At 29.9% G+C, this 124,382-nt stretch overlaps 15 protein-coding genes and 2 pseudogenes across 15 annotated transcripts; 9 read left to right on the forward strand and 8 right to left on the reverse strand.

The window, feature by feature from the left end:
- Positions 1 to 10,352: 10,352 nt before the first annotated feature.
- LOC149060081 (L-xylulose reductase-like) lies at positions 10,353 to 39,544 on the forward strand. Its single transcript, XM_089218028.1, has 5 exons — positions 10,353 to 10,503; positions 11,777 to 12,020; positions 12,541 to 12,655; positions 39,112 to 39,322; positions 39,441 to 39,544. Exons 1-5 carry the CDS (start codon positions 10,353 to 10,355, stop codon positions 39,542 to 39,544), a joined length of 825 nt encoding a protein of 274 aa, XP_089074154.1.
- LOC149060082 (uncharacterized) lies at positions 18,206 to 19,481 on the reverse strand. Its single transcript, XM_089218058.1, has 4 exons — positions 19,118 to 19,481; positions 18,801 to 18,935; positions 18,533 to 18,729; positions 18,206 to 18,426 (listed from the first exon to the last, which is right to left on the reverse strand). Exons 1-4 carry the CDS (start codon positions 19,154 to 19,156, stop codon positions 18,270 to 18,272), a joined length of 528 nt encoding a protein of 175 aa, XP_089074184.1. The 5' UTR covers positions 19,157 to 19,481; the 3' UTR covers positions 18,206 to 18,269.
- Positions 19,788 to 24,684, forward strand: LOC149060083 (uncharacterized; annotated as a pseudogene).
- Positions 27,779 to 28,829, reverse strand: LOC149060084 (uncharacterized). The gene has a single exon (XM_089218022.1). It carries the CDS (start codon positions 28,827 to 28,829, stop codon positions 27,819 to 27,821), a length of 1,011 nt encoding a protein of 336 aa, XP_089074148.1. The 3' UTR covers positions 27,779 to 27,818.
- LOC149060085 (uncharacterized) lies at positions 28,976 to 29,978 on the reverse strand. Its single transcript, XM_089218064.1, has 3 exons — positions 29,486 to 29,978; positions 29,154 to 29,329; positions 28,976 to 29,068 (listed from the first exon to the last, which is right to left on the reverse strand). The coding sequence occupies exons 1-3, from the start codon at positions 29,616 to 29,618 to the stop codon at positions 28,976 to 28,978; spliced, it is 402 nt and encodes a 133-aa protein (XP_089074190.1). The 5' UTR covers positions 29,619 to 29,978.
- Positions 31,420 to 32,172, forward strand: LOC149060086 (uncharacterized). The gene has a single exon (XM_089218038.1). It carries the CDS (start codon positions 31,420 to 31,422, stop codon positions 32,170 to 32,172), a length of 753 nt encoding a protein of 250 aa, XP_089074164.1.
- On the forward strand, positions 32,323 to 33,176 carry LOC149060087 (uncharacterized). The gene has a single exon (XM_089218233.1). The coding sequence runs from the start codon at positions 32,325 to 32,327 to the stop codon at positions 33,174 to 33,176; it is 852 nt and encodes a 283-aa protein (XP_089074359.1). The 5' UTR covers positions 32,323 to 32,324.
- Positions 39,545 to 46,502: 6,958 nt separating the features above from the next.
- Positions 46,503 to 46,988, forward strand: LOC149060088 (baculoviral IAP repeat-containing protein 7-like). The gene is made up of 2 exons (XM_089218068.1): positions 46,503 to 46,701; positions 46,771 to 46,988. Exons 1-2 carry the CDS (start codon positions 46,577 to 46,579, stop codon positions 46,982 to 46,984), a joined length of 339 nt encoding a protein of 112 aa, XP_089074194.1. The 5' UTR covers positions 46,503 to 46,576; the 3' UTR covers positions 46,985 to 46,988.
- Positions 46,989 to 48,216: 1,228 nt separating this feature from the next.
- LOC149060089 (uncharacterized) lies at positions 48,217 to 49,692 on the reverse strand. The gene is made up of 4 exons (XM_089218053.1): positions 49,453 to 49,692; positions 49,142 to 49,258; positions 48,870 to 49,066; positions 48,217 to 48,559 (listed from the first exon to the last, which is right to left on the reverse strand). The coding sequence occupies exons 1-4, from the start codon at positions 49,507 to 49,509 to the stop codon at positions 48,400 to 48,402; spliced, it is 531 nt and encodes a 176-aa protein (XP_089074179.1). The 5' UTR covers positions 49,510 to 49,692; the 3' UTR covers positions 48,217 to 48,399.
- Positions 49,693 to 52,760: 3,068 nt separating this feature from the next.
- On the forward strand, positions 52,761 to 54,284 carry LOC107172727 (E3 SUMO-protein ligase ZBED1-like). The gene has a single exon (XM_089217085.1). It carries the CDS (start codon positions 52,785 to 52,787, stop codon positions 54,282 to 54,284), a length of 1,500 nt encoding a protein of 499 aa, XP_089073211.1. The 5' UTR covers positions 52,761 to 52,784.
- Positions 54,285 to 56,051: 1,767 nt separating this feature from the next.
- Positions 56,052 to 56,911, reverse strand: LOC149060090 (uncharacterized). Its single transcript, XM_089227674.1, has 2 exons — positions 56,674 to 56,911; positions 56,052 to 56,260 (listed from the first exon to the last, which is right to left on the reverse strand). The coding sequence occupies exons 1-2, from the start codon at positions 56,909 to 56,911 to the stop codon at positions 56,052 to 56,054; spliced, it is 447 nt and encodes a 148-aa protein (XP_089083800.1).
- Positions 56,911 to 57,855, reverse strand: LOC149060091 (uncharacterized). Its single transcript, XM_089227680.1, has one exon. The coding sequence runs from the start codon at positions 57,853 to 57,855 to the stop codon at positions 56,911 to 56,913; it is 945 nt and encodes a 314-aa protein (XP_089083806.1).
- A 937-nt stretch (positions 57,856 to 58,792) lies between these two features.
- Positions 58,793 to 59,427, forward strand: LOC149060092 (uncharacterized). Its single transcript, XM_089227685.1, is given in 2 exon segments — positions 58,793 to 59,189; positions 59,192 to 59,427. Coding segments are annotated over 2 exon segments (633 nt in total).
- A 346-nt stretch (positions 59,428 to 59,773) lies between these two features.
- Positions 59,774 to 60,532, forward strand: LOC149060093 (uncharacterized). Its single transcript, XM_089227691.1, has one exon. It carries the CDS (start codon positions 59,774 to 59,776, stop codon positions 60,530 to 60,532), a length of 759 nt encoding a protein of 252 aa, XP_089083817.1.
- A 1,521-nt stretch (positions 60,533 to 62,053) lies between these two features.
- Positions 62,054 to 67,291, reverse strand: LOC149060094 (uncharacterized). The gene has a single exon (XM_089227697.1). The coding sequence runs from the start codon at positions 67,289 to 67,291 to the stop codon at positions 62,054 to 62,056; it is 5,238 nt and encodes a 1,745-aa protein (XP_089083823.1).
- A 5,261-nt stretch (positions 67,292 to 72,552) lies between these two features.
- Positions 72,553 to 77,685, reverse strand: LOC149060095 (uncharacterized). Its single transcript, XM_089227702.1, has one exon. The coding sequence runs from the start codon at positions 77,683 to 77,685 to the stop codon at positions 72,553 to 72,555; it is 5,133 nt and encodes a 1,710-aa protein (XP_089083828.1).
- Positions 77,686 to 94,349: 16,664 nt separating this feature from the next.
- Positions 94,350 to 100,955, forward strand: LOC149060096 (uncharacterized; annotated as a pseudogene).
- Positions 100,956 to 124,382: the final 23,427 nt, after the last annotated feature.

Genomic DNA, 124,382 nt, shown 5'->3' on the forward strand with positions numbered 1-124,382 from the left:
TACTGAATATTCTAACACATTTTTAATTATTTAATAATTGAAATAATTACTGAATATCAGAGAAATATATATACTATTATTATTTAGAATATTACGTTGATAATACACATATAATTTATATATATTATAAAAGTAACAGCAAATACTTTAGTTCTAAGGTAATACATATTTGTCTTTACTACTGTTTTTGCTTTTACCATATAAGATATATATATATATATTTATATATTCAATAATAATAATAATAAAAAACAAACATAATAAATATAAAAAATAATTGTTTGTCACGATTAAATATTATTGCAGAACACAATATATCCACAAAATTTTTTTTTTTAAATAAAAAAAAAAAAAAAATTTATTAAAATATTGTTTCTTAGAAAACAAATTAATATAATAAAATAAGAAATAATAAAAAAAAAAAAAAACAAACAAACTGACACATGCAAAATTTAGAAAAAAATCAGTTAGATAATAATTATAAATTCCCAGACATAGATTTTAATAACATCTCAACAGGGTGGATTAACAAACTTAACAAAGAAAAATTAATAACAGAATTGTCAAGAAGACAATTATTAACATCTGGTCTAGTTCCAGACTTAAAAAGTAGGCTCCATAAATATCTAAAAGGAGAATCTACCCCTGACGATTTCGAAAAACAAATAGATAACATAAAATTTATTTCAGAACCAATTACTAATTCCGTCGATAACACAATAAAAAACAATATGACTGAAAACAAAAAACCCTATTTCAAACCAACAAATTTCTCAGGTTCCATTTCAGAAAATATTGATTCGTTTTTAAAAAAATATAACAGAGCAGCTATCATAAATGGTTGGTCTGAATCTGAAAAGGTTCAATATATCCCTGTATTCTTAGAAGGCTCCGCTCTTACATTTTATGACAATATTGTAGATAGCGGAGAAGATATTAAATGGCCTGACTTAGAAAAGAAACTTAGATTAGAATTTGAACCAATAGCTCAAACGGACATGCTCCGTCTAATGTTGGAAAAACGCAAACAATTACCGGATGAACCTACAGTATCATATATTAACGAAGCTGAATCTTTATGTAGGCGTATTGATAATAATATGTCTCAAGAAGAGATGGTTCGTAATATCATGAAAGGCTTAAACCCCTCCATAGCACGATATATAGGAATAATGGGCAACCAAAATTTATCAGAATTAAAAAACAATGTACGTAAATATGAAATGATCGAATTCATGATCGCAGGTGAAACACCTAAATCTTCATTTGATTTCGAAACAGAAATAATAAAATCAAAAATTCAACAAATAAACACTAATAAAAATAGTAAAGAAAATGAAATTGACAAATTACGTGATGAAATAAAAGACATGAAAGCTATGTTTAGCCAACTCTTAAAAGATAATAATAATGATATACGTCAGAATAATATAGAACAAAAAGATCCCTATAAACTTAATAAACAATTAAATCAAAATGACTTTAATAACCAACAGTGGCAGACGCAAATGCCGCAAACTTATAACTCACCATATAACAATTGGAACGCAGGTCCAACACATTATAACCAACCATATTTTCCACAAAATCCGATAAATAATAATATGCAACAAACAAATCAATCCGCATATAAAAATAAAGTCCCTAATACTCAAAGAAAAAAATGCTCTATTTGCTCTAAAACTAATCATTCAGAAGAAAAATGCTTTTTCAAAAATAAATCAAGCTTAACCACTTGTCAAATTTGTAATAAATTCGGACACACGGCCAATAATTGTAATTTGTACGTTAACAAGCCAAAAAACTAAATATAAGGTTAAACACAGCTGATAATTGTTCACCTTCCATTACAGCATCACCTATACAAAAAATTAATAAAATTAACTCTACACCCGACGCACTCTTTATTGAAGCTAAATTCAATAATACTATCTTACCAATAACAATTGACACGGGCGCAAACATATGCTGTATTAGACAAGAACTATTACCTAATAATTATACTATAACACCTACCACAGTACAACTATCAGGACCGGACAATAAACCGTTATGCGTAACGGGTATAAGTAAAATAAAAATCCAAATTGAAAATAATTACTTCGATATAAACACCCATGTAGTAAAAAATTTATCTAGCACAATTATACTCGGGAATGATTTTCTAATAAAAAACAATGCTCTAATTGATTTTAAAGACAACATCGTTATCTTAAACAATAATATAAATGTCCAACTAAAAATAAATAATACAAACGCGTTAAATTGTATAAATAATACAAACAATATTAAGGAAATAAAAGGTAGCATATTTAACTGTCCAGACAACTTTGCAATAGCTCACTATACATCTTCAGACCTAAAAATGAACAAAGGCATAACAAACCTAATATACAAAGTATATGGTAATACTAGACCACAACTTTCATTACAAAAAATAAATGTAGGAAACACCATACCCACAAATAATAATAATAAAACTATATTTCATCTAATAACAAAAGAATTACATTATAATAGACCTAAATACGAAGATCTAAAAGCCTCTATCCACAACCTAAAACTTCAAGCTATGAAATTAAATATTTTAAAAATTGCTATGCCCACTTTTGATTCAGAACCACACAAATTTAACTGGTCATTAGTAAAACAACTAATATATTCAGAATTTCAAAATACCAATATTGAAATACATATATATTATAAAGATTAAAAAAACGTAACACACAAATCAAAAGAATTCACTGACATAATTAATAACATCCATACATACTGTAACAATAATGATAATGATAATAAAACCAAAATAAAAATAATTGACACACAAACACAGCATATTATAACCAAAAGTCAAGCCTATAATATATTTTCTAAATACAAACCGGGAGAAAACGTTCTCAGCGATGGGAATTGTGGGCTCTATGCCATTTGTAATGCATTAAATGACAAAAAAAAAAATAAAATAACTTCAATTTTAGAGCTATTAGGATTGTTAGGGTTGAACGAATTACCAAACCATTGGTGGTCTGACGAAGAGTTAGCCGCAATAGCACATTATTACAACCATGACACTTACATATATAACGATAACAATAATACGGGTATAACATACGGGGACGGCAATAGATCGCTTATAGTATTATATAAGGTAAACAAAAATACTCATTGGATCCCAGGCACACTTACAACAACAAAATCAAATAAAATCCCTAGCAACATTATTCACATACGAGAAACACCAAAAATTAACTTACAAACACACAATTTAAATATCAAGGACACGAGAAACGGTGACATAGACACAATTAATAATATACAAATAATACAAAACGAAAACTATATGAAAAAGAATAATGAAATAAAAATGACCACTAAAAAAACGAGTTCCTTGCAGCATCTAAACATGGCATCTGGTAACAATAACGACAAACAAACGCATCCCAATACATTATTATACACTAAAGTACCTCCACATGCTGAATCAACAGAAATCACTGATAATAAAGAAACCGATTTCCAAATAAAAAATATTACAGCCACAGATCTAATAAACAAGGCCACAAAACAATTTCTAACAGATTCTGAAGGCACACCCTTCTCAATTTCACACAAATTAAGCATAATAGAACACAACAAAACTATTCAGCTGTTAACTGAATACATACACATTTTCACAACGGATACTTCTAATATAAAAGCTGCCAATGTAAAACCTTGCGAGATTAAAATGAAACCAAATTACAAAGAACCAAAATTTAATGCACCCCATAGAGTATCACCACAGCAGAGACAAGAATTAGAAACTCAAATTAATAAACTAATAAAAGCAAACATAGTAAAACCAGTAAGTTCAAAATTTGCCGCACCGGCATTCCTTGTAAAGAAAAAAGAAATAGGCTCATATCGCTTAGTAGTATCTTACAAAGAACTTAATGACAGAGTAGAATGTGATCAATACCCAATACCTCGTACTGCAGACTTGTTCAGAGCTTTAGAAGGATCAAAATACTTTAGCTCTCTCGATTTAAACAGTGGATTTTTTCAAATTTCGGTTGCAGAAAAAGATCAATTTAAATTAGCGTTCACCTCCGCATTAGGATTATTAACTTTCACAAGACTTCCACAAGGTTTTAAAAATAGTAGTGCAATATTTCAGAGAGAATTAAATAAGGCATTTTCAAATATATTATACAAATCAATTATAATTTACATTGATGATTTAGTATCCTATGGAAATAATTTTGAACAAGCAATAATTAATTTACGGAAGGCATTTGAAATTATTGATAAAATGAATTTTTCTCTAAAAACAAAAAAAATGTAATTTCTTTTTTGATAAAATAGAACTATTAGGCCATAAAATATCAACCACTGGCATACAACCTTTAGACACAAACACTAAAGCAATTATTGAATTTAAACGACCTAAAACAATAAAAGACGTTAGATCATTTATCGGCATGTGTTCGTACTATAGGAAACATGTCAAAGACTTTGCCAAAATTGCACACCCACTTAGTGAATTAATAAAAACAAGAACAAATAAAATAACATGGCTTGACCAACATGAGGAATCATTTAATAAATTAAAAAAATGTTTAATATCAGAACCATTACTAATACACTTTGATGATAATAAACACGTATATTTGACAATAGATGCGTCTATAATGGGTTTAAGCGCATGTATTGAGCAACCCGACGACACGAATACACTACACCCCGTAGCATATGCATCTAGAAAACTCCTAGACTCAGAAAAAACTTATTCTTCCACCACTCTTGAATTACTTGGACTTTGTTTTGGTATTCAGTATTTTCGAGAATATTTATGGGGACGTAAATTTACTGTATTTTGTGACAATATAAGTTTACAATATTATAACAGTTTAAAAATACCCTCCGCTAGGATAGCCAGATTAACATTAAAATTATTAGATTTTGATTTTGAAATAATATATAAAAAGGGTAAAGAAAATAAAGTCGCTGATTCACTTTCTCGAAATGCAATTAACAATATTAAAAGCATAAATATATTTAACGATAATATTGATTTATTGACCAATTTACACGACATAAAAATACAACAAAAAAATGACCAATTTTGCAACAATATAATAAAAGCATTAAAAAATGAAGAAGTACCCACCAACATAAAAAGAAAATCTAGGTCATTCACATTACAAAATGAAATATTATATTATAAAAAATACATACCCCCAAAAAACCATAACCTAATTCTTGTTATACCAAAAACACTAATTAATGAAATATTAAAATCCTACCACGACTCACCTACTGGTGGTCACACAGGCATATCACGAACTATTCACAAAATTCAAAATAAATATTATTGGCCATCATTAAACAAAGACACCACAAATTTCATCAAATCATGTGACGAATGTCAAATTAATAAAAAAATGAGTGGCAAGCCAATAGGTTTACTAAATCCAATACCCATAATAACAGGAAAACCTCTAGATAGAGTAACGTTCGACTACTTAGGACCACTTATATCAAGCAATAAAAAACGTTATGTGCTAGTAGCTGTATGCAACACAACAAAATATATATTTACTAAAGCAGTGGAGTCAGCAACAGCCGAAAGTACTGCCAAATTTATAATAGAAATAGTATCGACTTGGGGCTGTTTTAGAAAATTTTCATCCGACAGAGGTACTCATTTTAGAAATAATTTAATCAGTGATATATGTTCAAATTAAGGAATAAAACAAACATTATCAACAAGCTATTCACCTCAAACACAAGGTCTAGTTGAAAAAATTAATGGGGTATTAACAAGTTCATTAAAAAATTATATAACAAATGGTGACCAATCGAAATGGTCATACTTTCTACCGTATATAACATTAGCATATAATGCCACAACTCAAACCACTACTAAGTACAGCCCGTTCTATCTTATGCATGGCTTCGAACCTACATTTCCAATAGATAATAAAATCATCCCTGAAAACATGCAATATCAATTAAAACAATCTCTAATTGAACTAAATAAAATAAGAGACAAAATACCGCAACGAGTTCATGAAGCTCAGATAACACAAAAAAAATATCATGACAAAACTCATACAACTATAAATTACAATATAAATGATTTAGTTATGGTCAAATTTCCATTTTTAGAAGTAGGCAAGTCTCCCAAACTAGGACCTATATATAGAGGGCCATTTAAAATAATAGATAAGGTCAATGAACTTAATTATAGAATAAAATTAATTTTGAATAACAAAGAAATTATCGATACCATACATATCAGGAGGCTAAAACCGTACCATAAAAGAGAATAAAAAAAAAATAATAATAATAATAATAACAATAATAAAAAAAAAAACAAAACAAAAATAATAAAACACTTTTCATGACTCCCAAAACTCATATATTACAGACTCATGGCACTGAAATAAATTGTAACGAATATTTACTGTAATTTATTGTAATAGATCAAGGAATCGATGTAAAAAATTTAATTGATGAACAAACCCTAAGCAAACTAGTCCATCAGGAAATATATAACATGTGGGGCTGGTTCACAAGTTTCGGCAACATAATGTCAGGCGTGTTAGGTTTAGTCATTATTTTCAAAATGGTCGTAACCTTCATAAACACTGGGTTAAACATAACATTATTATATAACACATTTGGATGGAGCATCAAATTGATTGGTGGGTTATTCTCGAACGTTACACACCACCTGATGCATAACAAACATAATAAACAATACAAACCTAAAAATTCAGAACATAAAATAATTGAATCGGAAAAACAAAACAAAAAATAATAAAGCACCAATAATTATTTACAATAGAAGACTCTCAGTATAAAAAAAAAAAAGGACAAAGATAATTATACTTCTCTTAACAAAAAAATAAAACTAAAAACTAAATAAATAACCAATGTTAAGTTAGAAAGTTAAGTTAATGTGCTAATATGTCTGTATAAAAAAAAAATACTGTAAAAAAATAATTTAAGTTAAGTCAATATGTTAATATATATGTACACAAAAAAAAAAAAATATACTGTAAAAAAAAAATAGTTAAAGTTAAGTTAATATGTTAATATGTCTGTAAAAAAAAAAATACTGTAAAAAATAATATAAGTTAAGTCAATATGTTAATATATATGTACACAAAAAAAAAAATATATATATACTGTAAAAAATAATTAAAGTCAAGTTAATATGTTAATATGTCTGTACATCAATGCAAAAAAAAATACTGTAAAAATAATTTAAGTTAAAAATAATTAAATTATATACGTAAGACAACAAATGTTAAAGCAAATAAGTGCACAGAATAAGTAATAAAATATCTAGAGTAATTAACCCAATCTAAACCTATATGTAAGAATATGAATGTTAAAGCAAGTAAAAAAAAAAAATAATGTGAAACACTAACACACTCTAAATAAGAACATTTCCAATGTATACAAAACAATAAACTAAGTTATGATTGCTGTTACATCATCATCAAAAAAAAAAAAAAAAAACCAACTGTAAAAAAAGAAATATAGTCATAACCTTAGTTAAGTTTATATAATTTAATTTATAATAATCCTCTGTGTACTATTGCATAATAAAAAAAAAAAAATTAACCTAAGTTAAGTTAATATAAGTATAAAAAATAAATAAATAAATAAAATATTTATTCAAAAACAGTCAAAAATAAATAACACTAAAATAAACAAATAAACAACAAATAAAATAATAAAATACTATATAAAAAAAAAAGGGGGGGGGAAGTTCAAATAAGACAAACCCTATAGAAAAAAAAAAAAAATTAATTAAGTACAAAATACAATTAAGTAGTTATAAGTCAAACATTACCAACTCTAGCTAATAGTTAATAAGAAATAATATGTAAAATTAGAAACTAAGCAAACAATATGTCATTACATACAAAAATGTTAAAACTTAATAAATTGTAAAGTAATCATTATCATCCACCAGTTAGGAATCTTAAATTTAAAAATAAAATAGTAACATTAATACAAATAGAGCAACAATGGAATAGGAGTGGAAGAAGACTCAAGCTTCAGTCCTGCACACATACTATTCCTATATTATATGTAAGCTCAAATCATATTACACTCGACCCTTCAATTTTGTATAAAAAAAAAAAAAAAAATTACCCGGTTACATTGTATTCAAACTTTTAGAACTTTCAGCTTTCAACTTTCAACTTAAAACTTAAAACTTTCTCAACGTCACACTTGATGTATCACGCTGACACTCACCTGTGAGTGGTATTGTGAGGGCACAATACAAAAAAGCGTAGGGTGGATGTAATGATATGCTCACACATCATGATTGTATGTTGTTTAAATACTCAATAAAATAAATAACAGTCAAGTTGTCGCACGCAGATAACAGTTAAAATCCAACAAAAAAAACACCATTGTCCACTGATGAAAGGAACGATTTGTATTATTTAATCACATGGGAACTTATACGTAGTTGTGACTATCTGGCACAACACGTGTGAGCTATTTCGTGTGCCACCAGAGCAGGGGATGGTCCAATGAGGATCTCTGTTGCCAAAGACAATGCTAAGTCTTTGGAAACGCAGAGGCCTTTGGGGGAGCCACCTACAACCCTGGCTAGCTGGACCACGTCGTCTCCTTCCATCAGTGCATGAGCACCACTCTTCAGTGCATGAACACCACTCTACAGTGCATGAGCACCACTCCTGAGTGCATGAGCACCACCCAAAACTAAAACAACCTCAAGAGTGCAGGAGCACCTAAAAACTTTTCAACACCAGACATTGCGAGCGACAGCTGGACCGTTTCTTTTTTAAAATCGAAATTTAACAGTGTTGTTTTTCTTTAATCTGAGTGTTTAATAAAAAACCTTTATTTATTTTATTACGTCAACTGCATATCAAAGACAGCTGCGAATAAGGTAAGGTGCATGCGCATCTATATTCATATATTTATATAATTTCATATATTATATTGTATTTATTAAATTTTTATAATTTAATAATTAACATTTTATTACTACGGTGTACTTGATCGTTCTCGAATCACGACCTCGAGAACCCTCCGACGATTAGGAGGAAGGTAATAGCGCAATTTTAATATTTATATCTATTAATATATAACTATTGGCAGGAGCCTTAGTTATATAATAGTTATATTAACTTAATTATTTTAGTCAAATTATTACTCATTCTAGAGTTTTATTTTTATTATTTTAATTTCTTTTCTTTTATTTTTGCGTTATTACAACATAGGTACAAAAATAAAATACTATTTTGTTTAATAATATTATAATTCAAATTATTTCATGTTTTATTATTGTATTATTTGTTTTTGAATTTTATTTCCATTTAATAAAACTATTTAAGAGGACGCTACACCCGCTTGTGTTGTACTTATACAAAAAAAATTCATATTGTTTTATAATATATTAATTTTTGTGTTCTTTAAACATGAATACCTTTTTTTGTAGTTCTAATATCGAACAAATAAAAACGATATTTCACAGAAAAAATTCTCCGTTTTATGTGGTGAAAATTTCGTTTCTTAGTTATAACTGTATATTTCTCGATTCTTTCCCGCGCGAAACAGTTTTTGTAATGTTACGCACTTGTAAGACGGAGACAACACATGCGGGTGTAGCGTCCTCTTAAGATATTTTCGAATGTGATACGCATTATTATCAATTAAAAGAGCTTTGAAATCAAAGCATAAACTAACTATAAAAGCTATACCTATAAATTATGCTATCAAATGTTATGTCATGTAATATCATAATATAATAAACCATTGAAAACTGAATGATTCAACCTGTTACTTTTCAATGTTTCTTAATCTAAGTTATCTTTCTTACTGTTTATGTTTAAGTACCTAGGTAATCAGTTTTTTAAGTTCATACATAATAAGCTATATGCACCTATATAGTTATATTACTAAACGAGTAATGTGTTAGGTACCAGCATTTATGGATTTATAAATTTTGAACTATACAAATTGAACGATTAAATTTACCTATTAAAATATAAATAAATTATGCGTAGATACTTAAATAAGCCAATGTTATAATACCAATGTTTTTTTAAAGTTAATAATATATTAATATTAATATAATACTCAGGTACTTACATGCTGTTATATCTATATATAATTATTAAATTCATAATAGTGATCTCTATAACAAGAAATTCGTTAAAGTTGTAAATAAAACAAAATTAAGAGATTACAATAAGAATATAATATAATTGATTAGAATTAAAATAAGTATGATCTTATTTTATGTTTATTTTATTACAGATAAGTTTTGATTGGCAGATGCTTAATTCATTAAGTCGTTCAAAATATTCAAAATGATACGTTTCTTGAGCAAATTACCTCATAAGATAGTTGGACAAAATGTGGCCATTAATATTATGTCTAGGAATATGGCTTGTGATGCACCACAAAAAATGGAAGATTATTTCAAGGACAAAAAAATTATAGTTACTGGATCTTGTGCAGGTTTTTTACACAAATAAATAATATTTAATATTATATATATATAAATAAATCTTTGTTAAAGTTGACTGCAATCATATTCTTTTATAGAGTATAGTGCTATAATATCTATGCATAAAGTTTAATGCTCAAATTATTTAGTATAATATAATATCAATAAAAATGTATGATTGAATGAGAAATTAATATCATGGTTAATTATTAATTATTGTACCTTAAATTTTTATTTTTTTAATATTAACCTATAATTCAATAATATACAATATTTTTATGTTCTAGAGATATTTATCTGAACATTTTGATATTATATTAATATTTATCATGGCACTAGTAAAATTTAGTATTTACTAATAATTAGTTAAGTTTAGATGAGTTTCAAGTAGTATCACCAGATAATCTACGCTTGAATTAGGTATTCATTTAAAATGCATATTTACAGTGAAACTTTCATATTACAGAAACCAGTGGGCAATAATAAAAAAAATAATAAATATATATATATATAATATTGAGTGATAGTAATTTGTGTTTAAAAATTTAATATATTCTGAACCAACAAATAAAATTAAAATCAGACTGTCATAAAAAGAACACATTTCGAAGCACAATAAGATATTTTTTGTATAAAAATGTCGACTACCTAAAATAAGTGCTTTATTTATCGATACAGTATCAATACAGTATAACTTGAATTTTACAAAAAGTCTGATACGATTAAAAACATTTGAATAGTTAATTACCTTTGATATTACTTGTTAGTCGGTTTATCTGCAGTTAAACCTTTACATTTTAAAATTCTTTATCTCAAAAATACAGGATGTGTTACTTAAAGTGATTATAAAAACAAATTAAAATATTTTCTTATCTTTAATTTTATGTTAATAAACCTATATTGACTTATAACAAAATATTTATCTATTTCTTTACTGTTACATCATTTAGTTTAAGATTTTTAAGTGTGAAATATAATAACTATCTATTTATTGTTTAAATACAATTATTTAATTATATAGTAAATTTTAATAATTATTATTACCACTAATTTTTTTTAGTTTTATTAAATATTAATTATACCTAATAATATATTGATAGATACTTGATAGTAATGCATTGTTTAGTGTTATAACCCCCTTAATTAAGTGTTTTATTAGTTATAAATAAGTATAACTCATTATATGTTTTAAGGACATATTTTAACAACAATAAACTTGTTTTTAATACCGATTGGTGAATTATTTGATGAATAATATTAAACTTAACCTAATTTATTTCTAAGGCATGGGTGGAAAAATTACACAGAGACTACTAGACTTAGGTGCATTTGTCTATGCAGTGGTAGAGAAGGAAGAGGGAGCTGCTAAAGCATTACCGAGAACAAAACAAATATTTTGTGATGTTTCAAATTGGGATGACACTTATAAGAAAATGTACGATATCGGTCCAGTTCATGGATTGGTCAACAATGCTGGTGTAGCTGTTATTGAACCATTTTTTGAAGTCACTGAACATGGTTGGAATAACTAAGTAAAATCTTAGTTTTTCTTGTAAACCTAGTAGGTATTTAAAAATTTTAAACCCTTACAAGTAAATACCTATCTATAAGATTTTAATTCTGAATTTACTTTAAGGATCTGATTATTGGAACTTAAAATTTGCTTTCCTCGTCAGTTTGGTAGCCATAAGATCATTGCGGACTTATGCCTGCTTTACACCCAAATTGTTATAGAATTAACTTTCATTATCTATATCAATGTTTTTTTAACCTTTTAACTGTGATGATCCTTCAAAAAAATATTCAATTATTTAGCAATCTAACACATATTTTATACAGATAGTAAGTACTTATTTAGATCACAGTCAAGAATAAATACTACCAATACTATCAAAACAATTTTGAAACATAATATAGATATATTATAGTCATGACAAATGATTATTGTTTTATAAGAAAGTAAATAACTTTGACCATTACTATAGCTTTATTACCTATTACATTGTTTTTTTTTTCAAATAATAAATGAAATATTTTTTTGTGTTCAGGACATTGAATATTAATGCCAGAGCCTTGGTGAGAATAAGTCAGGCAGTGGCCAAAAACATGATTGATGCCGGCATAAAAGGATCTATTGTGAATATTTCTTCAACAATTTCAACAGTAAGTTACAATAACAAATATATAAAGTACATACTATAATTAATAATTGACACAATAACTATAGTATATACTTATGTAGTTATAAATCATATAAATATACCAACCTAAACCTACAATATAATATGACATTGTCTTAACAAAATAACTTATAGTTTTATGAATGTTCTAAATTGTGTATAAAATTGTTCCTGATAAACATTGTACATTTTATACTGTACATATTGATATAAAATTATAGCTATAAGTATGAAATATTCACATGAAATTTTCTCTTTGAAATATAGAAAAATACATTTTTAATCTTGAGTTTTTTTGGTATGTTTCATGAATTCATCATTAAATTGCTGGATTAATTTCATATCTGATTATTAATATTTTATTCTCAATCATAATCTGGAGCCGATATAGATGATACATTATTAGGCAATTTATATAATTTATAATATAACAATATGTCTATAACATTTTGACACGGCGATGCTGTTGTTGAGGTGGTGAAGCGTCGGCCGGTCACGTGTGGTAAGGTGATAGTGGTGTGGTGAGGGAACACACAAGAACTGAACACTGACGGTAAGGTGAAATGTGGCTAGGCCACGTTTATTCGCTAATCAATTTGATAAACAAAATGAAAATGAAATAACACTAAGTGTTGTTGTCAGCGCGCACGAGTCGGTGTATATCGTCTTGATCGTCCTTTTTACGGTTGTCGGTCGACGGTCGGCGTACGAGAGATATACCGGCGACGGCCGGTCCGCGTCCGGCGTGACTTCTCTTCCCGTCCCGCCTTGTGCCTTTGCGGCGTGGCGGGTGAGTCGACTGTCGCTGCGGCACCTGTACTTTGTACTGGTTGCCGTTGCGGGCCGTGTCATACTCCTCCGCCAAACCGCCAACCGGGGTACGGTTGTACCGGCAGCGCCGGTGTACCCTAGTGAGCAGGTCGGCTTGCCCTACCTCTTGCGCGTGCTTGAGGTAGGCTTACCTTCCCCGTTCGTTTTACGGCCGGTTGGGGGACCCGGCCGGAGTGAAGAACGACCTGTTGTCGTACTGTATCTCCAGCAGCTCATCCAGCGACAGGCCCGGTTGGTCAGGCTGCCCCTGGCTGGTGGACGTTTCCGGCTCCTTGGGGTTCTGTCCCTTGGCCACCGGTGGGTCCACCTCCATCGCCGTTGGTGGTGTGGGTTGTTACGGTGGCGAGCTGGCGGCCTCCGTTTCGGAGACTGGCGCGGGTAGCTTGGCGAGCCGTGGTTGCTGGCTCGCGTTGCGTTCCCTTGCCTGTCTCTTTTTCTTCAGCTTCTGGAACTTCCGCTTGTTCCTCGCCTGCTGTGCCTTCGTTTTTACCTTTACCACCGATGTCGAAGCTACCCCTGACGGCCCGGGTGCAGGTGCTGGTTCCCTGGGTGGCAGGGGTACGGGTCTGGTCGGCCGTGATCGTAGCGGTCGCGCTGATGTAGTTGGCGGCATCCGTGTGGACCTTGGTTGTTGCTGTAAGGTCCACTGAATGTCCGCCATCCGATCGTCCCAGCCCCGACGGTAGATGTCCGCCCGCACCGGGTCCTGTAACAGGTGGTGTGTGGTCATTCTGTTGACCTGAGCGGCCGTTGTTGGCTGGTCCGCGGCCACTAGCCCGAGCTGCGATATGAGGTCGGCCACCTGCTGCCACTTCTCCCCGTTTAGTCCGCTCATGTTGTCTGTAAATACATCGTTGCCGTATAGGGAAGGAGTAATAGGTGGGGGGGCCTGATAGGTGGTGTGCTTTGTAGTATACTACGTCGCCCTTGCTGAACTTTACCAGTGTCCCGGTGTTCGCGCTTGGTTGTACCCCTACCTTTTTGCTTAGAACCTGTTGCTCCCGCACTACCATCTCTTCCTGTGCCTTTCCGATACCGACCAGTGTTGAACTTGACAGCGCCCAATCTCCGGGTCTTTTGCATTCCCTGCCGAGAACGAGGACCGCGGGTGGGTAGCATGTCTGTTCGTTACACCTGTTCCGTATTGAAAATAGGATTGCGGGTAGTCTTGTGTCCCAAGATTTGTGGTTGCCGTCTACAAGTTGTGCGCGCAAACCTTTTTTCAAATCTTGATTTCGGCGTTCGACTGGGTTGGCCCTCGGATGGTAAATTGGAGTTGTCCAACCCTGTGTTCCCCAACGTTCTAACGCGTTTAACATCTCGTTCGACACGAATTGGGGGCCGTTGTCACCGAGACACACGCGCGGGTAACCGAAACGTGAGAAGAACTCGCGTTCTAACGTTTCGATTATTGTCTTAGAGGTTGCTATGCCTAGGGGGTAAGCCTCGGTCCACCTACTAAAACAGTCAGTTGCTACTAGTATATACGATTTTCCCTTACCAGAACGTGGGTATGGGCCCATTAAATCGATACTAATAACTTCCCAAGGTTGTCGGGGGGTTCTGGGTTGCATTGGGTCATTAGGACGTGTGTTGAGTGGTTTTGTGCACGCGCATACGTGGCACGCACCGACATAATATAACCTTACGTCGTTCTTTTGACCTTTCCAATACTGCCGCTGTCGAACCGCCCGGTACGTCTCTTTCCAGCCGGGGTGGCTGGATAAGACGTGATCGGGACACCTCCAAATTACGTGTTGTGCTTTGGATTTTGGTATCACGATGAGCGCGTTAGGGCCGACGTTTACACGTAAAAGCCTGTCGGAAAAGACATAAGTGTCGATTCCCGTTTTGGCGTTCCTTGTGTTACGTGCTGGCCCGTCTATCTCGAGACCGGCGATGACGTCGCGTATCGTGGTGTCATCGGACTGCCACTGTTCTAACGTCGTTGCGGCGAGGGGAGTGTTGTCACTGTTGTGGTTTTCGAACATAGAGAAGATACGATCGGCCTCGGGGTCAACATTTTGTCGTCGGAGTTGTTGGTGCTCCGACCAATTTTTCCTCGAGTTGCTCCTCGTCTACGAGTGGGCCGGGTGCCGGGTCACGGGATAACAAATCTGGTGCTTCGTTATGTATTCCCGGGACGTGTTCCGTACTAAAATCTAAATTAGCTAGTTGTAGTGACCAACGTGTTAATTTAGAATTTTTGTCCTTGGCCCTATGTAACCACGTCAGCGCCGAGTTGTCGGTAAGGAGTACAAATCGCCGGGTCTCTAGGTAGGGACGAAATTTATCGGTCGCCCATATTACAGCCAAGCACTCGCGTTCGACCGCGGCGTACCTTGTTTGTGTCTCGTTAAACTTTTTGCTCGCGTAGGACACTATGCGTCTTTCCTCAGGTCTGTCACCCCTTTGGAAAAGAACCGCGCCTGCGCCTATCTCGCTTGCGTCGGTTTGTAGACAGAACGGTTTGCTGTAATCGGGCGGGGATAATTTTGGTGATGTGACTAGCGCGTTTTTTATTGATTTGAACGCGCGTTGTTCAACATCTGTCCACCTCCACCAAACTCCCTGTTTTAATAAATTTGTAAGGGGTGCTATGGTGTCCGCGTAGTTATCCACGAACTGGTTGTACCAGTTGCACGCTCCCAAAAATTTTCGAACGTCCTTTACCTTGCGTGGAACCGGAAAATTGTCGATGCAGACCAATTTTTCCGGTTGTTTTCCTATCCCTTCCGAATCTACAATGTGCCCCAGAAATGAAATTTCACGTAAACCGATTTTACATTTTTTTGTGTTGCACGTTAGCCCAAACCTCTTAAGACGTTCCAGAACCTTGTCTAGGTGGCCTTGGTGTTCGTACTCGTCCCGTGAAAATATTACTATATCAGTAGTATATATTTGTATGTTCACAGCCAGCTTTTCCACGGTAATTTTTTTTTTTCAAGGGGAAAATTCTCCCTTGGAGCACTCTGATTTACCGCGTAACACAATACGGTGATTACACAAGATTGTCCACCTATTTGCGCCTTACACAAAAATATTTACCGTATCAACTATTTTTCCCCGTTTTTTAAAATTTTTTCAATCAAATATCGCTAATTTTTATAAAAATTACAGGGAGATTGTTTTTATGTTTTTAATCATGTTGGTTACACTGTTCTAGTTTTTAAAAATTTATATATTTTAATTTCTACTATTTAGTTGCAAGTTAATAATTTTACATTTAGTTACTGCTGATCCGTCGTGTATTCGAGTTGTGTTTTTCAAGTTATTATTTCAATTAATTAAAGAAATGAATTTACCAAAACTTACAAGCGATTTTCAATCATTAGTTCATCGTATACGAAATAATTCAGTTCCAACCCATCCAGGATATACTTCAATTTATTCAAGATTAAGATCTTTTGAACATTTTCCTTTAAATTGTTTTCAAAATAAATATGCTCTAGCTGAATGTGGGTTAAAATATACAGGAGTAGAAGATATCGTCGAATGCTTTTGCTGTGGACTTATTCTTCATAATTGGAAACGAGAAGATGACGTTTGGATTGAACATTGCAGATATAATCCAAAGTGTATATATATATTATTAATGAAGGGAAATCAGTTTGTTCAAAAAGTGTTAAGTAAATATTGTAACAATGAATATATTTGTAATTGTGAAACTAGGTCATACGACACCGTTTGCTAAATCATGTTCTTTCATTATATGTTGTAATAAATAAAAAAAAAATATTATAAACAACTTATATGTGTTAGTTTTTAATCTAATATCTCGTGGACGTATAGTTCAGTGGATTAGTGCGTTAGGTTAATTTAATAAGTTAATTTCATGTTTCAGGTAAGTAAGTATAAATAATTCCCTCTACTCCCTTCACTACACACTAATCTACTGAACTGTACGTTCACATTTTTTTTACCATTTTTTTTTTTTACAACAGATTTAGTATATAATATGTTTACTGATGAAAAAAAACCTCAGTTCAAAGTATATGTTCCATCAGTTACATTATACTAGATTTTTTCATATTGATAGTCTGAAACATTACTATAAATATTATTCATCATGGTTCTACCTATAATCGTATCAAAATCAACCTTCGACATTCGTCCGTATAGTAAGAAGAGCGTTACAGTCGGTTTATTAATTAATAAACAAATTTCGATTATTGTGTTATTAGAATGTAAATTATCAAAGAAGATAATTACTTTAAACTTAGAACAATGGTTTACACTCATGTCTGAATCTAATTACATTTCAATTACTAATAATTTACACACCAGATGTAGACGAACAAAAATATCTGATAACTTTACATATTCAACTAATGTTAAGCAGAGTTCAATTACTTTACATATCAATGATGATTATATCACTTTATCACATATAGATTTATGTAGACTTAAACAGCTTCAACATTGTGTAGATCTCTACATTGCAGAAAAACAGAAACGTCTACCAAGTTACCAAGCTACATTTAACACAGCTTACGATCTAATAAAAAACGACGTCCGTGGTCTACCTATCAGTTGTCAGAGAAATGAATTCACAAACCAGTATATACAAAACTATGATTTTAGTTATTACACTCATCTGCAAAACGATGACACATCATTCCTATATGAAATATTACAATACCATTTTAATACAATGTCAGACTTAATACTTCAGGATTTAATAGTATAAAATAAACAAATATTTATATAATATATTGTATTGTTTATTCAATAAAAAACTCATTTTTTAAAAAAACATATAATAATTAGCCTATTATTTTACTTTTGATTGTACGACGTCCTGGGTCTTGTAGCATCGTGTCAAATATTGACTGCATGGTCTGATTCAAGCTTACATTCAATGTCTGGTCTTTTGACTTTTCGCTTGTATACAACTTAACACCAGCTTCACTAAACTTCCACCTATAATTATTATTTTTTAAATCATGAAATGAAGTGATAATAAAAATACCTATTGAAAAAGATTAACAATAGTTTAAAAAAAGTAAATTAATTATAAATTATTTACCTATCCTTAACCGGAACATTTTCAATATTTGAACATTTATAATGTGTTATCACCCAGTAATCTGTTGGCTTCTCCTCAAATGTAGTTTTTATCGTAATTAAACCGTCACCTTGTCGAAAAGTTAGCGAATTGAAAACTTCCTCATCATATTCTTCTGATCTTAAACGATCACCAACATTGTCTCTGTATGATGCATTCTATAAATGAAAAATATAATTTATATATATATATATATATTTTATTTATAATAAAAAATAATTTAACTAACCATTTTCATCTGCTTCTTATTTGTAGACTTTTTTTCATTCGTCTTCTCAACACCACGTTTTAAAGTGGTTTTTGTTTTAGATGTTGATGCTAACGGTTTAACTTTAGAGTCAACGGATTCACTGAAATGTTCGTTCTATGGATCATAAAAATAATATTTTTTTTTTTATTTAAAAATGTACAAGTGGTTTTATAACTGATATCTAAAAGAAACATATTTTATTTTTTTATGTTTCTTAATAATTATAACCATAACGTTGAGTAGTGTTACGACTGACCTCCAATTTGTTATTTGGTTTTTAAAAAAACTTTACTTACCTCTGATTCTGAAGAAATAATTGATGTTCTATAAGACATTTTTGAGCTGCGTTGTAGACTGTGTTGAGGACTGATGAACGTTAATGGTTTTACATTGGCTTTTATACACAGATATTAGCCACTACCACAATAATTTATATATGTAAAATGCTAATGTTAATAGCAATGACTTGAAAAACCTTTCTACAAACTTGTTTTACATGAACACAAGTGGCATTATATGAATTATTAAAGAAACAGGATCTAAAATAATCACCCGCCTTGAAAATCAGATTTGATATAACAACGTTAATGACCTCAAAAGACTTTTCAACAAATATGTAATATAAGCAATAATAGTATAATATATGTACCTATATAATATTAACATTTATTAGAATCAAAAAAATAATTAGTATGAACCGGATTTCAGATATAAAAACGTTAAAGGTTAATAGCAATGACCTGAAAAAACATTTCCAAAAAAAAAAATGATTATATATGAACAAGACATTATATGAACTGGTTAAAATATCAAATATAATTTAAAATAAATTAGAATGTATATATTCAAATAGACTTCTCATATAATAATGTAATAAAAATTTGCATGAAAGACTACAAACATGTTCTTACATGGACAAAAGAGAATGGTATTAAGTAATATAATGTACAATCATCTCAGGATTATGAGAGGTACCTAATACTCAATGTTCAAAGAGAGGGTTAAACTCTAGTATAAAACACCGAATTTTTAAACATAAAGTCATCAGTTCACCAGCAGCTCTAACAGACCAAGAAGCTACAGAACAGCAACCATCCTCGACTCTCCAGCAAAACAGTTACATCAGAACAGACCATCAAAAACGTAAAAACATCTTCAACAACAATAGCAACCGTCAGCCAGACTCAGAAAACAGTCAACAGTCAGACTTAGAATTCTTCAACACTAACTATGTAAGTACCTATTTTATTATTTTATTAAAACTTTTAATCTTTACTCCTATTTTTAAAAAAAAACTAGAAACAGAATAACAATGATTTAAACACATCATCATTATAATAATATAGTTTTATGATAATATTATCTATGTTTATATATTATATGATAAAATGTTAACATCATATTTATAAGATAGTAATTACATTTTATTACACATCAGCAATCTACTATTAACGAACATAACCTTAAAAATATATACCGTCTCTATCACCATAGAACAGTTAGCACTATCACCGCTTAATATTATCACCGAACGCAATATTTATTATTTTATAATATTTGATATCAATAATATAAAAAAATGTTATATTATCATAGTATAATATTCAATATTTACATAAAAATATTACAATTTGAGCTAAGTTTTTATAATTGAAATAAGTAGTATAATATTCTTATTCTAATAAGAATTCAATAAGACTGTCTGCTATTAGATATAAAAAATATGTCTATCTATAATGAATTGTATGTATTCATTTAACATTGAACACAGTTATAGTAATATATGATATGTGTTCCTATATTTTAATCTTCATGATTATGTTTTTATAAAGTTCATTTAATTTAGATAAAAATTAAATTATTTACAATACAGTTGGTTAATATATTTTATTACATTTTTTTTCTATATTAAATTGTAGGTATTCACTTTTGAAATTATTCAAAGGAAAAAAATAAATTTAATATACAACAAATACACAGGTATAAGTAATAGATGATGTGTGTACCTATATTTTTAAACTTCATGAATATCATAGTATAATATTCAATATTTACATAAAAATATCTCAATTTGAGCTAAGTTTTTATAATTGAAATAGGTAGTATAATATTCTAATTCTAATAAGTATTCAATAAGACTGTCTGCTATTAGATATAAAAAATATAGTTATCTATAACAAATTGTATGTATTCATTTAACATTAGACAGGAGAAAAAATAAATTTAGTATACAACAAATACACAGTTATAAGTAATATATATTAATATGTGTACCTACATTTTAATCTTCATGATTATATCTTTTTATAAAGTTCATTTAATTTAGATAAAAATTAAATTACATACAATACAGTTGATTAATAATATATTAGATTATTACAGTTTTTCTATATTAAATTGTAGGTATTCATTTAAATTATTCAAGGGAAAAAATAAATTTAGTATATAACAAGTATACAGTTATAAGTAATATATATTTGTGTACCTACATTTTTAAACTTCATGATAATATTTTTATAAAGTCCATTTAATTTAGATAAAAATTAAATTGTGTACAATACAGTTGGTTAATATATTTTATTACATTTTTTCCATCTATCTTTATTAAATTTTATGTATTCATTTAACATTATTCAAGGGAAAAATAAATAAATTTATTATACAGCAAATACACAGGTTTAAGTAATATATGATGTGTGTACCTATATTTTTTAAACTTCATAGTATAATATTCAATATTTACATAAAAATATCTCAATTTGAGTTAACTTTTAATAATTTAAATAGGTAGTATAATATTCTAATTCTAATAAGTATTCAATAAGACTGGCTGCTATTAGATATAAAAAAATATATCTATCTATGACAAATTGTATGTATTCATTTAACATTAGACAGGAGAAAAATAAATTTAGTACACAACAAATACGCAGTTATATATAATATGTGTACCTACATTTTTAAACTTAATTTTTTATTTTTATAAAGTTAATTTAATTCAGATAAAAATTATATTATATACAATACAGTTGTTTAACATATTTTATAATTAGATTTTTCCGTCTATGTTTCTATGATTTAACATACTGTGTATTAACATTAATGAATTTGAAATAATATTACAGACAATGGATTCAAAAAACAAAGATGAACTTATGAATAAATATCAATATAATTTACAAACCATGGAATCATTAAGATTAGGGAATATTGAAGATAATAAAAATAATATATTAGAAACGAAAGAAATTAATAAAAAAATTAAAGAAATAAAACATAACATTTATTTAATCAGGATATGTTCATCATCAAATGAATTTGAAATCAATAAATTAAGAGATAAATTGTTATCTTTAAAAGAAAAAAAAAGAGAAATATTTAATAAATATGGTAATAAATATATTGATTATGTTAGAAAAATGGAAATCTGTTATGGAGAAAGATATAGTATGGATATGATGATACGTTGTCAAACATTTCATGACATTTACTTTTCTAAGAAATTATGATTTTAATTTAATGTTTATAGCTATGTTTTTTTGCTTGTAAAAATAAAAACTATTAGAAACGAAAGAAATTAATAAAAAAATTAAAGAAATAAAACATAACATTTATTTAATCAGGATATGTTCATCATCAAATGAATTTGAAATCAATAAATTAAGAGATAAATTGTTTTCTTTAAAAGAAAAAAGAGAAATATTTAATAAATATGATAATAAATATATTGATTATGTTAGAAAAATGGAAATCTGTTATGGAGAAAGATATAGTATGGATATGATGATACGTTGTCAAACATTTCATGACATTTACTTTTCTAAGAAATTATGATTTTAATTTAATGTTTATAGCTATGTTTTTTTGCTTGTAAAAATAAAAACAATTATTATTTAATGATGATGTGTGTTACTATTTTAATATTTTATTACTAGCAGATAGTTTGCAAATATCTATATAATTTGCAGAAACATGACATCATACATCAAAACAGAAATTAATGGAGTGTTGAAACAACAGGCGGAAAATGAGAAATATGGTGAAAGAGAAGAAAAAAAATTTAAAAAAATGATTAACGATATTAATATTAAAATCAAAAAAACAAACCTGAAGTCGACTAGGGAAAATTTATTAAAAAAAAAAAAAGAAATTAAAGGTGATTACGATGAATCTAATCATATAGGTTATCGATGCCAACAAAGTTGTATATTGCATTTATCATACCTATATGATTTATTAAATAATAATTAAGTTTTTAATTTCTTTTTTTTTAAACTAGTTGCTTAGGTTTGCTGAATATTGTATGATTTATACTATAAAAAATAATAAAGTGATTACAATATTATTATTGTTTATTATATTTTTTTTTTCATTTAATTTATTTTCAGCTTAATTATGAAAAGAAAAATGGTGACAAAACGTCAGCGAATGACATATGCTGATGAAGGAATATTTGAAATTGAAAGATTTAAAAAATGTTCAAAAACTTTTATAGTTAAGAATAATTTAAAATTTTTAGACTACACACTTTTTTTTAACTATACTTTAGACAAAATAATTCCAAAGTTAAAGGAATCATGTCTACAAACATCTATAAAATTTAATTTATATGTAGATAGTGTATATGAACGAATTATCACACAAGAAGTACAGGATATAGCATTTAAAACCTCTAATACACTTGCATGTAATTCCTCTGATTTTAATAAATTACTGAATGGGATGTTCAATAAATTATTAAGTGAAGAAGATGATTTTTTAGCAAAAGCTTCTGGCTGGTCACTTAAAACAATAGATGCATTACAATTGAGAATTAATATAGTAAATCCTCTCAGAGGAGGAACGTATCTAGATCTTCCTGAATATATCAAAGATAAAAGAGCAGTCATAAATGTAAAAAATAATGATGTTAAATGTTTTAAATATTCAATACTATCAAAGTTTGACAATCGTTCAAATAAAACTTATTTTAATAAGAAATATTTTGAAATGTTAGAAAAAAAAAGTGGCTTAGATTTTAAATGTATAGATTTTCCTACACCAATCAGTCAGATAAAAAAATTTGAACGTATAAATAATGTATCAATTAATATTTATAGTTTAAATGATAAAAAACATATTTTCCCTCTATATATTTGTAATACTGAAAGAAAAAAACATTTTGATCTACTTTTGTTTAATAATAATAACACATCACACTATTGTTATATAAAAAATTTTTCAAGATTTATTAGAAGTCAGAAAACTAAAAACTGTTCCAGATTAATTATCTGTAAAAGATGTTTTACTACTTTTAGTGAAAAGCCATGTAAAAGCAAACTTTGGGGTAAGAAAGGGTTGAGTGAACACCAGCATAATTGTAGAAAGAACCAATTAGGGAGACCAATAATGTTTGAAAAGGGGGATGATGATTTTATTTATTTTAAAAACTATAAAAATACACAGAGAATACCAATTGTTATTTATGCAGATTTTGAATGTATTTTAACTCCTAAAAATAAGTCTAGTGAATTTAATAGTTACGAAAAATCTAAAACTTATGCTACACATTTACATGAAATTATGAGCTATGGGTTTTATGTCAAAGTTAACTATGATGTTATATCAAAAGAACTAGTAAAACAGTTCAAAATTCCGAGAAAGGTGGTAATTTATAGAGGTGAAAATGCTGCAAAAAAATTTATGGAAAATATGATTGTTATTGGAAATAATATTAATAAAATTTATCAAACAAATAAACCGATGAATAAATTAACTAAAGAAGAAGAAAGTAATTTTAAAAATACTAAGTTTTGTGGAAAATGTTCGAGACATTTTAAAAATAATAATTTAATTAAAGTTCGAGATCACTGTCATTTTACTGGTAAATATAGACAATGTCTTTGTCTTCAATGTAATTTTGAAATAATTAACCCCTCATTCGTACCAATTTTCTTCCATAATTTATCGTACGATAGTCATTTCATAATTCGGGAACTTGGTTGTAATGATAAAGATATTCACGTTATTCCTAATTCGTCAGAAAAATATATATCCTTTAGTAAAGAAATCGCACATAGATTTAGTATTAAATTTGTCGATACATTCCGTTTCATGAGCGAATCATTAAGTAAACTTGCATTAAATTTATCTGAAGATAAGTTGAGGTTTAGAGAAACTCTTAAAAATTTTTCCATGAAAGCATTAGATCTAGTCACTCAAAAAGGAATCTTCCCTTATGAATATGTCGATAGTTGGAGTAAATTAGATGATACTTTCTTACCATCAAAGTCTGAATTTTATAACTCTTTGACAGACGAAAAAATAAGCGATAAAGATTATATGCATGCTAAAAATATATGGCGAACATTCGATATAAAGACTTTAGGTGAGTATAGCGATCTTTATTTAAAGACTGACGTTACCATACTGGCTGACGTGTTTGAAAATTTTAGAGACTTATGTTTATCTACTCTCAGATTAGATCCTGCTCATTACATGACTGCTCCTGGATTTGCTTTTGATTGTATGCTTAAGTACACTAAGGTAAAATTGGAAAGGTTAAAGGATTACAACATGCTCCTCTTTTTTGAAAACTCAATCCGGGGGGGCATTTGTCAATCAACTAAAAGATATGTTAAAGCAAATATACCAAATATTGAAGGACTGGACTATAATTCGAATGAACCAATCACATGGATTACATATCTTGACTGTGTAAATTTGTATGGTAAATCTATGTTAACAGAATTGCCTTTCAAAGATTTTGAGTGGGTTAATGATCTCAATATCGATGTCACTAAAATTGCCGATGATTCAGAAGTTGGGTATATATTAGAAGTCGATATCGAGTACCCTAAGTATTTACATAAAAGTCATAATGATTTCCCATTTTTACCCATTAATGAGTGTCCTCCTAATTCTAAAGCTAAGAAATTGCTTACTACATTATCATCAAAAAAAAACTATATAGTACATTATAAAAACTTAAAACAGGCGATTTTAAACGGTATTAAAGTGACGAAAATTCATCGAGCTATTAGCTTTTCACAAAGCAAATGGATGGCATCATACATTGAATTGTGTACAACTATGAGAGTTGAAGCTAAAAACGAGTTTGAAAAAAATTTTTGGAAGTTGTTAATCAATAGCGTTTTCGGTAAATGTATGGAAAATGTTCGCGCAAGAACTTCTATAAAACTTGTTTCATCAGCAAAAAAAGCTAGGAAATTAATGGTTAAAACTAATTTTAAAGACAGAACTATATACACTGAGAATCTTATGGCTATTCATCAGCGTAAGGAAATCATTAAATTTGACAAGGCAATTTATGTAGGATTCGCAATTTTAGATGTTTCAAAAACATTTATGTATGACTTTCATTATAATGTAATGAAAAAAAAATATGGTGCTAAAATTAGTTCTTTGTATTCAGATACTGATTCGTTGGTATACGCTATCCAAACAACAAATTTTTTCGATGATTTAAAAAATAGTTTACTACCATATTTTGATACATCTAATTATCCTAAAGACCATTATTGTTTCAGTGAGACACATAAAAATCAACCAGGATATTTTAAGGATGAAATGAAAGGAATAATTCTAAAAGAATTTGTCTCATTAAGACCGAAATTATATGCGTATAAAACTGTACATAGTGTTGAGGAAAAAAAGCAAAAGGTGTAAAAAAGTATATAATTAAAAATCACATGAAATTTGAAAATTACATGGATATATTAAATGCATTTATAAACCATATAACTGTTGAGGATAAACAAACTCATAGAAAAATGAATTTTATTCAATCCAATAAACATATTGTCCATTCGAAAACTATGACTAAGCTTGTTCTTAGTGCTAACGATGATAAACGTTATATAATGGATGATGGGATTAATACATTGGCTTATGGCCATTATAAATTAAAAAACTTTATATATCCGCAATCGAAATAAACAAAAAGCGCTATCTATCAGTATTATATAATGTTTTAATTGTTAAATGTTTCATGTAAATAAACAAATTTTTATTGTTATCAAAGAAAAACAGTAAAAAGGTAAAATATAATAATATGATAAAAATAATATAATATAAAATTTTATTTTAATATATCTGACAACGTTATCCATGAATTATAACTTGTATCAAAACCTAACCACTTGACAAACATTTTATTCCCAACTTTTTTTATAACACGTTCAACAAGAAAGGTATTTGGAAAATCAGTTAATTTAATTTCTTGTTCATAAAAACCACCTAAGATTATATTGTTCGATTCATCTTTTAATTGATACGTTACTGGATTTGTATGTAAAATTTTTGAAATTGTAAATATTTCTGTCGTCCAATTTGGTGTGTATCCCTTATCAAATATATGTTTATATTTAGATATTCTTACTTTGTCATTAATTTTAAATTTTGGTTTGTATAATGTTTTGATATTTGTATGTGTGTTAAGTTTAATTTTGTTTGCATCCATTCGAGCTTCACTTGGTGTACATTTAATTGTTCTATGTTTTGTATTATTATAGTTTTGTATAATTTTTGATATTGTATTATACCAATTCCATGTACCTGTTGCAGTAAAATGTTTATATATTTTATTTTTAAGAGTTTGTATTACACGTTCACAAATTGAACACTTAATGACACTGAATGAACTATAATGTTTAATTTTATATTTTTTCATTAAATCTTGAAATTGATTATTATAAAATTCTGTACCATTATCTGTCTGTAACAATTTTGGATTAGCTTTTTTCAATATATTAAACATAGCTTTTGTACATTCCTCCGCTGTTTTATTTTTCAATGCTTCTACCCATACATACTTGGTAAATGTATCAATTATGATTAAAATGAATTTAAAACCTTTATTTTGTCTAGAATGTGACTGCATGTCTATTAAATCAGCTTGCCAGAGATCATCTTTAAACCGCGTAACTACGCTACGTCTAGGAAATATTTTTCTCGCTGGTCGATGTAGCTCATTAGCTATATTCTCTAAGGTTGTCATTATACTATAATATTCCTCTCACGTAATTCTTCTAAAATAGATATGATTTCATTACTAACGCCAGTATTACCAACTCTTTGTGATGATGTTAAAAGATTTAATCTAGTTACTAATTCATTTGGATCATCATAATAAACTAACTGTGTTTGAGGTATTACATCTTTATATAAACCAGAACCTTTCTTAGCATGTGGTGATGCAGTAAAATTAAACATCTTTTCAACTGGAGGATCTACAGACATAGAACTGTTTGCTGTAGGGTTAAAATCAAATGGTTCATTTGTTATGGTTGTATTATTATGAACGTTACTACGTTTAGCACTCGAACTAGATAAATGTTCGTTTAATTGTTTAAAGCTTATCCGAGGAGCTCTAGAGTTATTAATTTTAACTATTTCTTCGTTTAACTGTTTTTCTTCATTTTTCATTCTTTCGTAGAGAGGTTTTACAACGGTCGCCCATTTATGAAACTTTGAGGTTTTTGGTTTCCCATCCGCTTTTAAATGAACTCGAGAAGTTTTCAAAATATCGTAATAAGATTCCATATCTTGTATAGTTGTATTTTTTGGTTCTTTCTCACATAATAAAGACTGTAGTCCTAATGTCCATGGATAGTATTTATTAAGCAGCTGTAAGTTACCATGGCTAAAAGTTACAGAGTAATCTCCTATTTTGTAAGAATCACTAGTTCTATCATAATGTAAACCATAAGATTTATCATAACGTTGTGATTTAGGACGTTCAAAAAAATTTACAAATGTCGAATTTAATTCATCATCTTCATTTTCTCCACTAGTGTATGAGGTTTCTGCATTTTTATAATCAGCTAGTTGTAAGTTACACGATGTATTTTTTTCTATTTTTGTACTGAGTGGTTCAGTTATTGGTTTAAATGCTTCACGGAAATAGTTATCTGAATCTATAATACCACGTTTCATTTCCATTATTTTTCGTTTAATATTTTTTTTTGATATTATTAAATTTTTCAGCAAAACTTTTTCTTTGTTCATAGTAAATAATAAACTCAATATTACTGTATCGTATGACCACTGGCAAGACTATGTAGATAATAACAATGTTACATTATATATATATTATATATATAATTATTTTATTTTAATAAACGTATGAAAACCACATCTATATCTTCCTTCATTCATTTCTCGAGTTTTATCAATAACCATAAACCCATAATCACTTTGATTCCAACATAAATGAGAAATTTTCCGAAATTCTGAGAAATCCATATCTGTCGACGAATGATCATTGAATATATGACGTAAATTCATGTCATCTTGTTTCAGAATTATTAAAAAGTTTGAGTTATCTCTTACCAACTGTTTTGGTATTTTAGAATATGTTTGTGCTAAATAAAATACGGAGCTAGCACCTGAATGTCTACAGATGCTAAAGTATTCTCTAATAACAGACTGTGAGTCACATATTACATCATCAAAAATTATAATAGAATTTTTCTTAGTTAAGTTAGGTTTTATAACTTTATCTGCGTTTGTAAATATGAACAAATTAGCACCTTGTATATCATCCATTATTTTTTTTAACAAAACATATTTTTCTTGATTAGAGGTTTTAGAGTATAAATAAATATTTTCAAATCTTAACCCGTTTTCATGTGTGATTAGATTGTACATTATATTTGTTTTACCCGATCCACTAGGACCAACTAATATAGCACGTATAGTATCAGGTAATAACGAACCATGTCTTGATGGTTTTTTCGATATTTGTACATCTACGTTTATTATTTCTAATTTATCTTTCTGTTCAATTAAATCCATTTTCTTATAAATACTCAAAGATTTTTATTTTATATTCAGTTATTGATGATGCGTTCAACTCGAAAGTGTAAATCGAAAAAGACTGGTAAAGGTATTGTAAACTCTCTTATAAATAGTCTTCCGTTTGAATCTCATGTTCCAGGTTATCAGTTTTGTGGGCCAGGTACAAAATTAAAAAAAAGATTAAATCGTGGTGACATAGGAATAAATCCATTGGATACTGCTTGTCGTGATCACGATATTGCGTATGCATCTAGTAAAAATTTAAACGATAGACATAAAGCTGATGAAGTGTTAGAAAATCGTGCTTGGGAAAGATTTAAAGCTATAGATACTCCTAAAAAGGAGAAAATTGTTGCGTATGCAGTAACAAACGCGATGAAAGCTAAAAGAAAAATAGGAATGGGTTATAAAAAGAAACGTGCTTCAAAAATAAAAAATCTTATGATAGCAGTAAAGAAAAAAAGAATGTCTAAGAAAAAAAATGGTAGCAAAAGACTGATTTTACCACCGAGACAAACAGGAGGTGTAATTCCCTTAATACCTATATTTGCGGGATTGTCAGCACTTGGTAGCTTAATGTCTGGAGGTGCTAGTGTGTATAATGCAATTCAAAATTCAAAAAGAAAAAAAGGTAGTGGTTTAAATTTAAACAAAAACAAGGTATGGAAAAAAAACTGTTAAATACGCTACCTAACAGACCGCTTTCGTCAGAAGATATTATAAAATGTATAACAAAGTTGAAAATCAATCATTTCCGTGGAGTGTTTTCACGTGATAACTTACCTAAAAAACCGTATGTAAATGAATGTGGTATTTTAAACTTAGATATATCTTCAGGTAATGGAAGTCATTGGGTAGCGTTTCATAAAAATAAAGATAAAGTAGTATATTTTGATAGCTTTGGTGATTTACCTCCACCAATTGAATTACAACACTATTTTAAAGAGTATAAAATAATATATAATTATTCTAACTATCAAGATTTCAATTCATTCAACTGTGGACATTTATGTCTTGAATTTTTATTATGCATGAATCTGTTACATTAAGTTTGACTGGAAACACAACTTTATTATCCACGAATTATTTCCCACCTCTTAACGTTTACGAGGATTCGGAAATAGCTTTGTTATATTTGAAAACACGAAATTTATTTCCAAACATAAATTTAACTAATAACCGACTGGAGATAGATGTAATTCCGTCATTAAATCATGCGCATAAACAAAAAACGTTTATATGTATTTTGGAAGAGGGATGTTATGAAATTGAAGATATTAACAACAAAATTAAGAAAGAGTTATATCACTTCAATAATGAATGGGGAACACAGCTAACATTCAACGTATCTATTGATCACGTCGATTTTAGAACATACATTAAATGCAATGGAAGACTAAAGTTAAATGTTCCAAACAGTATAGCATCTGTTTTTGGATTTGAAAAGAGAACCTATGGACCATTACATGAAGATCTTCGTTCGGGAAAAGCTGCTAATTTAAACACAATTAACTCTATAAAAGTTATGTGTAATATAGCACATGGGTCATTCAACAATCAACTTCAAAGTCATTCAATATATGAGTTTTTCCCTAGTGGAAGAACTGGATCGAAAGTAGTTCAGTCGCCACCAAATTTGATATATTACAGATTAAACAAAACAGTCATTAATTCAATAACTGTACAGTTAGTTGATCAAAACAATAATCCGATCGATAACTTTAATGAGACATTGACAGTTGCTCTGCATATTAAGCGTCACTAGTTTCATTATTAAATTTATATCTCAGATATTAGAATGTACGAGTCAGTCACTTTAAGTTTAACCGGGGACAAAACCACATTATCTGCAAATTATTTTCCGTCTATAAACCTTTACGAAGATTCAGAAATTGCTTTGTTATGTTTGCAGACATTTAATTCATTCCCGAATATCAATAAACATAATAATAAATTTGCTATAGAAGTAGGTGATCATAATAATAATAATGATCGTATGTGGTGTTATATTAAACTGGAAGAGGGATGTTATGAAATTAAAGATATTAAGCATCGCGTTAAGGAACAAATAAATATTTATAATGAAAAATTCAAAACTCAGTTAACATGTGACATTTCGGTTGATCCTAACGATTTCAGATCAAATATAAAATGTAATGGAATACTACACTTTGAGATTGCACATAGCATGGCACCTGTATTGGGTTTTGAAAAACGAGAATATAAGCCAGAGTATGAAAGACTCTTATCTACTCATAGATCGGAAAAACCTATGAATTTAAACACAATTAATTCTATAAAAGTAATGTGTAATATAGCTCAAGGATCATTCAACAACCATCTTCAAAGTCATTCGATTTATGAGTTTTTCCCTAGTGAAACGCTAGGATCGAAAGTAGTACAGTCACCGTCAAATTTAATATATTACAAATTGAATAAAACAAATATTGATACGATAACCGTTCAGTTAGTTGATCAAGATCATAAATTGATTAACAATTTTGGTGAGGCATTGACAATCGTGTTACATATTAAACGTTACGGATCTTGATATGGGATTAAAATTCAATATAAATCCGCTACTTCAGATCAGTTCAACTAGTCATAAGACTAAAGTGGTACCGGTAACATCAAATAAAGTAAAAAAATTGACGTTGAAAAATAAAAAAATTTTGCAAGCTCTAGGTTATCAATTAAAACAAAATGCCTGAAAGTGATATTTTAGATATAAGTTCACGGTACGAGACGGATTCTAAAATAACGAAAATTGAATATCATTCATATACACCGTACACAACATCGTTTAATAATAATGATGAAATACGAATATCAGTACAGCAAACAGATGTTTATCCGTATCTACACGAGAGCTTTATTTTTTTAGAAGGAACAATATCTGAACCTGATAAAGTGAAACTGTGTAATAATGGTTATTCATACCTCTTCGAACAAATACGATTAGAAATAAATGGAATAGAAGTAGATAGCACACGTGTTCTTGGAATCACAAGCTCGCTGAAAGGATACTTATCTGGTACACCAGATAACTATAATTGTTACGAAAATTCTGGCTGGAATTTGAAAAATGGAACACAATTAACAAACGATAAAGGTGAATTCAGTGCTTGCATTCCATTGAAATATTGGTTAGGACTGTTTGAAGATTATAAAAAAATATTAGTAAATTCAAGATTGGAATTAATATTAACTCGAAGTCATACTGATTTAAATGCGTTAAGTCTTAAAAGTGATATAGTTGCTGCTTCAGGTAAAGTTGTATTAAATAAAATAGTCTGGAAGGTTCCGCATATTACTGTTGATGATGAAGAAAGGTTAAAGTTATTGAAACTTGTAGAAAAAGAAAAAAGTTTGTTTATTCCTTTTAGATCTTTTGAAACTTTTGAATATCCTGAACTCGGGACTACTAAAAAAGTAGTATGGAACTTGAAAACCGCTTCAAAATTAGAAAAACCACGATTTATTATAATTGGATTACAAAAAGGTCGTAAAAATACACTAACAAAAGATTGTAGTATATTCGACCATTGTACCTAATCTAACGAACGTTAAAGTATTTCTAAACTCGATTGCATATCCGTATGATAATTTGAATTTAGATTTTTCAAAAAATAATTTTACATTATTATATGATATGTATACATCGTTTCAAGAATCGTATTACGAAAAAAGTATACGGAACCCTATATTGAGTCCATCTACTTTTCTATCGAACGCACCCATTATAGTTATTGATACTTCAAAACAGAATGATTCGGCAACAGCCTCAGCAGTGGATGTTCAATTGGAAATTGAAGCATCGGAATCTCTTACAGGTGTAACTGCTTATTGTTTGTTAATTCATGATCGTATTGTAGAATATGTACCTTTTACTAGAGAAGTAAGAAAACTTGTGTAATTTTATTGAACAAAATAAAAAAAGTTTATTAAATAATTTGTGTTCTTTACTTGAAATATAATTTTTATAAAAATATTTGATTGAAAAAATTTTTAAAAACGGGGAAAAATAGTTGATACGGTAAATATTTTTGTGTAAGGCGCAAATAGGTGGACAATCTTGTGTAATCACCGTATTGTGTTACGCGGTAAATCAGAGTGCTCCAAGGGAGAATTTTCCCCTTGAAAAAAAAAAATTACCGTGGAAAAGCTGGCTGTGAACATACAAATATATACTACTTATATCTTCTAGGTATACTTGTACGAAATCATCTTGGTACCCCCTCATGACTTCGTTCATGAGTCTTACGAAGGTCATGGGACTATTCTTGAGACCGAAAGGTAGGACACGGAACTGAAATAAACCTCTACGCGTCTGGAAAGCAGTGGATTTTCGCGCATCTTTGTGTAGTGGTACTTGCCAGTAACCGCTCCTAAGATCAAGAATACTATATACTTTTGCGCCCCGCATTTGCCTAATCATCTTGTTGAGATCTAGCATTGGGTACGCGTCGGACTCCGTTACTTCGTTGAGCCTCCTGTAGTCGACACAGAGACGAAATGAACCATCTTTTTTCTTTTCCAATACTACTGGTACGGCCCACGGCGAAGTGCTAAGTTCTACGAGCCCCTGTGTTTCCATATCGCGCACCATATCATCGATAGCCGTTTGCTTCTGCTGTGGGTACGGGTATGGTTGTAGCGCGATTGGTGATGGGTCTTTTAACAAAATTTCGTGTTCAATTAGTTTGGTACGTCCTACTTTGTCGGTGAACACTACCGGCGGTAGAAAATAACGGGAATAATAATAATAATAATAATATGCCTAGTTTAAGGGCGCCCTGGGAATAATTAATAATATATATATGGTAATAATGCTAATTGCATGGAATACAAATAAGATGGTATAAATAATACAAGCTTAAATTATAATACAATAATAATAATAAAGACGACCTGATTCGGCTGTCGGTCGATGCACGTGGTCCTTTGTGGCCGGTGGATCAATGATACGCTGATGGCGTCCGCCGAGACAAATCCCACAATATGGCCGATTTGCTGATAAGCCAAAACTGCATTAATATCTATAGCTAATTGCAATGGCAAGACCGTATAATATAAAAAAAAAATACGGCAGGTGCGGCGGCAGAAAAAATTGCACGCAATAACGGTGGGCGGATAGAGACGTGTGGCTGACCCAACCGTTGGAAAAAGACAGACAAAAAAGTTGTCATCTGTCCGTAAACGGGCTAGCTGGCAGCATAGCCATCGCCAGACGAACTGTCGCCGTACTTTAGGAGGGGGGAGCTGGTTATAGGCGCTTGTATCTCCACTACCCATTGGTGTCCGAAACGAGTATATATATATATATATATCGGTACTTTATTTATGGCAGAATCGTTCCGCGTTCGAACAACTTCGTTATTGACAAGGAAGTCATGTCCTAGTAACGCGTCGCAATACAAGTTGTCTAGAATAGTTGCTTCGAATTTTATGTCGAGCGCCCCTATTCTAGCTTCGAATGTGGAAGTGCCACTGGTTGTTGCAGTGTGACCGTCCGCCATTCGGACTTTGTTTGGTGGTCCGTGGGGGGTTATTTTACCGTATTTACGAGCTGTTATCGGGTTTACGTAAGACTTTTGCGCCTGCGAATCTAATAGGGCTGTTACGAAGCCTGACGGAAATTCGAGTTCAACCGCGGGGGTCGGAATTTTGTCCGGGCGTGTTCGTGTACCGCTATTAGTCGTATTGCAATCGGCAGTGCGGGACAACTGGTTCTGTACCGCGACCGAGACTGTTTGGTAGTCGGTGTTAACCGCCATTACCACACTGTCCCTATCGGTTGCCACTGTGCCTATCCGATGCTCTACGCGCGCAGACTGACCTAATGCGGGGGTAGGCGTGGTGTGTGTGTTCGCGTCCCCGTCACCTGTGTAGGTGAACACCCGTGTTTCTGTTGCCTTTGTCCCTACACCTGCGGCTGCCCCATGAGCCGGTTGTTGTTGAACACACGTGTCACCGGTGAGGTGAGTGTGTTCGGTGGTGGGGTGGTGTAGGTTGGGGGTCTGTGAACGGGTGTCGATAGGTGTTGGAATGGAAAAAATGTTCGTTGTAGGTTGTTCTGTGTGTCGAACTTCCGTACTACGTGCTTTTCGATTGCGCTTTTTTTTCCCATGTGTACTACCGATAGTGTGTGTTGATGGGTGGTGGGGTGGTGATGAGTCGATGGGGAGGACTAGTTCCCGTCGACTCCCCCGCCGTTTCCCGACCTGGTGGGTCGGTGTGGACACCTACTGTGCCAATGTAGTTCCCCACAGAACTTGCACGGCCCCGGTGGCTGGTCATCAGATGAATTGCCAAAATATTTTTTTTTTTACCGGGTGCTGTTTGTGGAGTGTCCGGCCCCTTTTTGGGCTTAGGCGTCCAGTGTTGTGTGGGCGGATTAGTGCTGTCCGGCAACGGATCCAAAACGCCTGCGATGCGTCTCAGCTCGCCGAACGTTTGTGGTCGGTGCAACCGGAGGTGCGTACGGAACGTGCCGTGTGCTAACCCGGCGATAATACCTACCAATTCCGATTCGGATAGGCCGGTGGTTACGCGGCGTGCTAGCTGATTCTTATTCAACACGAATTCCGTTGGCGACTGTTTGGGCGTTTGTCGTGTTGACACGATGTCGGCGCGCAATCGTGACTGAATTTCGGCGTTATTGAAATTTTCATAAAATTCGTTCCGAAATTCTGCCCAGGATAGATCGAGTGGCCTGATAGAACTCTACCATGTACTCGCCGTTCCTTTTAGTTACGGTTCAACCGCCCTGCACCACCCCGCGGGGTGTATACGAGCTTGTTCCAAAATCGACTCGGTATTTCCTATAAACCGTACGGGGTCCTCGGCCCTTGTCCCACTGATCTCTGGTAACGAAGCTCTTGCTGTACGCAAGTCCTCGTACGGTATTAATACCGAACGTTCATGTGAGCGTGCTTCGTATGGTGTATATTGGGTTGTGTGTGTTGTGTGACCCGTATGTGTGTGGAGAGTCTCGCGCGCGAAGAAAGGTCGGTTGTTCGCGGCGGGAATGTGGCTGACGTTTGTTTGAGCGTCGCCGTCATTATCCACATACGGTCTGCCCGACTGGTAAGTGTCGTGTGCGCGAATTGTTATTTGTACGGGTGACGGGTGGTTAGGGAACCGCGGGACTGGATTGTTGAGTGGCTGCTGTGCTGCTGCCTGACGTGTTTCCGTAAAGAAACGTGTCATGCTCGCCTCCAGTGCCATTAAACGCGCCTCGAAAGATGTTTCCTCTTCGATTGCGGCAACGTTTGTTTCAACATATGCAGTTGTTCCGCTGCAGTTTGAAATATATTGTGTACCGGGTTATGTGCGTACTCGCGCTGTTGTCTGACAGTCTGTGGCTCGCTCTGTCCTTGCTGTCCGTCCATGGTTGCTTGCTGTGCTGTAAGGCCCGGAAAGCCTCCCGCGGACGGACGCCTGTCGAACAGGCTTGCCACTGTCCCTATCTTTGTGGACGCCGCGCACGGCTGTTCTTCCGCACTGTTCGTTGATATTGCGATCAGCGGCTGCGCGGAAGAGAACCGTGCGTTCTCAGGGTCTTGCCCGCACTCCCGAAGGTGTTCTTCAAGCCTAATCACTAGATCTGGCTTCGACCCAGATATGCTGATACCTCGGGTCGCACACTCGCTACGTAGTTCGGCCGACGTCAACTGTTGTATCGTTTTACCAGTCATTTCGTATTAGGTACTACCTTTGATAATTGTATTACAAATGTGGTCGATAAACTGTTGCGTGGTCAAGTAGTGTGTGAGAAGAAAACCACTTCGGCGAAGCTACGCAAATTTCTCGTTGTGTTTACGAAAATGCGTGTTATCTATTCGCGACTGTTGATATGGATCAGCCGGCGGCGGCGGCGCGTTTCCAAATATAGTGTAACTAGGTCAACGGCCTCAGCGGCGGCGGCTGAAACCTGTTTGTCTGGCGGCGCGCGGCGGCTGCTTAAGTAAAGACGGCGGCGCACGGCGGCGGTCGACAACGGTGGTGCGTGGCGGCCGCTCACGTAGAGACTTATGACAGCGGCGGCTTACGACGACGACAGCGATACCGGTTTTTATGCTGTACCCGTACGCTGCGCTGTTATCTGCGGTAGTGTCACGGGACGAAGGGCAAGTGTTCCGAAGGGGTTGTGTTATATAACGCTATGCTGCTCTAATCTTATAACTACTTCCCACAGCCGGTTCACGGTTATTCGCGGTCGCCACGGAATTCCCATTACGTACCAGAATAGTTCTTACGTAATTCTAACTCGGGAATCCTAGCTAACTGGAAAACACAGACCTGGCTAAAATTACTTAATACTAATATAATAAGCACTTTTCCGAGGTATGTTTCAGCGTGAACAAAAACTCTTACCTTTACGTTGATTTGAGGTGATTCCTCTGCGGGGAACCAATTTGACACGGCGATGCTGGTGTTGAGGTGGTGAAGCGTTGGCCGGTCAGGTGTGGTAAGGTGATAGTGGTGTGGTGAGGGAACACACAAGAACTGAACATTGACGGTAAGGTGAAATGTGGCTAGGCCACGTTTATTCGCTAATCAATTTGATAAACAAAATGAAAATGAAATAACACTAAGTGTTGTTGTCAGCGCGCACGGGTCGGTTAGGTTAGGTCATGATCGTCCTTTTTAGGCCGCGCGCACATTGTGTACGAATTTGTTTCGTACGAAAACGTACGAATACTGGTCGTACGAATTGATTGCGCACATTGAATACGTTTTATTCATACGATTTATTCATTTATCCATTGCCGGCGTACGAACGTTAATGAAATCCGGACAAGTTCGGATTGTTTTCGTACGTCCAAGTTACACGTAAGTATACGTACGAACAAATCGCACCAAGTCTGCGCACTCACATAGTATTTGGTAGATCGGGATCGTTCGTGCGTGTACGTACAAATTCGCACGAATCAAATTCGTACGAAAACGCAATCAATGTGCGCGCGACCTTACGGTTGTCGGCACGACGGTCGGTGAACGAGAGATATACCGGCGACGGCCGGTCCGCGACCGGCGCGACTTCTCTTCCCGTCACGCCTAGTGCCTTTGCGGCGTGGCGGGAGAGTCGACTGTCGCGCGGTCGTATCCCGTGGTGGCGGTTGACAAGAGCGTAGGCAGGTCGCTGCGGCACCTGTACTTTGTACTGGTTGCCGTTGCGGGCCGTGTCAATTTTCCACTTAACATTAAGCAGAGCTTAGGTAGGTATTTACTGGACTTTCTATTGACATTTTAAATTAAATTAAAATTTGATTTTTTATTTTTAATCCAAATTAAATTGTCATGAAGATTTTGTGAAATATTTCAATAAAATAAATTTTATGAATTTCAGACCCCAAATAAATATAATTATTTATCAATATTAATGCACGTTTAAAAACAAAACACAAATTAAATACATCTTATAGCTGCTATAGGTGTTTGTGTCTCATAATATGATTTATAATATTTACGTTTAACTTTCTAGAGAGCCATACCTGATCATACGACATACTGCGCATCTAAAGGAGCTGTGAATCAAATAACCAGAACAATGGCTATTGAGCTTGGTAAATTTGGTGTCCGTACCAACAGTGTAAATCCAACTGTTGTGTTGACTCGTATGGGTAAAATTGCGTGGTCAAATCCTGAAAAGTCGGAACCCATAATGAAACGAATCCCACTGGGCAGGTTTGCAGGTTTGTGTACAATAGAGTTCTTAGAGTGTACTGAAATGAAAATTTATTTCAATAAGCACACTTGTTTGTCAAACATATGCAAAATATATTATAATATTCAAATAATGTTATATTTTAGAAACTGACGACATTGCGAACGCTGTGATTTTCATGCTCAGTGATTATTCTAACATGGTAAACGGAACATCTCTTGTAGTTGACGGCGGATTCTTGGCAGGATAAACAACTTCAATGCAAAACAAAGTTATTAAAGAATTCACTAATTTTACATAAAAATCTATTTTTTTTCTCAATATTTCATGCCTAACATTATAATATGTAAAATATATTAGTAGGTACATTTATTCTATACATTTTACTATAACTTATATAGTTTTTTCAAAATAAACTGTGAATTCTGAAGCATAATATACTTTACTTTTATTTTAAAACAATGTTTCTGCTTTCAACAACTCGTAATTTTTTTTTCAAACATGAACAAACATAACACAAATGTACATATAAACCCCACAAACATTTGATTCAAATACTTAACTTTTATGTTTCTATTTTATAAAATTTTATGATAAATATTGCTCTATAATAATAATAAATTTGTCACTTGCTTATAACATATTAATATTTAAGTAAGGTTGAGTGGGGCAAATTTGAATGAAAATTAAATTTTTTTTAGTTAATTTTAACTTTAATATTGTTAAATGTTCATATTATTTTAGCACTTATTTAAATCTATGTGAGGCAAATTTGTATGAGACTTTATACTAAAAGAATTGACACACATAACAGTTTAGGCACTTTAACTACTTAGGTAGGTATTAATTTAACAAACTCACTCAGTATATATAATTAACATTGAACATAATAATGTATAAAATATAAATCATGTTCGAATAGAATATTAAGTTATAACATACAAATTTTTATTTTAGTTAAAATGAAATATAAAGCATGATGCTACTTTTGGTTAATTTTTAATTTTTTAATATTAAAAAGGAAAAACTTAAAAATTGATAAAAAAATTTTTGAAATTTTCAATATAATCAATTTGTAAATCTTATTTTCAGAAAAATTTATATGATAAAAACATTTATTTAATGAAATGTCTGATTTTTTACAATTTTTTTAAATATCAATATTTTCGTTAAGTATAAATTACGATCTAGTTTATGTTAGAAACATTTTAATTTCAAAAAATATTTTATATGAACACTATAGATTAATTTTAAAATATAATTAATTTTTTACTATAAAAATATTATTTGGTCAATAAACTCATTTTTTAAAATTAAAATGTTTCTAACATAAACTATTATTAGATTGTAATTTACTTAACAAAAATATTTATTTTTAAAAAATCAGCCATTTGACTTAAATTAATATTTTTACCATACAATTTTTTCTGAAGATAAGATTAACAAATTGGTTATATTGAATATTTCGAAAAAAAATTTCATCTATTTTTAAGTTTTTTATTTTCAATATTAAAAAATAAAAAATGTAGCGAAAGTGTCTATGAATTATATTTAAAAGAAATTAAAAAAAAATATTGATTAGAACAAAAGTTATTTCATTTGTCAGATCTCCGTAGGATACCTGTTTAAGATATATACCGTTAATACCCTAAACATGTTGATACTTAAGGAAAGTCAATTTTCAAAGAGTTCAGTTCTGAATAAGCAATTTTAGTAAGCTTGTTAGTTTTGTGTAAACGGATCATTGTGTATAAGAAATATCGGAGCGCTTTCGTAGTTTCGCACGTACGTATATCTCAAAAACGCACTTCATGATTACACATATATTAACAAAATATCAAAATTACTGATCTAAAATTACAATTTTTAATACATTACATCCATATAATATAGATAATTAATAGAATGAAATGAAATTTTAAATTTTAAAAAGTTCAATATTAGGAAAAAACCATTGTTGATACATATTCATCAATATTTGAGTTTGGCCCCTGTTATGAAATAAAATTTCTAAGATATAATTGAAAAGTACACAATAATATATAGGGCTTATTTTAGATGTTTCACCATCCAGTGGTAATATTAAAATAGTATATAATATATTGTCCATAAATATATTGTCAAAATGCTGCTTCATTAAAAACTTAAAATTGCCATTGCGTGATTTAATTAGGATGTGAATATATTTATTACTCTACCAACCATCATTTTTCTAATGCAATTACTTTTTTTTTTGCGTTAAAAATTAATAATAATTCATACATTATTCATTTATTTTTAAAATCTAATAGTTTCATATTGTGTAATTTCCTAAAATTTATCTCAACGAATTTCATTGAATTTGTATAATCTTTTAGAATTCTTGATTACAAGATATTTAATAGATTAATAGAACATGAAGTCATGAACTTGGTAATAATAAAAACTGTTGAAATAACTGATATCAAATCTTCACTTGTTTATAATACGAGCATAACAATTGCTTCGTTTAGTGCACACATTGAACTCCATAAATATGTTTTATCTCAGTTTGTCAAAACGATTAAAGCAATAGAATGTTTTTATAAGCAATTTAAAAAACAATTATGTAATTGGCCAAAAAGTAATGTTTTTGTATAAATTATAATAATATTAAATATAATATTTTAGTTTATTATATTTTTATGCAAAAAATATACAGATTTTTAATTTATCACATTTGTAGATTTTATTTCTTATAGAAGAAAACGATTGGAATGCAGAAGAATATGTTAATGTGCCAAACATTTTGGGAGACTTGTTTGAGTCATTGATTGGTCATTGGTGCAACATATTTAGACTAATAGAGATTTTAATTTTGTATGGGCTATTAATTAGAGATTTTTAGAACAATAAATCAGTAAATTAACAGATATTCTTTAACTAGTTTTTTTTATATTTAAGTGTAATTTATGCATTAATAAGATTTAATGCATAAAATATAATTGCCTCTAAACTATATTTTATTTGTATAATATTACTTTCTATAATTTATTAAATATTTCTTGTTTCAATTTTCAAGCACATTGAAATTTAAAAAAAACCAAAGAAGTTACCCGATATGCAGAGTAGTTAGTAGTCAGCGGTGCCAAAGTTTTTGAAATGTAGTTGGGCGATTTCAAAACTTTGTGGCCTCAATATCTTAATTATTTTATATAGAGCCATAAAATTATCATAATATATATTTACTCATACCTAATAAAGTGAATGTTATAATATAATATAAAGAAAACACAACCAACTGGGTTTTTTTGGCAAAAATTAGTTCAACCTTTAGTTTCAGCTAATAATAGAAAAATAAATGACTAACTGCAATATAAATATAACATCATAGAATATCACTTGAAATATAGCATGATGAAACATTTCTACCTAAATTGTTTTTATAGTATATAATTATTATTTATCGTAGAATTCTAATTAAAGATATCCTTTAATGGCATACCTTATTTTAATAGAAAATATCTGATTTTGATCCTCCCCTCCCCTCACATTTTTATATACTAGTACAGTACAAATTTGATTACAGAAATCATTTTAACATTGGTAAGTAATCAAATTTTGATTTTAAATCTGTTGTTGCTAACCAAGTACTAAATATACTCTTAGGACCCATGATTCAGTTAAATATACATAAAAACAAAGAAGTTTGAAAGTATTTGGATTTGAACAGTGTATAAAATGATTGCTGCTGAAAAGATAGCCTTCAAGAATATTAAAACAAATATTGTATAGCATTAAATTGTGTAATAATAATTTTAAAAATATTGAAATGTTAACTATAATTTGTATAATAGTTTAATTTAATTTTTAATTTTAGATTTTATGAAACTAATTCTATATTTTCTTATGTTTTGGAAATTAAAGAAATATAAACATTTTCTAAAATTAAAGATTTAATTTATATGAATACAATTTTTCTATACATAAGATCATTAAGTAAATATGTATTATTATACACTTACATAATATTGATATGACTTGGAGAGGGGTGTATCATCAAAATAAATAATTTTGGGGGTCGTGGATCAAAAAGGTGCATATGATTAACCTAAACATTACAAAACACAATAAATACTATATTATAATAAACGGTTAACATAGGTTTTGATTAGATTCAGGGTGTAGTGCACGATTTTTCATTTAAAAGTGACCTATCATGGTATCATAATATGAAATCTGTCATCTAGTCAAACATTATACTGTAAAATTTAGTCTGTTCTATTTCTTTTAAGATATGAAAATTTCTTTTTTACAAATTCAATTAATTTATTTTGAAATTTTGAATAGAATAGCTAATATATGTAGCTTTAGAATTTGATTTTTTAAGTGATCTTCTAACCATCTAGCCTATAGTATCGCCTGCTTTTAATATGAATCTTAACATCTCTCTAAAATTTCCTTCATTCACAATAGACTCTATCATAAGATTGCCATAATTTCTGTGTCTATTATTAATATGCAATATTCTGTCTTCCTAAAAATATAATTGTTTCTACTACAGGTTTAAGACGCTCTCGATTTACTTTTATGAGTTTCACTCTTTGTGAATCTAAAATATTCACGACAACAGTTTCAGAATTTAAATAAGTTTTTTAAAGTTAGTAGCAAACTGAATACAGTTTTTGTGGTACAAATTGTTGTTGTGTTTATCTAAATAACCATCTTTACTAATTAATTTTGCAAAATTCTTTAATGATTCAGTAACAAGGTTTTTCAGTTGCTCAGTATTTCTTCTAGTGTTCTACTACCTTTTGTTGACACTAAAAATTATACACAGTATTTACAAAATAATCCAGACTTTACATGTGAGTACTCAAGCCAAGAATATTTTTTATTTAGTCTTAAAAAAACATTTTTTATGTTTGCCTTATTTAAAATAAAGTAAAAATGGAAAGGTAAAATCTTTAAGAACATTACAAAGTTTGAGAATGGAATATTTTGTAAAATCACTCATTTCATTATTTTTGTCAATAAAATTACCAATGTCCAATAATGCATCTACAAAAGCAAACACAATATATTTTCAACGATAAATACAATTAAGTACCTACAAAGTACATTCGAAAATATTTTTTCAAATTTTTCAATACTACACAAATTATAATATATTATATTAAGGGGCGGTTGCACAAAACTATATTATTGGTTCAATAAGTTGAGTTATTGAATCGATAAAAATTAAAATATGTCACACAAAGTTATTGAATCAATAAGTTATCGACTATTAGTCACTTTTGATCCATAAATTTATAGGGCCAATTTTGGTTCGATAAAATAAAATTAATGAAATCTTATCAACATAATAATGAAATATCAAATGAGATATTTGTTTTTTATTATTTCCGAATAAAATGCCAATTTGTATATAATTATATATTCACAAATTAATCAGTAATTAATATGTACATAAGTTAACTCACATTATGGACAGAATTATAGAAATGAAATGACCTTTTCATCATCAGATTCAGATTGTTCCCTTTATAGAATATGATGTTGATTTTGTTCGTTGATTCTGGTAAATTACAGAATGCTGCTAAAAGAATTTCAGAACAATTAAAACTATGAACTATTAATGAAAATCCAGCTTGTTTATGTTCTGTATTTTGGAATGGGCCTAAATTCCATTTAACTTTAACTATACATCTATACGCATATAAAATATTTATTACTTAATGATATAGGTTCACAAAAGATTCATTTTCAGAAATTGTATTTTTAATTTGGGACCAGATGTTATGTAAAATCTCACCCAGTTATGATTTACCTCCACATTTACAATTATTATATAATTATACAACTATACAATTATAAAATTATCGATTTTTCAGAAAATTATAAATAATATGCAGTTTGTAGTTTAGATGTAACAAAAAAAAATGTAATATTTTAATGTATATTTATAATATTAATAATTGCATTATTAGATTTATATACATAAAAAAAAAATAACTTTCTACCTACTGCCATCGTTTAATACAGTGTAGATAGATTTTGTTTAGGTTTCAAATACAGAAAAAATGTTTATAATAATGATGGAAACAATAGTAAATTAATACAAAAAATAATCAAAGCATATACCTAATACGTATGTAAGTATGAAAAATTTGGGTTAAAATACTTACCTAGATTAGAAACTTATATACTGGACTATTAATATACAGTTGTTATTTGCAAAAAAAATCTAAAAAAATTAATATTATAATGATAGACACCTAAAAACAAAATTGTAATAGGTGGATACTATATATATTTAAAAGGTAAAAACCAAGTTACATTTTTCTTTGTTTTCTGTTTGTATGAACTAGGTAGGTTGGTTTTGTGATCACTTATATTCTGGTGATTCATCAGCTGATCCTAAAAACATTATACAATAAAGTTATTTCTACTCCCTATAATATTAAAGCAAACATATCCTAATTTCAAATATACATAAGTAACTATAGGTACAATTAAGAATGTGAAAATTATCTTTCAAGTACTTATTGACAAAAATGAGGTGATTTGTCCCAATCTTCAACAAGTGACAAATTGAACATTGAATACGCTGCGTTGCCAGTAACTTCGGCTTCAATGTCTAAGAATTTTGGTAAACGGTCAAGAAGTTCTTGGTCCTCAAGAATAGAATACGTCTCAAGTAGTATGTATTTGTATGTTCTGAGCACCTTTTTTACAGGGAAATTTCATTAGTTCAAGCGGGCATTTCTACATGCTTCACCGTGTAACACAAATTCTCAAAAACCCTAATGTATGTTCTGAGCACCTTTTTTACAAAGAGATTTCTACACACGTTCACTGTGTAACACAAAGTCTCAACAAGTATAACACGTTATAAAACTGTGTACCTACATCGTCTGTTACACAAAAATAATGAAAATTTTTTTTTTAGATTTTGAAAAATCTAAATTTAAATTATCATACGGATATGCAATAGAATTTAGAAATACTTCAACGTTCGTTAGATTATACACTGATCGAATATACTACAATCTTTTGTTAACGAATTTTTACGATGTTTTTGTAATCCAATTATAATAGATAGTGGTTTTAAAAGTAACAATCTGACTACTAACAGTAATAATTTACAATTAATTTATTACTTACACATGTTGGCTACACTGAGCTGTAATTCTTTAGTGTCAAAATTAATTTTCTTTACATTTTAGTAACTAATTAACTATCGTTAAACCAAGTTGTGTTTTATGTTTATTTTCGTATCTCTTAAGAATATATTTTTTATAGTAATACGTTTTGATTTTCAATGTCATTTAAAAACATGAACTTACAAAAAACTAGCAATGACATTTCTTCATTAGTTTCTTTAGTACGAAGCAAATCATTCCCAGCATATCCGGAATACATTACATTTACATCCAGATTAAAAACGTATGATATATTACCATCAAATATACCTCAAAATAAATATTTATTGGCTGATTGTGGTTTCATATTCAGAGGAGTAAAAGATGTTGTAGAATGTTTTTCCTGCGGACTTGTCTTACACGATTGGAAAAAAGATGATATACCATGGATTGAACACTCGAGACATAATCCGGAATGTATATATGTATTATTATCAAAAGGAAATCACTTTGTTGAATATGTAAAAACCAAATGCGGAAGATCTAAATGTAATTGTGAAATTGAATCATATGATACCACTTGCTAGTATATTAAGATGTATATAATATATATATATATATATATATGTGTATAAAAAATGTTATATAATAGGTATCGAATAAATTATCGAATTCTATTAAACAACTTAAATGTGTTATTATTCAATCCTTTATCTTGTAAATACGTGACCTAATGGATAAGGCGTGAAGTTCTGTTTAAATATATAAGGTTTAATTTCAGGTTTGATGCAAATTAATGTAAGTATATAATCATTAATAATTAATAATCTTTCTCTCCCCCTTCCACACTTATCAATTAGGTCACGTATTTACTTTTTTGCATTTTTTTTTTATTTTTAAATAATTTTAGTATAAAATGTTGTTATATTTAGCAATATTATCAGTATATGATAAACACTCTAACAATCAGAACACTACTTTAACAAACGTAATTCCTCAGAACGAAAAAAAATCGATAAGAATTTAAAGACCGCTAGCTACAATAATATGATTTCACCGGTTGTTTCAAAGTCGGTATTCGAAATTCGACCGTATGGCAAAAAAAGTGTAACAGTTGGATTGCTTGTTAACAAAAAGATTTCAATCGTTATATTATTAGAATGTAAAATAACTAAAAAGATTTTAAACCTTGATCTAGAACAATGGCTTACATTAATGTGTGAAAATAATTACAATGCAATTATCGATAATCTGCAAACTCGATGTAAACGTGTAAGAATAACTGACAATTTAAGTTATTCTGTTAATGTGAAACAGTCTTCAATTATATTACATTCTAATGAAAATTATATTACTTTATCACATATCGATTTACACCGTTTGAAACAATTGCAACACTGTATTGATTTATATATTATTGAAAAACAAAAAAAATTGTCAAGTCATCAAAAGACTTTTGACACAGCATATTCACTAATCATGGCAGATGTAAACGGGTTACCTTCTTCTTGTCGTCGGAATGAATTTACAAACCAATATATTCAGAATTATGACTTAAGTTATAGTAATATGGAGTCTAACGATATTTCTTTTATGTATGAATTATTACAGTATCATTATAACTCATTATCAGATATGATATTGCAAGACTTAGTAGTCTAATTTTTTTTCAATCAGCTGTTAACCAGTAATTTATATTATTATTATTTTTTATTTTACGTTTCATGATACTAACTCATGTACCTACACTACTTTTTACTACAATTTAAAATAAATATACAATCATTTTTTTTTTTTTTTTACATACATAAATAAAATACTATGTATAAATATATAATTTATTTTTACAATATAATAGTAACAGATATTTAATTGATATATAATGTGAGTGATGTATAAATATGTTTCATAACACAAGTATATTTAAACTGAAAAATTTTTATTTTGCATAGTACCTATTATATATTCAAATTTTTTTCTACCGTCATTAATAAATACATTATTATGTCTTTGATAATTTAGATCTTACTATCTTCCTCTTTGGATCAGACATAAAGCGTGTGAATATTGTTTGTACAACCTCTGATAAATTATTCTTAAGTTCTTGATCTTTTGCTTGGTCGGTTATCGTTACTTTAAGACTACATTCAGCTTTTTTCCATCTATAAAAAAAAATATAAAATTTTTTTTTTAATCTAACTGTAATATGATTATTAAAAAAACATATATTACATTTATTACAAGTATATTATATTCTGGGGTAAGCGGATAGCTGGACGAAGTGAATAATGTTAATACATTTTTGAATATTGGTGATTAAATAATAAAGAGCATATAAGTTGACAGAAATGTCTATCGCTTTGTAGGGATAATAATTTAATGTTATTCACTAGTTTACATTCGTAATAAAAGCGTTTATCCAAAAATAGTCCTGGTCTCCCCATATATAAATAATATAATATATTATATTACCTGTTCTTGCTATCAACATTCTTAATATTTTTGACTTCATAGTTGCTGATAGTCCAGTACTCGGAACTTTTGTCGTCAGTTGGAGACTTAACATTTATCAAATTATCACCTTGTTTTACAGTAATAGTATTTATGATATCAGTTTCAATTTTTTCATTTTTTAGCAAACTTTCAATATTATCCAAATATGAAATATTCTAAAACAAAAAAAAATAAAAATAAAATAAAAATGTAATTTTTTTACTATACTGTAAATGTTTTGTTTAACTTACTTTTCTAGCCATTGTTTTGTTCTTATTTGATTTTACTTGTTTTTTATTTTTACTACGCATATTTTGTTTTTTCACCGATGTAACCTCGTTATTCATACTCTCATTATTATAATCGTTCTGAAATAAAATAAAATTTTGTAACTAAAAATCTAGTAAAAATATATACGCTACACCTATTTATTTGCATCTTTATGTATAATACCGAACCAACATAGTTCAGTATTATACAAAATAAAATATTGTATTTAATCATCTCCAAAATATAACTAATAAATATAAATTATATAAAAAACATATTATTTTGTACTTACATCACTTTCGATCATCGATTCTTCGTTACTACTATTTAATGAGCTAACAAATGACATTTTTTTTTTATTATTATTTATTCAGATATAACTTGTAGCTAAAATATATTGAGTGGATTTACGTACTGTCTCTAAAAGTGTCTTGCTATTTTGTATTGAGTGTTAAACACAGTTGAAGCACACTGAAACGGGAAGTGTAAAATTATATTGTTTGATAGAGATGGTAAATTATGTGCGACTATATTTTTTTATTATTTGAGACCAATAATAATAGTAATAGTAGTGGGCAGCGCCTGCAATAAAAAGAATACTGTAGTACGCCTCCTTGATAGTAGGTATATAGTAATAGTATATTATATCGCTACTCATATGAATAATTATTTTAATGCACCATGCAGAAATATTGTTATTCGCGTAAAATTAATATAAAACATAACGTTGATATAAAACATATGCAAAGCAACATCCAGGGCGTTGCAGCGCCTGCTGCACGACTGCAAGATAGTCTTTCCGTAGTAATGCTAAAAGTGTAGCAGGGATAAATGACCATCAACCGAGAGTAATTATGTCACATCATATCATTCGCTTCACACTGCTCAGCACATAGACACACGGAAAAAAGTTTTTTTTAATATTTCAACTTCTCAAAGAACATTGCAAGTATATATCATTAAACATACAACATAAAATAGTTATAAATCGAATTTAATTTTTTTTTACTTAGCTAAAAAAAAAACATCAACAGTTTTATCGCAAGCATTGTATTGAACAACGGTCCCACTAACTTATAATATATCATACCACATCACGACGCTCAACACAAACACACACGGAAAAAGTTCAATTTTTTTTTCGAATATTTCAACTTCACAAAATAACAATGTAAGTATATATCGTTAGTATAGCATAGGAGCTATCCGTTTTTCTCAAAAAAAATGGATGGCATCGTACATTGAATTCTGTACTAAAATGAGAACAGAAGCTAAAAACGAGTTTGAAAAAGAATTCTGGAAGCTTTTAATTAATAGTGTTTTTGGAAAATGTATGGAGAATGTTCGAACAAGAACTTCTATAAAACTGGTTTCATCAGAAAAAAAAGCTAATAAATTAATGTCAAAAACTAATTTTAAGGATAGAACTATATATTCTAAGAATCTTATGGCTATTCATCAACATAAGGAAACTATTAAATTCGACAAGGCGATTTATGTAGGATCTGCGATTTTAGACGTTTCGAAAATTTTTATGTATGATTTTCGTGGTTATACACGGTTATTAGAGTACACGTGTACACGTAACCCGGGTACACGTACTAAAAATAAATTAAGATCCGTGTTTTTTATACACGGATATTTTTTACCGATACACGTGTATTTAATACCCGTTGGCCATTACCCGTGTAATTAATACCCGTTACCCGTGTATTTAATACCCGTTACTCGTGCATTTATTATCATGAAGTAGACACCGAACACCCCTGTAATTTTATTAATTCATTTAATAAATATACATACAATTATTTCAAAATCTTATATCTTCATTATTTAGACTTTAGAGATTGATACTTAAATAGTTATGAGTTTTAAATGTTATAATGTGTTATATTATGGCTTAGGTAGTAAATACAAATTAATTAATCTATTAAATTATTCTCAATCGTTAATCGTTATATGTAATAACTTATATTATTATACGATTATTTTAAACTGGTTTTAAAGAAAAAAACCCAAAGTTATCTTATCGACAACTTTACGGCCTCGATAGCTTGTTACAATATTTTGTCAATTTTAAGATTGTTTCATAATTTATACAGTGTCTGTGTGTATGACGTGACGTTTCATATTCACTGTTGTACGTAATTTCATTATTTTAGTTTGAAAGATGAGTAATCGGTCAAAAAGTTGGGTGTGGCAATATGGTAAACGGCAAGGTGATAGGGCTTTTTGCGATTTATGTGATGATAATTCAAATAAAGAGTTTAGTTGTGCTGGTGGGTCAACAGGATCGTTCGGAAGACATTTAAAAGTAATACATAATGTCGGAAGAACTACTCAAAATCAAAGGTATGTATTTGGAACATGAATTATTTTGAATAGAAAGTTGGAAGTTTTAAGAAAATAGTAAATACTTATAATAATTATTTATTAAAATAATGATCCTATACCTAATATATAATACATATTTTGATTCCAATCCCCTCCTATTTTGTATATTCAATATTGTATCCCCTACAGAGTACAGACCACTTAACATCAAGTTAGACCTATATATAGATATCATTATTGTTTAGATCACCGATATGGTAATTTTAAATAAATATATGCATTTTTCGACTCATAATCCATTTTATAGCTCGTAAGGTTACGCTTTCATTTCATACGTGTCGTTCATATTATATTTCTTAAATATTTTAGATTCTGAGCGAAGCGATGAATGTATTGATTTTACAATGATGTGTGTGTTTTTTTTTTTTATTTTTTTTTTTTTTTGTGTCTGTCATCACGTTTTAGGACAGAAAAAATGCTTGGATTTTCATCAATAGTAACTTTTCTGATAGCAAAGTGAATTTAGTTGGTACTTTGGGGGGGGGGGGGGGGGGGGGTCAAAAGTTAAAATTTCCCAATAGTTTTCATAAGCGCCGGGAAAAACAACATAAAAATTAAGGAAAAACGGGAATTTTTACGCAAAATCGGTTTTTGACAAAATCGAATTTGGTTTTTGGTGTAACTTAAAAACACATGACTGTAGATTCTTGAAATTTTCACTGGTTGTTTATATTTGCATTTTCTATACACGATAAAATTTTCAAAATATAACGATTTGTTTTGAACTGTTTAGGAACATTTTCATTTTCCATTTTTTTTTTAGTTTTTTTTCTAGAAATATCAATAAAACTTTGTTTGTTGAGTAGAAATACTTGAAAATTTAATACAAGGCGCCTACTATATTGTTACACTGTCAGATGAAAAATATTAAAAATCGTTAGTCACAGTTTTTTTTTTTTCTAAGCATTTAAAGTTCATAAATTGACAAATTGTTTGGCTGAATCTTTTTCTTTAATTCAAAGCTTTTTGATTAATTTTAATTATTATTGTAATTAAATTATATTTCTTAGTGATGATAATGATCTTGAAGTAGAGGAGTCTAATACGATTATGACACATGGATCATCATCATCATCTTCAAATAATTTAAATACCGATTGTTCTTCATCTTCAGAATTTCGTGAACCACCCCTCAGAAAACGACGTAGAACTTTTATGAATAAGAACCTTGAGCATAATAACATTTGTAGTTCTGAGAGAACAGAACTAATCCACCAAGCGTTAGCTAAAATGATTGCGATAAACCAAATGCCATTATCATTTTGTTCAAGTTCTGGGTTTAAACAGTTTATGGCTATCGTCGAACCAAATTATTTAATATGTAAAGAAGGAGCTATAAAACGAAGACTCAAAGCATTTAAATCGTCGGTTGAAGAACAAATAAAAAAAGAATTAAGAAATGCCAAGAGTGTAAGTTGTACATCTGACTGTTGGTCATCAATATCTCTAGAATCGTATATAACAGTTACTGCACATTTTATTGATGACCAGTGGTGCCCAAAATCTTACACTCTGACAACTCACCAATTGGAGGACCGCCATACAGCTCTCAATCTAAGTAATCAGTTGGAAACTACTTTTAGTAAATGGGAAATCGAACAAAAAGTTATGGCAGTAGTTACTGATAACGCAAAAAATGTTTTGAATGCTGTCAATTTACTTACTAATATTACAGAAAAAAATGACCTTACATGTTCCGCGCATACTTTACAACTTGCGATTAACAATGGTTTGAAATATGATAAAATAGAACAATTAATTCAATTAAGTAATAAAATCGTTGGTCATTTTAAACATTCAAATGTGGCCACTCAATGTTTAAAGACTAAGCAAGAACAACTTGGTTTACCAACGGAATGTTTAATTCAAAGTTGTAAAACTAGATGGAACTCCGTATTCATGATGTTGGATCGACTTTATGAAAATAGGTGCCCAGTATCAAATGTCTTTGCTGATCGCACAGTTACTACAGCAGCAATGGCACAAAAGTTCGAAGTAACCGAGAACCAATGGGCAGCTATAGAAACTATAGTTAAATTACTTAAGCCTCTACAAGTAATTACAACTGTATTTTGTGGTGAAAAGTATTGTTCAATTTCAATGGTCAGGCCTCTCCTTAACATTGTTATAGAAAAGCATTTACAGCCTCAGATAAATGACGATGAAATTGCTCAAAATTTCAAATACATTGTAATACAAGAATTAAAAGACCGTTTCAAGTTAAACTGGAATCCTTCTAGTGTTGTGTCTGCTCGACAAATTGCATCTTTTCTCGACCCAAGATACAAAGATTTAGAACACGAGGCAGCAGATGCAAGAGAAGAAATTCGAACCCGAGTCAAGAGTTTGTTAGATGATATAAGTGAACATAATGACGATATGCAAATTCAAACATCTGAGACAAAAAATAGCTTCGGGGGACTTGCGTTTCTATACGGTGATAAGGGCAACTGTAATACAGATGATTCTACAGTTCAATTTCAAAATTACTTGGCAGAACCACAATTACGGTTTGATTTTGATGCATTGGAATGGTGGAAGACGCGTGCAACGAAGTATCCATTAATGGTTGTTTTAGCTGTTAAGTATTTAGGGATACCAGCAACGTCAGTAAGTTCCGAACGGTGTTTCTCGACTGCTGGAAACATTGTGACGGCTAAGAGAAGTTGTTTGGCGCCCGAAACGGTAAATATGTTGGTTTTCCTTTATCAAAACAAACAATTATTGTAAGGAGATCGAGGGTGATTTGTTGTTGGTTTATTATTTATTTATTATTCATAACATTTTAGGAATAAATACTTACCAATATACCTCTATACATTATTATTATTATTGATATTATTGTTGCTACTATTTATTTATTTGTTTATACGTTTTTGTTAGTTATTTTAATTTTTATCTATCACATTTTCTAAAAGTTTTGGATTTATTTATTTTGTCATTATTATGGCCTATATTTCGTGTTAACCAAAATATTACGTAATATTTTAACACAACATTATTTTATTAATTTATAATTTTTTTTTTCAAAAGAAATTCAAATTAGTAAAGTATATAACATATAAATATTCTATTATTTTTCAATATCAATTATCAATTTCTTAGATATATTTATTTACTCATGTTGAAATATACAATGAATATTAGTATTCGATCGTTGTAACTTGTAAGCACATTGTGCACATATCTTAAACCGTCAAACTGTGTACTGTACTGTCTGTACTACAGTCATTGAAGCAGTTCAGTTGTATGTTACATTTATATTAAAGTACCTATTTACATAATCATAAAGTCTTATTATTTATCTACATTAATTACCTAAATTATTATTTTACTCACACTTCGATTAACTATTATGAGCTATTAATAAAAAAAAAAAAAAAAAAAAAAAAAAAAAAAAAAAAAAAAAATAGAGAAATCACGATAGTTTCAACACAAACACGTGAAGAATAAAATATACGGGTAATTTCGGGTATGTAGGTACACGGATAATGTCGGGTATATAGGTACACGGGTAATGTCGGGTACACGGGTAGTATGTACGTGTATTTTAATTACACGGGCCTTAATCCCGTTTCAGTTAAGAACACGTGTACCCGTGTAGTTCATTACACGTATAATGGCGAGCACTAATTATAATGTAATGAAAAAAAAATATGGCAGAAAAATTAGTTCTCTATATTTGGATACAGATTCCTTAATATATGCTATTCAAACAGAAAATTTTTTCGATGATTTAAAAAATGATTTATTACCATATTTTGACACATCTAATTATCCTAAAGAACATTATTGCTTTAGTGAAATACATAAAAGTCAACCTGGATTCTTCAAGGACGAACTTAAATCAATAATTCTTAAAGAATTCGTTTCATTGAGACCGAAATTATACGCTTATAAAACCATAGATGATACTGTAGAAAAAAAAGCAAAAGGTGTAAAAAAATATATAATAAAAAACCATATGAAATTTATTGATTACATAGAGATATTAAATGCTTTTATTAACCATAGATCTGTTGAGAAAAAACAATCTCACAGAAACATGAATTTCATTCAATCGAATAAACATGTTGTTCATTCAAAAACAATGAACAAACTTGTTCTAAGTGCGAATGATGATAAACGTTATATAATGGACGATGGGATAAATACATTGGCTTACGGTCACTATAAGCTAGCAAAATATTTTAATTAAAAACTTAATGATCTAACAATTGGTATAAACAGTGGTATTATTCATCAGTATTATTATTTTTTCATTGAATAAGTTCATCACTTGATAGCGCTTTTGAATATATTGATTGAGGATATATTAAAATTGTAAAGTTTTTTAAACAGACTATGGAGTACCAGGAGAACATGTGAAATAATTAATTCAAATTGATAAAAAAAAATATATATATATTTTTTTATTATAAATCTTTTATACATATAAAAATCTTTATTTTAAAATATCTGATGAAGTTATCTATGAATTTTGACTTGAATCAAAACCTAACCATTTAACGAACATTTTATTACCATTTTTTTTATAATACGTTCAACGAGAAATTTGTCAGGAGAATCAGTTGATTGAATTTCTGGTTCATAAAATCCACCTAAGATTATATTGTCAGATCCATCTTTTAGTTGATAAGTTACTGGATTTGTCTGTAAAACTTTTGAAACTGTAAATATTTCTGTTGTCCAATTTGGTGTATATCCTTTACTAAATATATGTTTATACTTAGATATTCTTACTTTGTCATCAACTTTAAATTTTGGTTTATATAATGTATCATTTAACTGTGTATTAAATTTAATGTTGTTTGTGTTCATTCGAGCTTCATTTGGTGAACATTTGATTGTTCTATGTTTTGTATTATTATAATTTTGTATAATTTTTGATATTGTATTATACCAATTCCATGTACCTGTTGCAGTAAAATGTTTATATATATTATTTTTCAGAGTTTGGATCACACGTTCACAAATTGAACATTTGATAACACTGTATGAACTGTAATGTCTAATTACTACTTTTTCATCAAATGTTGAAATTTAATATTATAAAATGCTGTATCATTATCTGTTTGTAACAATTTTGGATGAGCTTTTTTCAATATATTAAACATACCTTTTGTACATTTCTTTGATGTTTTATTTTTCAACGCCTCAACCCATACATACTTACTATATGTATCTATGACAACTAAAATATACTTAAAACCATTATTTTGTCTAGAATGAGGTTGCACGTCTATTAAATCAGCTTGCCAGAGGTCATCAATAAACCGCGTTACCACACTACGTCTAGGAAATATTTTTCTAGCTGGTCTATGTAGCTCATTAGCTATAGCCTCTAATGTTGTCATTATACTATAATATCTCTCTCACGTAGTTCTTCTAAAATAGATATAATTTCATTATTAACACCAGTATTACCAACACTTTGTGATGATTTTATAAGATTTAATCTAGTTACTAGTTCATTCGGGTCGTCATAATAAACTAATTGTGTTTGCGGCATTACATCTTTATATAAACCAGAACCTTGCTTTGACTGTGGTGTTGAAGTAAAACTAAACATATTTTCAACTGTGGGAGCTGTAACCATAGAACTGTTTGCATCTGGATAAAAATCAAATTTTCTATTTTCTATGGTTGTATCGTTATTACTTTTTTTAGCATTTTTACTAGATAAAAGATCCTTAATTGGTGTTAAGTCAATTTGAGGAATTCTAGATTTATTAAGTTTAGTTATTTGCTCGTTTAACTGTTTTTCTTCATATTTCATTCGTTCGTATAGAGGTTTTACAACAGTTGACCATTTATGAAACTTTGAGGTTTTAGGTTTCCCATCTGCTTTTAAATGAACTCCAGTAGTTTTCAAAATGTCGTAATAGTTTTCTATATCTTCTACAGTTGTTTTTTTTGGTTCCTTCTCACATAATAAAGACCATAGTCCTACAGTCCATGGATAGTAACTATCAAGCAACTGTAAGTTACCATGACTAAAAACTACAGAGTGTTTTCCTATTTTATATGAATCACTAGCTTGATCATAATGCAAACCATAAGATTTATCATAACGTTTTATTACATGACGTTTATTATCTAAAAAATTTGTAAATGATGGATCTAACTCATCGTCATCATCTTCATCACTAGAGCATACAGTTTCTGTTTTTATTAGTTCAGTTGGTTGTGAGTTACATTGTATATTTTTTTCTGTCTGTGCACTCAGTGGCTCGATTATTGGTTTAAATACTTCGCGGTAATAGTTGTCAGAATCTATAACACCACGTTTCATTTCCATTATTTTTCGTTTAATATTCTTTTTTGATGCTATTAAATTTTCCAGCAAAACTTTTTCTTTGTTCATTGTGAATAATAAACACAAGATAACTGTATCGTATGACTACTAATAACACTATGTAGATAACAACAGTGTTACGTTATATTTATATATATATATATTATTTAAGTACACATGTACTTAAAATTTGTTTATTTTAATAAACGTATGAAAACCGCATCTATATCTTCCTTCATTCAGTTCCCGCGTTTTATCGATAACCAAAAACCCGTAGTCGCTGCGATTCCAACAAAAATGAGAAATTTTCCGAAATTCTAAGAAATCCATATCTGCAGACGAATGATCGTTGAATACATGCCGCAAATTTGTATGATCTTGCTTCAGTATCATTAAAAAGTTTGAGTTATCTCTTACTAGCTGTTTTGATATTTTAGAATATGTTTGTGCTAAAAAAAATACAGAGCTAGCACCTGAATGTCTGCCAATGCTGAAGTATTCTCTGATTATAGATTGTGGACCACATATAACATCATCGAAAATTATTATAGAATTCTCCTTAGTCATGTTTGGTTTTATAACCTTATCAGCGCTTGTAAATATGAAAAAATTAGCTTCTTGTATATCATCTAGGTATTATTTTTTTCAATAAAACATATTTTTCCTGATTAGAAGTTTTAGAGTATAAATAAATATTTTCAAATCTTAACCCGTTTGCATGGGTGATCAGATTATACATTATATTTGTTTTTCCTGATCCGCTGGGACCGACTAATATAGCACGTATAGTATCAGGCAATAACGAACCGTGTCTTGATGGTTTTTTATCATCTGAAGATCTACATTTATAACATCTAATTTATCTTTCTGATCAATCAAATCCATTTTTATTTCCTTATAAATACTCTAGAATTTTTCAATTTATAATCAGTCATAGATGATGTGTTTAACTCGAAAGTGTAAATCAGATAAGACTGGTAAAGGATTAGTAAACTTCCTTATAAATAGCCTCCCAGTTGAAGCCCATGTGCCAGGCTATAAATATTGTGGTCCAGGTACGAAATTGAAAAAGAGACTAGATCGCGGTGACAAAGGAATAAACCCATTGGACGCTGCTTGTCGGGATCACGATATTGTGTATGCAGCGAGTAAAAATTTAGACGATAGACATAAAGCTGATAAAGTGTTAGAAAATCGTGCCTGGGAAAGATTTAAAGCAAAAGACACTCCTAGAAAAGAAAAATTAGTAGCGTACGCGGTAACAAACGCGATGAAAGCTAAAACAAAAATAGGTATGGGTTGTAAAGGTAAACGGAAACGTGTTACAAAAAACAATAGTATGCTAGCTAGAAAAAATGAACCTCGAAGAAAAATAATAGTGGTAAAAGACTGATTTTACCACCGAGACAAACAGGAGGTGTAATTCCCTTAATACCTATATTTGCAGGATTGTCGGCACTTGGTAGCTTAATATCTGGAGGTGCTAGTGTGTATAATGCAATTCAAAATTCAAAAAGAAAAAAAGGTAGTGGCCTAAATTTAAACAAAAACAAGGTATGTAAAAAAAACTGTTAAATACCCTACCTGACAGACCACTTTCGTCAGAAGATATTATAAAATGTATAACCAAGTTGAAAATCAATCATTTCCGTGGAGTGTTTTCACGTGATAACTTGCCTAAAAAACCATATGTAAATGAATGTGGTATATTAAACTTGGACATTTCTTCAAGCGATGGGAGCCATTGGGTAGCGTTTCATAAAAATAAAGATAAAGTCATATATTTTGATAGTTTTGGCGATTTACCTCCACCAATTGAATTACAACGTTATTTTAAAAAGTTTAAAATAGTATATAACTATTCTAACTATCAAGATTTCAATTCATTCAACTGTGGACATTTATGTCTTGAATTTTTATTATGCATGAATCTGTCACATTAAGTTTGACTGGAAACACAACTTTATTATCCACTAATTATTTCCCGCCTCTTAACGTTTACGAGGATTCGGAAATAGCTTTGTTATATTTGAAAACACGAAATTTATTTCCAAACATAAATTCAACTAATAACCGACTGGAGATAGATGTAATTCCGTCATTAAATAATGTAAATAAACAAAAAACGTTTATATGTATTTTGGAAGAAGGATGTTATGAAATTGAAGATATTAACAACAAAATTAAGAAAGAGTTATATCACTTCAATAATGAATGGAGAACACAGCTAACATTCAACGTATCTATTGATCACGTCGATTTTAGAACATACATTAAATGCAATGGAAGACTAAAGTTAAATGTTCCAAACAGTATAGCATCTGTTTTTGGATTTGAAAAGAGGACCTATGGACCATTACATGAAGATCTTCGCTCGAGAAAAGCTGCTAATTTAAACACAATTAACTCTATAAAAGTAATGTGTAATATAGCACATGGGTCATTCAACAACCAACTTCAAAGTCATTCAATATATGAGTTTTTCCCTAGTGGAAGAACTGGATCGAAAGTAGTTCAGTCACCACTAAATTTGATATATTACAGATTAAACAAAACAGACATTAATTCAATAAGTTTGCAGTTAGTTGATCAAAACAATAATCCGATCGATAACTTTAATGAGACATTGACAGTTGTTCTGCATATTAAACGTTTGTGTCGCGTTTGTACAATATGTTAATATTAGTAGCTTTAATTCAATATAATATTATAATCCAGATATTCTAATGAATTTATTTTTTGAACACAATTTTTGACTAATAGGTACCAAATACGTTTTCATCACCTGAATGCACAATTCTAATTTATTACAACAATTTATCGCAATGCCTGTTCCGATTTTCATTCTAAAAAAATATTCGTATTCTACATTGTATTTACAAGAGAGGGAACACTAATAGCCAAAGTATTGCTAACTATTTAAAATATTTATTTATTTGATAATATAGTATAATAATTGTAAACAAATATTGAAATATACCAGTATTATTAGCAAAAGATCTACCAAGAGTTGTGGCGTCGTTATGTGGGATATCCGAATCTAGGATATTTGACACCCAATAATAGGACTATTGACACCCGCTGATAGGACAATTGACACTGAATATAAAATTTATAAATACTGAATAATCAGCGTATAATCGTATAATATAATTGTTTCGGCTGGCACGCCCAACAAATAACTTATCAGGAGATTGCCAACAGCAGGAATTAAAATATGGAAAGTAAACAAGCGAATACCAATATGACAAATAATTGAATAATATTTGAAATACAGATAATAATACAAATGAGGTCTTAACCTATGTTAGTGATAATATGGTCACAAACGACCACCGTAAGTACAAAATACTATACTAATAATGTAATAGTATAATAATAATATAATAAATTTCGGATCACATGCGATCGTTATAATAATAATTTAAATAATAATATAATTCAACAATAATACGAATACAGAACGATAACAATTAATATCATATAAACATCCCGAAGTGATAATAAATATACATAATGATAGTACGACCTGATACCGTGGATTGCAATGTGTGAGTCGTGGTGGAACCGCTGGACCAGTTGCGTAATAACTTGTCGACGTAGCAATAATGACGGGCAGCCGGTGATAATACTAATGGCCAACACTCACGTACTATAATAGTATTTTCGAATATGTCGAGTCGCGTTGCGCACTTTGCGGACGAGCGATGATCATCGACTTAATACATAATAATAATGTAAACTTTCGCACTGCGACGAGGGACGGGCGAATAAGTACGTTTACATACGGCGATATATTTGCACGGCAATAATACCAAAAAACAAAGCGGCAACGGACGACACGCACACGTCGTCGCGGCTACGTCACCTGTACTGGTCGAGTCGAGAGAATACGCGGAGTCGCCGCCGCCGTGACCAGTCGGTCGACAGATAAGCTTATCGGGCTTTTGGTGGTGGACATGGTGTGCAGGTGCATGCATTGATTGTGGTGTCAACATACTCCCCCCTTGGAAGACTAAGGATCTTCCAAAATGTGAGCGAGGCGTAACGAAGATGAATATTTGAACAAAAACATAATACATAATAAAGTATACAAAATTATACAAAATACAAAAATTACACGAGGTATCAGTTTACAGGATAGGAAAGACCCTTGCTGCTAAGGAATAAACAAGGATTTTTATCTTTTTTTTTTTTTTAATTAATTGATTGGAAGACGAGCTAATTTGACCACGGGCCGCTTGAGGGTGCCATCACTGGTGCGGACAGTTGCTACCCTCACAACTCCATCTTCGCCGGGATGAACTGCTTCGACACGTCCCATTTTCCAGAATGTGGGTGGCAAATTTGGAGACTGAACTAGTACAAGATCACCAACTGTGACGTTAGGTTGCGGGTGGTGCCATTTTGATCGGACTTGCAATGATCGCAAGTATTCTAAAGACCAACGTTTCCATAACGATTGGTGAAATTGATCCAACAGCTGCCATCGGTTGAGACGGTTTATCGGAATCTGCGTCACGTCGGGGTCAGGCAGCGTGGCGAGAGGTGCACCTATGAGGAAGTGACCTGGTGTTAACGCTCGTATATCATTCGGATCTGACGAAAGGGGTGTAATTGGTCGTGAGTTCAGTATGGCTTCTATTCGTTGAGTTATGGTGCACATCTCCTCAAATGTTAACAGTTGGGTGCCAATTACTCGTTTCAGGTGGATTTTCATGGACTTAACTGCTGCTTCCCACAATCCCCCGAAGTGGGGAGCAGCCGGTGGGTTGAAGTGCCACCTACACGGCACAGCATTTGAGACAAGGTTTTGTGCTTCAGGATCTGACCACAACTGACGTAATTCAGATGCGGCACCTTGGAAATTGGTACCACAGTCTGAGTATATCTCTGAAGGTATTCCTCGACGAGCAATGAAACGGTGCAATGATGCAAGGAATGCCGAAGTTGTGAGGTCAGAGACCACCTCGATGTGCACCGCTTTTACAGCCATGCAAATGAAGATCGCCACATAACATTTTGTAGAACGGGCATTCCGACGTTTGCCTTCCTTGATCAAAAGTGGTCCCGCGTAGTCTACACCGACATTCGAGAAGGGTCTCGATGGACACACTCGTGAGGATGGAAGATCGCCCATAAACGTTTTGACAGTTGACGCTCGATGTCGTGTGCAGGTAACACATTTGAAGATAACGTGACGAATAACTGATCGACCTGACACAATCCAGAATTGAGAAGACAACAAGGATGCCACCAGCTGAGGTCCAGCGTGCATACCAATTATGTGATAATATCGGATCAATAGTAACGTTAAAGCGCTTGACTTTGGCATTAGCACTGGATATTTGAAATCTTCCGGTGCGGTTGAATGGCGCAATCGTCCACCCACGCGTATGATTCCAGATGCGTCAATGAACGGGGTAAGACAAGATATCGACCGAGGTTTGATGGACGATGACGAAGATGACATACACTTGAGTAACTGTGGAAAGTGGATGCGTTGTGTTATTTGGACGAGCGTCTGTAGAGCATCACGAAGTTCTTCATATCTAAGGAATCCTGTAAACATAGGTGGATGGTCGTCACATTGATGTGCGGGATTTCGCTGGAGTGACTTGTGACGAGTCTTGACGATGAAACGTCTCATGTAAGCAATGACTCTCTTTAACCGAGTCAATGATAAGAATTTATCAAGCCAGTCGTCATTCGTTGTTGATGTAACAGTAACGTGCAATGTCTCTGCCACGGTTTTCTGTTCAGGTAGTTCAGCTATGGGAATTTTTTCATACTGTAGTGAATTCCAAGTATCAGGTGACTGTTGCACGAAAGATGGACCATCCCAGTATAAACTGTGTTCTAATGCTTCAGTAGGAAGTAGGCCACGTGACACACAATCAGCTGGATTTTGCATTGATGGTACATATCGCCACTGACCCGAAGGCAAAAGTTCACCTATCTTGTTAAGCCTGTTCGTAACAAATACCTTGAATGTAACTTGCTGAGTTGTTAGCCAAGACAACACCACTGTAGAGTCGGTCCATGCATGAATCGAGGATATGTGAGTGATTGACGACAATGCCTTTTGTACCCGATGCAATGTTTGAGCTAAGAGCAATGCCCCGCATAATTCCAACCTCGGAATGGAAAGTGACTCGTCCAGACGACTGTTCTTTAACGGTGCCACCTTCGACCTTGCTGTAAGTAAATGTACTGTGCCAGGTTTTGAAGTATACGACAATCGCATGTAAACAACAGCTGAATATCCCTTTTGTGATGCATCGGAGAAACCTAGTAGCTGCACTTCAGTACACTGTTCAATTGGAATATGTCTCCTGATTTTAACTTGTGAGACCGAAGGTAATTGTGTGGAGAATGAATTCCAGGAAGAAGCTAATTCGTCGGGGATTGGTTGGTCCCACTGGTAAGCATTTTTCCATAAAATCTGCATGAAGCACTTAGCCCAAAAAGTGATAGGTGATAAGGCTCCGAGTGGGTCATAGATCTTAGCTATCGCGGATAGAACTGAACGTTTCGTAGGTCGAGAGACGCATGGATCACTATGATAACTGAATAGATCATTTGCCGGGTCCCAATGTAACCCCAGAATCTTTATGGAACAATCATCCTTTGGGTCGAATGACAGTTCCACAACTTGATCGTCCTTTGGGATATTTTGCAGAACGTGTGGACAGTTGCTTGCCCACTTTTTTAACTCAAATTGACCTTGACCTAGCAAACCGATGAGCTGTTTCTGCAACGTCACGATCTGTTCGACTGAGGCAGCTCCTGTTATAATGTCATCGACGTAAGTTTGACTAGACAAGACTCCTTGTGCAGCTGGGTATTTAGAACCTTCGTCCAGTTCCAATTGATGCAATACACGGATAGCTTGAAAGGGAGAAGAAGACACTCCGTAAGTAACTGTTGACAATGCATACTCCTGTATTGATTCAGATGGATCGTTGCGCCATAAAATATGCTGATAGGAGCATTCCGCTGGTGACACTTGTATTTGTCTATACATTTTGCATATATCTGCTGTGAGCATATATACATGAAAGCGACATCGTAATAATAGATCTGCTATGTCACACTGCAATTTGGGTCCGGTAAATAACAAGTTGTTTAATGATGTTCCAGAGGATGTAGTGGCAGACGCGTCAAATACGACTCTTAGTTTAATTTTTCCGTTCGCTCGTTTGACGACTGCGTGATGTGGAATGATGTAGTTTGCGGGAGTTTGCGCAAGTTTCATGTGGCCAAGTTGTAAATACTCCTTCATAAAGGAGTTATATTCCTCGTATATGATAGGATCGGCTTTTAATTTACGCTCCAAGTTATAAAATCTTGATAGTGCCATTGACCGGGAATCACCAAGAACAGACGGATCGGTTTTAAACGGAAACGACACTGAGTACCTCCCAGACGGATCTCTGGTGGTGGTACGACGGAAAATCTCTTCGCACTTTTGTTCTTCTGTAAACGGGTTAGGTAAAACCACAGGCTCCTCAACTTCCCAAAACCGGTTCAGCAATTGTTTGAGTGACGGTTCGGTTGTTAATGACAGTGATACTTGCGATGACGGAGCGCTTGAGACTGCCGCGGCTCCAACAATAATCCAGCCTAATGTTGTCTCGAATGCAGAAGGCCACCCTGGTGTATGACGTACATGATAACCGTCTTTGAAAATGTGGTTGTACACGTCAGCGCCTAGTAAAAATTCAATTTGCCCTGGACGATCGAAATTCGGATCTGCGAGCTCCAGATCCATATACTGGGTTCGTATAGATAAATCTAACACTTTCGAGGGCATCATCCCAGTGATCTTTGACAATAGAACGGGTTCACAAGTTAGCTTTCGATCTAACCGCATGTGTGGTACTATGCTGCACAAGACTACACCTTTTGCCTGGACTACGGGGCTCTGTGACAGTCCGACTACGTTGATTTTACGATTGCACCGAGTAAGACCAAGTCGCGTCGCGCATTTTGTTGTTATAGCAGATATTTGTGATCCACAATCTATTAATGCACGGACTGGTACCCACTGTCCTTGTTGGTTGCACATCCGAATAACAGCTGTGCCCAAAACACTCAAATTGCCGCTGCTAACGGTACCAACAAATGACGTGTCATCCGTGCTTGGTAGACTACCAACGGGGGGTGCCGACGACGATGGAACCGCGGGTGCATGGTTATTTGAGTTAGTGCCAGCCTGGCGCTTTCGTGATTCGAAGTGTAGTAACGAGTGATGTTTTCCGGAACAGGTTCGACACGAATACTTCGACGAACACGTGGAAGCCGTATGGGTACCACTGAGACAATTTGAACACATGTTGTTGGACTTTACCAGCTGAAATCGTGCTGATGTGGTTAGTCCCCTAAACTTCTCACATTTGTATACATAGTGTGTCCCTTGGCACGCATAGCAGTGAGGCTCGTGCTCCTTGGTTGCGGCCAATAACGAAGATCTTGAAATTACAGGCTTTCGGCGCGTGAAAGCTGTAGGTTTCCTTTCGACGTTTGTCATCGAACTATTTTGTAAGATTTTGCACCGAGATTGTATGAATATTAATAAATCATTTAGAGTGGGAAGATCATGTGTACCTTGATCAGCCTCGAAGAGGCGTTTCGTCGAACTATCCAGGACGCGCGACGCTATATAGAATAATAGAAAACCGGACAAATCATTCAAACCTAAAGCGTCGATCGCTGCTGTGTTCTCTTTAAATACATCTAAAAAATTATTTAAATCAGTCAGCGATTCATTTTGTATGGGAGAAAATCCGAATAACTTATCCAAGTGCGCGTGAAGTATAAGACGCGTACTGTCAAATCGATCATGCAATGCGTTCCAAGCGATCTCATAATTGGGACCAGTAAGAGGGACTGAACGTACCACAGTACTCGCAGCTCCAGAGACTGAAGCAATTAAATAATGAAACCGCTCAACACTGTTAAGATCTGAATTATCGTGGACAAGCGATGTAAATGTGTCACGATAAGACCGCCAATTAATTATGTCACCATTAAAATGCGGTAACTTAATTTTTGGTAAATTAATGTGAGAACCTGATCTGGGTACCGTATCCAATTTACAACAGGCCACAGCACCCGCCACGGCTTGTATTGAATAGTATTGTTCGGTGACAATAGTTTCAATGGTACTATGGTCTCGTACGAACTCCTCAATCCGCCCTAGCTCAACCAACTGATCCATAACGTCCTCCTGATCGTGGCGAAAATTCGACATGAGTGTTTCCAAATCCCGTGTACGCGCATTGAATATAGGTAATGATGACGGATCAGACTCAACTGTCTTCGCTAAGTCGAACAAAATCAACATCTGATTGACATACTTATCTCGTTTAACAATAGCGCGCTGTAAAGATCGCTCAAAACGTTCCTGTTGTTGTTGTTGATCTGTTGGCGCCATCGTGAAACATTAATACTGTATGATAAAATAGAAAAACGACAACGATAATATGACGTATCTAGATGGCCATCACGATGCTACCATACAACAATATAATAAATAGACTTGAAACAGCTATGAACAGTAAGATTATGACCAAATTCACTTGTTTTATCGAATGGTTACGTAATTAATTAAAGTGGACTGTATTTTCGATATCCGGCCTCGAATGGACCAATGTTTCGGCTGGCACGCCCAACAAATAACTTATCAGGAGATTGCCAACAGCAGGAATTAAAATATGGAAAGTAAACAAGCGAATACCAATATGACAAATAATTGAATAATATTTGAAATACAGATAATAATACAAATGAGGTCTTAACCTATGTTAGTGATAATATGGTCACAAACGACCACCGTAAGTACAAAATACTATACTAATAATGTAATAGTATAATAATAATATAATAAATTTCGGATCACATGCGATCGTTATAATAATAATTTAAATAATAATATAATTCAACAATAATACGAATACAGAACGATAACAATTAATATCATATAAACATCCCGAAGTGATAATAAATATACACAATGATAGTACGACCTGATACCGTGGATTGCAATGTGTGAGTCGTGGTGGAACCGCTGGACCAGTTGCGTAATAACTTGTCGACGTAGCAATAATGACGGGCAGCCGGTGATAATACTAATGGCCAACACTCACGTACTATAATAGTATTTTCGAATATGTCGAGTCGCGTTGCGCACTTTGCGGACGAGCGATGATCATCGACTTAATACATAATAATAATGTAAACTTTCGCACTGCGACGAGGGACGGGCGAATAAGTACGTTTACATACGGCGATATATTTGCACGGCAATAATACCAAAAAACAAAGCGGCAACGGACGACACGCACACGTCGTCGCGGCTACGTCACCTGTACTGGTCGAGTCAAGAGAATACGCGGAGTCGCCGCCGCCGTGACCAGTCGGTCGACAGATAAGCTTATCGGGCTTTTGGTGGTGGACATGGTGTGCAGGTGCATGCATTGATTGTGGTGTCAACAATAATAATATAATTGAAAAGTTTATTCTAATAAAGTGAAAAGATAAATGATTTTGTATTAATTTTAAGATAATATTAAAAATTTAATATTTAATTACGTAGGATACGTTTTTTAAAAAACTAATAATTTCACTATTTGTTTTGAATCGAGAAGTTTTACATATGTTTTTAAGCCGTTTTTCATTTGATTTAATTTTACAATTTATTTGAATACCTGTATTTAGTTTTAAAATCTCCATTGAGCTAATGGAGTTCATCATTTGTAAAGCTTCAATAAATATATATATATATGTGTATGTTTAAATCTAATTAAATGTAGGAACTTATTGTTCCAACCTTCTGATACATTATTAGTCCTACTATAACCTAATTTTATGGCATTGTAGACATTCCACATATATGGAGCAAACATAGATGGTCTTCTTTTGAAGCACATAAGTAGTATATATATACCATTCCTTGCGCACTTTTATTTTATCAGTAAAAGATCACAAAGAAAACAATGTGCAAAAAGATCAGACAATTGAAATGCAATAATTATTAAAATATTTTTCATAGAACTTATGATATTAATAATTGAAAATTTAAATGCAATATTTCCCCAAAAATATTTTTCACAAAAAATATGAAATTAATAATTAAAAATTGAATTGCAATAATTATTAAAATATTTTTTTTTTTTACAAAACTTATGATATTAATAATTAAAATTGAAATATAATAATTATTAAAAAGAAATTGAATACCTTAGTTAAAGGAATTGAAATGTATAATAAAACAATGGATACAACTATCAAAGATTTTAATAAATTACAAGAAAATGAAATGCAAAATGAAATAGAAAAATCAATATTAAATAATAAAATATTAGTTAAGTTTTGTAAATATGAATACTATATTACTAATAATAAAAATATTAAAATCATGAAATATAATCTAAATGCAATTCCTATTAAAGGACATATTATAATCGTCGATAATGGACACAATATTTCTGGAAATGGAAAGCCTTATGCTTCTAAAATACTAGAATCACCAACTTGGCTCGAAATTTGTAAGATAGCCAATGATATGCTAATTACAACAGGTACTTTTTTATTCAAATATCTTCATGATATTTGTGTTTTTCAAGATTTAGGAAATATTAAAATTTGTTGTCTTGGCATGGGAGGTACAGATTCCGATCACAAATTGCTTAGAATATAACTAAATAATCATCATTTTTTAATAGAAATATTTCTATTAAAAATATCTTAATATATTATATTTAAATAAATTTTTTATAATTGTCAATAAATTCTAAACATAAATGTCCACATATAGGAGGATCATCATAGTTTTGAAACTTGTCATTGTTATACCATAGATTATCATCACCTAAATAATTTAAAATTTCAGGAGGAGGAGTACTCGAAAATGAATCAAAATATATTTTATAATTTTTTATTTTTTTCCATGCAACCCAATGAGAACCATTTTGAGTAGAATTATTTAAATTAAATATCCCACATTCATTTAACCAAGGTTTTTCAGGTAATTCATTTATCATGAAACAACCTCTAAAATTTTTTATATTATTTCCAAATTTTATTATATCAAAATTACTTAACGGTTCGATATTTATGTTTTTTATTTTACTCCAAAAAGTTGTATAACAACCTGGATAATTTTTAATGTTTTTTCTAAATGTTGATATATCGAAATTAATCATTTTTTCGATTTTTTTTTTTATTTGTCTTCAATCCAGAACCTTTATTTTTTTCCATTTCTTTATTGTGTCGAATTATTTCCTCTTCTATTTTTTTCTTATGATTAGTATCTTTATAACTATCATACAATGCAATTAAAGCTGGAGTAGCTACTGCTGCAGCTTCTAGAAAAGGTAAAATTAATGGTAAAAATCCACCTTTAATTTGCTTCGGTGTAATCTCCAACCTTACTCCAGAATTTTTTTTCTTGGCATTTTTTAATTTTGATCTAAATAATATTTATTTTCTCCTTTATATATTTTATCACTAGCAATATGAATTGTTGCATTAGAATTTTTTTTATAAACTTCAGCCAACTTTTTTATGGTTTTCAGTTAATTTAAAATGCATTTTATTATACAAAATATTAAATTTTATTCAAATATTAAATTCATTCCTAAATATCTTTTTGTTTTCATTACATTTGCAGTTGTCAAAGCAGCAATTTTTTCATTCAAAGAACTATCAGAAGCATAAAATCTTTCCATTGCTTTTTGTTGTAAATTTTTATCAGCGATATGTCTTGTTTTAGTATCTTTATGATCTTTATAAAAATAATAATGTTCTCTTGCATATTCGTCTAACTTGTTAATCGGGGGAATATTTTCATCTAAATTTGTAAATGGTCCTAGATAATTATATCCAGGCCAATGTATCGGAGGTAATTTTGAACAATTTAAAAAATCATTAAAAAACCCTGAACCTTTTATAATATCCTTTGGTAAATATGAAATATACGACATTAAGTATTCTACACCTTTAACGGAATATCAATTATCTTTTCTATTTTTTTTAATACAAAAATTAAGAATTTCAAGTTTTTCATCATGATAAGTGTTTTTTCCCGATCTTTCTGCAGATGATATAACATGTAGTCTGTCAATTAATTGTTTAATATTATATTCTAACTTATTTGTTGTTTCTTTTTGTAAATTTAACAAAGATTGTAGTAAATATTCAACACCTTTTTTGGGAGTATCAATCAGTGTTTCCATGTTTCGTTTAAACAAATGAACAATACCAAGTTTTTCATTATGAAAACCATAATTTCCCGCTATTTCTTCTGCTAATATAAAATATAGTCTGTCAATTATTTTTATTATATTATCGATATAAATAAATTCAATAGGATTATTTGTATATTTTATTAGATATAAATGGTATTTATAAAAGTTTATATATTTTTTTTTCTAATTTATTCAAAATCAATCAAATGCATTGATTTTCCTTTGTTTAATTTTTTCATTCCTTTATAAATAAGATTAAATTTTGTTTTCGAATTTTTATATAACGATATATTTTCATCTATCATTTCATCATTATCTAAATATCTATTTGGTAAAAATACTCTAATTTTATTATCTAATACAACAGTTATTGTTTTACCATGCTCTGTATCAAAATATTCGAAAAAAGTCACCTCATATTTTTTTCCTTGTTCTAATGTATCTAATTTTACAAAATCATATTGAGTGTTGCCGCATTTATTTAAAGATGCTTTAAAATTTTCCATTTCTATTATTTATTATAATAAAAATAAAAATTTTTAAACATCGAAACATTAAAACATACATTTAAGCATAACAACATAACTATGTAAATCAATTAATTATGTTCACGTTGTCGTTGTTGATTTTCACGTTCACGTTCATGTTCACGTTGTTCTATTATCTTTATTGTCACATTGCGGAAATAAAGCATATTCTTAAGTTTCTTAAGTTTCTTGATTTCTTGTTCATATTCTTCACACTGTTTTTTACGTAGTTCGATTTGAGATAATACCAGGTTAAATATATTATATTCATTATAATCACTATCACTATCATATTTACCATTTTCACGTAGACATTGTTTATTTTCATGTTTACATTCGATGATCAAATTAGTAGGTAATGAAAAAACAACATAACTACGTTGAATAATTACGTATAACTGTATAAGTATAAGATGAATAATTACGTATAATAATATTTACGTATAATAATAATAATATATAATATATCAACGTTTGTGTAGCTAGACTGATTATTTTTTTTTAATATCCGGTATTGAATATCTTATCATATATATATATATATATGTTTATAGAAAAAGGTATATGAGTGTAAGAAAGAACATGAGGTTTTGTTCTGTTTAATGTCGAGTGTGGACTGTATATTTTTGTATGAAAAAAGTGAAACAGTATGACATCTAATCAAAAAAATGAGCGCGTACTAGCTACTATAAAATATAACCATAACCTTAAAATTATATAGTTAATAAAACTGATATAAAGTACATGATAAGATATGATAATAAGTAATAACAAAGTTTTATCAAACACCGCCCACCTTGAGCAATAGTCTCAAAACAATAACATAATATGAAACATATAAATGAGCTTAAAAAAAAATTAACAAAACATAATACTTTATATAATACATGTTACATAATATTTAATATAAATGTAGGAACTCAATGTTCAATAGGAAGTTTGACTAGTTTTGTAATAGGACGTATGAGTTCAGTTTTTGAGGTGCGTATGCGTACAACTCGTACATGATTGTCCGCAGGATCGGGAAACACTTCGACTACACGCGCCATGGGCCATTGAGTAGAAGGTGTTCCAGTGTCACGTAGTATGACTATATCGCCTACAGCCAAATCATCTTGAGGTTTGCGCCATTTGGATCGTTGTTGTAGATTATTCAGATAAGTATTTGACCACTGTTTCCAATAAGTCTGGGTGATTCTTTGTAAAACGTTCCAGCGCTTTCGATGGTTGACAATAGGCCCGATGTCGTCTTCAGGAACAGCTAACAGTGGACGTCCAATAATGAAGTGGCCGGGTGTCAATACAGTACCGTCAACAAGTGCACACAAAGGTCGACTATTCAATATAGCTTCTATTTGACAACATACTGTATTGAGTTCTTCAAAGGTAAATACAATGTTTCCCATGTTTTTATAGAGGATGACTTTAGTACTTTTTATATTAGCCTCCCATAAACCACCATGATGTGGGGATGCTGGTGGGTTGAAATGCCAATTTATGTTATTAGAAACACAATGTGTAGTTATTGATTTTTGAAATTCATTATTGGAAAGACAGTTATACAGAACCTTTAATTTATTATTTGCACCCACAAAGTTAGTACCGTTGTCAGAATAGATGTCAGATGGACACCCACGACGACTAACAAAGCGTTTGAGAGCGGCAATAAATCCCTCCGTAGTTAGGTCACTCACCACTTCCAGGTGTATTGATTTTGTTGTCATACACACAAATAGTGCGATGTATGACTTTGTAACTGTGCGTGTACGTACTCCAACAGGTTTGGTTGTTATTGGCCCAGCAAAGTCAACTCCAACTCGAGCGAAGACAGGAGCCATGGTAACACGAGCTGCCGGGAGATCAGCCATGATTTGTTGACACAGTTCCTTTTGAGAACGTACACATGGTATACAGTCATGTATGACTTTCTTGATGGTGCTGCGACAGTGAATCAACCAATATTTTTGTCGAATCACTGACATAGTTACTTCGAGACTAGAATGTAAGTAATATAAGTGAACATGTTTTATAATTAAATATACATATGGATGATTTTTAGGTAACAAAATCGGATACTTCTGACCATAAGATATGTTAGCATGCCGAAGTCTTCCACCAACGCGCAGCAAACCTTCATTATCAATGAAAGGATCAAGACTAGCTAACACATTATTTGTCGCAACTGGTTTGGATGACTTGATTCGTTTCATTTCATCGCTAAATGCATAGTGTTGTGCAATACGGATCCAGAAAAGTACTCCTTGTTTATATTCTGGCACAGTAATATGTCCTGACAGCCGCTTTGGTGTTTTGCAATTGTAACAAAACCGATAGATGTAAGCAGCTATGCGGTTGAGGCGTTCATAATTTGAGCATTTCATCAATAGGTCTTGCCCTATTGGATCAATATTGCCCGACAGTGATACAGTGATAGTAGGTAAATGTTTTAACTCTTCAGTTGCATCTGAAACCGTTTTAGTTTTTGAATTGACATTTGGCCACTTATCCTTTTCAGACAGCCAGCTGGGTCCATGCCACCACAAATGGTCATTTACGAGTTGATCACCAGAAGCTCCTCTGGATGCCAGGTCAGCAGGGTTGTCTGCAGAACGTACATGTCGCCATTCAGCTCTCGGAACTAATGACTGTATTTGACTCACTCGGTTGGATACAAAAGTGGTCCATTTGTTGGCGTCACTTTGTATCCACTGTAATGTGACTGTGGAGTCTGTCCACATTGTTATTGTATCAATTTTTAATTGGAATGATTCCATCAATGAGTGCATCAGTTGTGCTAATAATGTAGCACCACATAATTCCAGTCTAGGTATGGTAATCCTTTTTAATGGTGCAACCCTTGTTTTTGACACCAGTAAATGTCCAGTGTTATTTGAAACGATATAGATAGCAGCTGCATATGCACGTTCAGAGCTGTCGGAGAATCCATGTAAGAAGCAACCTTGTTGGCAATCTAAGATGTTACCAACATGGCGTGGGATTTCAAAATGTTGTAAATGGTTATATGATGTCCGATGAGCGATCCAATGTTCAAGTAGTTGGTTAGGCACAGGATCATCCCACTCGGTACCAGTCTGCCACAATTGTTGCATGAGTATCTTGGCGACGATTATAAGTGGCGCAAGCCATCCACATGGGTCATAAGTGCGTGCAATTTCACTTAATAATTCGCGTTTAGTGATGCGTTCCAAACATGGTAGAGGTTCTACTTTAAATGAAAAGGTATCTCTTATAGTGTTCCATGAAACTCCCAACACAGACACACTGTTTTGCTCGGGCATTGAGATCTGCAACGATTGGTGTTCAACTGGAATATTTTCTAAAAGGGTTGGTATATTGCTGGCCCACTTTCTCAAATCAAACCCACCTTGATGAAGAAGGTCAATCAACTGCTGTATTTGGGCTTTAGCATCATTGATGTCGTTACATCCTGACATGACTTCATCAACGTAGAAGTCATTCTTAAGTATTGTGGATCCTTCTGGATAATTCACTTGTTCATCAACAGCTAGTTGAGCTAGTGTACGGAGAGCATGATACGGAGAAGTTATTAAACCATAGGTGACAGTTTTCAATTTGAACTGTTCTATTGGTTCTGATGGGTGATTTCGCCACACAATGCCTTGATAACACTGATCATTGGAGTGTATATTTATTTGTCGAAACATCTGACGTATGTCAGCAGTGTAAACATATCTGTGCATTCGAAATCTAGTGATAATTCTTACAATGTCTCTTTGTAGCTTAGGACCTCGATGTAACATGTCGTTTAATGATTTTCCATTACAGATGAGAGCAGATCCATCGAATACAACTCTCAATTTGGTAGTGACGCTTGAGGGACGTGAAACATGATGATGAGGTAGAAAGATGACCGGACTGTCTTCAGTGGGTTGCACAGGTTCCATGTGATTTTGTCGAAGATAGTCAATCATGAACTCACGATACTGGTTGTACACCGACGGATTTCGAATAAGAGACCTCTCCACCTGAGCTAATCTTCGTACAGCAATGTCATATGAACTGTTCATAGAATGTGGAGTCTCCTTAAACGGCAATCGAACAACATAACGTCCATTTTCGTTGCGTTTAAATGTTTTAAGAAAGTGCTCTTCACTGAGTTGATCTTCCTTTGACATAATTGTCACTCTAGGCACTTCTTCTATATTCCAGAAATTTTCAATTTGTTTCTCAAGTTGCTGATACGTGGTACAACATGTAATAACATTTGTAGTAATATTTGCGAGATCATCTTTTATTATTTTGTTACTGCAACCCGCCACGATCCAACCAAACCTTGAATTCTGTAATATAGGAGTACCCTTTGGTCCAACATGTTTGCCATCTTGAAGAATATCATAAAAGAATTCAGCTCCTATGAGCATGTCAATTTTTCCTGGTAAATGGAATGTAGGGTCGGCCAATTGTATGCCTTGTAAATGATGCCAGTTTGATGTGTCCAGTTTGTCGACAGGTAAGTTAACAGTAATACGTGGTGTTACCAAGCCAGTGATTTGATACTGCTTGTGGTTTAAGCGGGACGTCACTGTGCACTCGGCCATCTCGGTAACAATCGTCTCTGCTGAAGAGATACCGTTGACAATCACACGTGTTTTTGTTCTGTTAATACCTAGGTCTGTTATCAAAGACGATGTGACAAAATGTGATTGTGATCCAGAATCTAGTAGTGCTCGGCATAACACTGTTCGACCATTCTTGCCACTCACATGTACTAATACTGTTGATAATATGACATTCTGAGACGTGGTAGGGTGTGCCGCTCCTAGATGAGATGTTGTACTTAGAAATCCATGCTCCTTTTCCTGATCACTTGTAGTATTTTCACCCTCTGGTGTATTGACCCTTTTTATGTCCAAATGTAATAGTGTATGGTGTTTTAAACCACAGTTTTTACAAGTCTTTTCATTTGTGCACTGATTCGCACCATGTGTTGTGCGCAAACAATTAAAACATATTTTTGCCTTTTTTGCTAAATTCAATCTTTCACTGGGTTTCGACTTCATAAACGTATTGCACTTGTAAATGATGTGGTTCTGTGTACATATTGAACACTGATTGTTGGTTTGACTATCAGTAGCCAAATGCGCTGTAGTTCTAACGAACTGTTTTGTCTTACCAGCATTGATAACATTACTTACAGTGCTTGGTTTGTATTGTAACATATTCAAGGCTTGTAATCGATTCTCAATAAATCTCTTAAGTTTTGTCCATGTAGGTATTTCAGGATAAGACGCAGACTCGATTTCCCAACATCTTCTTACTTCTGTAGGCAAACGTGTCGCAACGATGCCGATGATGATAGCATCCCACTTGTCTACTGGTTGTTGTAGTACTGATAGTGCTCTTAAATGTTTGTTTGTGCTGTCAAGTAATGACTTTAGGCCCACGGCGGTTTCCGTTTGATGAACGGTTTGTGTCAGTAGTTGTTGAACATGGCTCTGTACAATTAGGCGTTCGTTGTCGTACCTATTTAGTAAGAGTGTCCACGCTTCTAGGTAATTGTCCCCAATAGTTGCCATTGATTCGATGATTTGAGCTGCTGCACCTTTCAGGCTCGACTTGAGGTAGTACATCTTACGTGTGTTGTCGATAGAGGAGTTAGAATGGATGATGGAGATAAATTGGTCTTTAAATGGATACCAATCATCGAAATCCCCTTCAAATGTAGGTATATTAATCGGTGGCAGTCTAAGTGTATTGTTAGAGTTTTCACTTTTTTCAGACACGCTTGTCGCAGCTGTCCGTTCATGTAACCGACCTGTTAATTTACCCTTAGCTTTAACATAGTAGTCACTGACCGTTTCTAAATCCTCTATGAGCTTGTCGATCTCCTCGTCGTTGGCTTCCACTATTTTCAAATCGTAGGCTTCGTTGTACTTACTGAAAGCATCTTCCAGTAAGTTCAACTGAAGTTGAGCTTCCTCATCTGTATAGCGATTAACCACGTCTTCGGTCAGCTTCTCTCGTTTTTTCAGAATGAGTTTGCCTTTGTTTTTGAGCGTCTTAAGATCCATTGTGAATGTATATTACCACGATGCGAATGTGTTATAGGCGAAGGAAACGATAACTACGCGAGCGTAACTACACGTACGGAACTAAACATTTCGAGCGCCGCATGTAAATTTACTTGTGTAATTCTGCAGGTATCGAACGCACTTGTGTACGAGTCGATGCGAATGGATGTAAAAACTGATGGATCCGGCTCGAAGGACCATTAGTGTTTATAGAAAAAGGTATATGAGTGTAAGAAAGAACATGAGGTTTTGTTCTGTTTAATGTCGAGTGTGGACTGTATATTTTTGTATGAAAAAAGTGAAACAGTATGACATCTAATCAAAAAAATGAGCGCGTACTAGCTACTATAAAATATAACCATAACCTTAAAATTATATAGTTAATAAAACTGATATAAAGTACATGATAAGATATGATAATAAGTAATAACAAAGTTTTATCAAACAATATATATATATATTATGAGGTTTTTATTTATCGAATTATTTAAATAGTGTTTAAATATCATTTATACATGTCCAAGTGTTGTAGCCTGGTCAGTTAATGCGTTTGTTTTAAATGTGTTCTTAGTAAGATCGTAATTAGTGGGGAATGTGTGGCGCCGCATATTCTCCTGCTAATTTAATCATGCTTTGAAGACGTTTACAGTAAATTGGATAGGTGTAGGCGCCCACCTATCTAGTTCTACTGAAAAACTGTAGTTGACGATCAACAACACTTGGATAATTTCTCCCTCCCACGATAGCTTTACAGATATCTGTAAAAGAGTTCCGGCCTCCTTTTTTCATAACGGGTATCTGTAAAGCTGGGAATGATTTTACCGATTTTTTGCATTTTTTTTCAGATTTTTTTTTTTAATTGAAAATATTTGTTATTATTATTATTATTAAATATTTTAAAGTCTGATAATTCATTTAATAATTGATATTATCAAGTCGGAACAGCACAGATATTATTTATATACTTATCTACACTATATACTAAAAGTTTACCCCTCACTTCATATTTTTGATTTAAGTATAACTCCGGTAATATTTATGTTAGAAAGTTCATTTTTGCTTTAAACATTTTTAATTTTAATTCTCTTTAAGTCCCTCTCATAGTCTGATAGTCTAAAATTATTTCCAAAGATTTTTGGAAAAATCAAAAAAAAATTTTTTTGCAATATAAAATGAGCGATGAATTATTACAAACTATACATTGTCTTAAATGTAAAAAAAGAACAACAAATTTAAATCCTATTAAAATGCAAACAGTTAATGGTCGATGGAGAATTTCAACAAAATGTTTGGATTGTAAAACAAATAAAAGTAAATTTACAACATCATCTGAAATTGAACAACCCGTCACCAATAAATCTATAAATCAAAATATTTCAAATAATACAGACAAATTTTTATTAGCTAAAGAACTTCATAAACCAGTCAGATTAAGATTTCCTAAAAGAAGGATTATCACTAAAGGTATTGATGATCTATGGGCTGCTGATTTAGTTATAATGAGAAATTATTCAAATGAAAATAAAGGTTATTGTTATATAATTACTGTTATAGATACTTTTTCAAAATTTGTATGGGCATTAATTGTATGGTAATTACCACTCAAAAATAAAGATGGTATTAGTGTTTCAAAAACATTTGAAAAAATAATAAAACAAGCTAAATCACAAAAACATCAACCACCAAAATTACTACATGTTGATAAAGGCTTGGAGTTTGTAAATAAACATTTTAAACAAACTTTGGAAAAATATAATATTCATATGTATCATACTCAAAACGAAGAAAAATCTGCAATTATTGAGCGATTTAATAGAACATTAAACAAAAAAATGAGAATAAAATTTGAAATGCAAAAATCTAAAAAATGGTTTAACATTTTACAATCTTTAATAGATGAATATAATTTTGATGATATACATAGATCTATTGGTATGAAACCTTGTGAAGTAAATAAATCTAACGAAGACCTTGTTCTACGCAAATTATTTTATACAAAAAACAAACCTAAATTAAAAATAAAATTTAGCGTGGGTGATAGAGTCAGAATAAAAGCATATAAAAAAACATTTGCTAATAAATATAGTAATAATTGGACAACAGAAATATTTATAGTTAATGAAATTTTAAACACAAATCCTATAACCTATAAAATTATAGATTTAAATAATGAAGAGGTTGAAGGGAGTTTTTATAACGAAGAGATGCAAAAAACAAAATTTTAATTGTTATTTAAAAATTCTATAAAATTATGTAATTTATTAACATTAACCCGTAGAGGATCAATGTTTTTTTCTTTATAAAATTCCATAAATTCTAATAAATTTTCTATATTATTGTCTCCAGATATTATGAATTGTTATTTTTAATCGAAATTATTCTATTAATAAATTGAATCTAAAAAATAATAATATTTTTTATAATAAATAATGAATATATTAAATATTACTGAACCCTTAGTTAAAGAAATTGATAACAATAATAAAATGAATATATTAAATATTACTGAACCCTTAGTTAAAGAAATTGATAATAATAAAATGAATAACAAAAAAACATATCCTCCCAAAATTTGTGATAAATGTAACTTAACAGTTGATAGCAAAAATTGGGCTGCTCATTTGAAAACTATTCGTCATCAATCAAATGATATAGATCAAACAATAATTGTATTTAAAAATTATATTTAATTATTTCAGTATTATCATGATATTCAATAGCACAAAATTCAACATATAAATTATCTTTTTTTGAAAATTTTTTCATATATTTTTTTATATCATTTTTGTACATTTACACAATTATTGTACCTTTTAGATATAATAAAACATACAAAGGATTACCAATTAATCAAGAAAAACAAAACAAATATAATTATTTGAAATTAATGAAAAATGATATAAAAAAATATATGAAAAAATTTTCAAAAAAAGATAATTTATATGTTGAATTTTGTGCTATTGAATATCATGATAATACTGAAATAATTAAATATAATTTACATAAAATTCCAATTTATGGAAATATTTTCATTATTGATCAAGAAGATGATAATACTAGAAATCCTTATATTTCTAAACTATTACATTCACCAAGTTGGTTAGAACTTTGTAGAATAGCCAATGATATTATAATTACAACAGGTAATTATAGACATCGTTTTCTAGAAGATGTTAAGGTTGTTCAAGATTTAGGAAATATTAAAATGTGTAAATTTTTTATGGGATCTTAATATTAAAATAATATTAAATTAAATAAATCGACTATATGTTTCACATTGTTTTTAAATGACATGAGTTAAAGGAAGTGATATCTATAATACAACAGACGAGAGGTGGGATAGTAAGTAGGTCAACTCTTATCTGTTTTTAAAAAAATGTATTTTTAATAGAATAATTTCTATTAAAAATTTGAATGTAAAAAAAAAATAATATCCTCTATAATAAAGAATGGAAAGTTTAAATAAAATTGATTCCTTAGTTAAAGGAAATGTTAATATTAATAAAATGGATAACAAAAAAACATATCCTAACAAAACTTGTGATAAATGTAACTTAACAGTTACTTACAAAAATTGGTCTAGACATTTGAAATCTATTCGTCATCAAACAAATGATGTAGATCAAACAATTAAACCTAAGTTTAATAAAACATACAAAGGTAGAACAACAAAACAAATAAGAACAAAAAAAGAGATAATACCCAAACCACATAGAGTTTTCAATTTTAGTGCAAAAATGTTTGGAACAACACGATTCACCCTATTTTAAAAAATGAAGAAACAGCATTTCAAAGTAGATTAAAAACTTATGTTATTAAAAATAATATGGGTATTAAAGATGTTCAAGTGTTTTTAAATCGTTTAGATAATCCAGTAATAGGACAACTTAAAGATGCATTAAAGAAGAAAAATTTAAAAGTTAATATTATGTTTCTTGCTATATATAAGAGAGGTACTAATGAAGAAAATATGGAATATAAAGAATGTAATTTTAAAACAACAAATAAAATTTTAACTACAAATTCTGACTTAAATGATTATTATACAAATGAAAAAATTAAAATTTTAAATGAAATTGAAGAGTTTGAAATGAAAGATTCTCAATGGAGACTTCATCAAATTTTAAGTTTGGGAATAAATATAAATAAATATGTTCCTTTTAAGGGTTCTTCATATATTCCATTACCTAAACATATTGGAGATAAAAAAGCTATTATCAATGTTAAAAATAAAGATGATAAATGTTTTCTTTGGGCAATACTCTCTGCTTTACATCCTGCTAAAAAAGATGCGCAAAGAGTAACTAAATATATTCCTTTTGAAAATGAATTTGATAATGCATTAAAAGGTATTGAATTTCCAGTAAAAACCACAGACGTTCCAAAATTTGTTAAAAGAACAAAAGATATTTCTATTAATATTTATTGTTTAGATAAAAAAGTAATTGTACCTTTAGAAGTAACTATTATAAAAAAAACCAATCATATAGATTTGATGTATTTAAGAAAGGATAATAAGAATAAAGGTCATTATTGTTGGATTAAGGATTTATGGAAACTTTGTGGAAGTCAAATGACAAAAGATGGTCATAAAAGACTTATATGTAAAATGTGTTTAAATAGTTTTGATACAAAAAATAAGTTAAATGACCATCAAATTTATTGTGCTAATAATAAAGCTGCTAAAATAGTTCTACCAGAAGCCTATAATAAAACTTTAGAATTTCAAAATTATAATCATTCATTAAGAGTCCCTTTTGTGATTTATGCTGACTTTGAATGTACACTTAAACCAATATATACTTGTCAACCAAATGATACAGAATCTTTTACAAAATGCTATCAGAAACATATACCTAATAATTTTTGTTATTATATTAAATATAGTAATGATGATTATAAACCTCCTGTAGAATATTCTGGTCCAAACGTTGCTCAAAAATTTTATGAATGTATGATAAATGAAGAAATACTTATTTCTAAAATGTATGATAAAATAGTTCCTATGAAATTTTGAATGCAGAACAATTAAATAATTATTATAATAAATCTGATAAATGTCATATTTGTGAAAGATATTTATCAGATTTACCTCCAATGCTAGAGAAAAAATTTAAAATAATTAAAGGTGTTATTGAATATTACAAACAATTTAAAATAGTTGAAGACGATGATGCTAAAAAAATTAAAAAAATTAAAGGTGTTATTGAATATTACAAAAAATTTAAAATAGTTAAAGACGGTGATGATGCTAAAAAATTAAAATTATATAAAAAAAATTTTAAAATAATTAAAGATGTAATTAAATATTACAAAAATTTTAAAATAGTTGAAGACGATGATGCTAAAAAATTAAAATTGTATGAAGATAAACTTAAAAACGAAATAGAAAATAAAAATAAAAATATGCGAAAAGTTCGGGATCATGACCACTTAACTGGAGAATATAGAGGAGCAGCACATTCTATCTGTAATCTTAATTATCAAAATCCACGTTTTATTCCAATTGTTTTTCATAATCTTTCAGGTTATGATGCCCATCTATTTATAAAAGAATTTGGGAATGATAATGAAAAAATAAAATTACTCGCAAATAATGAGGAAAAATATATTTCTTTTTCAAAAATGATGCCACGTAAAGTAACTAGGAAAGGCGAAGAAATAAAAATTTATACAGAATTAAGATTTATTGATTCATTCAAATTTTTACCTAGTTCTTTAGACAAGTTAACAAATAATTTAAGAAATGATTCAAAATTAAATTTAAAAAATAAATTTAAAGAACTTAGTAAATATTTTCCTGAAGAACATTTAGATTTAGTTACTAGAAAGTTAGCTTATCCCTATGAGTATATGGATTGTGAAGAAAAATTTAATGAAACATGTTTACCTCCTATTGAAAAATTTTATAGTTCTCTTACTAATAAAAATATAACTAAAGAGGAATATGAAAACTCACAGAAAATTTGGAAAGTGTTTAATATACAAAATATGCGTGAATTCACTAGTTTATATAATAAGATCGATGTTTTATTATCAACAGATATAATAGAAAATTTTAGAGATATTTCTTTAAAAAAATATAAATTAGATCCTATGTGGTATTACACAACACCAGGATTTGCATGGGATTGTATGTTAAGAATGACAAAAGTAAAATTAGATTTATTAACAGATATAGATCAAATATTGATGTTCGAATCTGGAATCCGAGGTGGTTTATCTCAATGTAGTCAAAGATATTCAAAAGCAAACAATAAATACATGGGAGATAAATTTTAAAAAAAGGAGGAGTCAATATTTTTACAATATTTGGATGCAAATAATCTTTATGGGTGGGCAATGAGTAAATATTTACCTACTGGAGATTTCAAATGGGTTGATAATGTGAAGAATTTTGATGTAATGAATATTTCTGATAAATCATGTAAAGGTTATATTTTAGAAGTAGATTTATCTTACCCTAAAGAACTTCATGATATACATTCAGATTTTCCTTTAGCACCAGAAAAACATTTTGATAACGAACAACTCCCAAAATTATTAACAACTTTGTATGATAAGAAAAAATATATAATACATTATGAAACACTAAAATTATATATTAATTTAGGATTAAAGATAGAGAAAATTCATAGAGTGTTAGAATTTAGTCAATCTCCTTGGTTAAAAGTGTATATTGATTTTAATACTAATCTCAGATCAGAAGCTAAGAATGAGTTTGAAAAAGACTATTTCAAACTAATGAATAATAGTGTTTATGGACGTACTATGATGAATGTTCGAAATCATGTTGATATAAGATTATGTTCTAATGCACTCAGCTTAGACAAATTAATTGCAAAACCAAATTTTGATAGAAGGACAATTTTTACAGAAAATTTAGCTGCAGTACATATGAAAAGAACACAAATATCTTTCAAACAACCAATATATCTAGGAATGTGTATTTTAGATTTATCTAAAATGTTAATGTATGATTTTTATTATAATATTATAAAGAAAAAATATGGAAATAGAGTTAGATTGTTATATACAGATACAGATTCACTAATATTAGAAATAAAAACTAATGATTTTTATCAAGATATGAAAATTATGTTAGATCATTTTGACACTTCAGATTATTCAAAAGATAACATTTATGGTTTACCTTTAGTTAACAAAAAAGTCTTAGGAAAGTTTAAAGATGAGTTAAATGGAAAAATTATGACTGAATTTATAGGTTTAAGATCCAAATTATATTCACATCGAATCTTAGATACTGAAAAAGAAATTAAAAAAGCTAAAGGTGTTAAAAAAAATGTTGTGGAAAATAAAATATGTTTTAATGATTTTGAAAATTGTTTACTAACAAAAGAATCAAAATATGTTAAACAAAATTTATTTAGAACTAAGAAACATGATATTTTTACTGTAGAACAAAACAAAAAAGCTCTAAGTGTTTATGATGATAAAAAATTTATTTTGGACAATGGTATTGATACATTAGCTTAGGGACATTATAAAAAAAACATAGATAGAAATGATTTTGTAAACCATCTGAATACACTAATTAGAAATCAAAATCAAAAAGATTAGAAAAATATTTTTAATAGAATTGTTCTATTAAAAAATGTTTATAATAATAATGTGTGCCTGCATTGGGCATGCGTTTAAATATATGTTTTTAAAAAAAATTTTAATTATTAATAATATGTTTTGTAAAAAAAAAAAATATTTTAATAATTATTGCAATTCAATTTTTAATTATTAATTTCATATTTTTTGTGAAAAATATTTTTGGGGAAATATTGCATTTAAATTTTCATTTATTAATATCATAAGTTCTATGAAAAATATTTTAATAATTATTGCATTTCAATTGTCTGATCTTTTTGCACATTGTTTTCTTTGTGATCTTTTACTGATAAAATGAAAATGCGCCAGGAATGGTATATATATACTACTCACATAACTTGCGTATTGTTAACGACCGTCTCGCCAGCACCGCCCATTCAAAATGTTTGAAATTTTTTTTTACAGAAAATTAGCATGTAATTAGCATGAATTTGCACGACTATTGCCAAAATTTGCATGACAAAATTTACAACCGCATCAAGAAAAATAATTAGCGGTGCTGGAGAGACGTCTCACCAGCACCGCCCAACATGACAAATTTATAATAATAAAACACTTAGTACACAAAATTTTAGCACGTGATTAGCATGAATTTGCACGACTGACTCCGAAATTCGCACGTGTTTGGTTCGCGAGCCAAACCCGTTCAACTGTTTTGCGCGTCTCGCCAGCACCACCCCAAATAGATATTTTTGAAAAATCAAAAAAAATCTTATGCCAAATTTTAGCACGTGATTAGCATGAATTTGCACGTCTGACTCCGAAATTCGCACGTGTTTGGTTCGCGAGCCAAACCCGTTCAACTGTTTTGCGTGTCTCGCCAGCACCGCCCCAAATAGATATTTTTGAAAAATCAAAAAAAAATTTATGCCAAATTTTAGCACGTGATTAGCATGAATTTGCACGACTGACTCCGAAATTCGCACGTGTTTGGTTCGCGAGTAAAACCCGTCGTCTCGCCAACACCGTTAGCCTTAAAAATTGTATAATTATTATTTTATATTATGTTGTAAAATACATTCTATGTTAATCGATCTTATGATTTATCAGTGGCAGACTTAAATATAATGCCCATCGTGGATTCGTTGTTTATAACATGGTCGTAAAATATTTGATTGTTTTGATTTAAAATAGTATTAATCATCAAATCAAATATTAAACGCATTTCTTTAAACACCGATATAGCTTCATTTGGATTATCACAAAGGTTTAACACGATTATGTTTTATTTTGTTTTAAATTATTATTGCCGTGGTATGACGCGTGAGCTGGGTATTTCCGAACATACGTTCATCGACGTCCCATCGTATTATTGACATTGTTCACTGCCTATTGGTCACTAAAAATAAATTGTACTAATACATTGTTACTTTATTATTAATAATCATTCAGATTTTTGTTTTATTATTCCAATTTTAACGCCGTTGAAGTTAAACGTTGTTCTCTGTGTTGTTCTCCATGTTATAATTTTTCCGTTTAATATTAATTCATTAATCATTACTAGTTGCGTTTTGCACACCGAACAAGCAACACGTATGTTTCGCTTTCGCAGTTCGCGAGATAGTGCTGACTAAGTTATTACAATTTTTTTTTGTTAATGTTTACAATGCAAACCACGGCCTGTCGGACGGATGGTAAGTTTTTATAAACAAATATTTTTTTTAAGTGGGTCACACTAAAACTGACCGAATTGCAAAATGTATGCAAATATGGAGGTCGATTCAAATCTGCCGCATGATATAACAGTTGATGCTAGTATTTGGACACAAATACAAAACGACAATCCGACCTTGAAACAAATGGTAACGGAATTTCGATTAAACAATGAGAAATTACAACTTCAGATTTCTGAAATGAACGCTGGGAGCTCCAAAGAAATTTTGAGCTCGCCAAAAAAAATAATCAAAGTGACGAAAAAAGTAGCGAAAACTTCTGTAAAAATCCATAAACCACCTCCAATAACAGTATGTGGTGTAAACGATTTTAAAAAATTAATGATTAATTTAAAACTCGAAGAAGCTGAAGGACACGAGCAACAAATGAAAACTTTGGATAATGGTGAAATTAAGATACTAACAGGCGACGAACACCAGTTTCGACGAACTATAAAAGTATTAGAAGAGTAAAAAGTTGAGTATCATAGATACCAACTTAAAACTGAAAAAAAGTTTCGGGTGGTAATTCGTGGATTACATCCTGAAACTGATCTCTGTGATATTAAAAACGAATTATCCGAGCTAGGACATTTTGTACATACTGTCACGAACATTCAAATAAAAAAAAAAGTCGACCCTAACAACAAGTTTAGTGATCGAACTATTGTAAGACTTCCATTATTCTTCGTGGATTTGGAACCACAAGCAAACAACAAAGATATTTATAATATTAAAAACTTGTGTTATCATATAATAAAAGTAGAACCCCCAAGGAAAAAAAAAGAAGTTCTACAATGCAAAAATTGTCAACTATTTGGTCACACTCAAAACTACTGTTTCAAAACACCAAAATGTGTAAAATGTAGTGAAGGACATACTTCACTAAATTGCCCTAAGTCTAAGAAATCAAAGGCGAAATGCGCAAACTGTGGTGAAGCACATACTGCAAATTGGAAAGAATGCATCATTTATAAAAATGCAATAGAAAAAGCTCACCCTAAAAAAAACTACATCAGTACAAAGAATACAACAGAAACCTGTGAAAACAGTCACTCAAGAAGTTTCTATTGCACAGATGGCTAGTTCTTCAAACAAAAATCAAAAGGGTCCACCGATTCAAACCCATACACAACAAAACCAAAATGTACCGTCGCTATCTGACGTTATGTCAGCATTAACAAAATTAAATGAGAGATTGGACAGGCTTGAAAATAGCCAGCCGAAAACCAAAGCGCAAAAGAAAAAGAAATGAGTAGAACGCTTCGAATCATAACATGGAACGCTAATGGGCTTGTACAACGAAAACAAGAACTTGAACATCTTATGAATAACGAAAAAATTGATATAGCTTTAATTTCAGAAACCCACTTCACAACGTGGACCACTCTAAAATTACATGGCTATCGAATATATATAACAGAACATCCGAGCAATCGTGCTCATGGAGGAACTGCAGTAATAATAAAAGAAACAATTAAACATTATGAACTTGATAAACATCCTCAAGAATATTTACAGGCAACTAGTGTCCATATCAATGACGGCAACAATGATCTAACTATCTCTGCAATTTATTGTCCACCAAGACATAAAGTAGATGACAAAAAATTCATTGAATTCTTCCAGACACTCGGTAGCAGATTCATTGCTGGAGGAGATTATAATGCCAAACACACATTTTGGGGATCGAGATTGATTACCACCAAAGGGCGGGAATTGTTCAAATCAGCAAATAAAATTAAAGCACAATTCATTTCAACTAGAAAACCAACATATTGGCCGACTGACCCAAATAAATTACCTGATCTTATTGACTTTTACGTAATGAAAGGAATTTCATCAAATTATACGGAAGTTGAAGGACTACTAGAACTTACGTCAGATCACATTCCTGTGCTTCTCTCATTAAGCTCTGATGTGATAATGAAACAAAAAAAAATGTCTATAACAAACAAAAAATCAAATTGGGACCTATTCAGAAATACCCTCGAAGAAAAAATAATACTTTCAACTCGATTAAGAACAATAGCAGATATTAATATTGCCGTAAAAAAAATAACCTATGACATTGTTAGTGCGGCGAAAATAGCAACTCCGGTAGGTATCAATGGTAATCACCAGTTAACTTACCCACTAGAAATAAGAAAACTAGTCCAACATAAACGTCGAGCGAGACGAACATGGCATAGTACACGGAACCCAACGGATAAAACGGAATGGAACCGAGTAAGCAAAATTCTTCATGACAAAATCAAAGAAATGAAAAATGAAACATTCAAATCATACTTAAGTGGTCTCACTGCGACGGATCATACTGATTATTCATTATGGAAAGCCACAAGACTCATGAAGAAGCCCCGTGTTCAGATACCACCACTCCACAAAGAAGACGGCACCTGGGCACGAAGCGAACAAGAAAAAGCCGAAATATACGCTCGGCATCTTGAACACGTATTTATGCCAAACACTATTAACTCTGAGCTTGACACCTTGCAATGCCAATCTCTTAATGCAGCACGTGAAAAAATCAAATATTTCTCACCGTTGGAAATTGCAAAAGAAATAGATAACAACTTAAACCCAAAAAAATCACCAGGCTATGATGAAATTAGTCCAAAAATACTGAAAGAACTTCCAAAGAAGGCTATTATTCATCTTACACACATATACAACGCTATTTTGCGCTTGGAATACATTCCAGAACAATGGAAACGGGCACAAGTTATTATGTTGCTCAAACCAGGAAAACCACCTGAAAATGTCACATCATACCGACCGATATCACTCCTTCCAAATTTATCTAAACTTTTAGAGAAACTTCTGTTCAAACGCCTAAAACCGATTATAGAGGAAAAAAAATCTTATACCAGAACATCAGTTTGGATTTCGCAACAAACATTCAACAATCGATCAAGTACATCGAGTTATTAATGTGATTAGTAAAGCTCTTGAAGAAAAATAGTACTGCTGTGGAGTATTCCTTGACGTAGCTCAGGCTTTTGACAAAGTCTGGCACAAAGGACTCCTCATCAAACTGCGTGGTCAGCTGCCACATACCTGGTGTGCACATCTTGAATCGTACTTGACTGACCATCAATTTCGAGTCATACACGAAGAATCGATAACCGAATGGAAAGATATATCAGCTGGAGTACCGCAAGGTAGTGTTTTAGGACCTATCTTGTATTTACTCTATACGGCTGATATACCAAACGATGATAACACAACATTAGCTATGTTTGCCGATGATACAACAATTTTGTCAACACGTAATAGTCAGCTTACTGCAACCAATAACTTACAGAGGTCAATCGACAATATCTTTGCCTGGACAAGACGTTGGAAAATTAAGATTAATGGCGATAAATCGGTGCACGTTAACTATACGTTACGCAAAACCGAAACCATCCAAATAATATTGAATCAATCACCAATCCCACAAAAAAATTCAGCAAAATATCTTGGAATGCACCTTGACTCTCATCTAAACTGGAAACACCACGTCCGGCAGAAAAAAATTCAGATTAAAGAACAAATGCGAAAACTTTATTGGTTAGTCGGACCTCACTCCGAGTTAACCATAGAAAACAAACGTCTACTGTATGTAGCAATTATAAAACCGATCTGGATATATGGCATTCAATTGTGGGTTTGTGCCAGTAAGTCTAACATCGATGTAATACAACGCTGTCAAAATATTGCACTTAGGACCATCACTGCAGCCTACCGGTTCAAAAGAAACAATGTAATTCACCGTGATATGATGCTGCCTACAAAAGCAGACGAAATCCAAAGGTTTGCTCGCAAACACGAGACGAGGCTAGATCACCATATCAATCCATTGGCCATTCAATTATTAGATAACTCCAAGGATATCCGACGTCTTAAGCGTCTGAAACCATACGACTTAGTTTAAGATTTTAGATAAACGTGTAATATACATATATATTTTATGTCAAGTATGTAAAATATGTATAATTGTCAAACATATTTATAAAGAACTTTGGGTCGTTTAAATAATAAAGCCCCAGGGCATTATAAAAAAAAAAAAAAAAATTAATCATTTCTAACCGAGGGCACGCGTATAATATTCGAAAATAAAACGGCCGAACAGTATTTTTGACAAAAAGTATTTTTTCCAAATAATATATCATAAGAAAAGTATTTTAACAGATCTGTATTTTTGCCGAAACATATTTTATCCGAACAGTATTTTTGCCGAAAAATGTAACGTCCGAAAATAAAATACAAGAAAATATTTCTTCCGAAAAATATTTAAGCAAAATTATACTCAACGAAAAAATTCAATCCGAAAAATATTAAGTCAGAAAAGTATTTTTGTCGAAAAAAAAAATGTTCGAACCGTATTTTTGCCGAAAATTATTTTTACAATGATTTCGCATCAGCGAACTCTAGTGGATACTGAATTGAAACTCTACTCATTATACGTGCATAATATATGACGTTTGACGGGCGACGGCGAATTAAAATTAATCATTTAAGGGCATGTGACCTGTTTTTCCTTCAAAAAATGTCTGGAATAAATTCACGTCTTAACACCAACCTTCTCGCGATTTTTAATATTGAAAAATATGGAAACTGAAAATGGTGGTGTTAAAATAATATGCCCGAAACTATTATTTTAGAAGTTATAGCCGTTTCAAATTTGCGCAAATAGCGTTTGGGATTTGGGGCCTTGGGGGTATGAGGGCTAAAGCCTTACTTAGATAATATTAAATAAGCTTAAAACAAAATGTAGGAAATTTTTGGAGGCTTGCCCCTTAAGACCCCCTATTTGATTCTATGCGTTCAACGCATACCTGCTATAAACTGTATTAATTTATTATGGGCGCTTAAAATTTCAATTTTGTGACTTAACCTATAGACAGTACCGGATCTAGGGGGGGGGAGATCCGGGGCCAATGCCCCGGGCTATTATCATAGAGGGGCGCAAATTTCAAATTTGAAACTCATCATTTTTATGATTTGGTGACTTTTAGGGGCGCTAATATTATGTTGTATAATTTATAGATCTGGTACTGCCTATAGAGGAAAAGTTTAAGTATAGGTCACAATAATAACGTTCTCCCTATAATAAAAACCAATATAATTCTGGAAGGTGCAAATTTGAACGGTACAATTCTGGAATGTAAATCGTAAATTATTTACTATATAAATATCTGCGTAGCCACTCACTCGATTTGCTACGCTTCGAACAAAAAAAACCAAAATATCCCTTGACTTGCTTTGAAACACCACCTCAAGTAGGTCAGTCTACATATTTTACAGTCCAGATTTTTACCAGTTAAATACCAAGTATAGTGGTTATCTCCCTTCGCCTACCGGCTCCGAATCCCAAGCTCCCTAGGGCTAAAATATTGAATAATTAAACTTATCTATGCTTACTAGTTATTAAAGTACTAAATAAGTTACCTTAACTATGTCTCTATGCTAGCGCCTGGGTGGATTCAAAAACATTGTATTATACTATTTATTATTTATATTAATATTATACAATACATTATTATAATACCTAGTGGATATACATATTAAAATATAAGATGAACCTTGAAAATATGGATTATGTATTTATTAATATAAATAAAATAAATTATTTAAGTATTTAAGTTTTCGTTTTATGATTCAAAATATATGTTTATATGTATTATTAATACCTACTTAAAGACAACTTAGCTTATACAGGTGTTTAGTGACAGACCAATCTTATGATGGTACCTAGGTAATAAATTCAGCATGGAAACTGACCACACACTTTAGATTATGACAAGGGGTGGATTTCAATTTAGTATAAAATTTAAAATATTTAAATATATATTTGTTTATTACAAAATATTTATATATTATATTAAAATAGGTTTTTATATTGAAAATAAGATAGAAATAATAACCAAATGTATTAGGGCTGATTTATTAGGGGAGTTATTAAACATATGTTTAGAAAAGTACGTCTAACTCCTTAGAATTTATTACATTACAACAGTGGACCAGGACTTACTGAATTTATACATAAGCATAGCATAATATATACTATATAGTAACAGACATGTACCAAATACTGATGAGTGATAAGTTATGAATAAATACTTAAGAATTTCTTCTAACAAATATTAACTCTTGATTACTCACGATAGTAACCAGGTTACATTTGCAGTATTTGCACAAAATTAGTTAAATTATTAATATGAAAATTTCACCTTAATTTATTATTGATTGCTATAAATAAATACTTAATAGTGCTTAGTTACTCTAAAATTATACGGTTTTTAAAAATACCATTACAATTGAACGAATGAAAACGTTGATTGTGTTGTTATATTAAAACTTGAGTCATTATTAAAATAAATGTATTTTGACTTATTAACGGTACCTAATTAAAATCTATTTAAGAGTGTTATACATAAACAATTGTTTATTATAATTTATAAACTTTGAATTTCAATCATCAAAATGTATGATATATAATATATATACCTAGGTGTCGAAAATTCTTATAATTAAATGTACATTGTTATAATACTATAATATGACATTATAACATGTCTTGAAATCTACTAACGCTTTACAATAGGTAGAGTAAATTAGTAGATGACAGAATATGTATGTTATATTAGGTAATGGGTACCTATATACCTACCCTATTAAGAATTATTGTAGTCATCTGTTTGTGGATGAGATTAATCCCACATAGGTCAAATTTAAAGTTCATCGATAGAGAATTGTATGCAGATTCCATTTACATGGTCGGCGTAACGAATCTTTAGATTACTTTTAAAAAGCATATTAAACAAAACCAAAAATCATACAAATACAAAATTCGCTTAATCAATAATCATAGATTATAAACTATGAAAATTATGAAAACGAATTATTATTTAGAATAACCATGGTAACGGTTGTAGATGATTCGCACTAAAGATGTCAGCAAAAAATTGAAATTGAAATTGGAATGGGAATTTTTATATTTCTAAGTTGGTACACCTAAAAAAAATATTAATTTCGGATAAAATATTTTTTGTCGAGAATACGTTTCGGGTAAAATATTTTTCAGAAAAAAAAACGTTTCGGTTGAAATATTTTCGGCTTACTTATTTCCGTGTAATATATTTTCTGATAAAATATTTTTCGAGAGAAAAACGATTCGGTTGAAATATTTTCGATTAAAAAATTTTCGTCTTTCTTATTTTCGTGTACAATATTTTCTGGTAAAATATTTTTCGTGTATCTTACTTTCGTATTTAATAATTTTCGGATAAAATACGTTTCTATTAAAATATTTTTCGGATAAAATAATTTTCGTAAATATATTTTCGGATATTATATTTTCGGCTGAAATATTTTCGGCAATAATATAGCCCCTCCTAACCGATTATGGCGGGTTGAAAAGCAGTGATCCCACCTCATCAAATCGTGGATGCAGTTCTTAATTTTAAAGACCGTATAATAACAGAAGGCAATGGTGAAAAAAGTAAGTAGAACTTTACTTTTATAAAATATTAGAATAAGAACGACTTTAATACTTAATTAAATTAAATTAATTTACGTAGTAAATTATAACTTTATTGTGTCTAATAACTAATATTTAGGACTTGGAAGTAATAGAAGTTAAAAATTAAAAATATGCATGAAAAAATTTCAAATTTGCAAAAAAATTGTTTAATTAATTAATAAATATTCATAGGAAATGAAAATTACTAAAAATTCCCAAGATACTAAGATACTATTTTATTTTGTTATTGATTTGCACTGAAAGAATTTTAAACTATTACAAATAATTGTGTTATATTTCAAATATTTGATAAAGATTGTTACCTTTCTGACTTTTAACGAAAGTTAGAAACATATTGAAGAATTTAAATATTAATACTTTTGAATAAAATATTACCGATTAGGTATATATACTTTATAGGTACAATGTGTTATACAGGACTCTATCTTTATATATATAATTCTATACTCTATTCAGAACAAGAAATTCCTACTCGCTTGACGAAAATTCGTCTTGTTCACGCATGTCAGTTGCCACCAGTTGACGTTGATTTTGACCGCGCCGCCTCCGCCTACGTTCTGCATTAGCATGCGTTTATGCCATAAGTACATATATTATATTAATAATAACTATTACAATCGTGTTAATTGTTATTATGATCGTCTGTATGCACGGAGGCGACTATCGATAGCGACGGCTGACCGCAGCCGTCGATCAATGGTGAACAATCACAGTGCAGCCGACATTCGCCAGAGGTGTCTGACGGCTGCCGGCGGCTCATTTGCGTGCGTGAAAGTGGGAATTCTTATTCTGAATAAAGTATACTGTACGTGTGTATGTCACTGAACTACTCCTAAACGTGGTCATGAAGTTAGCCCCCCCCATTTTGACCGCTTCACTTCAAACCACCGCCAATATTTAACAAATGTATAATAATTCGATTAAAAAGAAACCTAAGTGGATATAAAAAATATTAGTCTCATAAATAAATTTTGGATGAAATAAAAAATATAATTTAACTTAAAAAAATTAAATTCAATGAAAAAATACACCTTTAAAGAAAATTTTATTGGATAACAAATCTAAGTTGATTTAAAAAATATAATTTAACTAAAAAATCTAAATTGAATTTAAAATATTAATTGAATAAAAAAATCAAGTTGATTTAAAAAATATTAGTCTTTTAAATACATTTTAGATGGAACAAAAAATATTAATTAAATAAATAAATCTTAGATGAAATAAAAAATATAATTTAACTAAAAAATCTAAATTCAATTAAAAAATACAACTTAATTGAATTAAAAAAAATATTAATTGAATAAAAATCTTAAACCTAATTTTTATCCGTACTTACTAAATTTTTTATTCTGCATAGCCTTTTTTTATTTATTCAAATTATATTTTTTAATCAAAAAATTTTTTTTATTCAATTTAGGTGTATTTTTTAATTGAATTGTTGTTACTAGTGAATAGTGATGTTTGATATCAATTAATTATTATCTTTGAATTTGTTATTATTATTTTTTATAATTTGGTTTCATGACACGTGGCGCATGCTAATAAACGCTATGATATTAAAAGTTTTTAATGATATTTTTTATTATTTTTTTTTTTACTATAATAAAGCCATTTCTACGTAGTTATGCCTCACAAAAGAAGATCGATTGGTAGTTCAATAAAAAAAATATCTATTTCGAATTAAACAAAAATTTTAATTCAATTAAAAAATCTAAATACAATTAATAAAGAATAATAATAAGTATGGTAATACAAAAACATGTTGACTTATAAAATCATTATTAAAAAAATTCTTTGTTTTTTAATATTTATCTAAAAATTAAAAATATATTATAAAAAAACTAAATTGATAAAAAACATGTTTAATTCAAAATCTAAAATCAAAAAAGTTAAAATATATAATATGATAACAAAAACATATCAAATAAAAAATAAATTTTATTTCTATTTAGATGTATACATTATTTTAGATTTTTTATTCAATAAGGTTCGTCATTAATTCTGATTTTTTTTCATTAAATTTTTTTTTTTTAGATATCTTGTATATAAAAATTAGATTTTTTAATTTAGTTTTTTTATTGGTTTTTAAGAGAATTATTTTCTACAAGACTAAGTTAATCAATTTATCTTTTTATTCTACTCAACTTTGTTTACTCATAGATATAATTTTTAACTTCGGATTTTGTAAAATTTAGATTTTTAATTCAACATGTTTTTCATATCAATTTAGTTTTTTTTTTAGGTCAACATTAAAAAACAGAATTTTTTAATTCAATATGTTTTAGATTCTGAACGAAGTGATGAATGTATTGATTTTACAATGATGTGTGTGTTTTTTTTTTTTTTTTGTGTGTGTGTGTGTACAGCATAACTAGTCGAAATAATACTTCGATTTCAAACTTTGGGGATGGTTTCCGATGTAAAAGTGAATATCCTTGGTGCATTATAAAGGTCAAAAGTAAACATTTTCCAATAGTTTTCAAAAAAATCGAGAAAAACAAAAAAAAAATGAAAGAAAACGGGAATTTTTACGCAAATCAGTTTTTGACCAAATCGATTTTTTATATGGCTGTAATTCAAAAACTAATCACTTTAAATACTTGAAATTTTCAACAAATGTTTATGTTAGTGTTAACTATATACAGTTTAATTTTTAAAAAATTTCGACTTTTTTTGAGTAATTTATAGATCACTGAAATTTTCGATTTTTTTGAGAATTTTTTTTGAAGTATCGGTAAAAAAATGTTGGATGACCAAAAAAACTTGAACATTTAATACAAGGTTCCTTAGAAGTTTTTTTTATTGTAGCTAAAAAAAATTAAAAATTGTTAGTCACAATTTTTTTTTATAAGCGTTTATAGTTTAAATTTTTACGAAATCTGTCAAAAACGATTTTAAATATTTGTTATTATTTAAAAAGTATAAGTCGTAGACACTTGAAAATTGTATCAGTTATTTAGATTGGTATTTTCTTTACATGATTAAATTTTCAAAATATTTTGACTTTTTATGAGATATTTATAGACAACTGAAATTTTCAATTATTAAAAAAAAAATTTTTTATCCCCTATCAAAATACTTGAATATTTAATGCAAAGTTCCTCATAAGTTATTCTTATAGTGATTACATAATTATAAGAATACATAGGTAGGCACAATTTTTTTTATAAGTGTTTAAAGTTCAAATTTTGACCAAATACATAAAAATTACGGCAATGTTCAAATTATGTTAGATCGAAATTCATAAAAGTTTTTCTTTTTAATTCTAAGATTTGAGAATTTAATACAAGGCTCATAATATACTTTTGCAATATCAGTTGAAAAATAAAAGAAATATATAGCTACATTTTTTTTTTACATGCATTCAAATTTTAATTTTGACAACATACGTAAAAATCACGAAAATTCGTAAATTATTTTATTCTATAAATTCATAAAAAATTTTCCTTTTATACCTAAGATTTGAAAATTTAATACAAGGCTCCTTACAAGTTTTTCAATCTTTATCACAAAAAAAATGTCCATCGGAAATTCAAATTAAAGTTTGATTAGCATTTGAATTTCAAATATTGACAAAAATTCGTCAAAACCATGAATATTTGCAAATTATTTTGTAGTTCAAAATTCATAATATTGTTTGTATTTATATCTAAGGTTATACAATTTAACACCAAATTTTCCATAAGTTTTGCTTCAAATAGCTATAGAGAAAATTTGAAGCGTCATTATAGGAAAAATGTTTTGAGCGTTTGAGTTTTAAATTTTTATGAAATCGCGTAATAATAACGATTTATCTTCAAACCAGGTATTCGTATATCTATGATAATATAAGGTATTATGAATTATGATAACTACATCATAACTACACTAATTGATCAACCATGCCTTATGCAAAATGCGACTTTATTGAAAAATAAAATATTTGTTTCAAAACAGAATATATGACAATATTTAAATATAATATATCCTAGACTGACAAATCATCTCCGTTCAGAATCGTTTTTCGTATACAATGATACCTATCATTGCATTCAAATTTAATCCCATCCATTACAGTAACCTACTGTACAGCAGAGCGACATCCACGACTTACCCGCTTTTTTATTTTTTTAGTTCTAATAACATTTTTTAATGACCTATCTTTTTGAAAGTTAATATCACGATATCATTTTATAAATAGAATGGGTGGGCAAACTTCACGCAGCACCCCTTTTTATTAGGATTTATTTAATAAATTTGGATTTTTTTTATCCAAATTATATTTCAATTTTTAATTATATTTTGCAGGGGGTGATGTGTTGGTGGGGAAATGTAGTGCTTTGGTGGGGTATGCAGTGGCTCGACGAAAATTTTTTTTTAGCTAAATTGAAAAAATCGGGTAATTGGATTTCGCTCTGCTGTAGGTACAGTTGTTTAAAATTGGGTTACTGTAATGGATGGTATTAAATTTGAATTCAATGATGTAATATCATAGTATACAAAAAACGATTCTAATCGGAGACGATGAGTGTCTGAAATCTAGGATATTTTATACAATATTAATTGTATTATTTTTTAAAAAATGTAGACACCAATAAAATAAATTCCAAATTAATTGAATTAGATTTATTATATTACGTGGAACCTTGCATCAAATTTCAATCCTTAGCTATAAAAGTTAAACATTTTATAAATTTTTAAAAACTTATGAATTTGTTAATTTTCAATTAAACAAATTTTGTTAAAATTTTAACTTTAAATGGTTATAAAAAAAAATCGTGTCTATATATTTTTAATATTTTCTTTTAAAGTATATTATTATATTTTATATACACTGAAATCAATTTCAACCTACTGTATTATACTATTACCTACTGGTTGTAAAATAAATTTATATTAGATTAATAATATAGCAATGATATGTTCCAATGCTATTATTATCTTAATTTCGTATTTTGTAAATTGAGTTTTCTCCATAACAATAATGAAATCAAATATATTTGGTCGAATATTATTATTTTGTTACCAATAATTATTAATATGAAATAGAAACAACAATAATATTGTGAATATTTATTCTATACAGATCTATCTTTGATATTAATTTATTCTTGAGTAATAATAAAAAAAAATATATTGTAGGTATAATAGGTATATATTATAATTCGTACCCTGAGTAGGCTATTGTTGTTGGAGGGAAGTGTAGAAATTAGGATTTAAACAGAAATAATATATACTTAATTTTTTTACAAATATTTATTTCAATTTTCAGAAATTGTTGTACCTACTAACACTGTATGGAGTGATATAAGCATTTATTTAAATGGTCAAATGAGTAATAGTGCTATTCACACTTTTGTGTATAAGGGACGCCACGAGATTAAAGAGAAGCTCGGATTTTGTTCTAGTCCAGAGATTGATCCACCAGAAGCCATCTTTAATTCTTCCATAGAATATGGTCGGTATTATTTTTACACATATTATTCAAATATATAATATATTACTTATGTATGTGTACCTGCACTTTTATTTGATGATTTGATAGTGATTATTATTACATACCATTTAAATAAAGTATTTTTTATTTAATTCTATATATTTACATAATTAAATTATCTACACTATAGGTACAATTGAAATGTAATAATAACTTTAACTTTTTTATTCAGGTAGTTCGGATAAAAATTCCAACAGTAATCTGGAATTTAAAAAAAGAAAATTTGTGGTAACTTTTTTCTTCAGAAGAATGGAAACAGATAAAACCTAATGAGGTTCAATGCAGACTTAATGATAAAAAACGACCATCACAGAGTTGTAAAACTTATTATGCATTAACTACGTTACTTTATGATATTATAGGTACAAACAAATTAGTTGGTATTTTTTAAATTTCTTTTGCAATTTAGTCATTCTATAAATAACGTAACTAGAAATAGGTATAATTGTAAAAACATATACAAAAAAAAATAAAAAGTGACATTAAAAATATTAAGCACGGATACACGATTGTTATGAAATAACGAATGGATGAACATCGAATCCAAAATAACAGCTGTTAATTATCTTATTAAATTAAATTTTATTAGTTAATATATTTTTGTATTATTCATTCTGTTAATTTTCAACCATTTAGTATTACCTAATAGAAAAATACCACAATGCGGACGGGCCCTCATGAGGGCCTTTTACCATGTAATAGGTAAAACTACATAAATATGTTAATTAAAAACTAATTGGGAAACTCGGATGAAAGAAAATCTTAATTATCAGAATTTAATTCAAGACTCTAAGCAGAGCAATGAATGTGCTGAATTTACAATGATAATGTTGCGCTTTTTACATTGAAGGGACATTTTAGAAACGTTGAAGTTTCTTTTAGAACCTGAAAGATTGAAATATATGTTACAGGGACGTATAATGTGATCGTGATGTCCGTTGAATACTTCCACCGGCCGTCGAAACTACGCGCCACGCACCAACGACGCTAATACTGAAGAACGATTATCGACTATAACCCTGGTACCAGTGGCGTATTTTAGGTAATTTCTCGGGGTGATATCCAATGTTTAATGAATATATAATATATATAATATATAAAATTAAAATAGTAAATTTTAAAATAAATGATAATATTAAGTTTTTTTTTAAGTTGAGGGGGGGAGGGGGTTCAGATATGGAAGGCACTACCCTGATCCCTGAAAAAAAAACTACCTGGATCCTGGTACTACTGACTCTGTTTCATCAACGCAAATCGTTATTCGTCACTTATCGCGTTCGATAAAAATAAGGTAAAAAAAGCGGGTAAGTCGTGGATGTCGCTCTGCTGCACAGTAGGTTACAAGTGGGTTACTGTAATGGATGGAATTAAATTTGAATCCAATTATATTATATCATTGTATACGAAAAACGATTTTGAGCGAAGACGGTTTATCTGTCTAGGATATATTATAGATTATTAAAAATTTTCAAATCTTAGATTTAAAACGAAAATTTTTTATGAATTTCTTGTTTGAAATACTTTGCGGATTTTCGTGATTTTCGTGATTTTTACATATTATGTTGTCAAAATTCAACTTTGAATGATTGTAAATAAAAATTGTGACTACGCATTTCTTTTATTTTTCAATTGCTATTGTAAAAATATGATAGGAACTATGTATTAAATTTTCAAATCTTAGATATAAAACGAAATTTTTTTATGAATTTCTAGCATAAAATAATTTATGAATTTTCATGATTTTTACGTATGTTGTCAAAATTCAAACTTTGAATCCTTGTAAAAAAAAAAATTGTGACCGTGAATTTATTTTATTATTCAACTGCTATTGTTAAAACGTGTTAGAAGCCTTGTATTAAATTTTCAAGCTTTTCTACCGAAAAAATAAATTTTTATCGATATTTATAGGAAAAAAAACTAAAAAAGTTGAAAAATTAAAATGTCAGTAAACAGCTCAAAACAAATGTAAATATTTTGAAAATTTTATCAAATATATAAAATGCCTATATAAACATTCAGTGAAAATTTAAAGTATCTGCGGTCATTTATTGTTTTAGATTTTTAGAGTTACAACAAAATAAGAAAATCACTAAATGTGAAATCCAGTGAAAATCCAATGTTGTAAAAATTTAAATTTCAAATGCTCATAAAAACTTAATTTGAATTTCCGGTGGACTTTTTATTTGTAATAACCTAATAAAGATTGACAAACTTGTAAGGAATCTCGTATTAAATTTTTAAATCTTAGATTTAAAAAGATAATTTTTTATGAATTTCTAGCTTAAAATAATTTGTGAATTTTCGTGATTTTTACGTATTTTGTCAAAATTCAAACTTTGAATGCTTATAAAAAGAAATTGTGACTATGAAATTCTTTTATTTTTTAACTGTCGTTGTAACATTATGTTAAGAGCCTTGTATTAAATTTTCAAGCTTTTCTGCCTAACAAATACATTTTTATCGATATTAATTTTAAAAAATCTAATAATGTTTGAAAATTTCAATTGCCTATGAATAGTTCAACTTAAGTCGAAAATTTTTGAAAATTGCATGGTGGATAGAATGTACTTATATAAACATTCGGTGAAAATTTCATGTATCTATTGTCATTTGTTTTAAAATTAAATCAAAAACCAAAATCGATTTTGTCGAAAAACGAGTGTGCGTAAAATTTCCCGTTTTTCCCTTAATTTTTAGTTTGAAAAGTATTAAGAATTTTTTACTTTTGACCCCCCAAAGTACCAACTAGATTCACTTTCTGATCGAACGAGGTACTGAAGTCAAAAATCGAAGCATTTTTACTGCCCCAAAACGTGATGACAGACACAAAAAAAAAACACACACACACACACACATCATGGTAAAATCAATACATTCATCGCTCCGCTCAGAATCTAAAAATTTTGGCTGAAAATTTTAAAGCCATTCGAATTCAACAGAAGATTAAAACTTACATGTTTAAATTGATGATAAACAGCAGTACAGGGATCAGTGCTTAGACATTATTGGAATCATTAACCTTGGGACCTTGTAGCCAAATTCGTGCCGTGGGGGGCCTATGGAATATGTGTCCTGGTGTATGGTTTAAAGGGTGGACATCAAAAAAAAAAAAAATATATAGTAATATTTATAATATTTTAAACTATACATAAATAAAAAATATGAAAAAGACATTTTTTTCACTTATTTTGGACCTTAACAATAACAAATTATTTCTGAACAAATTTCCAACTATGGTCGAGTAATCAATTATTCAATCGCAATGTTTTATTCAAATGGTATATGGATTTATATAAAATTATCGTATTCATATCTTATTCATATCTACCAATCCGATTTTTGGGGGACGGGATTGTTAACGCAGAAAGTAGATTGTATTGAAATAGTTTGATTTGCAATTTGCTTATTTTTTAGTCGCGATCGCGATCGATAAATACAAATAATAGTATATATATAGGTATACTTTACTGATATTATACATATATTATATATAGTTATAATTTAAAACTATTTTATATAATACATAGGTAATTATGCAACTTATAATAGTAAACTTAATAATAAAATACAATTTTTTATTATATATACTATATTATATATATGCAATATATATAACGATGATATAAAAATTAGAATAAATATAGTTTTTTAACATTTTCAAAACATTGGATGGAAAATTGATGTATAATATTTTATATGTAATAATTTGAAAATATTGTGACTATATTTGGCCTTAAATATTTGAAGATCAAATATTTTCAAAATATAAGATGGACAATTGATATACAATATTTGACACCTACTAATTTTAAAATGTTGTGACTATAATTGGCATTAAATATTCGGAGATCAAATATTTTTAAAATAACTGTATAATATTCTTGAATAAATATTTGAAGTATAACCTAATTCAAATATTGTGAAAATATTTATATTTTTAAATTGCTGTGTGGGATACCAGTATTTTTGTTTGGTGATGCCAGTGGACACTTTTGAATAATACTGCTATAGCAGTACTGTAAAAACCGACCAAATAGTGACACTACTGCTATAGCAGTGTTTTTTTCAATGGTACCATATGAAAGAGCAAGTTGTCCTGTCCCCATACACCATAAAGGAATATTGGGCACTGACAAAATAAGGCCGATATAATATTATTTTTCTATAATTATGATGTTATAAATAGATATTAAATATTATTACGTTATTTCTATTGATAATTATGTTTATACCGTACGGCGTTTCCATCATAATAATAATAAACATGTTGTCTGTATTATAACGTACTTATGCACTATAAACCATCAACAAATATTACAATAATACGTCAGTAAACATTTACTGTTCGTGACGACGTGGTCTCTGCAGTTTTGTTATTTAAATTAAATTACATATTTGTATTGTTCTGTGATGGATTCAGAAGAAGAACGAAGAGTACAACACCTACTTGAAGTAAGTGAAAGTGACTACAATTCAGATTTTTCTATATTTGACGATTCAGATGATGACCCAAACTTTTGTACACCTAATCAACAACCTAAACAGCCCCAAATGTTCAGTTTGTCAGACGACGATAATTCAGTTGAGTTAACTTCCAGTGATGATAGCAGTGACGACGTATCTGAAACAGACTCGTGGTGTGACATTTTAGAAAATATACCTGATTTTTCTTTTGATGCTTCTCGTTCAGGGGTTAAAATTAATGTACAAGAAACAGCTCGTAATAATCCTGTTGAAATTTTCGAAACACTTTGGACCAAAGAAATATATGATATCATTGTCCAGTCGACAAATAACTATGGTGAAAATAGCAAAAATAAAAATCGACCTCATTCTAAAAATGCTCGTAAATCTAATTTCAATAATACGAACATTGAGGAAATGAAACAGTTTTTTGGCTTATGTCTTTTATTAGGAACTGTAAAGTTTCCCTCAGTTCGAGATTTTTTTTCAAATAATCCTTTGTATTGCTACCCTATTGCAAAGCATGTCATGTCTGGAAGGAGATTTGAACAACTACTAAACTGCTTCAGTGTAGAGTACATTAGTGAAGACGTCATATTAGATGGACCAATGAAAAAAATTAATCCATTGTTTGATAAACTTATCAAAAATTTTCAAAATGCTTTTTTTCCAAACGAACAACTTTCTTTAGATGAGTCTTTACTCTTGCATCGAGGCAGACTTAGTTTTAGACAATATATAAAAAATAAAAAAGCCAGATATGGAATAAAGTTCTATGAGTTATGTACGCCCGATGGGTATGTTTTAAACATTGAAATGTACAAAGGAAAAACAAATGTGAATGCAACAACTATTGGTCAAACTTCTAAAATAGACAGTTTAGTTTTAAGACTTATGGTTCCTTATTTAGATATGGACCATTGTTTGTTTATGGACAACTATTATAATAGTTTTAATCTTTCTAAAAAATTACTTGACCGACAAACCCATACTACTGGAACTCTCAGGAACAACAGGAAAGAAAATCCAAAACAAATAACTCAAAAAAAAATTAAAAAAGGGGAACATGTTTGGAAACAAAAACAATCAGTGTATGTATCGAAATGGAAAGACAAAAGGGATGTTCTATGTATTACAACAAAGTTTCAACCCTCCATGGTTTTAACAAAAAATAGATTTGGTCAAGAAAAAGTAAAGCCTGTTGAAATATCAAACTATAATGAATACATGAGTGGAATTGATCGTGCTGAACAAATGGTAAACTATTATTCTAGTCCTCGAAAAACATTGAAGTGGTATAAAAAAGTTTTATTCCATTTACTTGACATCACAATCTGGAATACATTTTACTTATATAAAAACATTTTTAAATGTTATGATATGCGTTTCAAAAAATTTAGAGATTTAATTATAAAAAATTTTTTGAAAATTTCACCTACTGTAACTGCAACTGATTTATTCCGTCTAAAAAATCAAAAAAATCGCAAACAACCAAAAGAAGCACCAGACGATAAAGGTTATCAAAAACATATCCCAGTACCTGAAATCTTCAAAAGAAGCAAGTATTTTAAAAATTGCAAGCAATGTACTAAAAATAAAACAAGAAAACAAACACAATTGCAGTGCAAAGAATGTACAGTACCACTCTGCGCAGGTAAATGTTTCGAAAGTTGGCATAAGGAGTAAAGACAAAATAATAGAATAGTAATTAAATAAAAAACAATTTAGTTTACGTATTAATATTGATAAAGAAAGTAATATAGGTAAGAAAACCTATTTTTTTTTTTTTACTTTTGTTATAATTTTTTGTAATAGGTGTTACAATATCTTATAGTAGTATTGGTAAGCAAACCTATTTTTTTTTTTTTACCTTTGTTAAAAGTTTGGTATATATTTAATACATTTATTATTATTAATATGTTTGTATTCGCTGTAATAGGTGTTACAATATCTTATAGTAGTATAGGTAAGGAAACCTATTTTTTTTTTTACCTTTGTTAAAAGTTTGGTATATATTTAATACATTTATTATTATTAATATGTTTGTATTCGCTGTAATAGGTGTTACAATATCTTATAGTAGTATAGGTGAGGAAACCTATTTTTTTTTTACCTTTGTTAAAAGTTTGGTATATATTTAATACATTTATTATTATTAATATGTTTTTATTTGCTGTAATAAATCTTATCATCTTTAAAAATATTATCTTTTTATTAATTAGTTATTTATTCTTCATTGTTTGTACAAAATATGTGCTAAGAATAAAAAAAAATTGTATTACTGCTATAGCAGTATTATACCATTTTTGTCATACGTACATCAAAATTTAATGTAATGGGACAGTACTGCTATAGCAGTACTAAAAAACCTACTGCTATAGCAGTACTAAAACATTGATTTATTTAGGCATGCTTTATCTTATTTTTGACAATCCTCACTGTCCGTCAATGTGTTAAGTTGTAATTTGAAACAAAAAACTGTAGATAATTTAAATTTTTAAAATCCTTTAATTAAAATGAAATGAAATAAAGTGAATTGATAGAAAAAAAATTTAGTAGAGTAAAAAAACTAAATTGATAAAATTAAAGCCCAGAAGAATAAAATAAATCTCATGTGAATAAAAAATGTAATTACTAATAAAAAAAATTATGATTTTAATAAAAGATATCTAAAATAAGAAAATATAATATGAAGAAAAATCTAAATTAATAAGAAACACCATCTTGAGTAAAAAATCTAAAATCTAAATTTTTATTTTTATTTTAATAAAAATATCTAAGATTAAAAATTGAATACGAAGAAAAATCTAATTTGATAAGACATCATGATAAAAAATCACATTTTCTATATCATATTATCTTAATATCACATTAGATATTCAATATGAATAAATAAAGACTAGATTTTTTTTCAACAAGACTTCGTGTTATTAATTTAGATTTTCATTAATATTAGACTTCATTTTAGATATTTTTTTATCAATTCAGGTTTTTTTAGGTTTAGTTTCTTTTTTAGATTTTTTTATTCAACATGGTATTTTTCTTCATATTAGATTTTTAATATTAAGATGTTTATTTACACGTCCGACATCCCCAAAACAAACCACACAACTCTAGCGACATATGCAGACGACAAAGATATACTCGCATCGCAAGGTTCCTCTAAGTTTTCCTTACATAAATAAAATAAAATGATCAGTACCTACCTTGTCACAATTATTTTTTTAAAGTTACGGTTCTAATTATAAATAATAATAAGTTATAATCATAAAATTGTTCAAATTATTTTGTATTTATTTATACCAAACGCGTTGATAATATGTAATAGATTGTTCTTTATAAGTTAATCTTAAAATATTCTAATAACACTGAAAATAAATCTCACAATTTTTTTCTATAGATATTTGAATTCTATTGATTTTGGCAAAGATTTATACGTTTATTATATTGAACTACCAAAAACACCTACTATACAGCAGATTTATGTTTTTAAAAATTGAAATAAAAAAGGAAATTTCTAATATAATATTCAGTTCTACTTTATGATTTAAGAAAAATACTTTTCAAATTGTCCGTCAATCAAATATTTTAAAGCGGAATTATACTTTCAGGTTATTCTGAACCACCTATTATACCATAGGGGGGTGCTTTACGTCAAACTAAATGGCGACACTCGGTATCAAATAGAAGGCACGAAGACGTATTTACTTCCTTGGTTATCATGAAAAATGAAAATAAATATAAAGACATTCTACATGATTTAAGTTGTGAACCATTTTTTATCCACTACCATAGCTGCGAACAGATCCATCTCTACAGAAGTTACTGTCAAAGTACTTCATATCCTAAGATCATAATTGATGCAACTGGTTCATTAATAAAAAACTTTAAAAAACTTGGAATAAATAAAACTAAAACGATTTATCTGTACGAAGCTTTAGTGTACGATGATTCGAAACTACACAGCTTTACAGTTTCAAACATGATAGGTGAGCGGCATACAACTCTTGCTATCTATAACTAGCAAATTGGTTAAATTGTAATGTGCCTTCACAAAGAGAAACAGTTTGCGACCAATCCATGGCATTGTTGTCCGCATGTGTGAAGTGTTTTACTCAGTATTCTTCACTTAAACAGTATATCAGAGTTTGTGCTAAGTTAGTATTAGGTAAGACATCGTCGGATCCAATTTGGTTGCCCAATTGTTTTATACGAACAGATGTTGCTCACTTTATTAGATTAGTGAGTAAATGGGTTGCATTAAAGACTACTCAAGGTAGAGTTAGAGAAGTAATTCTTCGCAGCATAGGAGTAATTATTAAAAACCAATCTATATCGGAAATATATTCAATTATTTTATCACTATTTGTGGTGGTAACAAATGAATCTGATGGAGTTGATGAAGTAACAGGAAGAGACACACCATGTGAGCATCATAAAAAAAAATTAATTGAAATAACATCAACTGGTTTCATTAATTATGAAGAATGGTACAATGAAGTGATATCAACTGTTGACTCTGAGAATGACCTTCGTGATTTAATTGAAGAAATAGATGAACCTGAAAATCTTAATATTGAAAAAGAAAAAAATCTATTTCAGAGTTGGGCTGAGGAAATATTTGAAAGGAGCAAAGAATACATTCAAGAAGGAAATGGTATCAATGCTATGTATTTGCCCACGTTGGTACCATTAATAATCAAGTGTATAAATTTTTTACCTTTGTAGTCAGGCTTGATGATACCTATTTTTAAATATGGAAACATAACAGCAAGTTCCGCAGCGGTGGAATCGAGCTTTAAAAAAATTAAAGTAGTCACTTTTAAAGACATAGATCTTCCTACAAAGATCGAATTATTTTTAGAACGACACATAATTTCTCTTCGGGGAAATTCTCTTTTGCGTTGTGTATCTTCAAATAATACTCATAAAATTATTCAAAGAGACAACTTTCGAGAAATTTCACCGGCAGATCAAACAAATGAAATGATGCCTGAGGATGACTTTATTGAAATTGACGAAGATTTTATTAATGATAATATATTGTACACTGAAACCGAAATCCCAATAGATAAATCAATAACAATTAAAATTAATAACTGTGAAGAGAATACTGCCGAAGAAGGATGGGATAGAAAATCGAAAAAACAACGTATAACAAATTCTTACTTAAATCCTAACTCACATTTGCGTCATATAGACTTAGGCAATTCACGCAGCATTACATCTCTACCTAATTTGAAAAATGGCTCAAAAGTAACTGACCTAAAAAGTCGCAATATAAAAGGTTATGGTAAAGTTGCACTCAGTAATACTTGTGCTTTTGATGCACTGGCTTCAATATTCATGGTTTCTTATTGTACAAGTAAACGATATTCAGAAGAAATAAATTGCCTTGAAAAACCAAATGATTTTCTTTCGTTTGTTTCGTCAATTGTTAAAAAAGGAATCAATCCAACAACGTACAAAGAAAGAGCTCAAATATTATTAAGTTACCTTGAAACAGAAACAAGAAAAATTGACTATGACATAACATTGGTTTCATGCCATGCTACAGCAGCGTTTGTAATACAGAAATTGTTTACAGATATACCAACGGCTTTTGATTATACATCATGTTCAGTCTCTAATTGTGAATACTCCACGGAAATAAAAAAACCAGTGACATACATAACATTCCATACACAAAACAACTTAGATGGCTTACAAAATTTCTTATCAGAAAGATTAACTATAGACTATTTGACTTGTGGACATATCAATGAATATCAAAAGAACCCATGCAATGGTGATAAAACTATAAGAACGGAAGCATCAACAAGACATTTAATTATAGAAATTCTAAAATGGGAAGGTATTTAAAGTAAAAACATTAACAAAAATATATTCATCCTAACCATTTTATACAATTATTTATAATATAACAATTTTTAATTACAGGAGACATTTCTTACTATCAAGAACAATCCACAGAAGCTGCACCACAGTTACAAATACCACTTAAAGAAATTCCACAAGTTCTTATTCATAATAATACAACCTATGAATTGCGAGGTGTATGTGATTATCGAAAAGGATTAAGTAGATTACGCACATCTGTAGGCCATTATGTAGCATACTGTAAAAGAGGACCCAGCAATTGGGAACTATTTGATGACACCAACAAAAAATCAAAACCTGTCAATCAAAATACGGAAGTATTGTGTGAGCTTATTATATATACAGTATAAAAATTTATCAAGGCATTTGTATACTCATTTCATTGTAAAAATAAAACTTTTTGATTTAATAAATTCAAATTTCATATGACTTGTCAATACATAACTAACTCTTTTAATTTTGGATTTTTTAATTTTAGATACTTTTAACAAAACTTTAATAGATTCAAATTTATTATAATATATTATTAGATTGGTTTAATAATTATTTAATTTACAGTTAAAGCTCATAATACAACATAGAATGTATTTTACAACATAGTTTAAAATAATAATTATACAATTTTTAAGGCTAACGGTGTTGGCGAGACGACGGGTTTTACTCGCGAACCAAACACGTGCGAATTTCGGAGTCAGTCGTGCAAATTCATGCTAATCACGTGCTAAAATTTGGCATAAATTTTTTTTTGATTTTTCAAAAATATCTATTTGGGGCGGTGCTGGCGAGACACGCAAAACAGTTGAACGGGTTTGGCTCGCGAACCAAACACGTGCGAATTTCGGAGTCAGACGTGCAAATTCATGCTAATCACGTGCTAAAATTTGGCATAAGATTTTTTTTGATTTTTCAAAAATATCTATTTGGGGTGGTGCTGGCGAGACGCGCAAAACAGTTGAACGGGTTTGGCTCGCGAACCAAACACGTGCGAATTTCGGAGTCAGTCGTGCAAATTCATGCTAATCACGTGCTAAAATTTTGTGTACTAAGTGTTTTATTATTATAAATTTGTCATGTTGGGCGGTGCTGGTGAGACGTCTCTTCAGCACCGCTCATTATTTTTCTTGATGCGGGTGTAAATTTTGTCATGCAAATTTTGGCAATAGTCATGCAAATTCATGCTAATTAAATGCTAATTTTCTGTAAAAAAAAAATTTCAAACATTTTGAATGGGCGGTGCTGGCGAGACGGTCGTGTATTGTTAATTAATTTGTACGGCCTATTAACATAATATGTTACATCGAAGTATGTTAAAATATCATCCACATCATTATCATATGAAAAAATGTCATATAATAAGCTCATACCTCTAAAAAATATATTTAAATTAAAAACAAATATATTATGTATATATTATGTACATGTATGAGTATGGTACCTTTTTGAATAATATTAAGTGGTAAAAAGGCCAATGCATTGATCATTCGTACTGAACAACGGAATTCTTTGTCTTTTGTATATTTTGTTGCCGAACCAAGATTCTGGACTTTACGCCACACACTTTGACTAAGATGGTAATAGCACAAATGTATGGAAACAATTATCAAGGAAATATTGAATGAAGAGATAATAAGAAATCGGGAGAAATATTAGTTTGCATAAAATCATAGTTATTTATTTATGTTTCCCAAACTTGCGTAAAATTAAAACTATTTATTTAAAATGCCTATACCACCATAATAGGTACCACATAATTATTATTAGAAAATATGTAGGTACCTTCAATTTTTTAAATAATAATATATATAACAATAATCATTACATATTTACATATTCATTAACAAATAGCTAGGGTATAAAGTTTTCCTTTTATATATAAATTTTATAATAGCTATAAATATTTATCGTATTCTATACGAATGCAAGAGCGGAGTCGGTGTATCATCCTAACATACATATTGTATAAATAATTCAATTTAATAATTAAAACCCGCTGAATATCAAATATCGTAAGAATGTTAAATTCATAAAAAAAAAGCGGGTAAGTCGTGGATTTCGCTCTGCTGTACAGTAGGTTACTGTAATGGATGGGATTAAATTTGAATGCAATGATAGGTATCATTGTATACGAAAAACGATTCTGAACGGAGATGATTTGTCAGTCTAGGATATATTATATTTAAATATTGTCATATATTCTGTTTTGAAACAAATATTTTATTTTTCAATAAAGTCGCATTTTGCATAAGGCACGGTTAATTAATTAGTGTAGTTATCATAATTCATAATACCTTATATTATCATAGATATACGAATACCTGGTTTGAGGATAAATCGTTATCATTACGCGATTTCATAAAAATTTAAAACTCAAACGCTCAAAACATTTTTCCTATAATGACACTTCAAATTTTCTCTATAGCTATTTGAAGCAAAACTTATGGAAAACTTGGTGTTAAATTGTATAACCTTAGATATAAATACAAACAATATTATGAATTTTGAACTACAAAATAATTTGCAAATATTCATTGTTTTGACGAATTTTTGTCAATATTTGAAATTCAAATGCTAATAAAAATTTAATTTGAATTTCCGATGGACATTTTTTTTGTGATAAAGATTGAAAAACTTGTAAGGAGCCTTGTATTAAATTTTCAAATCTTAGTATAAAAGGAAAATTTTTTATGAATTTATAGAATAAAATAATTTACGAATTTTCGTGATTTTTACGTATGTTGTCAAAATTAAAATTTGAATGCATGTAAAAAAAAAATGTAGCTATATATTTCTTTTATTTTTCAACTGATATTGCAAAAGTATATTATGAGCCTTGTATTAAATTCTCAAATCTTAGAATTAAAAAGAAAAACTTTTATGAATTTCGATCTAACATAATTTGAACATTGCCGTAATTTTTATGTATTTGGTCAAAATTTGAACTGTAAAATCTTATAAAAAAAATTTATGACAATATATTTCTTTTATTTTTCAACTGCTATTGTAAAAATATGATAGGAGCCTTGTATTAAATTCACAAATCTTAGATTTAAAAAGAAAAACTTTTATGAATTTCTATCTAAGATAATTTGAACATTGCCATAATTTTTACGTATTAAGTCAATATTTGAACTTCAAATGCTAATAAAAAAAATTGTGCCTATGTATTTTTATAATTTTTTGATTACTATAAGAATAACTTATGAGGAACTTTGTATTCAATTTTCAAGTATTTTGATAGGGCCAAAAAAATTTTATCGACCCTTCCAAAAAAATTTTCTGAAACATTGAAAATTTCAGTTGTCTATAAATATCTCAAAAAAAGTCAAAATATTTTGAAAATTAAATCATGTAAAGAAAATGCCAATCTTAATAACTGGTAAAATTTTCAAGTATCTAGGACTCATACTTTTTGAATAATAACAAATATTTAAAATCGTTTCAGGATAAATCGTTATCGTTACGCTATTTCGTAAAAATTTAAAATTCAAACGCAATTAAAATTTTTCCTATAATGACGCTTTGAGTATTCTCTATAGCTACTTGAAGTAAAACTTATGGAAAACTTAGTGATGTATTCTTAATCTTTAGTTATAAACACAAAAAATTTTATGATTTTTCAGCTTCAAAATTACTTGCAAATTTTCACATTTTCGACAGATTTCGTAAAAATTTGAACTATAAACGCTTATAAAAAAAAATTGTGCCTATGTATTCTTATAATTTTTTAATCACTTTAAGAATAACTTATGAGGAACTTTGTATTAAATTTTCAAGTATTTTGATAGGGCCAAAAAATGTTTTCAGTAAAATTGAAAATTTCAGTCGTCTATAAATATCTCAAAAAAGTCAAAATATTTTGAAAATTTAATCATGTAAAGAAAATACCAATCCTAATAACTGGTAAAATTTTCAAGTATCTAGGACTTATACTTTTTGAATAATAACAAATATTTAAAATCGTTTCAGGATAAATCGTTATCGTTACGTTATTTCGTAAAAATTTAAAATTCAAACGCACTTAAAATTTTTTCTATAATGATACTTCGAGTTTTCTCTATAGCTACTTGAAGGAAAACTTATGGAGAACTTAGTGTTGTATTTTTAATCCTTAGTTATAAACGCAAAAATTTTATGATTTTTCAACTTCAAAATTACTTGCAAATTTTTCGCGTTTTCGACAGATTTCGTAAAATTTTGAACTATAAAAGCTTATTAAAAAAAATTGTGACTTACGATTTTTAATTTTTTTTAGCTACAATAAGAAAAACTCATAAGGAACCTTGTATTAAATTTTCAAGTTTTTTTGGTCGTCCAACATTTTTTGACCGACACTTCAAAAAAAAATTCTCAAAAAAAGTGTAAATTGCAGTGGTCTATAAATAACTCAAAAAAAGTCAAAAATTTTTGAAAATTAAACTGTATATAGAGAACACTAACATAAACATTTGGTCAAAATTTCAAGTATTTAAAGTGATTATTTTTTGAATTACAACCATATAAAAAAATCGATTTGGTCGAAAACTGATTTTGCGTAAAAATTCCCGTTTTTCTGTCATTTTTTTTTTGTTTTTCTCGGTTTTTTTGAAAACTGTTGGAAAATGTTTACTTTTGACCTCTATATTGCACCAAGGATCTTCAATTTTACATCGGAAACCACCCCCAAAGTTTGAAATCGAAGCATTATTTCGACTAGTTATGCTGTACACAGACACAAAAAAAAAAAACACACATCATTGTAAAATCAATACTTCGTTCAGAATCTAAAAAAAGGGATAGTAAGTCAGTAAGTGGATGTCGCTCTGCTGTACAGTAGGTTACAAGTGAGTCACTGTAATGACGGATTGTGTTAAATTTGAATCCAATGATATCATTGTATAAGAAAAACGATTCTAAGCGAAGATGGTCAGTCAGTCTATAGTATCTTACTAAGCGTATTTGATGATATTATTGTGAATAAAGTATAATTAATTTTAGTATTAGCATTAGTATTTCTATAATTGGTTAAATTCATTTTTCCCAAAAAAAATACATTTTAAAATGACATTGCGTGTATATAAAGTATAACAATATACTCTAAAAGCTTCATATACCAACAAATAATATTTTTAAATTATAACAAAAAAATAAAATCGTCATTGTTGGTGATACAAGTTGTTATAATTAGTTCTTATAAAATGCAGCTTACACATATTTTTTATCAGTTTTATTATATCATGTTATTTTTATAATTTATATGTCATAATCAATACACCGGGTTGCATGAATATCACTCAAAAATTAATGAATCAATAGTTAGTTAATGATTTAGTGGCCCAATATTGGTCAATTAAATTGTAGGTATTAAATAATTAATATAATTTAGATCCTAGTTTTAACGACCAGACGGTTTTGGAAACATTGGCTTGACATCAAATCGCTGTGAGGGTAAGACAATTGCAGTCTGCTTAGTTTTGTCAATGCTCTTATTGATCTTGTTGATCTTATAGTTCTTATCCCAATCCGACTGACATTTGTCCATCGCCATTTGAAGTCCATGTAATGACGGTTTACGATTTTTCGATGATGACTGAGAAGAAGACATGACGTTTCTAGTCCTATAAAAAGCATAAGGTCGTAACAATTATATTTAGGTATTTATTTTAATTTTCAAATTCTTTTGTTTTTGGTCAAATATTGATTAGTGATGAATAGGGCTCGGATTTTGTAGCAAATGCTTCTTTTGAGGGGAGTGTGATTTGATTCGTTCTGATATTAATGGATTAAATTTTTTTTTGCTAACCTAACCTAACCTAACCTAAACCTGATTTTAGATTCTGAACGAAGTGATGAATGTATTGATTTTACAATGATGTGTGTTTTTTTTTGTTTTTGTGTCTGTGTACAGCATAACTAGTCGAAATAATGCTTCGATTTCAAACTTTGGGGGTGGTTTCCGATGTAAAAGTGAATATCCTTGGTGCATTATAGAGATCAAAAGTAAACATTTTCCAACAGTTATCAAAAAAATCGAGAAAAACAATAAAAAAATGACAGAAAAACGGGAATTTTTACGCAAAACCAGTTTTCGACCAAATCGATTTTTTTATATGGTTGTAATTCAAAAACTAATAACTGTAAATACTTGAAACTCATGGTAGTGATATCTATATACAGTATAATTTTCAAAATTTTTGACTTTTTTTGAGTTATTTATAGACCACTAAAATTTGCAATTTTTTTGAGAATTTTTTTTTGAAGTGCCGGTAAAAAATGTTAGACGACCAAAAAAACTTGAAAATTTAATACAAGGTTCCTTATGAGTTGTTCTTATTATAGCTAAAAAAAATTAAAAATCGTAAGTCACCTTTTTTTTTTTATAAGCGTTTATATTTTAAATTTTTACGAAATCTGTCGAAAACACAAAAATTTGCAAGTAATTTTGAAGTTTAAAAATCATTAAAATGTTTGTGTTTATAACTAAGAATTAAAAATATAACACTAAGTTTTCCTTCAAGTAGCTATAGAGATAACTCGAAGCATCATTATAGGAAAAATTTTAAGTGCGTTTGAATTTTTAATTTTTACGAAATAGCGTAACTATAACGATTTATCCTGAAACGATTTTAAATATTTGTTATTATTCAATAAGTATAAGTCGTAGATACTTGAAAATTTTACCAGTTATTAAGATTGGCATTTTCTTTACATGATTTAATTTTCAAAATATTTTGACTTTTTTGAGATATTTATAGACGACTGAAATTTTCAATTTTACTGAAAACATTTTTTGGCCCTATCAAAATACTTGAAAATTTAATACAAAGTCTCTTCTAAGTTATTCTTATGGTGAATAAAAAATTATAAGAATACATAGGCACAATTTTTTTTTATTACCATTTGAAGTTCAAATATTGACAAAAATTCGTCAAACCCATGAATATTATTTTTTTTTGTGTTTGTCATTGCGAAAATGTGCTTATGACTGACGAAAATATTATATTAAGAGCTTATAAAAGATCAATCTCTACATTTAAATCTAGTCTACATTACAACAAATTTTGGATTTATACCACATGTACACAAGTAGAAAAAAGAGGTATTTTTTATTTTTGTTTCAAGTGTTTGTTGTATTTACCTATATATAAATTTTTTTTTGGGTGAAACCTTGGGAAAATGTATAAATATTGTGTTAGAAGCAAAACAAAAGTTAGAGGAAGCTAATTCTGAAGTAGCAAAATTGATTTTAGAAAAATGAAATCGTGTTCTTTCAAAGAATAATGGATGGGCAGAACTTCAATAAGTTAATTTGATTCATAATGGTACTGCATTAAACGTAAATGTGGAACAGTATGATTCAATTTATTTAGTATATATTGTGAAATATGTACCAATTACATCGGTTGACGTGAAAAGGTCTTTTTCTATGTACAAAAATATATAATTAACACCCAAAGAATGAGTTTTAATGATAGTAACTCGACTAAACCATATGTTTATATTGTCGTATAAATTAATATCAAATTATAATTTAGTAAAAAATATAATCACAGTAAACGGGTGGTTACAATGTTAGATCATTATTATTGTTTTATATACTTTGATGAAAAAAATTATGGAAAGCTAAATATCTAAAGCTACTATCGTAGTTCCGGAACACGTAAAATCTGATTAATATGCGAGTTGATGTTACATCGGAAAAAAACAAAAAAAAAATGACAGAAAAACGGGAATTTTTAGGCAAAACCAGTTTTTGACCAAATCGATTTTTTATATGGCTGTAATTCAAAAACTAATCACTGTAAATACTTGAAACTTTCAACAAATGTTTATGTTAGTGTTAACTATATACTGTTTAATTTTTAAAAATTTTTGACTTTTTTTGAGTAATTTATAGATCACTGAAATTTTCGATTTTTTTGAGAATTTTTTTGAAGTATCGGTAAAAAAATGTTGGATGACCAAAAAAACTTGAACATTTAATACAAGGTTCCTTAGAAGTTTTTTTTATTGTAGCTAAAAAAAATTAAAAATTGTTAGTCACAATTTTTTTTTATAAGCGTTTATAGTTTAAATTTTTACGAAATCTGTCAAAAACGATTTTAAATATTTGTTATTATTTAAAAAGTATAAGTCGTAGACACTTGAAAATTGTATCAGTTATTTAGATTGGTATTTTCTTTACATGATTAAATTTTCAAAATATTTTGACTTTTTATGAGATATTTATAGACAACTGAAATTTTCAATTATTAAAAAAAAATTTTTTTGGCCCTATCAAAATACTTGAATATTTAATGCAAAGTTCCTCATAAGTTATTCTTATAGTGATTACATAATTATAAGAATACATAGGTAGGCACAATTTTTTTTATAAGCGTTTAAAGTTCAAATTTTGACTAAATACGTAAAAATTACGGCAATGTTCAAATTATCTTAGATAGAAATACATAAAAGTTTTTCTTTTTAATTTTAAGATTTGAAAATTTAATACAAGGCTCATAATATAGTTTAGCAATAGCAGTTGAAAAATAAAAGAAATATATAGCCACATTTTTGTTTTACATGCATTCAAATTTTAATTTTGACAACATACGTAAAAATCACGAAAATTCGCAAATTATTAAAAAATTTTGACTTTTTTTGAGTAATTTATAGATCACTGAAATTTTCGATTTTTTTGAGAATTTTTTTTGAAGTATCGGTAAAAAAATGTTGGATGACCAAAAAACTTGAAAATTTAATAGAAGGTTCCTTAGAAGTTTTTTTTATTGTAGCTAAAAAAAATTAAAAATCGTTAGTCACAATTTTTTTTTATAAGCGTTTATAGTTTAAATTTTTACGAAATCTGTCAAAAACGTGAAAATTTGCAAGCAATTTTGACGTTGAAAAATCATAAAATTTTTTGTGTTTTTAACGAAGGATTAAAAATACAACACTAAATTTTGCATAAGTTTTCCTTCAAGTAGCTATAGAGACATTTCGAAGCATCATTATAGGAAAAATGTTAAGTGTGTTTGAATTTTAAATTTTTACGAAATAGCGTAACGATAACGATTTATCCTGAAACGATTTTAAATATTTGTTATTATTCAAAGTTCCTCATAAGTTATTCTTATAGTGATTACATAATTATAAGAATACATGGGTAGGCACAATTTTTTTTATAAGCGTTTAAAGTTCAAATTTTGACTATATACGTAAAAATTACGGCAATGTTCAAATTATCTTAGATAGAAATTCATAAAAGTTTTTCTTTTTAATTTTAAGATTTGAAAATTTAATACAAGGCTCTTAAAATATTATTAACATAGCATTTGAAAAATAAAAGAAATTTATAGTTACAATAAAGTTTGAATTTTGACAAAATACGTAAACATCACAAAAATTCGCAAATTGTTTTAAGCTAGAAATTAATAAAAAATTTTCATTTTTATCTAAGATTTGAAAATTTAATACAGGTTCCTTACAAATTTTTTCAATCTTTATCACAAAAAAAATGTCCACCGGTAATTCAAATTACATTTTTATTAGCATTTGAATTTCAAATATTGACAAAAATTCGTCAAAACCATGTATATTTGCGAATTTTTTTGTAGTTCAAAATTCATAATATTGTTTGTATTTTTATCTAAGGTTATAAAATTCAACAATAAGTTTTCTATAAGTTTTGCTTCAAATAGGTATAGAGAAAATGTGAAGCGTCATTATAGGAAAAATGTTTTGAGCGTTTGAGTTTTAAATTTTTATGAAATCGCGTAATGATAACGATTTATCCTCAAACCAGGTATATGTATATCTATGATAATATAAAGTATTATGAATTATGATAACTACATGCAATGTTTTTGGAAAAATTGATTAACCATGCCTTATTCAAAATGCGTCCTAATTGAGAAATAATATATTTGTTTCAAAATAGAATATATGACAATATTTAAATATAATATATCCTAGACTGACAAATCATCTCCGTTCAAAATCGTTTTTCGTATACAATGATACCTATCATTGCATTCAAATTTAATCCCATCCATTACAGTAACCTACTGTACAGCAGAGCGACATCCACGACTTACCCGCTTCTTTATTTTTTGTACTATTGCATCGTTGTGAAGACATCTGAATTTTTTAATATTTATTATTTAAATATTCACTTATTTATCCGCTTTTATTTTAATAAATATAAATGAAAACATTGAATTACGGACAAAGCAAAATTATACAAAGCCATATCAATTAATGCCGACCAATATATAAAGATAGACGGGTACATTTTAATTTCTACTATTACTAATTTAATCTGCTAGGTACCAATAGCAAGCAATTTATTTTTAGTGGGGTCATCCTTCTATTGGACTATAATGTATGTCTAAAAATCACTGTGTAATGTGCTCTTTAATTTAAAAAAAACTAAGTTACGTGAATGTAACTAACATAACTATGTCTATGTGTTTATATTGATCTAGGACAAATGGACGTAGCTGTTAAGACGAAGGGACTATATGGGCCTTGAAAACAAAACAAAACAATAAATAAATATATATATATATATAAATCAGTAAGTAAAATTAATAAGTTATTTATTTTTATTATAATACGCCAAAGATTAATACAAAATATTTAAATACACAAATTATTTATCATATAAAATGTTAACATTCAAAATTTATCTAAAACAATTATACATACAATTTATACTAATTATTACAATATTTATTATAGTAGACCAAAATGTATATAAAATTTTCAAAAGGTGTTGAATGTCAAATATAGTTTTTCATTTTGATTATATTATCTTGTGTTATAAAGTTATAATATTAAAAAATTGATCAACATTTTATATTAATGCAGAGAAACATTTTGTTCGATTCCGATTTAAAATGATATTTTAGTTATGGTTTCATATATTCAATATTATTTTTAAAATATATTTCGTTAATGATCTATTATAGCAATAATATTTATTTAATTTATATATTTCTTTTTACGTCCAATTGTTCCCATGTCTAAACGACAACGTCCATTTGTCCCTATTCGGTGTTATATATTACATATTTATACTTAGTTTAAAGAAAATCGACCCCGTCTGATTTTTCCACCTAAATATATATAATATATTATGCATACCAAACTGACTGTCACAGTCATCGGTTAAGGCTTCTGAAAATATATTGGAGTATAACAGGACGATTACACATATTTGTTGTCACCGTGATACAAGTGCGTAACATAGCAAATTTACGTTTACCCGATCACGTCTATTATTATAATCTATAATCCGTTAGTTTGAAAATACTTTTAATAACAGAAAAATATTAATACACGTTTGCACAAAAGAATTAAAGAGAAAGAATGAGAACTCAAATTAAAGATAAATAATTGATTGACTAGAGATGTAGGTAATCTTAAAACCTCCATGGACATCAACAAAATACTCATTTGATATATCGATTGCGCCGTATTACAACAAAAAAGAAACCTCAAATCATAGATACAAAAATGTATTCTATGAAGAAATAGTCAAATTTTCGGTTAACTTACTTAAATATATACATATTTATTATATATACAGGGTGATTCTTTTATCAAACAACACTCATTATTTAAAAAAGTATTGACTTTTTTCAAAATATTTTTTACATAGTTTCAAGTTGTTAAAAAACCAACGTTTTTATTAAAAAATTATATTTTTAAATATTTTTTATCCTCATCATTTTTAAAGTATTTTACTTTTTTGAATGAAAACATAGTACTAAGTATTTTGATTTATAAAAATCGAATTTAGGACGAGTAGTTTATGAGTTATAAGTATTTATAGTTTAGATTGGTAGAGTGAAGTGGTACGGGGTTACCCCGCAAAATGTTTGTCCACTACTCTAAACTTTAAATACTTATATCTCATAAACTACTCGTCCTAAATTCGATTTTTATGAATCAAAATACTTAGAAAAATATTTTGCTTTGGAATATGAAATTAAAACTCTATGTTGTCATTCAAAAAAGTAAAAAACTTAAAAAATGATAAGGATAAAATATATTTAAAAATATAATTTTTTAAATAAAAACGTTGGTTTATTAACAACTTGAAACAATGTAAAAAAATATTTTGAAAAAAGTCAATACTTTTTTAAATAATGAGTGTTGTTTGATAAAAGAATCACTATATATATTATATATACAGTTGCCTCAACAACAGACAAAGGAGTGGCTGCAGTTATCCAACAAATCGAACATTCCGAGAGGTTGTCGGATAATTGTAGTATATATTCAACTGAGACACTTCCTATAATACTACTAATCTTTCATTTATCATCAGAGCTAACTTGAAAAATAAAATGTATATAATTTCAACTCCATGAGGAATTTATCTAGTATTATAGTAATATTAATAACGATAGGGTTAAGTATCGTGTTATTTAAAAAATAAATGATCTACAGCCGAGTTAAAAACGAATGGCTAAAAGGAACATTAAATTTAATGAAATAAAAAGAACTACAGAAGTGGAAAACACAATGTTTCTTAAAAGAGGTGATGAATCGCCCATGATGTTCATATACACTAAACATATGTCCATCTGATTTTATTAATGAAAAAATATCAAATTGTACAATTTAGTATAGATTATTGAAATACGTTAAAACGCTAATGGTCGAGCGTCAAGGCTTTCTTTTTCAATAAAAAAAAAAAAATTAAAGAAAAACTAATCAAAATTTTACCTTACCTTTCGAGAATAAAATCAATTATTCTTACCGTTAAAAATGTTGTTAACATAAATTTTTGTCTTTATGTTGATGCAGAAGAGAGCAAAAAAAAAAAACAAACTATATTATGATTTAATGTCGAACACTAAATGAACTGGGTTTTGACTGTCAAATTCTGTTTTTCAGGATGGTTTTTTATCAAGTATCTTATCAATGACTAATGGCTTGGTAATATGGTAATGACATAGTAATGGCTATTTGTTCACAAAAATGTCATCAATGCGATTAATTTTGTTTTCTTAAATTTAAATAATAATCTTGTTAAGGATAAATGGATATCGATGTACTAATAATTATTATAGCTATTAAAATAATTTTAATAAACTAAATATCTATCATAATCATTATAACATATAGTTTAATCAAAGTAATTGTATCGAAATACGATAATTGTTCAGGATAACATATAAATGCCAAGGAAAAACATTTTTATTACTTTGATTATTAGTTTTTTACGATTGTTTATGCCGCTGATGTCAGCATTTTCGTCACCACATCTTATTCGATGATAGCGTCCGGTGCGTACAATAGGCCATTCTTTTCTCCCCGTTCTTCACTTTTTCTTCCTATACATATTCGCCATAATTAATATCGACTGTTATTGAACGCTTTGTTTTGTGACAAAATAACCAAAAAACGGTTCGTATTAAATCATATTAAAGTGCGTATACATTGTTGTTCGTTATTAAAACAATCTTTTTCTAATATATTTTCATTGTATATTATTTATTTTCACCATTACAACAGAATATAATTGTTCATTGTATATTATCTATTCTCACCATTACGGCACAATATAATTGTGTATTATAAATTAACTGTTTTCGCCATTACGGCAAGCCTAAGTCGATGATTCATTCATCATAGACGGGTGATATACGCTGCCATTGAGGTATAACATACATATAATATATGTTACGGCTAAAGTCCGAACTTGGCTAATGTCCACATTATCCGGATAATGTGCATATTATCTGTTAAATAATCCAAGCGGTTAAGTGAATGATCAGTTGATTCAGGTCGACGATGAAAATTTCGGGGGCCCCTAGAGTTCCGGGCTTATAGGCTATAAGCAACTAAACATGCCCCAGGGAATCACAGTGCATAGGCAAATTAATGTGCCCATGACGAATGCGCGCGGTGGCGGCAACTAACAAACAAGGAACGCATGGGAGAAGAGTGCAAAGGGATAAAGGACGGTGCCGTTTAAGTATGGGGCCACCCCTCTGTGGTCGGATCGATATGGTGCAATGACCACAGGGTTCAATTACAATGTAGAGAAACTTAAAACTACTTAAAGCTACGGCAGGTGAAGGTATGGTCCGGTGGGTGC

Source organism: Diuraphis noxia, unplaced genomic scaffold (genome assembly GCF_037042655.1).
Source record: "Diuraphis noxia isolate RWA-SAM2 unplaced genomic scaffold, SU_Dnox_SAM2 contig0001, whole genome shotgun sequence".
NCBI lineage: Eukaryota > Metazoa > Arthropoda > Insecta > Hemiptera > Aphididae > Diuraphis > Diuraphis noxia.

Bases quoted from the DNA above. Each gene is read 5' to 3' on its own strand.
- LOC149060082 (XM_089218058.1), bottom strand. From the start codon at position 19,156: ATGTCTTATAGAACATCAATTATTTCTTCAGAATCAGAG. The intron at 18,730-18,800 runs GTTAGTTAAATT...TTTCATTTATAG, and splicing joins ATAAGAAGCAGATGAAAATG to AATGCATCATACAGAGACAA. The intron at 18,427-18,532 runs GTAAATAATTTA...TAATAATTATAG, and splicing joins AATGTTCCGGTTAAGGATAG to GTGGAAGTTTAGTGAAGCTG.
- LOC107172727 (XM_089217085.1), top strand. From the start codon at position 52,785: ATGATTGCGATAAACCAAATGCCATTATCATTTTGTTCAAGTTCTGGG.
- LOC149060090 (XM_089227674.1), bottom strand. From the start codon at position 56,911: ATGACAACATTAGAGGCTATAGCTAATGAGCTACATAGACCAGCTAGA. The intron at 56,261-56,673 runs GTATGTTTAATA...TATTTAGTAAAG, and splicing joins ATCAAAGAAATGTACAAAAG to GATATACACCAAATTGGACA.
- LOC149060089 (XM_089218053.1), bottom strand. From the start codon at position 49,509: ATGTCATTTGTTAGCTCATTAAATAGTAGTAACGAAGAATCGATGATC. The intron at 49,259-49,452 runs GTAAGTACAAAA...ATTTTATTTCAG, and splicing joins AATCGATGATCGAAAGTGAT to AACGATTATAATAATGAGAG. The intron at 49,067-49,141 runs GTAAGTTAAACA...TTTTTGTTTTAG, and splicing joins ACAAAACAATGGCTAGAAAA to AATATTTCATATTTGGATAA.
- LOC149060081 (XM_089218028.1), top strand. From the start codon at position 10,353: ATGATACGTTTCTTGAGCAAATTACCTCATAAGATAGTTGGACAAAAT. The intron at 12,021-12,540 runs CTAAGTAAAATC...TTTTGTGTTCAG, and splicing joins ACTGAACATGGTTGGAATAA to GACATTGAATATTAATGCCA. The intron at 39,323-39,440 runs GTTTGTGTACAA...GTTATATTTTAG, and splicing joins CCCACTGGGCAGGTTTGCAG to AAACTGACGACATTGCGAAC.
- LOC149060086 (XM_089218038.1), top strand. From the start codon at position 31,420: ATGTACGAGTCAGTCACTTTAAGTTTAACCGGGGACAAAACCACATTA.
- LOC149060091 (XM_089227680.1), bottom strand. From the start codon at position 57,855: ATGGAAATGAAACGTGGTGTTATAGATTCTGACAACTATTACCGCGAA.
- LOC149060084 (XM_089218022.1), bottom strand. From the start codon at position 28,829: ATGAACAAAGAAAAAGTTTTGCTGAAAAATTTAATAATATCAAAAAAA.
- LOC149060093 (XM_089227691.1), top strand. From the start codon at position 59,774: ATGCATGAATCTGTCACATTAAGTTTGACTGGAAACACAACTTTATTA.
- LOC149060085 (XM_089218064.1), bottom strand. From the start codon at position 29,618: ATGGATTTAATTGAACAGAAAGATAAATTAGAAATAATAAACGTAGAT. The intron at 29,330-29,485 runs GTAAAACAAATA...TCATATTTACAA, and splicing joins AGTTGGTCCTAGTGGATCGG to ACGCAGATAAAGTTATAAAA. The intron at 29,069-29,153 runs GTAAGAGATAAC...ATTCGTCGACAG, and splicing joins CTAAAATACCAAAACAGTTG to ATATGGATTTCTCAGAATTT.
- LOC149060095 (XM_089227702.1), bottom strand. From the start codon at position 77,685: ATGGATCTTAAGACGCTCAAAAACAAAGGCAAACTCATTCTGAAAAAA.
- LOC149060087 (XM_089218233.1), top strand. From the start codon at position 32,325: ATGCCTGAAAGTGATATTTTAGATATAAGTTCACGGTACGAGACGGAT.
- LOC149060094 (XM_089227697.1), bottom strand. From the start codon at position 67,291: ATGGCGCCAACAGATCAACAACAACAACAGGAACGTTTTGAGCGATCT.
- LOC149060088 (XM_089218068.1), top strand. From the start codon at position 46,577: ATGTCATTTAAAAACATGAACTTACAAAAAACTAGCAATGACATTTCT. The intron at 46,702-46,770 runs GTATGATATATT...TTTCATATTCAG, and splicing joins TTTACATCCAGATTAAAAAC to AGGAGTAAAAGATGTTGTAG.